Source organism: Peromyscus californicus, unplaced genomic scaffold, assembly GCF_007827085.1.
Source record: "Peromyscus californicus insignis strain IS unplaced genomic scaffold, ASM782708v3 Scaffold_6__1_contigs__length_162567912, whole genome shotgun sequence".
NCBI classification, from domain to species: domain Eukaryota; kingdom Metazoa; phylum Chordata; class Mammalia; order Rodentia; family Cricetidae; genus Peromyscus; species Peromyscus californicus.
The window spans coordinates 132,791,206-132,935,384 of record NW_026294584.1 but is presented as its reverse complement, the minus strand read 5'-3'; the positions used below and the strand labels follow the sequence as shown (position 1 = coordinate 132,935,384).

The following is a 144,179-nucleotide window of genomic DNA, read 5'->3' as shown; positions in this document are numbered from 1 at the left end:
CACAAATATAAAAACAATTTTAATATCTTGATAAAGTCTTATGTTAGTATGACAGAATGCTAGTAGCATATGCTAATATATCAATTATTACCACAGTACTAAAGCATTTATATTTTTATCCATTTTATTTCACTAAAAATTTGAAATGGCTTTTGGAAAAAGTTAAAATGAGATCATAATAAAAACAAGAATAAGAGTTGGGAAAACAGAGTAAATCTAAGCCTAAATACAAGACTATTAAGTTGAAGGACTCTTGTGGGCCATGTGATTTGCATTCCTCTCTTATCTGGTGTTGATGTTCCTCTTATGTTTTTAAAAATGTATGAACTAAGGTTCAAAATTTGAAAACCATTTGATAAGGAATGAGAAAATCTAATGCAGTAAGTTAATGGTATTTTTCCATTTTGAGAGAAACAAATGGTCACAGCATCAAAGGGAATACATAATTTTACATTTGGAAACATAAGGAAGTAGCACATTTTCATAATACAAACTGTGAAAAGGATATGGGCTTTCCTTTATTTTTATGTGTAGGGGTGTTTTTGTCTGCATGTATAATGCACCTCGTGTGTGCATTGCTTGCAGAGACCAGAAGAAGGTGTCGGATCCCTTGGGGCTGGAGTTACAGACAGTTAGTTATGCTGCCGTATGGGTGCTGGGAATCAGACTCGGGTCCTCTAGGAGAGCAGCCAGTGCTCCTAACCTCTGTGCTGTCTCCAGACCCAGGGTATGGTTTTTAAGATGGTGTATAACTTAAAGGTCATGTACATTTTAGATATTTGTTAATTGTTCTAAAAAGAAGTAATTGTACACCCCTACCTACCTGTGTCCATATTAATGCCCACTGCTAGATATTTCACTGCAAAGAACACTCTTTTGGATATAAGTGTTTTTTAAAAGTTCTTTTTGCTTTGTTCTATAAATATCCTACCACATAAGCATCTTGTTTGACTCCAGATTGTCATGGCTGTCACTTGTGTGGCTTCTGAGGGCTGTTGGGCAAGGCGTTGTGCTTTGCTGGGGCATTTTAGCTACCTTCTTCCTATGGCCGCCTCTTTTTCCCTGCTGTTAAGTCGTGCCAATTTTTTTACTAGTTGTTTCTCTCAAAATTCTCCCAACTTTCTGGAAAGCTTAGGGTTTTGTTTTGTTTTTTTGTTTTGTTTTTGGGGTTTTTTTGTTTTTTGGTTTTTTTGTTTGTTTTTTGTATTTCATGGCAGAATTGAAAGCTGCAGAGGAAATAGGATAGTTAAGTAGCATATGACATGCCTTTATACCTGCTCTGAACGTGACAGTTGTATGTCCTGCAGCCTCTGCTTGTAGTTCTCCTTAGCGCCTGTCACCTTCCTGGAATATAGTCTGTCTTTTACTTTTCCTCCACTGTGCCATGGCTGTCTTTCTCCTAAATTAATTCCTGGCGACCACTAAGCAACTTCTGTTCCTCTTCCAGGCCTTGGTGTAAATGCCATTCCTTCCAGGAAGTGGCCTCTAACCTCAAACCTAAAATAGTGATGTTTTCTGTGTGCTCTTGTCAACTCTATAATGCATCCTCTGTCACAAAATTTGCTGCATTTTGTGGTGTTGCCCATATCCTAGTAGTGGTTCTTTTTAGACTGTAAGCCTTAGGAGGGTTGGGGTGGGGCTAACCTTTTTACTCCTGAGTGTTACACTTAAAACTCATATTGCCCAGTCAGTCTCCTAAACACACCTCAGATCATTGTTTTAAAATCTATACTAATATTTCTTTGTCTGACTTTTATATATATATATATTTATATGTTTATGTATGTGTATATATGTATATCTATATGTATATGCATGTGTGTCTATACATATGTGTATATACATACATACACATATTACACATTATATTGTTACTGTTTATTTTTCTGTCTTCCTAACTAGATTGCCCTCATAACTGAGACCACATGGTCTCTGTATCCTCTATGACTAACATGAAGGTATTTGATTAATTTTTGTTGAGTTGAACCAAGTAATAAAAGTTTTGACTCTTGGGCTCAGAATTTAATATTACAGAAGTATTTGTTTGGCGCTGTGGCAATAGGGTCTGGTATTAAGGGGGAAAAGTCGTATGTAAAAAGGAATAATTACCACTTGATGTTATTTTGTGGATTGAATAATGTACCAGAGCAAACAGCTTCTTTTGTGAACCTTTTCTTCCAAAGAGTAGTTGTTTCTGGCTATACGTAGTAGGTATTTTCACAAATATATAAAGTCCACACAGTCTGGTTTAATACTTTCAATCCTTGCCTGAGTGAAGTCTGTATTCCTATTGAATTGAACTTTGACATGAACTTGTTTTGTTCCAAACTCTTTCCTTTAGGCTATTATCGTACTGAGAGAGATAAAGGCACACAGTATGAACTCTTTTTTAAGAAAGCAGACCTTATGGAATACAGACATGTGACCCTCTTCCGCCCTTTTGGGCCACTCATGAAAGTGAAGAATGAGATGATTGACATTACGAGATCAATTATTAATATCATTGTGCCACTTGCTGAAAGGACTGAAGCATTTTCACAGTTTATGCAGAACTTCAGGTAACTCTGAACTTGCAGACGTGGCTAAGTTCTTTAAATACCATATTTTGTACAGATTTACTTAATCTTCACCCAATACGATTACTTAGAACTATAGAATAATTTTATAGGCTTTAATGGATATTTCTTAGATTTCTCTTTTTCTTAAAGCATATATAGTGCATTATGTTTCTTGACAGTTTGAGCTATGAAATAAATGTGAAGGTGGCAACTACTTGGAAACTCAGTTTGACTTTGTGTTGAATTTAAGATAAGCTGAACTTTTATTAAAAGATTTATTTTACACGTATGAGTGTTTACCTTCATGTATATATGTACACCACATGTGTACAGTGCCCGTGGAGGCCAGAAAAAGGCATCAAGTCCCCTGGAACTGGAGTTCAACATGGTTATGTACCTCCATGTGGCCTGGGAACCGAAACCGGATCCTATGCTAGAGCATCCAGGGATCTTAACCACTGAGCCATCTCTCCAACCCCAATAAGTTAAACTTTTAAAAGCCAACTATATTGAAGCCTAATTTATGTACAATAAAAATCCATATAGTCTAAAGATAATGTAAAAGATATTTTAAAATTAAGCCATATTCTCATGACTTTTGAGGAATGTGTAAACTCACAAACCACCAAAACATTTCCCTCTCCCAGTAAAATCTCTTGAAAGCAATTTGAATTTTAAGATTGAAATCAACTTAAAAATGTAAACATTCAACTAAAAGGAGAACATTCCATCTTAGGAAGCAGAGTACTTATTGTGTTCTTTTAAAATGCTAAATGTTAAAGTGTGTTAGAAGAACCATTTAAGGAAAAGACTGCTTTTTTGTTTCAATTTAACAATTGTCATGTTTTAATATACCAGTTTTAGTTCTTTATGAGTCTAATCTTTCTTTTCATATATAAAAATTAGTTAACTCTATTCTGTGATAGGATATCCAAAAGTCACACTTCCAACTGAGTTTTGCCTGTTTGAAATAGCTCCCATGAAATATGATTTCCTACAGCTTTTTAAAATTGCCTTTCTTGGCATTGCTTTACTAAGTAACCTCCGTCATGGCAGCTCTTGTTGATGATAGGTGGAATCAGCACTGTGCCAGCAGCACTGGCTAATCTTTTGAATTATTCCATTTGAGAACAGTCTCTTGATCTGAGACACTTATTTATTTGGTTCTGAACTGATAGGATGTACTTCCTCAAATAGTTTTTAATTTGCTACTGCAATCCCATTGCAAATGTTCCAAAAATATTTTGAAATATGACAGTAAAGTAGTCATGGTCTTTGTTGTACTCACTGACACACAGACCGTGTTCCTTCACTGTAATACCTTCAACAATTGGACAGGATCCTCACTTTTATATTTGCTTAATGCTGCATGTGATTTCCTTCTGTATTGATAGTGTCATATTCATTTTCTTGCCAAATGTCATGTGATTACTTTCTGAATGAGCTGTGCCTTGTATGTTTTCTTGAACAAACTTTATCTTTCAATTCTCTTAGAGATGTTTGTATTCATCAAGACAAGAGGATTCATCTCACAGTTGTGTATTTTGGGAAAGAAGGACTATCTAAAGTCAAGTCTATCCTGGAATCTATCTCAAGGTTGGTGAGCCGCAAACATGCTAAGTGTTAATGTGTGTAAGAAGGATGAGAATTCGGGTGCTTAGTGATTTTAAATAGCTGCGTTTGAAAGTCTTGGCTGAGGGCAGAGCAGATGAATCAGTCAGTAAAATCCTGCTGTGCAGTGTGAGGACCCGAGTTCCAGTCCTCAGAACCCATGTGAAGCTGAGCTTGGCAGCATGCATCTGTAATCCCATGGTTCCTATGCAAGATGGGAGGCGGAGGCAGGAGAATATCCAGAAGTTCACAGACCAGCTGATGTGAGCAGTGACAACACAGAGACCCTGTTTTAATATAGAAGGCAAAGTAGCACCCAAGATTGTTCCCTGACATTCACTTGCACACACACACAAATGTGCACACACATGTACATGCATATACACCATACATATACACACATACATCACACGCACACAAAGTTGTCCTTACATGTGTATATGGGTGAGTGGTAATGATAGTAAGTTCTTCATTTCACATGTGACTCTACAAGCCCATCTTCCCTAATTGCTTAGCAGGTAGCCAGGGATGATCAGGATGTCCTGTGATCTACCCACTTGCTGCATCTTGCAAGTTCTGTCCCCTTTTCTTTCTTTTTTTTTTTTTTTTCCGGAGCTGAGGACCAAACCTAGGCAAGCACTCTACCACTGAGCTAAATCCCCAGCCCCTGTCCCCTTTTCTAAATCTAATCTCTGCTTCGATACTGTCTGAACTTACCTCACCTTTCTTTCCGCCTATACCCATGCTTCCGTTCCCTCCTCAAAGTGGCACTTAGGTCTGTCTTTACAACCCCCCACCTGATTCTGCCATACACAGTAGATACTGCTCTGTTTCTTTCTTTTACAGCCAAACTTCATGGAAAAGTAGTTCTGTAACTAAGCAGCTCATGTAGTACTGGCACATAGTAGATGCTCAAAGGTTTGAATGAATGAATTAGTAATTCCTTAATAATTTTTCACTCTTTAAAATGAAATTTTTATCTCCAAATTGTGGGCCCAAATATAAGACTCAATTGCCAAATTCAGCCTTTTTTTGATGGTTCTTTTACATGTGATAGCCAATCCTTCCTTCTTTAAAATTGTTCTTGTGTGTGATTTTTAATTTTTAATGTAAATATGCTGTATACTGTTAGGTTGGTTGTCTGTTTTTACTACACCATAAACTGCATATCTTTCATGGCTTTTTTACCTTTCTGCTGGTTGTGAGCAGCCATTTTTCTTGAGTTATTCAGCTACCATCTGTTGAGTCCCACAACCTATATCCCTGTCCATATCCTGCAAGGACTCTCAGCCTTGATGGACAAAAATATGACTCACCATCTTTCCCTCTTCACATCATGGTGGCTGTCTTTCAGCTCAGAAGGAGACAATTTTCATAGGCCCTGGGCCTAATATCTGAGAGCCAGAGTCTTTTACTCTACTTCTAGTGGTCTCTGGTGAGTTACTTTCTATTCGGGGCCTTTTCTCTGTCCCTTCCTTGCTACTACCACTGGTCCTAAGCCCAGCTCTCACTTCCTTCGTGCCCCACTTCCCTCTTTACTGCTTTCAGCCACCTCCCAAGTACCAGTCATTTACCCTGGTGTATTACTGAAACCACCTCCCTGTGTTGTCAGGATCTTCTGTAGAAAATGAAGAAACCTTGAGCCTGCTTAAGGAGAATATAGGCAACACTGAAGAATCTTGGATACTTCCCCAAAATGACAGTATTATTGCAAATAAATTTGGAGAAGAAAATAATCAGAATAACTTTGGGACCTGAAGGACTGGAACCAACCCTTAAATACCATGAAGATTTTCTTGTGGTCTTGTCTGTTTTTTGCATGTTGACTCCATCCCCCAGCTGCAGATTGGCTTCTTCCACTTGGGGAGGGATTTGGCTGTTGGCAGCTCTTGGCTTACATCCTCGTCATCCGAGAGATTCAGGAGAGAAAATCCCAGGGAAGAACGTTTCACCCACCCTTGAACTAGTTACTCAGTCATTATGGCTGAGTGGAGTGGAGGCTTTGCAGTTGGCCACATATGAGCCTAGGCCTTGAAATGACAGTCATTATTAGGGTAGGTAGAGTGAGGGATAGTCTGTGATCAGAGCATCCAGGCTGGCAGTGGGCAGTTTCTCAAAACAAAGGGAGAGATTTATACACCATAAGATGGAGAGAAGAGTCTGGGTACCCAGACTCCTGTTCAGTGGTTCTCTAGCCTTAGTGCCAGCGGCACCTAGTGAACTCATTAAAGCATAGACGCTAACTCCACCCCTTGCTTCTGAGTCAGCGACTCTGAGGTGTAGCTCCAGAACTTACCATCTGATTGGTGCCTTGCCAGGTGGCATCAGGTTTGAGGGCTTCGCTGTATGAACCACTGTCCTAGAAGAAAATCCTGCTGACTCCTCCATCCTTTTAAGGCACTAACAAAGTTGTTTGGCCTGGGATGGATGATGCCCCTCAGTTTAGCTTTCCTCTCGTTCTTCCTCTTTTACAGTTCATTGGTGTGACCCTCTCCTCATTGTTTCTGTATGGATAATCTGACCCAGCTACTTTCTTTGCTTCTGAGGATTATTTGAAAGTATTTTACTTGCCACTTACTTTGGGATCCTATCAAGGTGTAATTCAAGTTCCCCATCTGACATTCAGCTGCTACAGGCACAAGCAACCTCTTCCCAGAACCACTGTTTGTTCATTCATTCAGCAAATATTATTTAACTACTACTCTGTGAGGGGCACTGTGTCACAGTAATGAACACAAAAATCTATTTTGATGGAGTGGGAAGATACCCAAACAAACATGTCCCATGATACTAAGGGAAGCAGCTGAAGAGGAGGATGGAGATTAGAGAACCTCCTTCCTGTTTGGTATCAGGGAGGAGCTTCTGATCAAGGAGCATTTGTTCTGGGGACCTGAAAGAGGCTAGAAGAGCGTTCAGTGTGTGTTATTTATATAGAATGCATTATTAGTTACCAGAAACTATGGCTGTTTTTCCACGTATGTATGTTTCTTTCACAGTACATTTCTAAGATCTCAAAAGGCAGTGCCCCTTTTAAATATCATACCATTAGCATTTTACTTCAAATGTGGGCATTTGGTGAATATATCTTCCTGATAATGAACAAACACATGAAGCTAAAGATTTCCTTACCCTGTGTGAATATATAACCAACATAATAAGTTATTTGAAATATAAAATATATTTTGTAAGTTCTGTTGATGGAAGGACATTGTCAAACTTTAAATGGAACTTATTGGCTCTTGTATGTGCTTTCCTCATAGTGAGTCTAACTTTCACAATTACACCTTGGTCTCACTGAACGAAGAATTTAATCGTGGACGAGGACTAAACGTGGGTGCCCAAGCTTGGGACAAGGGAGAGGTCTTGATGTTTTTCTGTGATGTTGATATATATTTCTCAGCCGAGTTCCTTAACAGCTGCCGGTTAAACGCTGAGCCAGGTGGGTAAAACCCTGTTGAATGAGGCCGTGCTGGGAGCTTAGGGGAATGTCAGCTCATTCCAGTGTTAGTCACATGATTGAGGGAAAACAAGTTTCTATTAAACCTTAGGATGTTTTTCAAAGCTATATTAGGCATGATTTAACTGAGACAATAAATAGTACATTGAAATGTTGAGCCTCTGATGTTCAAATCCTTTGTCACCTTGGAGTCAGATTCCAACAGTTCTTTCCAAAGGGAAGTAAAGAAATGCAGAGGGTTGGTTGGGGTGATCTCAGTGGTGGAATGCTTGCCTAGTATGTGTAGAGCTCTAAAGTGGGTGTGGAGGCATGGAGAGGAAGGAAAGACAAAGGAGGGTAAGTCTGGGAGTTGATGAAAAGGCAGCAGCTCAGGCCAGAAAGAGTCACACAGGTGGTGTAGAGGGGAGAGTTAGAAGTTCTTAGTCTCAGGAAGATAATGTGTCCACACACACACACACACACACACACACACACCTACGCATACACATACTCATGCACACACCTTACAGAGGCGTGCAGAGGTCTGTGTACAAGTAGTGTTTGGTCTCCAGGTCATGCATTTTAAAGTGATTTACAGTACATTGCTTTATACGTTGTAGATACAAAAGAAATTTGTAAATTTATAAGTATAAAAAATAAAGAGGCTGCTGTGTAACAGGTTCCTTGACCATTACTAGGTACTTGCTGCTAGCATATCTGTCTGAAGCCAGTCATGGCAAGGGTTCCTCTACTGAGGCGAAATGGCCTAGTTAGCTGGTAAGGTCCTTGAGTGCCATCAGTTTAAATGACAAGGTCTTCTCGTCTTTCTCAGATCTTGGTTTAAATTTGTCTGCAGTTCTGTTTTATTATTCTTTATATATCTATGCACTGCATAGTATTCTAAGTATTTACTGTTTTTATTGACTCTGTTTGAAAAGGGAAGAGCAGAAATATCTGAATTCCTTGGTGCTTGTCAGAGGTTCCTGTACATCTGTTAGTGCTGAGGAGGTGAGAACACAGAGTAATGACATGGCTCACCTCCTGTGGACCTGAGAGAACGCCTCTGCATCCTCCACATAGTAGAAAGCATGCAACACCCTTTAATATGTTTTCTCCTGTTAGTTTGCATCTACAGTTTCATAGTTTGACCTGTTCTGTGTTATAAAATAGACAGTGATACTCTGTAACTTCAGTATTGATAAAATTATCACTATAAAAGATAAAAATATAGTAATAAGAGTCTTTCATTTATAACCTCTTTATGTGAAATACGCATATATTTTATTTCTAGGTAAAAAGGTGTTTTATCCTGTGGTGTTCAGTCTTTACAATCCCGCCATTGTTTATGCCAACCAGGATGTGCCACCCCCTGTGGAGCAGCAGCTGGTGAGACCTTATGTCTTTGGTTATGAAAGGCTCGATGTTTTTTTTTTTCTAGTTTCCTTTATGTTTGTTGTACAAGTAGAAATAAAGTTTCAATTGAAAAATTAGCTGTTTCGCGTACAGTTCACAGCCTTTTTTGCCTCCCACCCTCAGCAAAAGGCTTTTATTTCTATTACTTTAGAATTAAATGATAGTGGCAGGACAAAACATTTAACCACAGAAAAACCCTCATGTTCCAGAAGGTAGCAATTGTTACAGTCACATTTCTGCCAATTTATTTTAGTAGTACTTAAACTAAAATTAATTTTTAAATTCCACTAACTGGAAATTAAAAACTGCTTTGCTGAACAACTTTGAGGGAATAATACACTATAGGAGATTATGTAGAAAGTCATGAAAGGCAAATGCCATGCATCAAGGCCTTACTTATTGCCTATACTTAAATAAGCTTCTTTATTAATGTTAAATAAGCTTACTGTTTGAAATGATGTGGTTTACAGAGACATTATAAAGCTAGGAGATAGTGTTCCTGTACTTCATTCACCTGGTTTCCAGGGTTAGCACCTTGTGCACCATGGTACAGAGCAAGCGTGAGTACACACACACAATTCCCATTACCTATGGATAGGTCAGTATTGTTTAGGAGTATATATACAAATAGGACCAAAGTGGTAAATGGATCACTCACATCCACCTAATCACATATCCCACATCTTTTAGAAATGAATGACTAGGGAAGGACAAACATCTTCTGCAGTAGTATAGCCACTGATAGGTTGGTTGCCTATGCTCCTATACATAACCTCTCATCTACAGTCCTATAAGCAACCTTAGTGAAACTTACTGGATTACAGAAGAAAAGAAAAGAGGATGAGCAGATGGGGGGGGAGAGGGTAATTATTGCTGGTTGTTTTGCTCTTTTGGGGGCCCACCATCCAGCTCCCAAATAAATCACACACAAAGGCTTATTCTTAATTATAAATGCCCAGCCTTACCTTGGCTTGTTTCTTGCCAGCTTTTCTTAACTTAAATTACCCCTTCTATCTTTTGCTCTGAGCTTTCATCTTTCTCTATTCCTGTATACCTTTTCTTTCCTTCTTACTCTGTGGCTGGCTGGGTAGCTGGGTAGCTGGGTGCCTGGGTGCCTGGCCCCTGAAGTCCTCCTCTCCTTGTTCTCTTACTCCTTCTTCTTCTTCTCCTAGATTCCTCCTCATATTTATTCTCTTTGCCTGCCAGCCCCACCTGTCCTTCTCCTGCCTTGCTATTGGCCATTCAGCTCTTTATTAGACCATCAGGTGTTTTAGACAGGCAAAATAACACAGCTTCACAGTTGAACAAATGCAACATAAAAGAATGCAACACATCTTTGCATCATTAAAACAAATGTTCCACAGTATAAACAAATGTAACACATCTTAAAAAAATATTCTGCTACAGATAATGGGGGTGAATATGTTCAAAACAAATTATATACATGTGAGAAAAATGTCATACTGAAACCTGTTATCATGTATAATTAATATATTGTGAATAAGAATATTTAAATAATTAAAATGGACATATGAGTATTGCAAAATGAGATAAAGTTAGCAGACATACGTTTTAAGATGTTTAAGGTTGCTCTTGGTGGATGAGTGAGCTCATTAGCAGGTAAAAGCACTTGCTGTGCAAGCCTTGCAACCCAGGTTCTAGCCCTGGAACCCATAACAGAAGGAGAGACGATGACGGATAGCATCATCAGCAATCTCATGTATCCCTGATGCATGTGATACAAGAGACAGGGCCCTGACCTACAATCTCAATATAACCACTAGAAACAGTTTCTGACAAACTGATCCTGGGGGGCATCCTGCAAAATACCTGACCATAACTTAAACTTCAGTGTCATTAAAAACTCTGAACTTTAGTCTCTTCATTTGAGACAGAAACTTGATCTACTTGACATTTAAAATGATACTACAAATAAACAGTAATCACATATAATAGAAAAATGAGTTGACAATAATTCACAAATATAATTAGTCAACTTTACTAGGAATAAAAGAGTTTTGTGAAATTACTTCTTTTAAAAATCACAGCCATGCAAGTGAGGCTAGTGGGAATGTAGGCCAGCTCTCTGGATCCAGGTTTGAACAATTCATCTCTGCTATCAGTAATATCTGCTCCTGGGATCTCTGCTGAGCAGATAATCAGAGCCTAGAATAGCAGTATGCATAAATTGACAACATTAAACACAAGCAAAACTCTAATAAGAAATTTAATAGTACCTACTATAGTGAGTGTTATATACCAAGAGGAGGGCATGAAATGTAAATAAAGTAAATACCAAAGTGTAAGTATGGAGGAAATGGAACACTAAAAGCTGAGATATGTAGCCGGGCAGGCGGCCTTTAATCCCAGCACTCAGGAGGCAGAAGCAGGTAGATCTCTGTAAGTTCAAGGTTAGCCTAGTCTACAAAGTAAGTTCCAGGAAGTTCCAAAGTAAGTTGCACAGAGAAACCCTGTCTCAAAAAAAAAAAAAAAAAAAAAAACAAAAACCCACAAGACACTGACATGGGTGTATTTCCAGATGACTTTTTATTATTGTTGTTTTGGATTTTTTTTTTCCTTCCTTCCTTCTCTCTTCCTTCCTTTTTTCCTTCCTTCCTTTTTGAGACAGGGTCTTACTATATAGCCTAGGGCTGGCCTTGAACTTACTGTCTAACAGAGGCTGGATTCAGACTTAAGCCTCAGTCTTTCAAGTACTGGCCATCACAAAAATGTGACACCATGCCCAAACAGGAAATGTTGTAATAACAGCTAATGTTGCTGTGCCCTTTCCTGTGTGTATGGTACTGCTCCGTTTGGCCTATGTGTTAGCCCCTCTAATCCCCCTGACAACCTTTGTGATGGATGCTTTCATGACGCCCTTTGACAGATGAGAGCACAGCTGTGCTGCTGTTGTGTCTGGTAAACTGACCGGACTGGGGCCCAGGTAGTGTGCTGCACGCTTACTCCGAGGTACCGTACAGCCTGCCTCTGTTATAGTCAGTCATATGATAGTATGGGACTGTTCTGTGCCAAGCACTGTATTTCACTGAGAACCCTACCTTGCTCACAAGGATCTCTATTCTGGAAGAAGACAAAAATAAAGTCAGATAGTAAACACGATTAAAACAAACCAAGTTGTAAAAACCGATGAGGTGACTTCTGTGCTGTGTTCCGTCAAAAGGGCATTTCAGGGATGAGGCTAATGACAGCCGTGGAATGGCTGGAAGGAAGCAGCTAAGCTCCAGTGGTTGGAGCACAGCTGGCATGGTGCAGGCACAGTGCTGGGCCAGGTCACATAGAACTAGTGGAACCCCTAGAAGGAGTTCGCACTGTATGGTACAGGTGCCAGCATTTAGAGAGAAGAAAGACTGTAACTCTGGCAAGAAGCAGCCAGTAGGACTTTTGTAGTAGACGGAAGTGGGGGTGTGGTTATAGCTGTGCAAAAGATGTTAATTGCACAGATATTTAGATATTATTTGGAAGCAGAACTGATAGCTTGTTGTTGGACCAGATGTAGAAACTGAGGAAAAGAAAGGAATGAAAATAAGAAAGATCAGGACTTAGCTGTGGCCATGGTAGATGTGTGTTACTGTATACATTCAAAGAGGGTTCCGTGCTGCTAGCCGCCTTTGTGAACCTGGCATTCCTGGGGGATAGGACGGTGGGGGCTAGATATTTAGGTTATGGTTAGCCTGCCTGCTTCATGTAGCAATATAGCAGTGCAGTAAGTATTAACAACTGGGATTAAAAATCCAAATAAGTTTCAAGATGAAACAGAGATAATTAATCCTTTTCTCTAGACTGATAACATTTGAAGAGTTTTCATAGAAACTAAATTTAAAGAACATATTGCCTTCACAGTCATAGTATGTATAGAATCAGAGTTAGGATGGGGTAGAGATGTCAAAATAGGTAGTTTGCTTTCTTTAATATTCTACATTGTTGTATTTTGACTAAAAAGATATTAGACTTTAAGCCAGGCATGGTGATGCATTCCTGTAATTTCAGTACTTGACAGGCTGAGACTAGAGGCTCTCAAGTTCCAGGCCAGCCTGGGCTACATAAGAAATGTTCATACTAGCCTCAGCTATTATAGTCAAACTCTGGGTTCAGTCTTTAGCATCATTTCAAAAGAAAAAGAATATTGAAATTCTGTCAGTAAAACTATACTTATAAATTCATTTATTTATTCATTCAGCATATAAATCAAATGTTAACCATATGCATGGCATTGATCTGTGTGCTAATTATACTGTAGGAATGATCAGAATTTGTGAAAGTCCTGCTGTAAGAGAACTTTATATTTTAGAGGGGGAAAACATGCCCGCTTCAAGGAAATGGAACGAAAAAGTTAGTCTTCATCTGTCAGTTCTCAGCTGAGCAGAGCCCTCAGGGCTGCCTGGCTCATTCTGTTTTCTGATCTTCTCTCCTGTTTCGTACAGCAGCATTTTCAGACCGTCTGCATCGTTGTTACAATTGTTAGTCTCTGCAAGGCTCCTCTTCCTGCTCTCGGTGTTCACAAGTGGCTCCTGCTTCAATGGCTTGAGCCTAACTCCACATTGTGCTTCTCTGGGTCAGCCCTTCCTCTGGGTTCCATCTGAGAGGATGGCACATCATTGACCCCTCATTCAAGACGCAGCCTGTGTATGTCGTCTGGCACTAGTCCTCACTGCCACCCATTCAGTCACCTGGACTTAGGTCCATTCCCTAAGTCTTTTCCACTTCCATCCACTTCTCTCTGTTCTGTGTACACCGCCAGCTTTACATCCTTACCTATAATTATTGCTTCATAAGTGGCCTCTCATCTTGGCTTTTCTAACCTACTCTCTTTAATCTAGCAAGTGATTTTCAAAAACATCCGAATTATTCCTACAGCTCTTCAGAGAAGTTCTACTGCTTTTAGGATAAAGGCCAAACCATATGACCAAACACACTGGACTAGTAACATGGCCCTGCTTATCCTAGGCCAGAGGTCAGAGGCCAGCAGCTGTGTGGTTTGTGGTTAAATCTTATCCTTCTTTAATCAATGTGAACTGATTTTTTTTTTAAGACAAGGTATCACTATGCAGTTTAAGCCAGGCCCTGGAACTCACCCTGTAGACCAGGCTGGCCTTAAACTCATAGAGTTCCACCTGCCTCTACCTCCCGAGTGCTGGGATTAAAGGTGTGCACCACCATGCCTGGTGTCTTCCTTACTTTATATAGCCCACAAATTGGGGATTATATGTAAAATGTTAATGGTTTTTAAATTAATATTTTATCACACATGAAAATTATATGAAGTTAAAATCCTAGTGTCCATAATAAAGTTTACTGGAGCACCGCCTACTCATTTGATTATTTGTCAATGACTGTTTTCACAATACAAGAACTGTGACAGACTGTATGTTCCTTAGACCCGAAAATACTCCACAGCTTTCTACAAGATGAGTTTGTAGACTGTTGGCTACAATACCTCTCCTTGAGTCTTACTCCCTAATCCCTACTGATCTTCTTACCTGCAGGCCTTGGTGAACTATCGTTTTGTCTGAACTCTTCCCCCAGGACATCTTTACCTTGGTTCCCTTGTCAGTCAGATTCCAACTCCAGCTTCGTTTCTGCAGGAAACTGTCTCAGTGCTCACAGTTTGCATGAGATACCTTGCTTTAGCCCTCCTTACCTTCGTGTCCTGACCCAGGCCAGACTCGGTGGGCCTGAGTAGCCCTGGGTACTTTGCTGTGTACTCTCCTCCTTTGTCTGCTGTTCCCTACAGTGCTGTCTTACAGAATCCCAACCTTTGTAAGGATGACTGTCACCCAGGCCCAGGGAGGTAGACCTCAGTCCTCTCCACACACATTCTGCCTTAGATGTCTGACTGAGTCCAGGCCTCAGCTCCTGGGCTGCCTTGGAGCCTTGCATCCTACTTCTTACCACTCTTTGTCCTTGGTGATGTCCTTTGTCATGCTGATCCCTGCCCCTCCCAGAAGCCTTCACCTTCAGCTTTCTTTGTTTCTATTTCACTTATCTTTTATAAGCATCCAGATCTCCCTTCTCCTCTCAAGAGCTCTGTCTGCCTTGCTGCCCCAGCCTCTGCCATTCCCAGTGGAAGAGCTGCCCCATAGGACTGAAGACAAACAACTTCCTGGGCCCAGCCTGCCCTTCCGTGGTGACTAGAGCTGATCCGTCCCCCTTGACAAGGGCTCCTTCAGCCGTCCTCCCTCGCTCTCATCCTAGCATTTTGCCTCTTCTGGATCGCCTTAGGGTCTCGCTTACTGTATTCTTGCCACAGGCACTCCTTCCTTTGTTGAACAGTCTTTAGACAAAGCTCTGTGGATGCTCCCTCCTGGCTTGCACTGTCTTCCAGATATCTGCATGGCTTCTCCTTTCATTCAGGTCCCGGCTCAAAGTTTTACCTGCTCAGAGTGTTCTGTAAGAAACCATGACACAGACTAGGCTGTTCTCTGTCCTGCCTTCCCCTGGTCTTGGCATGTGGCACAGCCTTTTTGAAATGAATTTATCTTGGTTTGCTACTTTCCTACAAATCCCTAATTTTGTGTTTCTCTACTGGGACTTCAACAGCAACTATTTTAATATTGGCTTTCCTCATGGCAAAAAAGGATTTGGTAGTTCCAAACTTCTTTTGTACCCTTTACCAGTTGTTGGCAAACTCTGTAAAGAGCTGATGGGAGATATTTTAGGCTTTCCAGGCCAAATGGTCCAGTTGCAACTGTGCAGCTCTCTCTCCCTGTATTGTGAAAACTTTGTCATGATAAAGTTATTTATAAAGCAGGTGGCAGGCAAGAGTTAGCCCAGGGCTGTAGTTTGTCGGCCCCTTGCTTATGCCGCATAAAAAGAACAAACTTTCTCCTAAGAGTAAAGGATCTAATGTGCCCAGCAACCCTCCCTTTTTAGCTTGTTGGTTTGAATTCTGTCTCAGTACCTGCTAGCAATCAACTTGAATGAAGTGGGGTGAAACTATCTCACAGGTACAAAGCCTGGTTGAGAAGCTACAGGTGTCAGGAGTTTCCTAAAACTTCAGGTTGTGTAGCACCAAATAATTACCAGAACAAAACTGTACCAAAGAAGTTGGGGAATGGGTGCTGGTAAACACCCAGATAAGTGTGTGTATAGGTGATCATGGCACATTGTGGTACACATGCACGTAGCTCTTGTCCTCTCGGGAGTCCCCTGATGTCAGGACTGTGCTGTCTTGTTATTAGTAACTCAGCCTGGACTCTGCACGGGGCTGAGTTCAGCTCAATTCCAAGCGACAGGAAGCCTGTGCTCCTGCAGATTGCAGTCTTTGTTTGTTTGTAAGGTTTTAACAGAATAAATTCATATGATCCCTTGTCAGTCACAGAAATAACAGCACAAACAGCTTTTGTAAAATGGTATAATTATTGATTAAAACTTCTAGTTATTAAAGATTAAATTGAATTTTTTTTCTTCTTTAACATAAGGTTCATAAAAAGGATTCTGGTTTTTGGAGAGATTTTGGCTTCGGGATGACTTGTCAATATCAATCAGATTTTCTGACCATTGGTACGTATACATTACATCTAAGGATAGAACTTGATGTCTTTAGTCTAGGCCTTATGACATTTTTCCAGAAGGTGTCAGATTTGAGTACTTTTGGTTAAATTGTAAGGGTTATATCTGAAATATGAAAGGTAAAGTGAAGTTTATAATTAATGTCTTAGATTAGTACAAGTGGGGTTATAAAGGTAAAAACTAAATTTACTAGTTTCTTTAAAAACAAAAACACTCCACATTAAGAAAACACTTGACTACATGTTACTGTGCTGCAGTTGTTTGGAGTACTCTTCTAGAGCTCGATATAACTTTACTGTTGTGTCAGTAGGTATCACAGCTGAAGAAATCGTGGAGTATCTAGTTAAAGGGCTTCTTCTTTTTCATTTAGAGATGACGCCCTTTTTAGTTTTCTGTTTAAGTACTGTGCAGAATCCCAGAGTGAAGACAGAGGGGAAGAGGGCATCTTTGAAGTGGGAGCTGGAGACGTTGTCTACCCCTGGCCCAAAGAAGTGGTGAAAGGTCTGGCTTAATTTCCCTCCTCCCCTCAGTTTTAGTCATATTCACAAAAAAGTCCCGTGTCAGAGAGTAGTTTGGTAAGTGACTCCTATGACTCCAGGTTATTTAGTGTCTCCATTTCCATAATGCAGTGGAAGCCATAGGCTATTTCTTGTGATATTCTTAACCCATAATAAATTCACTTTTATAGTCAGCCATTTATTTAAGTCCTTCCACTCTGTCTCTTTATCATTGTAATACTTGAATAATGGAAAAACAAGAAGTAATGATAAAGCAAATGGCATTTCCCTAATTTTTTAACATAGTAAAATAGTAAGCACTCACTATCTTTCAAAAACAGATTTTTGTACACTGTAACAATATTGTAATGTTTTGAGTACTACATTGACTTACAGATCACATGTGAAATTTACCAGCTTGAAATGTACAGTTACCTAAGTTGTATGGTTATCACCAATCAATTTAGACTGTTATCACCCTTAAACGAAACCATATGCCCATTAGTAATTATTCTCCATTGCCCACCAATTCCCTCACTCCCAAACCCATTAATCTACTTCCTATTGATTTGCCTCTTCTGAGCACTTAACATAATTGCAGTTGCACATCCCATGGTCTTTTATTACTGATTTCTTTCACTCATCATGATGTTTTCAAGGTTTAGCTATGTGCCATGTATTGGTTACTTTATTCCTTTTTTTAGCCAAATAATGTTCCACATTTGGTTATACCACATTTTTCTGTCTGTAGATAGATACTTGGATTCTGTTTTTAGGCTATTATGAGTATTTCTGTTATGAACATTTGAATATTAGTGTATACACTTTTGTGGAAATACATTGTTCATTCTCCTTCCTGTAGTAGGATTATATGGTGTGATGGTTCATCTTGAATATCAAGTTGAAGGGATTTAGAACCACCAAGGAAACAAAACTCTGGTCATGTCTGTGAGGGATTTCTGAATTAATTCAGATGGAAAGACCCATGTTAAATGTGGGCCATCCCATTCCATGCGCTAGGGTCCTAAACTGAATTTAAAAAGCAGTCTAACTGCACGATTCATCACTCTCTGAACCTGGCTGGGAAGAAAATGTGACCAACTGCTCACACTCCTGCAGCCATGCCTGCTGTGATGGACCCTTGAACTGTGAGCCAAAATAATTTTTCCTTAAATTGCTTCATGTCAGGTATTAGTCACAGCAGGGAGAAAAGTAATCCATCAGGTAACTGTGGTTAACCTTTTCAGGAATTGCCATGGTGCTTTCCAAAAGGCCTCTGTCTGTTTACATTCTCCCAGCAGAGTATGATAGTGCTAATGTCTCTGCAGCTTTATAGTTGGTATTGTTCTCTTCTTTTTCAGATTGGCTTATATATTTTATGTATATGAGCGCTGTGTTTGCATGTACACCTGTGCTCCAGAAGAGGGCATCGGATCCCATTACAGGTGGTTGGGAGCCATCTTCTGGGTGCTGGGAACTGAACTCAGGACCTCTGGAAGAGCAGCTAGTGCTCTTAGCCACTGAGGCGTCTCTTCAGCCCTGTTATCTTTCTTTTTTTTTTTTTAATTTCAGCTGTTATGGAGTGTGTGTGAAGTAATATCTTGTTGGGGATTTTGTTATGGGTTGTTGTTTAGGTCTCAGGGTTTTAGTAAACTTGTGACCTGCACTAAGAATTTGGTGCATCCTTCTTCCCTCTGCTCTTTCTGAACAGAATTTTGTTTTTAAGACTGTTTTCAACTGTTCAAAAAACTTCATGTACTTTTTTGTTTTCCTTACTTCTTTAAAAAGTCAGTTGTTGAGGCTGGAGAGATGGCTCAGTGGTTAAGAGCATTGGCTGCTCTTCCAGAGGTCCTGAGTTCTAGTCCCAGCACCAACAACCACCTGGTGGGATCTGATGTCCTCTTCTGGCATGCAGACAGAGTGCTCATTAGTTAATTAACTTTTTAAAAGTCAGTTGTTTAGCTTGAACCCAGTTTTAAGAGTATCTCCATCTCATTGCCACCCACTACAGTTAGCCTCTGCTTTTACTGCTCATCAGAATTTTGTTAATAAGATCATAACAGTTATGCTGCCATGTCCACTGTTGCTCGCTCTCTCTCTTTTTTAATTTATTCAGTATGGAGACTGGACCCGGCTGCACCCCATGCACAGCCTTTAGTAGCTCAGACTGTCCTCAAACTTAAGATGCCCCTGCCTCTACCTCATGAGTGTTGGTATTGCAGGTGTGCACCACCATGCTCACTGTTCTTGAATTACTTTTCTGTTTCTTCTTTCTTTCTTTTTTTTAAGTCCCTAATTGAGTAACACACAACTGGCAACTTCTTCCTTGAATACTTTCTTCAATTGCCTACTATCTTGGCACCTTTTCCAGTGTTTTCTCCCTTGCCTGAATTCACTTCTCAGCCTCTTGCTGATTTGATTTTTTCTGCCCATGTTTAACCTCTAAAACTTGGCATTTCTTTTTTTTTTTTTTCACTTGGCATTTCTTAGTATTTAAACCTAGGCCTTATTTTTATTCTGAACTCCTTCAGCAACCCAGTTCATTCCTATGGCTTCAAACCATCTGTTGCTAAAATCCCTTCCCTAAAGAAGATGTAAGCAATGTTTACTCTTCCTCCAAAGACCCCAAGGAGACAGCAAGGTACAGTCTAGCACTTTTCTCCATTGAATCCATTAGGCTTACTTACAGACCAGTAAGTAAGTTACAGGCTAGAGCGTAGAGGATTTCAAAGCAGCCCCTCTGGAAAGCCTGCACTCAGCATAGATAAAGATTCCCCCATGGCCAAATGGATTGCCCTCCCTCCCTAGGCCTTCCTACACTGTGTACTGTCCTCCCAGAGGCCACTTGCAATTAGGGCAGATTGTATATCCCTGGTTGGGAGACGGGGCTGGATACTGCAGTGAGGGTCCCACAACCCTCCCTGCTCCTGTGAGGAAAGTTAGTAGTCAACAAGTCAGTCTGTGGTGATCTTTTGCAAACAGGCTGAGTGAACTCTGAAGATGGTGGCAGTGTGGTCCAGAGAGTGATCCTGTGTGATACTATCTGTGCACCCAGTCTGAAACTTCTGCCTCCCACTTTGTCCATTTCTTGTGTTTTCCCCTATGGAAAGTTTTCTATAACCTAGAAGATCCTGTTTCTTGAAGGACAGAAAAAAGTATTAATGGTGGGGATGTGATTGTATTTCCTTCTCTTTGACTTCCTGTAGAACTTAGTGTTCTTAAATACCTCTTGTGATGGCGATCTTCTCAGCAGCTGATGTTGAACTTGCGTAGTCTAAATGTCAGCTGTTAATGGGATTTCCAAACCAGAAGTTATCCTACTACCTGTGCTGTCCCGGGCCATCTCCTCTGAAGCAGAACATTTGCTGGTTTATGCTCTGGCTGTCAGACACTTGAAGTGTCAGTTTTGTTCCTGCAGGTGGATTCGACATGGAAGTAAAAGGCTGGGGTGGAGAAGATGTTCATCTTTACCGGAAATACTTACATGGTGATCTCATTGTGATTCGGACTCCAGTTCCTGGTCTTTTCCACCTCTGGCATGAGAAACACTGTGCAGATGAGCTGACTCCTGAGCAGTACCGGATGTGCATCCAATCCAAAGCCATGAACGAGGCTTCTCACTCCCACCTGGGAATGATGGTCTTCAGGGAGGAAATAGAGATGCATCTTCGCAAACAGGCGTACAGAACAAACAGTGATGCTGCTGGGTGACAGCATCAACACATTCAAGTCTGAACCACAAATCAGCACTGTTTATTCAGCCTTAATTCCAACTCAAGATTCTGTGCCTCTTCCAGAGAAAAGCTGGTTTTCATGTTCTTTCTGAATGTGTTTTGTAGTTCAGATTGAGGTAAGAAGCACACACAGGTGTTTTGATACAAAGCCTGTTTTGTGAGAGTACTATAGTATGAAACAGTTGACAAAATGAAGTTTGATATTTGTTCCAAAAATAGTTTGAAATAGATTCTGCGTGGTACCTGTGTTCTGATTGGTCCAGGTGTTCTAGGCTGACGTTGGGGTGGTCAGCACATTCCTACAGGGAACAGAACATGGGTTGTCATTCTCTACAGGCAGATACCACCTGCTAACCACCAAGTCTATCATCTAACTTCAGTTTTTAAATGAGAGCTCTTGTTGATCACATGCAGAATATTTTTTCACAGAGAATAATTAAATGGCATATCTGAAATCTCTAGCCCATGATGAAGGCAGAAAGCAAAGCCCCTTAACTTCTTGTTGCTTTACCTCTAAATATCTGTTTTTAAGCCAATGGATACAGCAGACATAGTTTAGAATCTATGGTTTGTTTATAAATATATCCTTATGTTACCATCATGTTCAAAATGCATAGTCAAAGCTGCAGTAGATTGTTTTGAGCAAACAAGTAAATGCAGAGCTTTTAAACAAAGCATTTTATTACATTCGAATGCAGGAAAATAACTATCTTTGGGAACATCTTTTTCTATAAGCCGGATGTATCAGAACCTTCCTGAAGAGGCATAGAAGATATGAACATTATAGCATGGTTTTGTATGGCTTTTGTTTTGCACTGTCTTATTTAGCATGGGTACATATATATTTATTTTCTAATATGTTAATATTTGCCACAACTGTGTTTGCATTTGTATTATACTTTCAGTTGAAGGAGTTTCATTGAAAAAAAAAGCTATTTAATGCATTATATAATAAAATCACTCTGGTTTGAGAAAAGGGAAGGAAGGAAAGTAATCTGATAGAAATATGAATTATGGAGTACTTTAAAAAATTATGTACAGATTGAATGTTATTTTAATTGAAGTGTAAATTATATTGAGACAAGATGAATAAGAAATTATATTCTAATAGGAATGTACTATAATATTTATCACACATGGATATTTTATCATTGGGCCATTTACTAGACAAAGTAAAAGGCATGCATAATTTTTTTAACCCTTGACTTTTAAAAGGGACCTACTATTTGTACATAACCCATGAAAACCCAGGAAAAGTCATTTTTGTTCAGTAAGTCATACACTCTCAAATGTTACAAATGCCAAATTTCTAGGTGCTAAAGTGAATCCAGTTTCATAATAACTAATTGTTGAGGGGTCTAGCTGGGGGAGTGTTTAGGTGGTTTTTTAAGATGCATAAATGCTTTCTGCGGAGTAAGAAACGCCAGCATCTCCTTTATACATGTTTATTGTGAAGACCGTGAACATGGTATTTAAAATTAGGGAACTTGATTATTTGCAAAGGTGGATTTTGACTTGGTTTTGAGATAATCAAATGATTTTTACTTTAACTCCTATTTTTTAAAGCTAGCATTTATTTAAAGATGGAAGCTGAACAACGAAAGAATTACTATATTTTTTACATTAAGTGGTACCAATAAAGTATTTTGTTACCAAAAGTTAAATGAAAATGTGGTAAAGTAATTTCTTTCTCATTTAAAATATCCTAAGTTCAATAAGGTCCACGGTGTGCGGTTGTGACATTGAAGGATAATGGAGCCGACGCAGTGCAGAGCGCTGCCATCGAGCACCGGGGACTAGCCCTCTGTGCCTTTCTAGTGTATCCGTCCTCACTCTTCTGTCAGTCACAACCTGATCTCTGTGAGAATTTGTCACTTGTTTTTCTTATAGGTTTCCGAACTCTATATATCTCTACTGTTTAATTTTGTCTGGTTTTGAATTCATGTTATTATTTCAGTATATGTTTTCCAACTTTTATAAGGTATTATGTTCCTAAAGTTCATCCATGTTAATATCCAAATTGATTCATTTTTATTATTGAGTAGTATTTCATGAATATACTATGATGTTGATTTTATTGATAATATTTGTGGTGCTTCCAAGTTTTTTTGTTAATATTATTGGTAGCTTTTGGTTATTTATACTTTTTACTGTTTTGTTTTGCTGTTACAAACAGTGGTATCAAGAGCATGACCAAACATGTCTCTTGTAAGTGTACCAAAATTTCTGTAGGAGTAAAATTCCTGTATCATTATTTGTATATATATTGAACTACTTTCTAAAGTAGACCACCTTGCAGCACTGGGTGGAGTTTATTTTATGTCCTTGGTCGTACTTAATTGTATCAGACCTGAAAACAATACTCCTGAAATTCTTCTATAAAATAGAAAAGGAAGAATCTTTTTGGAATTCTTTGTACAAAGCCATATTACCTTGATACCCAGGCCAAACAAAGACCCTTAAAAAAAAAGAATGAAATGAAGGAAGAAAAAGAGAGAAGAAGAAATAGGAAGAAAGAGAAAGAAAGAAAGAGAAAAGATAAAGAATTATAGGACAATCTCTCCTAGGTCAGCAGTTCTCAGCCTGTGGGCCATGACACCTTTGGGGTCAAATGGCCCTTTAATGGGGGTTGCCTAAGACCATCCTGCATATCAAATATTTATATTATTCATAACAAATTTACGTGGCAAAATTATGGCTATGAAGTGGCAGTGAAATAAATTATGGTTGGGGGGGTCACTACAACATGAGGGACTGTATTAAAGGTCAAAGCATTAAGAAGGTTGAGAACCATTGTCCTAGATGAACATGGGTATAAATTTTCTCAATAAAAGACTTGCAAACTAATTTAAAAAGATCATCCAAAATGGCTAAGTCAACCTCATCCTAGAGATGCAGAGGTGGTTCATCATACATAAATCAATAAATGTAATCCACCACACAAATATACTCAAAAGACAGAAACCAAGTGATCGTCTCATTAAATGCAGAAAAGGCCTTGACAGAATTCAATATCCTTTCATGGCAAAAGTCCTGGAGAATCTAAAGACACAGGAAACATATCTCAACACAGTAAAGGCAGCAGCAATATACAACAAGCCCACAGTCAACACTATACTAAATGGAGAAAAATTTGATCTGCTTCCATTGAACAAGATAAGGATATTTATTCTCTGCACTCTTGTTCAACAATAGGCCTCGAAGCCTTGGAGTAATAAGACAACAGAATGAGATAATGAGGCTGTGAATAGAAAAGGAAAGCATAAGTGTGTGCGTTGGCAGATGGTAAGATTCTACACATAAAAACTCCTGAAGACGCCACAAAAAAAAAAAAAAAAAAAAAACTGCAGCTGATAAACATATTCATGGAAGTAGCAGGATACAAAGCTAACACAAAAATTAGTAGCCTGCCTGTATGCCAACAACAAACATACTGAGGAAAAAGTAAGAAAACAGCCCCGTTCACAGTAACCTCAAAAACATCTTGGAATTAGCCCAACCAAAGAAGTGGAAGACTTCTACCATGAAAACTTTTAAGACACTGAAGAAAGAAATTGGAGATTCCAGAAGGCAGAAATACCACCCATGCTCATGGACTGGCCGGGTAATAATGGAGATAACTTCCAACCAAAGGCAATCCACAGATTCAATGCTATACTAATCAGAATTCCAATACAATACCCATAGAAACTGAGAGAAGAATCTTAAAATTCATATGGAATCACAAAAGACCCCAAATAGCCAAAACCTAGAAATAAAAATAATGCCAGAGTTATTACGAAACCTGATTTCAAGTTATGCCACAAATACCTAGTAATAAAAACAGCATGCCAGCCGGGCGGTGGTGGCGCACGCCTTTAATCCCAGCACTTGGGAGGCAGAGCCAGGTGGATCTCTGTGAGTTCGAGGCCAGCCTGGTCTCCAAAGTGAGTTCCAGGAGAGGCGCAAAGCTACACAGAGAAACCCTGTCTCGAAAAACCAAAAAAAAAAAAAACAAACAAAAAACAAACACAAAAAAACAACAACATGCCATGGGCTGGAGAGATGGCTCAGAGGTTAAGAGCACTGGCTGTTCTTCCAAAGGTCCTGAGTTCAATTCCCAGCAAACACATGATGGCTTATAACCATCTGTAATGTAATCTGGTGCCCTCTTCTGGCCTGCAGGGATGCAGGCAGAACGCTGTATGCATAATAAATAAATATTTGCCGGGCGGTGGTGGCTCATGCCTTTATAAAAACAAACAAACAAAAAAACAGCATGCCACTAGCACATAAAAATCACTGATAAATGGAAACAAAAGAAGACCCAGCTATAAGTCTGTGCACCTACAGCCACCCGATTTTTGATAAAGATGCTAAAACACACAGTGTTGAGAAAAGACAGCATCTTTAAACAATCGTATTGGGAAAACTGGATATCTGTGTAGAAGAGTGAAATTCTTTTTTCTCTCTCACCCTTCACACAAACCAATTCCTAATGGGTCAAAAATCTCAATGTTAGACCTGAAACTGAAGAAAGAAAGAATCGTGGGTCCACTTCAGGATGTAGCTCAGGTAAGGACTTTCTGAGTAGGACTTTGGAAGTCCAGGAAACAAGACCAACAATCAGCAAGTCTGATTTCGTGGAATTAGAAGGCCTCTGTACTGCAAAGGAAATAATTGACTGACAAGGTAGTCAATGGAAGTGGGGAGATTCTTTCCATATAACAGAGTATCAGCGTCTATAATATACAGAGAACCTAAAAATCTAAACACCAGTATAACAACCCAGTTTTTAACTTGGGCTATGGAACTAAACAGAGTTCTCAGAAGAAAAGTACAAATGGCTAAGAAATATTTCTAAAATGTACCCATCCTTAGCTGTCAAAGAAATCCAAATTAAAATTACTTTGAAATGTTTTATCCCAGTCAAAATAGCTGAGACTAAGAAACCAAAAGAACACATGCTGGGGAGGTTGTGGGGGGTGTTGACTCCTCGTGCACTGTTGGTGGGAGGGAAATTTTTGATTAGCTGCTGTGGGAATCAGTGTAGCAGTTCCTCAGAAAACTAGAAATAGATCTACCGTATGACCCAACTATACCACTCCTGGGCATATCCCCAAAGACTATTTCCTGCTGTAGAGACTCATGACCATCCATGTTTATAGCTGTTCTATCTACAATAGCTAGAACATGAAAACAACCTAGATACCCATGAATTGATGAAGGATAATGAAGTGTGGTACCTCTATACAACAGAAATTTTATTCAACCATAAAGAAAAATGAAATCAAGAAATGTGCAGGTAAACCGGTGAAGCTGGAAAACATGCTGAGTGAGCCAACGCAGACACAGAAAGACAAACACATATTCTCACTAATATGTGGGCCTTAATGTTGAAGCTTTAGGGGTGTGTGGGTATGCACATGTGCATGCATGCTTAATTTTGAGTACCTGTAAAATCCATAAAACTAGAAAGATCATTGGTGGAGAGGGGAAAGATCTTAAGTGAGGGGATAGTATAACATAGGCAATATGAAGGAGAAAATGGAAATAGTGGGGAGGAGATTTTAATTGGGAAGAGGAATGGGAGGGTAGGGCAGAGAAGGGGGTTGAGGAAAGGGTAAGTAATGTCTAAGGATGTTTGAAAAAGCCATGTGGAAACCCATTTTATATCAGCATAGCAAGTGCCCATGGGCACTGTAATGGCTAATGGTGGTTGTCAATTTTATTGCATCTGGAATCAACTAAAACTTAAGCTGCTGGGCATTCCTGTGAGGAATTTTTTATTCAGAATATTTGAAACAAGATCCATTGTAAATCTGGGTCACACCTTCTGGTGGCTGCCTACATAAAAGCACATGGACGAAGGAAACTTTGCTTTTGACCTGCTTGCCCTCACTCTTGTTAGCAAGTCCATCTATCTGTTGTTACTATGTTCCTTCACCAATATTAGAACTGACTTCTTTGGGATTCCAATGTAGACTGAAGTCCAGCAGCTTTCCAGGAGTCCTCCAAGCTTTCAGCATCGGATTGTGACTGCTGAGACATCCAGCCTGGTGGACTAAACAACAACCATATGTCTCCCCTCTCCAGTGTGAGACAGCCACACTGTACTACCTGGAGCACATGTTGTAATCCAGTCTAAGAAATCCCCATTTAATACAGTCATATCTATTCTAACAGTTCTATCCTGTTAGAGAACTGACTAATACAGGCACAATAATGGCATGCTATTGTGGGGATAACCAACCACTTTCCAGTTGGGTTTAAGGACTGCTCCACAGGAGGAAACACATGCCTAGTACTGAAAATCTGGCCAAGAACCCTTGGTTGGGGAGCTCACAAACCTCAAGGGTGCAACTAATAGATTGTTTTGCTAAATAAATACAGTATCAAACTGCCCTCTAAATTTGTATCGCTCTGCACACAGATTAGTACAGATTCCGTCAGAGAAATTTTTTCATGCAGTGAATGGCAGTTAATGCACAAACTTACAACTGGTCCAAGGGAAGAGAAACTCCAAGGGCGTACTCAGCCACATGTGGGACATCTTTATCACACCCCCTCCCCAAGGAACCATCGTAGAAGAGAGGGTGGAAAGATTCTAAGAGCCACATGTTAGGGATGACTGGAGCAAAACTATTGTCTTATGGACATGACAGGGCCTCTATACTTGTGAACTGAGATATCTGAAGTTGCCTGTACAAGGGCAAGCCAGTCAACATCTAGCATGGGATGGGAAGGAATTCATGAGCCCCTACCCTTAGCTAAGGAGCTGTGAATGGTCGATGGCTTCTGGGGAAGGAATAGTTAAGTTTTCTTTAGGGCTGTGGCGCCTAGTAGGTTGACCATGCTCCAGGGGATGGCCCCAATGTCTAGAAGTATATGGACAGGACCACTGGAATCAATGGGTTGTTGAACTTCTAAAGTGGAGCAGGGAGGTAAGTGGGGTGGATCTAGAAGTTAGGGGGGAAAGAATCGGGTGTGAATATGATCAAAGTACATTGTATGAAAATCTCAAAATATTAATAAAAGTACTTATTTTAAAAACAGCTGAGCTACCCTGGGGACCTGACATTAAGGAACAACCACAAGCCAGAGAGGGAGTTGTGGAGAGCAGAAGATCCAGACACTGAGCAGCTAAAGGCACAGGCAGCAGAAGGCTCAGCTCCAGGCACGTAAACAGATACTCAAGGAAAGCTACCCCTCTCCCTGATGGCTGGGATCAGATCTCATCAGCTAAGAATCATCCTGACGTTTGGTAGTGCTGAGCCTGAGGCCAGGCAGTGGACCCGCCACTGCTGTGGAACCCCTTAAGTTCTGGGAATGTACTTGATACACCACAGCCCCATTCCTTCAGCCCACGACTAATACTCAAGAGCTCTTGAAAGCAAGAAGACAGGTCCTCTGCCTGACCCCAGTCCTCTGGCTGCTTCCCACACTCACAGTGGCCTTGGGAGACACACTTCCCAAAGCTAAAACATGATGGGACCCTGGGAGTCCCATCTGAGGAGTCTCAGGAGGGTGAGAACCGCCCCCCCTTCGACACACACACACACACACACACACACACACACACACACACACGCGCGCGCGCGCAACACACACACCAATCCACAGACTGCAAACTTAAGTGTGGCCAGCAGAGGCCTCTAGTATGCAAAGAAAGGAAGCTGGAGGAAATGACAGTGGCAGCAGCGACACCAAACACTTGTCCAGGGCAGACTCACTGGGCCATGGCATAGACCAGGATCTCAAGGTCATCCTCATATGCACAGCAAATTGGAGACCAGCCTGGAATATATGAGAGAGACCTACCTTCAAACAAATGAACAAGAAGTCAGATCTCAAATACCCGATGAGACACTTCAAGGTCTTAGCAGAAGAAAGGAAGGAAAGGGAGGGAGGGAGGGGGAGAGAGAAAGAAAGGGTAGGAGGGAGGAAGGAAGGAAGAAAAAAGAAAGAAAGGAGGAGGAGAGGGAGAGAGGGAGGAAGGAAGAAAGATCAGGGAAGAAATGAATGAAATGGAGATCAAACAAAGACCCCAAAGACTCCACACACAAAAAAAAAACTCTTAGAACTGATTATTTTTCTTTTTTATTGAAAAAAATTTCATGCAATATGTTCTGATCAGTTTCTCCTCCCTCTGCTCCTCAAAGATCCTCCCTACCTCCCCAACCACCCAACTCCATGCCCTTTTCTTTTTCTCTCTCTCTATAGAAAACAGGCAAACAAACAAAAAACAGAATTTTTTAAATGAAGAAAAAAACACAAAAACACAAACAAACAAAACTCATAAAAACACAAAATGACCATTTTCAGCAAAGTGGTAAAATACAAAATTTTCCTACAAAGATCCATAGCTTTTCTATATGACATTAGAAACCTTCAGAGGAAGAATTTGGTGGGGGGAAATTCTATTCAAATAGCTTAAAAGGAAAAACCTAGGAATAACCCTAATAAAAGGGTGGAAGTCTTCTAAATGAAAACTGGAAGATACTGAAGAAAGAAATTGGAAAGGACATGGCAGACAGCAAGCCCTTGCATGCTCATGGATTGGGAGAATTAAAACCATTAAAATGGCTGTGTTACCGAAAGTCAGTACAGATTTAACATTTCCTCATCAAAATGGCAATGGCATTCTTTACAGAATAAAAAAAAGAGGGGGACTTAAAGCTCCTACGAAAACACCAAAGTCCCCCAAACAGCCAGTGCAGTTCTCAGCAGAAAGAGCAATTCTGGGAAGGCCACTGGTAGCAGTCATAGTCCCAGCACTTGGGAAGGTGAAGCAAAATCTCAGGTTGGGCCAGAGTTAAGAGCGCTGGCTTTTCTTGCAAAGAACCTGGGTTCAGTTCCCAGCACCCACTTGGCCCCTCACAACCATCTGTAACTCCAGCTCCAGGGGACCTGATGTCCTCTTCTGGCCTGCATGGATACCAAGCACACACACGCTGCACAGACATGCAGGCAGGCAAAGCACCCATACACGTAAAATAAAGTACATTTTCAATGTTTTTAAAAGAAGATCCCGGGTTCAGAGTCAGCTGGGCTACATAGCAAGACCCTGTCTCATACACCAAGGAGAGTAACATGTGTTCTCTTTTACTCCATTTCTAGGTGGTAGAAACTAGGAGTATTTGGGGGTTGGAGAGATGGCTCAGCAGATAAGAGCACTGGGCTGTGTCCCAATTCTCTCTTGAATTCACGATCGTGTGTGTGTGTGTGTGTGTGTGTGTGTGTGTGTGTGTGTGTGTGTGTGTGTGTGTGTGTAAAACCCCTTAGTATTGCTCATGTGTGTGCTTGCAGCTGACCACTTGGGGTTCAATAACCAATCAAGACACTCACCTCGGGAAGAAACCGATTCTCCTTCCCTCATCAGTCATTGATTTCCTGTAGCTCTTCATCTAGGGTTGGGGCCTTGTGAAATTAACCCCATCCATGTTGCCATGTCAACCGGTGTGGTCATTAGGTAGGACTCCTATAGCCAACGCTATTGTTGAGACTTCACAGGTGTAGCATCCTCGCCATATCTAGAAGAAACTGTCTTGACAGCTGGTGTCCTGATTCACTGGCTCTTATAGTCTTTCCACCACTTCTTTCCCCATATTTCCCGAGACATGAAGTTGGGGTTGCATTGTGCATGTGTCTGTTGAGGCTGGGCTCCTCGCAGCCATTTATTCTCTACGTTTTGACCAGTTGCAGGTCTCTGTAGTTGCCTCTGTCTGCTACAAAGAAGCAGAGTCTTTGGTGAGGGTGAGGGCTGCACTTACCTGTGGGTAGAAGGCTGAGCAGTTAGAATACAGTCAGAAACTATACTGCTGTAGAAAAGAGACAGTAGTAGTAGGTTCTCCTCTAGGGCCAATGACCTCTCCAGCCATAGGTAGTTGGCTAGGTGTATAGTGCATGAACTCCTGCCTGTTGAGTAGGCTTTAAGTCCAATTAGGTAACTGTTGGTTACCCCAAGATATAAGTGCCCCTACTAAACCACTGTGGATCTTGCCAGGCTAGTCATTGTAGTTTACAGTCTTCACAGCTGAATAGGACTGTTAATTGCTTTTCTCCCTCAGCAGCCTGCATAGCACCTTCAGAGTAATGAGAGGTAGTTCTCAAGGAGGAGGTTTCTGGGTCAGTTGTAGTTCAGTTCCTCCAAGTCCTGTGTCCAAAGGATGTAGTGTCTTCAATTGTAGGGTCTTACACTCAAGTTCTGGGAGGCCACCAAAGGTAATGGCAACAGCCTGTTATTGTTTCAGAAGTTTCTTGGAGCCTCTGACCAACAACTGGGAGGGAGGTCTCCTTTGCCTGGTAGCGGGGTTTTCACTAATCCATGACTTTTTAAACATTGTACTTTATTATTTTACATGTGTGGGTGTTTTGGCTGCATGTACGTCTGTGCACCTCATGCATATAGTACCTGCAGAGGCCAGAAGAGGATGTAGGGTCCCCTGGGACAGGAGTTACAGATGGTTGTGAGCCACCACGTGCATGCTGGAAATCAAACCCTGGTCCTCTGCAAGAGCAGCAAGTGCTTTTAACTGCTGGTCCATCTCTCCAGCCCTGGTCTACAACTCTTAAAGGAGCACGATCACCTAGCATGGTGTAACGCCATTGAAATGGGGGTGGCGCCCATGCACACGTGCATATTATATGTGCATTTTAAAGATTATAAACCATGCTTTCCTGTGGCTTTCCCAAACTTCCTTAGTGCCACTTGTCTCCCCTTCCTCTCTCTCCTCTTGTCTTACTCTCCCCTCTCTCCAGCTAAGCTCCCCCCCCCATTTGCCTCTCCCACCCCTCATATCTCCTAGGCCCTACTATCCCCCCCCCCCCCCCGGTCTGGGGCTGCTGCCTCTCATCACTTTCCACTTTCCTAGATTCCTTGTTTGCTTCCAGTCATGGATCTAAATCTAGATCTTCAGAGCTCGGGCCCACAAGTAAGAGACAATTTTTGACACTTCTCTGTGTCTGGGTCACTTCGCTCAGGATTGTATTTTCCAGGTCCATCCGTTTACCAAAAACAATTCATGGTTTTGCTTTTCTTTACAACTTTGTAGGATCCCATTGCATATGTGTACCACATTGTCGTTATTCATCTGTCCATTGAGATGTCCTAGCTAACTGAACAGAGCATCAGTGAACACAGCTGAACAAGTAACTGTAAAGTAAGTTTGTCCTTTGGACATATGCCAAGAAGCGGTAGAGCTGGGCCATACGTTAAACTACACTTATGTTCAGAAGCTGGATAACTCTCCACACTGATTTTCACAGTGTCCACACCAGTTTTCCATCCCATCAACAGCGATGAGGGCTTGCCCCCCTTTGCCTACATCCTCACCAACATTGGTTGTCAGGCTTTTTCTTAATCTTAGCCATTCCAGCTTGGGTAAAATGAAACTTCAGAGTAGTTTTCATTTGCATTTCCCTGGTTGCTAAGGATGCTGGATGCTTTTTAAGGTATTTCTTGACCATTTTTATTTCCTCTTTTAAGTATTCTCTCTTCATATCCATCGCCCATTTTTTGATTGGACCATTTGTTTACTCGATTCCTTGTTTTTGAGCCTCTGCATATTTTAGTATATTGTATTCAGTGTTTTGCATATACAGTTACTAATCTGAATGTCTAATTTAAGAAACATTTTCTTATTCCAGAACGTAAAAGAATTTTTTATGTTTTCTTTTAGACTATTGCAATGATTTTCAAGCTTACATTTGTAGTCCATCTGGAAATTATTTTTATGTGTGGACTATGTTAAAGGTTAAGAATCCTTCTTTGGAGTTTCTTTTGATGAAGATCTGCTGATAGAAAACTCCATTTTAGTTTGTATCTTATTTTCTCCGGTTTAAAAAAACACAGTTTTAAAGGGTAGGCAATTCTAGGCTTCACTTTTTCTTCAGCCACATGAATATTGTTGTTCTCTGTGCTGGTTTTAGATCCCTCTGTTGTGAACTGCCAACTTAATGGTGCCCCCCATCCACCCCCACTCCCCAGCGCCGATACTCACCAGCTCTTCCCTGGCTTTCTTCAGATCTGCTCTCCATCTCTACTCTCTGTCTTTCTCATCTTCTACACGTAGATATGCTTTTTTCCTGACCATGTATGAGCTTCTTTTGACTCCTCAGATTTTTGTCTTTTATCAGTTGTGAAAAATTCAAACATGATCTTTGTCCCATTCTCTGCTCCTGATTCTGCTAGCCTGTGCTAAAATAACCTCTATGTCTCATGACCTTATTTTCCAACTTGGTCCTCTCTGAATTGGATTCTGCTAATTCCCTCAAAATCATGGCCAAACCAGTTTGAAAAAGAACCAAATAGAGCATCTAGCCGGGGACTGTTGCTCAGTGGTGGAGCACTTGTGTGGCATGCACACGGCCCTGGGTTCAGTCTCCAGTGCTGAAAGATGAACTCAAATAAGGCATCCAGCAACGAAAGCTACAATAATCAAATGCACAAAATAACCAAAAGGTGCATCTAGCAGAGGTCTAAATAAAGGTTAAAAGTGAACTTAAACCCGGAGTGTCTGTCAATGGTTTGGGTCTTTGGCATGGTGCCATTTGAGGGCCACATTGAAACTACATTCTCAGCGGAGAGTTCATTGGACTGGTACGATTTGTGCTGCAGAACTTGGGAAAGTTCACTGACGTGCAATTATAAATCATCAGCAGAAAGTTTTCCCTGTCTCTGCTTAGTGACAAGCCTCAAAACAGTTTTCCTTGACTCCCTTGGTCAGGGCAGAACACCGGGTTTCAAGGCCACTGTTACATGGCAGGGTGGTTTTTGTCTGTTTTGGCAGGCCAGTCAGATAGGCTGAGGTCACATGTGCCTTGGGTTTTCTTCACCCTCCCACGCACCTGAGCATGAGGTCTCCCTATCTTCAAGGCAAAATCTGGCTTCAACATCATCCTGTCTTCTCCCGAATCCACTTGGATTTATGACTTTTCTAGAACTTTATTAGTCATTTTCGGCAGGCAAGAGCTTCACTTTCCACGATGCTAGAAACAGAGAAGGACATAATCTGCCTCCCTGTTCCTCTACAGACCTGTTCACCCAACCTCTTTGACTGAGCGTCCTGGTTATAGTGGAGTTGATACTTCTGGAATTTTTTTCTTGCTGATGAGGTGGGGGAGGACCTCCGTGTCTTACTTACAGTATCATGGCTTCCCTTTTGAGAACAGTGATAGAATTATGTTAACATGATCTAAACCGACCTACAGATGGGGTAGAGAAATGTGTTTTAGATTCTCCCCATGGCTGTACAGTGGTGGGACTTAACAATGGAGTGGCTCCTTCATGATGTGCTTCTGTTGGGCGGTGTTGGTCGTGTGGGAATGAACAGAGGTTGTACTGAAAGTGCAGGGTGAGGCTCTTTGAGAGCTGTAGAGACGCCCTCATCCAGCCTGGGTTGTGTTCTCAGTGGGGTCAGGCAGGCTGGAGAAATGGGGGCTCGGCTCCCCACTCAGGACCTGGGTTCTTCTCTGCCCTCCAGTGTAATCACTACAACAGGTCCCACCTGAACTGTGCCTGGCAGAGTGCTTCACAGGAAGACAGGGCAGGTGCCTGCAGGACATGGCAGCCCCACAGACAACAGATTACAACTAATATTCTTAAAGAGAAGTCCCTAACTTACATGATCATACACTACATCCTTGGGCATGTTCTTGGGGGGAAAAAAAAAGCAGGACGTCGACGCTCATCCTGATCATCCTTTCCTCGTCTCACATTAACCACCTGAAAAGTCATTTGTCAGAACGTAGTTCAGATGCAAACAAAACTTGCTGGGGTCCCCTGCTTGGAAGCCTACAGTGGGTCCCCGAAGTGTCCCTCCCCCCGCCGCCCCAAGCCACCAACTCCAGGCTCCTTAGCACACAAGACAGGCAAGGGGGAAGAGCAACATGTTCTTTTATTGATGCAAGTACATCCAGTCACACCACAACTGACATCCTGCATATGGTACAGCGTTATACTCAGAGATCAGCTCCAAATACCAAAACATCAAATGAAGGGCGTATCCAATGGGGGCAATGAAATAGCAATGTAGACACTTTCTCAAGAAGGTACTAGAACCAGTGACCCTGAAGCACACATGGACGGAAGGCCCTTAACACATGTACAGAAAATGTTCTAACATTATATTCCAAATATATAGTCTCAAGTGTCCAGCCTTTATCTCAAAGACATAAACAAATCAATATGTACTATCAATATACAATCTGTACTAGCTAGAAGGTCTGAAAAGTGCAAGCACACTGTGACAATACAGTGTAACTACTCTGTTCCCCAAGGCTGAGGGTGGCCACCTAGCCCACCTCCCTGTGGCCTGGCTGGCCATCTCCAGGCTGTCCACAGAGGCTCTGGGAGTGGGACCAACCATTCCATCCTGGACTTCTTGACAGACGCTCCCACCCAAGCCAAACAAATCAGTGCAGGTATCTCCAGCTGTCTGAGGGACAGAGCCATCCCACCCACGATCAGTAAGACCCAGGGCTCACGCCAGGAAATCAGACATGAAAGATGAACCACACTCCCCTGTTCGGATCAGAACTACACCGCTCCGTGTTGGACAGGTTGATCTGGAAGCGCTCCAGCATGGGGGGCTGCCTGGCTAACTGAGTTTCAGATTACCCATGGGGGGGCCTCCTACCAGAGGGAGGGGGGCTGTCTGCCACACATCCATTTTGCTTTCCTTGCCTTTGTGCGGCAGCTTCAGATGCCGCCTTCTTCACTGCGGCAGCACGGCTCAGGTGCAGCCTGGGAGACTCACAATGCTACGGTGCCCTCCCTTACTGTCACAGATTTTTCTCTCTTCTAAAACACAACTGAAGAACAATTTGCCAAACATATTCTCACAGAAAATATGCTGTCAGGCATCCCCTTGCCCCTCCCAACCCCATAAATCCCTGATAAAGGAAAATGAAAATGTAAACTTTGGAAAGCCCGTATGTAAAGGTTCCCTTCCAGAAGTGTGCACACGAGACCTCCTGGCCACTCCAGCCCTTCCTGTGGGAACCTGGTGGCCCAGGCTGCTGAGGGTGGGCTCCTTGCGGCACAGGACAGAGCTGGCTGCAGCTCCAACAATGGAACAGGAAGACTGGACCCCCAGCACCCTGTAAGGCACTAACCCCAACATCAGAGACACTGGCTGGAGAGGCGTCCGAGCAGGCAGGGCTCACATTGGTTTTGGTTGGGTTATTTTAAATTTTTTTTCATAGGATGTTAATCATCAAAAGTAGAAAATAAAAATCTACATTTCATTAGAATAAGATGTTACCATGGTTACCATCTCCCATGATACTCTTTCCCGCCCCTCCCCAAAAACAGGGCCCTGCCCTGTTTAAAATAAATAACAACAACAAAAGAAAAAAACTTCGTAAGTGCCAAAGGCTGACGCATGGGATAATTACCATTTTCTTTTTCATAAAAGTTATATACAAAATGGACCCCAACCAGTGAGGCCTCCTCCCCTCTCATTCCACATCTGTCATCATTTGAACTTGGTTCGTTTGTTATGTTTCATCCGGCATCTGCAGGCTGCATCCTCAGGCTCTGTTAAGGAGAGTGGTCCTGCAGATGGACAGAAGAGGCTGCATCAGGCTCCCTGGGCAGGCAGAGGGCAGGCCCATGTCTCTGGGAGAAGAGAGCCCAAGTCCAGCCCAGTCATCAGCATCCTACCAAACCGTCCGCTGGGAAGGCCAGCTCTGTCCTTGCCATGCCCACCCTCTCCCTCCCAGGCCCAGATGGACCTAGCACGCCCTACCTGAGCGCCTTCCAGCTGTCCTTCTCCATGTGGTTCTCAGGACCTTCGCTTTCAAAGGAGGCGATGAAGAGAGCTGAGGGATGGAGAGCCCCTGAGAGCCAGCATCCCCACAGGTGGGTTCTAACAAGTTACCCCTTCCGGGGTCACAGTGAGGCCTGGGACAAGAGGACTAGGAACTCTAACTGGGCCCTGACTGTCTCCTAGGGCCACCTTAAGAGGTCAAGGGACCTGGGTGGGTATGTGAACAATTGGTATGAACCCAGGGAGATGGGTATGCTGTGTACCCGGGGAGATGGGTATGCTGTGTACCGGGGAGATGGGTATGCTGTGCACCCGGGGAGATGGGTATGCTGTGCACCGGGGAGATGGGTATGCTGTGCACCCGGGGAGATGGGTATGCTGTGCACCCGGGGAGATGGGTATGCTGTGCACCTGGGGAGATGGGTATGCTGTGCACCCGGGGAGATGGGTATGCTGTGCACCCGGGGAGATGGGTATGCTGTTAAAGAGATACCCTTACCTTCCTCGCTGTAGATGGGTGCCGTGAGCAGGTAACTCTGAATCTTCTTGTCCTTCTCAAAGGGACACTCTACCTGTGTCCATGTCATGAACTCATGGATCTGTCTGGAAATTTCCCAAAATTTCTGAAGAGACAAAAACACCAACAGGATGTTCTCTATGTCACCCGAATGAACTTGAAGCCAACTATCAGAGCCAGAGATATGGTTCCCATATCTGACTAACTGCTTATGTTGTTAGTCCAAGCAGGGGGAAGACAACAGCGCCAGCCTGGCAGACACCATGGCAGTTTGTAGAGATCAGAGATGGCAGAAATCCCTGAAGACACTCTGCCTTGCCCTCTGCATAGGCAATCAGGCTACATACCTCTATACAGGCCTATACCTCTCCTGCCCAGGGACCTAGAAGGCTCCGTCTGTGACTCCAACCTGAGGCATCCCACACCTAGTACAGGGGCTCCAGCAGGACAAGCTACTGTCGTCCTTACCATGGCATTGGTATGAATGTACAGGACCCGGTTACCCCTTCCTTAATGCCCCTTACACTTCCCCGAGTCCCTCTGTTCTGCTCCCCACCCTTGGCCAGGTACCCTCAGCCCACCAGGCGGGTTCCTCACTTTCTCTGGAATTTTGCTCAAGTCCCTTCTTTACCTAAATCCCTCTTCACCCCCAAGTTCCTAGGGATGGCTCCTCCTCTGCCTCCTTAGTGGGTCAGCACTGTACCAGGATCCTGGGTAATACAGGCCCTGTGGCAGCAAGCTCCGCCATCTGATGCCCCCCCCCAGAAAGACAGGAGCTGCACCTCACACCTTAAGGCTGAACAGCAGCCCTGACCCACCTGGTGCATCCAGCCCTGAAGGACCTTCTAGACCTCGGGCAAGGCTTGAACACCAGTCCCTGCTACAAAGCCCCTGTCTAGTAGCTGTAGTAGCACAGGAAGGCTCTGCCTGCCCCACCCATGCTGGGACCTCAAGAGGCTGGGCTCACTTTGAAGTTAATATGCCCATTGGGCATGTGGTTGGTGTGGATTTTGTGCAGAAAGTAGATGTCCTTCACAAAGAGGTTGAACACAGGTATGACAATCTTCTCGCGACTGCTGTTGGCTGTCTGGGACCTCTGTGTCGCCCCCTGCAGGGCTGTCCGGTAGTTACAGAAGTTGCTGGAGGGGTCCATATGATGCTGCAGGCACAGGGAAGACAGAGTGAGCCCCTCAACCCGGTGCAGGGTGCCCCTCTCTGTAAGTAGGAGACAACAAATGGAGAAGGCATGGTCCTGGGGGCCCAGCAGTCAACATGAGGAGCAAAGGCCCAAAGCAGCCCTCAGCCCCCAGGCCTTGGACGGCTACACAGGAGTGTCACAGCCCTGCCTGCCCGGCTGCTTCCATGGTCCTGCCGTTAAAGCAGTGCTTCTCAACCTGTGGGTCACGACCCTCGTAGGGAGTCAAATGACCCTTTCACAGGGGTCACATAAGACCATCAGAAAACACAGATATTTATATTACAATTCCTAACAATAGCAAAATTACAGTTAGGAAGCAGCCATAGAATTCATTTTACGGTTTGGGGTTACCACACCATGAGGAACTGTATTAAAGGGTGCAGCCTTAGGAAGGCTGAGAACCTCTGCTGGAAAGTCTTCCTCGGCTTCACTACACAAACAGACACCACTTAGACCTCAACACACCCCACAGGCCACAGGACTGGTGCCTTCTAAACACAAAGCCGTCTGTGACCAAATACATCACTGGAAAGCTTCAGATGACGTGTCTGCCGGCCTCTGGGGACCCAGATGACCCAGGGTCAGGAGACGCTGACGACGCAGTGGCCAGTGTCACTTGGTTCAAACTCTTACTATCACTCTCCAGGCCTCACTCTAGGTGCTGACCCCACCCAAGGCAACAAGGCCAAAGGAGAGCTCAGGTGCCCACCACCACCAAGGCTGGTCCCATGTGTGTGAGCGACAGGAAAGATGCGACCCCCTGCTGCTGAGGACCCTCTGGACAAACCCAGGATGAGAGAGGGGTCAGACGCCAGTACCTCCAAGACGTCAAACTTGGCGGTCTTGACTTTGGACCACGTTTTCTTCAGCCGTGCCACTGGACTGAGGTTCATGCCAGCTGGAGGGACATGGAGCAGAGGTCAGGGCAGGGAGAAGCAGGCGGCACAAGCAGGAGAGCCCGCCTGCACCTGGGCACTCACATATGATGGCCATCATGGAGTTGAAGTTGCCGATGTTGAAACATTCTCGGGCCACATCAATGAAGAACTCCAGCATGCGGGTCCGGTGTTTCTTCTTTACCACCTGGAAACAACGAGCGTGCCTCGGCATGGGGCCACCAAGGGACCACCGGGCAAAGATGCAGGGAGGCCATCGGATTTGGCTGCCAGAGACTCGAGGCTGCATCTTCAGGGGCTAGATCTATGTCCCAACACTGCTTCATCCTCATTCACAAGTGGAATGAAGCCATCTGCCTCAGAGGCTGAGGATGATGAGACCCACCATAACTGACGCAGGAGTTCTTGGTACAGGGAGAGTACTCCAGGGATGGGGTCTTTTTTGTCATGCAAATGAATCCTTGTTGTATGTGTGATTCTGCTGCCATGGGGCAGGCTGAGGTCCGGGCAGTGAGCACCACATGCATTTACTTGAGACTGTGAGGGCAGGAGTCAGTCAGCCTTGCAAAGACGGTGGGAGAGGCCATCTTACCCAGCGCTGCTATGGTAAACACTTACCCGGCACACCTCTGTAGCCACCAGCATGCTCAAGCAGTTGAACCAGTTGTCATAGGCCTCTAGACTGTAGGTCTTAGTCATGTCTCCTCGGCACTGGAGGGACAAAGCATGTCACAGGGAGCCCTGGGGTCCCTGCCTGGACAAGCCAGTCACTGTGGCTGGCCAGGTCCCAAGACCAAGGCATACCTGGACCATGCCTGCCTGCTCCTTAGCTGTTCTGACAGGCTAACCCATCAGTCCAATGACACACCGCCCTCTATAGTCATCACTAACCCCGTGTTACATCCCTGGAAAGCCACAGTCACACCTATTGGGTGGCATGGTTCAGTACGCCAAAGTGCATACCACATACTAAGTGAGACCTGCACCCGGCCTGTGGGGGGAGGGGAGGGTGCAGGTGTCAGGCCAACCACCAGCCATGGCTCCCAGAGTGTGCCCACTCACCCTGTGATTGTCCAAGGAGTCCATGTGGCTGACGATCTGCATCAGGTCCTCAGGGCGGATGCTGTTGACCCTCTCCTTCAGCGGGAGACAAGGAGAGGGGTCAGAGCTTCAAAGGAGTGTGACAGAGACTGCAGGAGCAGAAAGAGCCTCCTCCCAGGCCTCTCTTGTATCCTGGGGCCACCACAGGCCAGTGTCACCTTCCCCTTCCATTCATACAAGGATGCCACACTCTTACGGACCCAACAGCAGACACAGAAATACCCATTGCTCTAGAGGATACACAACTAGCCTATGGCAGTAGTGGCGAGAGCTAGCAAGCTAGTTTCCCTATCATACCCCAGACTGACCAGCAGAGTGGTATCCTTGCAGCACCCAGTGGCTAAGCAATGCCACGTGTGACCCAACCCCACCCTATACCATGCAGAGCATGCAGCAGCACTGACCAGTTCGATGTGAGTCAGCTGCTGGGCCAGCACCAGGGGGTCACTGCACACACCCAGGATGTCTTTCTGGGCGGCTGGTGGCTTGGCCTTGAGGATAGGCCCTTTGTCCACAACTGGTGACCGGAGCTTCTCTCGAAGCTCCTGGAGCTGGCTTCGGGCAGCCAGGGACAGCAGCAAGCTTTGTATCATTTGGGCAATGGCTTTCTTCACTGTGCCATTCTCCTGTGGGGGTCAGGGCTTCATCAAGGTGCTGGAGCGGATTGACACCATGGCCACCACCACCACCACCACAGAGAGCCCATCTCACTTCTAGGGTTATGTCTGACCTTCAGTTCCCACCCTCCTATCCAAGCCTGAATCTACCTTAGGGCCCTGGATGGGAATGTGGGCCACAGAGCAGCTCCCTGGGGTTGCAGGGACTTTGTGGGCTGTCCTGCTAGGGGAGGAGCAGAAGGCAGGGCTAGGGCTTGGTTTGTAGGTCTGAAAGCAACTCTCCCAGAGGTTGACAACATAGCTGTTGCTCCTTGCCTCCCATAGCAGGAAGAATCCAGAAGGCACCAGGAAGGGTTTTGTCCCTAGGTAGGGCGCTCTGGCTTCTCAGGAGTCTCTCCCCAGGCTTGCCTACCCAGCAAACAGGAACTGCTAAGCATGGGGTTCTCCATCCTGGGGAGAGGCCATACAACTCCTCAGCCTTGTCTCTATTAAGGCCAAGACACATTCTGGGAACCAGAAAGAGCAGACAGGTTCCTAGAGCTGCCCATAGATCCCACCCAGGCATGAGGGTGCTGAAGGCCAGGATAGAGTCAGGCAACTGTTATGACAACGCGGGTCCATCCAGCCCATTGCTGGCCTGCTAAGCTATTGTCTGTGGGTATTACCCTCTTGGAGGTCACAGGGAAAGGGACCACATAAGAGGATATTCCTGTAGAAACTGTTTCCCCACCACCAAAAATATCCAAAAAGCCTGGCAAAGGACCAAGGGAGGACCTCACCTCATCACACTGAGTCACACGGTGTGCGATGGCCTTCAGCTCAGCCATGGCCTTTTCGTCCTGGAAGTCATAAGGGAAGGCCTCTGTCCACTCCTTCAACAGCTGCACAATCTTGGTAGAGAAGGACTTCAGCTTGGCCTGGGGGAACATGTAAGACTCCCAAGTCAGAGGAACCCATAAGGTGGCAATGGTACAAGTTACCCTTTGCCTTAGGGCCATGCCCCTCCCCAGGGCCTGGGCTAGGCATGCAGCCCCCGTGGGCATCCAAGGTTTTGCCAGAGCTACACTACAATATGTGGCTCTCATTTCTTATTTCTCTGAAGCAGAACTTTTTCACTTAAATTCACCTAAAAAAAAAAAAAAAAGAACAAAAAAACAAACAAAAAAACAACTACTACCACGACAGGAAAGTAGTTCTACTTACTATAGTTAAACATCACCCACATAAAACACACAACCAAGACACAACCAAGAAGCATCACACTGGATGCAAAACTGCCCTACCCCACTCTGCCAAAGGCAAGTTTGGCAAGTACCAGGATGGGGTGCAGCCCTGAGGAGGAAGCCAAGTGGGACCCTGTACCCAGCACCGGGTTGGGGCAGGGGGTGCTGGGGTGCTGGACAAGGCTGTTTATTTTGTTCAAAATGCCTGTGTAACCTCTGCCCCAGGGAGGAGGTCAGAGGGACTCAGGATGATCAACTGTGCCCACACGGGCCAAAGCCCTCTGGCACCACCACGGCTTCTCCTCATTGGTTTACCATCATCAGCACTGCCCAAAACAAGCCGTAGTATTGGCTTCACGATCCCTATTGCTATTAGGACTCACTCTCCTCGGACCCAGCTCAGCTTGGCCTGGTACCTGTCGGGACACCGGAGCTAGCAAGTACTCCAGGCTGCACTTACCAGGTCAGTGACTCTGACGAGCCTGATGGGATGTATAGGATGTTCATGGGCTCCCTTCACAAACCTCCAGCAGGAGAAGGCTGGACCACAGAGTATGGGTCAGGCTGCACTCTGATGCAGACCTGCCAGCTCCTGCACAACAAACATCTACCCTTTCTTCTATAAGAGACCCTGAACGGGACCAGGCACCAGGGCATCGGAGTGATGGTGACTTCCTAACCAATTTCTCAATCCAGAAGGGCCAAACAGTTCTACTGTGACTAATCAATGTTCCCATGTGAGCAGTTGCTATCCTGAGGCCACCTGACGCCCACAGAGGTGGCAGTGACTAAGACCCCGCTGATGTTTTTGTTATAAGACCTCATAGAATTGGGCACTGACCAGGAGGCCAGCTATCTGTAGGGCCCTGCCCCATGAGGGTGCATGCAGTGGGTAGCTGTTGCAGCTTTGACCTTGAAGCACTGCCCCTAGTGAGGCAGCAGGTAACTGCCACACCTGTCTATGACCTGCCCCTGGGGCATGGCCAAGACGGGACCCCTTAAGACCCAAGATGCATACGTGCCAGCTCTCTTGGCTCCTCGTGATTCTGGATGCTGGATTGCAGGTTCTCCAGAGAACCACGCTGGACTGTACCTCATCTCTCCTGGATCCCGTAACTGACTCCTGTAAGTTACCCTGAAATAAATCTCTTTTAACTACCAGATAAACTATGTGGAATGGCCTTGTTAATTGCCGTAGTAGGTGTAAGCACTGTAAAAGCTATCAGTCCCAGCAGCTTAGCTCTAGGTTACACCTCTAGACCTGAAGGGCCACTCCTCGGGGCTGCAGCAGGGCCGATCAGCTCTGCCCACACTAGGCCTGACCCATGCTGTACCCTGCCTGCTTTCTCTACTCACTGCCTCTCCCCGAGCGAGGAGACAAATCTATGAAGCCACCCCTTCAGTGGCTTACCTTCTCAGGCCCAGCCTCCAGCTGCTGCCTCTGCTCCAGGCAGATCTGCCCGACTCGAGCCAGGAGGTCGTGAGGGGGCATGAAGACTCGAGAACTCAGGAGAAATGTGAAGATGTATGTCCTCTGCAGGAAGGAGACGGGGTGAGTGATGATCAGACTGCTTCCACAGGTGTGCTCAGTTGTACTTGGCCTGGCTTCTCCCAGACCATCCCCCTGTACCTTTGCTTACATGGTTTCCTTTATCTCGCACAACCCTGTTTCTTTCTATGCTGTGTCCACACACCTAGGAGACACAGTTCTGCTGGAATTCTCCAGTACCCTCTGTCCCACCCCAGGATGGAGGTCCTTTGGGCCTGGTCCAGGCTAGACTGAAAGGCTTAGCTGACACAGCCTGCGGCCAATGGCTCTCACATCTTGTGTCCCATGGGTCAGTTGCCTCAGGCTCTTCATAGGCTCCTGCCTGTGGGCAGTTGGCACAGTAGGCTGGGATGCTCTGTGGGACTCTGCCCCACTTGGACTTTGGCCCACCCCCATTTGGTTGCCGTAGGTTGCACTGCCTAGGTCCTTGGCCCCAACTCCAAGCCCACAGGGCAGGAATTTACCTGCTCTAGCCTGAGGCCAGCAGGGAGTGCATGCAGCCTGAAGCAGGACATGTTCATGCCATAGGAGCATGCAAGGCTACTAAGGTAACTCTCCCTGGGACACTGGGTGTTCCTCTGACCCTGTAAACTCCCTGTGACCTGTCCCAGGCTGCACAGCATGAGTGCTCAGGTATCCCAACCAACAGATGAGACTCTCGGGGTCCCCCTTACGAGCAGATGACTCAGACATGTAAGGAAAAGCATATTAAGGTCACACAGGGGCTCCTAGCCATCTCCAAGGAGTGGGGATCTTCTGGTGTGTTTTCATGGTATGTGTGTGCTCAGCATGTATGTGGGAGGGAAGAACAGGAACTCTGAAGAGGAGCGAATGCACTTCTGGCCTCCCCTGTCTACTTCCTGACCTGCTAGAACCCCCCTTCCTGGGAATGGGGGGTGGGGGGCATCCCAGGGCACAGTGTCCTGAGAACTGGGTAACAGCATGCTGAGATCCTCTGTGATAGCCCATAAGGGGATCTTTCCTCGCTTTGGCACAAGATCATGACCCCATAACACAGTCAGGGTTGAGGGACTGTGGCCCTGCCCTGGGTTTCTTCAAGATCTAGGACTGTTCCTCTCAGCTCTGTCCCAGTCTCTCAGCAGCCATTTCTGTACTACCAACACCATCATCGGCCCTAACTAGTCTCTGGCAGGGCTTACAAGACAGACGGAAGGAAGGACAGGGAAGGTTTGTCTTCACAGAGCCCAGGGAGAGCAGAGATGGCCTTGTAGGTGGAGAAGCCAAGCTGGCCCAAGCTTCAGAGGCAGCTAGCGGGGCTGGAGCAATGAGTTGGCATTTAGAGCACTATCTCTTCTTCTAGAGGGACCCAAGTTCAACTCCCAGCACCCACCTGGCAGCTCACAACCGTCTCTAACTCCAGTACCAGGCGTTCCAGACATACATGCAGGCAAAATGCCCACACACATAAAATTTTTTTAAAAAAAGGTAGCTGGGCATAGTGGCACACGCCTTTAATCCCAGCACTAGGGAGACAGAGGCAGGTGGATCTCTGTGAGTTCAAGGTCAGTCTGGTCTACAGAGTGAATCTAGGACATCCAGACCCACATGATGAGACCCTAACTCAAAAGACTAAAAACAGAAAAAGAAAAAAGAGGCAGCAAGAGAGCAGCTATTCCTCCTCTCCTGTATCTGACCACCAGGAGCCTGAGTGTCCGCCCCGGGACAGACGGACAGGAGCTGCTCAGACAGACAGGGGCTGCTCAGCTGGGACTAGCCTGCGGAGCCACTCTTGCTAAGAGATGTCACCCATCAGAGGTGGAAGGAAAGCTAAACATGACGAGGTACTGTCTTCTCTGTTCCCAGAATGCCCGACGTCACCTCCAAACAGTAAAGAAGGCTTTGAACTATTGATGAGCAGGGAAAGGGCTCTGGCGTTCACATGCCTCAGAGAAGGGTGGGTCTTCTTCCTTTGGAACTCATGCTTTGGCTCAGGGATGGGCTTTAAGAAGAAGTCTGGGTTACCAGGTCACAGGACCCCCACACTGGCCTTACCCTTCAAACTCTCTCCCTCCAGGGGTGGGTCCTTTGTATGTCTCTGTTTCCTATGTGTTCTCCCTTAGTCTCCCCTGCTTGGGGCAGCAGGGAAGTCACTGTAGCTTCCTCCAGACAAGACTTTCATTGCAGAGTAGAAGGTAATGAAGGCCCAGGAGGCAGAGTTGGCCCTGCTGCCCATCCATTCCCAGCTGCTCTGTCCAACTCTACAGCCCCACATGGGCCTCCCTCATCTCCCAGAAGCAGCCATCCTTGGAGCCCAGGGTACCCCTCCCTGTTACTTGCCACTCTATCTCCCCCAGACCCAAGTCACTCACATCAGGATAATAGTCCACCGTTGGGACCAGGTGCTCCATCAGGGCCTCCAAGGATCCAGAAGTGAGGCGTCCATCTTGGAAAATGAGGTCCCTGGAGCCGCTGCTGGCCCCACCTCCTCTTTCCCCCATGCCGGGCTGCACCTGTCTGTTACAGTTGGGCCCAAGGATGCTGGAGAAGACCACAGATGTCTGGGGCATAGCTTCCTGGAGAAGAAGAACAAGGATGTGAGCTCTGTCCTAGGTGGCCTGCAGCCTATGCACATCTATCGAGTCTATGTGCATACGGGGCTGACTAGAAGTCCCAAGGAGAGGTTGTTGGGCAGCTGGGTAGTCCCTCAGGCACCACAGCTCTGATGAGAATTTCTTCAACACCTGCTCCGTGCACACCAGATCTCACTCCAGGGACACTGACTCAGTGTAGGTTCTCTGTGTCCTAATCATGGGCCTCCTGGGAGTATATCCAGGAGGAAAATAAACTCTAGAGCAAGTACAGGGAGCCTGTGGTCAAGACAGCCCGAGTGATGAAGTGTGAATGACAGATGTGGTTTGGCTGTTGGTCATTAGCTATGCAACTCCTGAGGATAACCAAGGAGCATCCTTCAGGGCAGCAGATGCCAACTTCCATGACGAATGTGGAGGTTAATGGATCAGTAGGGACAGTGGTCTGAGAACTGGGCTAATCAATGTGTGCTGTAGGACCTGGGTACTGTGTGCTGCTGCTGCTGCTGGAGCTGAGAGTTTGCCCTGAGCAGAGGAGCTAAGGGATACGGTGAGAGGCCTTTGGAAGCTGACTGCCTGGTTTTGCTGGAACCCTGGGGTTGGGGAGAGGGCGGTTGTCTGGTCAAGCAGCAGCAGAGAGGAGGGGAGTGGAACCAACCTTGGACAGTATTAAAAATTGCCAAGCCTAAGCCTCATAACAGTCCAATGCAGAGCAACAGACAGGGTCTGGGGAAACATCTGTAACTTGCTTTTGGACAGGTGCAATCGGATGCTGAAGCAGGCAGGGCAGCATCCTGGTGGGATTGCTGTAGCCTAGGACTGCTTACTATGGATGGCCTGCCTGACAAGATCCCTACCTTATAAACAGCTAAGTCTCCACTGAGGCAGTGGCAAATCAAAAGCCCCCTGAACTTCAGTCTCCCCATTGCCCAGAGTAGCCAGCTGTGGTGGTTTGAATGAAAATGGCCCCCATAGGCTCATATGTTTGAATACTTGAACCCCATTTGGTGGAACTGTTTGGGGAGGATTAGGAGGAGTGGCCTTGTTCGAGGAGGTGTGTCACTGGGAGTGGGCTTTGAGGTTTCAAAAGCCCACACCATTCCCAGTTGGCTTTCTTTGCCTTGTGGTTGAGTCTCAAGATGACCTCTCAGCTACTACCCCAGCACCATGCCTGCCTGCCTGCTGCCATGCTCCCCACCATAGTAGTCATGGACTCACCCTCTGAAACTGTAAGCCCCAAATAAACTCTTTTTTCTGTAAGTTGCCTTGGCCATGGTGTCTTATCACAGCAATAGAAGAGTAATAAGGACACCAATCAAATAGAGATCAGGACAGTACAGTATTTGCCTGTGAGGTGTATGTGAGGCCTGATCCTGAGGGCATATCCTCCCTGGGTCCTCTAGATGGCGCTATCCATAGTGCTAGCCTCTTCTCTCATCCCTGGGGGCAGGTGGACACAGGGTGCTGGCAGCTGTGGGCAGAGGGAGGTGGCAGATCAACCAGCCATAGTGGAATCCACAGGGAGCACCCGCAGAGTTTAGAGGTGAGGCTGCCTCCACTTCAGCACAGCATCCACCTCCCAGACCCAAAGCCCCTCCCTTGATCAGAAAGTCCTCATGCTGAAAGGAAGCCTGTTCAGAAAGCAGTGCAAAAGAACCCCATGTTTTCCCTTGCATGGCCCAAACCTGCAGTGCAAGCACATCACTCTGCAGAGCCACACTTGCCTCAGTTTCTCCACTGTGCAAAGTAGATAATAACCATGACTACTTGACTTCCATTAAACCATTAGCTTTACAGAGGGTTACCCAGCCCCCATCACACACACACACACACACACACACACACACCACTGTACTGCAATGACCTCTCTCAAGGGGCAGTGGGAAGTGGACAGTGACCCCAGCAAACCTGACAGAGAAACCTGAGGTTTCCTTGGAATTCTTGAAGAAGAAAAATAAAAAATCTTTTGCCACGCACAAGTGCAGGAACTGAAGCAAAGAAAGCCCCAAAACCAGGGGAGAGGAGCCCATACCAGAACATACCCCTTAAAGTTTAGGTAGCTAGCGGCCCCATGGCTGGAGTACCTCACACATGTTAGGTGCACATTATTTTCAGGCCCAGCCTGGCTCCGCTGCACTAGATATTTTGCTCCAGTAAGTTTGCCAGGGATCCCTGGGTCGAGTCTATGGACCCCTGACTTGAGAAAAGCCTTCAAAACGGAGGCCAACTGAGGTAGAGTGAGAGTAAAGAAATCCCAAGATCTTCAATGCAGCCTGGGTGCATCGTCTCCAGGAAGCCTCCCTGCCTTCTTCTCCAGCCGACCCATGAGGCCAGGAGAGGCTGGACGTTGGCTTTTGTGTCCTTCCACAGGTCCAGCATGGTACTCAGTGACGATCTGTGCAATCAAACAATACTGGTGGGCTCTTGTCACCTGCAGTGGCCCTGCAGGCCTCGGGGTCCCACAGAGGACTGGGTGGACCTCAAGTGCATACAGTTCTGAATGATCAAAGGTGACTGACAGATGGTAGCCTTGGCCAATAGCACCTCCATCCCCCACACCAGGGGTTCTGGACAGGAGGTGTCAGTAAGGGTAGGGGTGAGGAACACATAAGCTCTACCTTCCCACTAACTCACATGGCCCCTGTTGAACCCCTTTGGCAAGGCTGCTATATTCAGCTTGCTTCGAGAACCAGAGCCAGGGGTGGGGGCTGCCTAGGTCTCCATTTACTGTGATTCTGCTGTCACAGAGGGTACAGTGAGATTTGCTGCCTTTAAAGAGAGAAGTCTGAGGAATCGGCAGGAGTCCCTGGGGCAGCCACAGTTCCCAAAAGGCTGAGACCCGGCACTCTGGGAATCTGAACTCTGCAGGAATCACTTGGAAGGAAACACGGAGCTGAGTAACCGACAGTAAGTGGTGGCACCACATCAGCCCATTTATTCTGCACTGTCACACCACTCTCCCCTGAACACTCGCACAGAGGTCAAGTCACAGCCACAGGTCCCGCAGACAAGTGAAAGAGGCCACGTGGCAGAGACAGCTAGCAGTGAGTGCAGGAGGAGACAGGCCTGAGTTGGGATTCTCAGCCCCCGGGAGCCACCAGGCAGAGGAAGCGCACTTCTGAGGTCTGCTGGGAAGCCGAAGAGCCCCTTAGAGGGTGCCTACACTAAGCCCCCATTACCTGCACCACAGGTGCCACTAATTCGTGCCATTTGCAGGCCACATGTGCACCAACGACAGACATTCCACCCTGCATGCATTCTTTCTAACATCAAACATGGTTCCCCCCGCTCCCGCTCCAGCAGCAAGAAGAGCACCTGGTCTTGTTAAAATGCGAGATCTTGTTCCAGGCCTGGCCTGTGGGTTGAATCCGTCTCTGATCAAGACCCAAGGGCGACTCTTGTGCGAGTAAACAGAAGGCCAGGGAATCCACCCCCTGAACATTCCAGCCTCCAGGGCCTTGGGCTGGCTAAAGGAGGTTCCCGCCACCGTGGCTGCACACTAGCACAGCCCAGGGACTTTTCAAAGCCATCTTGCTCAACTCTCACACCATCTGGGGGCAAGCTTGGCACAGGCATTTCCTGAGGGTTTCCAGATACAAAGGAGTATCAGGACGTCCCCTGCAAGGTTCCTGGATGCACCCAGACCCCTGTGAGGCTGCAGCCATTGCCAAGGGCCAAGCCCACAGACCAGCCAAAGGAAGTCTAGGACAGACCTGGACTGGGTGGCTTCTGAGGCCCACCTTTGCCTTTGCCCCTAGTCCAAAAGAAGTTAGCCTGGGCCTCACTCCAGTCCCTATACACATGGGGAATAGGTTGTACCTAGCTGGTTTCACCATTCCTCACCCTTCTCCATTCAAACAAGAAAACAAGCACCTTCTAATTACAGACCTAATCAACTCAGCAAAGCGCCTCATAGCCAGACAGAGCAAGTGACTCACTGTCTCCTCTCAGACAGCCCTTGAAAGCTTCTCAATTCCCACGTCAAGCCAGGTGGTGTGAGGGCAGGCCCAGGGATCCAAGCTGCAAGTCTACTGGAAGGTTCTCTCCTGCCCAGAGGGGAGAGAAACTATTTCCATGCCTGGCTTTCCCTGGCTCTGTGGAGCCACCTGTGAGGAGTTCTCCTGGCCTGAAAGGAACTGAAGTTGGGTGAGCAGACCATACCCACTGCCTTCAGAGCTATCGAGAACTTCAGGGTGAGGGTGGGCATGGAGGGCTGCCTGGCAGAGGTGAGCCCCAGAAGCTCTTTGCTAGCCACTTAAATGAATGAGTTTCAGACTGGCCAACGGGCCAGAAGTGAGGCAGCCAGAGTGACCATGTGTAGGAGTTCCCCTGCCACTGTACCTCACCGCAGCCTTACCCTTCCCTTGAGGCTCAGCCACGGTGCCCACTCAGCATTCTTCTGTTTCTGATTATGAAGTGGTTCATCCTGCTGCCACACTCACACTGGCTGTCCCTCCCGGGCCCAGCACAGATGGCACTGCCTTGGGGTGTTCCCACGATGTGTCTACACCCCACCTATGACCATCTGGGCCCCATTTCCCTGCGTTCTCTCCCGTGGCTGCAGGTCCTAGGCCCAGGACATGGGAGATAGCTTGGGATGTGGATTCAAGAATATGCTCTGTCTCCCATCTATGATAAAGCTCCTAGGCTTCTCTAAGTCCATCCCCTCAGCCATAACCAGGTGGGCTTCTCCTCCCTCCTCCCTGTAAGGCTGTGTCAGGGCTAAGTGAGACAAGAGCTAATATGTGTGCATTCCTGAAGCAGTACCAGATATGGCCACGTGACCTGGGATGTACCCCTGCCAAATGGTTCAGTGGTGGTCCCTGATTCTGACCGTGGTCTCTGACCTAAGGCTGCAGAGTCACCAGCACACACCAAAGCTCTTGCTGAGGTGTGACACACGCAGACACCAGACTCTGGGGCTGTGACAGGTGAAACCTAGCAACTTTCACACCTTGTGTGCACACTTCGATCTGGGGGGACACAGAGATCAGTAAGAAAATCCAGCCCCTCACTCCAGCTAGTCAAACACTTCACAGAGCTCTGCCAAAGACACCGTGTGGTGTGCAAACACATCCTCCTATCTATACACTCAGCCTGCTGCTCCCCTGGGACCACACTCCCCCAATGAAGTGTTCACACACAGGCTTCCATTTCAGCTTTGATCTCTGGGGAATCTGGGCCCAGAGGAGAGAAGTCATTGTTTCGCTTCTGTGCCCTCCAACATCCAGAGCATGCTCATGTTGACAGCTCCAGAGTGTCAGGAGGGAGGGGTGAGGAGCCCCACACCTAGCCAAGAGCCAGTTCCCCTCCGGCTGCTGATAGGAACAACCGTCCGTCTTTGTAAGCCTCAGGACCACAACTGCTGACTGCAACACGGACACCTGACTGTAGGAAACGTCGTGGGAGGTTGCATGGGAGGGCGGCTTCAAGCTCAGAACAAGCGCGTGGAGATGTGAGCCGGGTGGACTGCGGAACAGAAAACGATAATGGCCCTGGATGGGGAGATGCCTCCAGCAGGCGTGTGCTGGAGTTTGGCCTCAGCACAACACAACAGCGGTGGCAGGCAGCCAGGGCTGAGAGGCTCTGGGGATCTGACAGAGCTGAGAGAATAAGATATTTAGCAAGTTGCCTATGGCTGCAAGACACCCTGGGAAAGGACAAAAGGGTCGGCAGATTTGGCAGATGGATCATGAAGAAGGCCCCCTCTTCCAGTCCCTTCAGGGAGTTTAGTGCCACTGCATGCGTCCGGTAGCACAGACAGCCCTGGCTCTAGCCACTGTGGCGTCCCGGCTACTTTTCCTGTCGCTCTAATAAAATGTCTGGCAAAAGCGACTGAAATGAGAAACTCACAGTTGGAGCGCACAGTCCATCACGGCAGAGAAGGCAGGGCATCAGGGGCTTGAAGCAACAGCTCCCATTTCTTCCACAGCAGAGAGGCAGTGCTTGGAGAATACTGCCCTCCACTTACAAACTCTAGCCGGGCTAAGAGACTCTGGCCCCACCCGGAAGTCCTGGGACTGAGAAGGGCTGCTATAGTGGAGAGAGGACCCGGACCTGCAGCATTGCCTTACCGCACGCTGCAGGCTGTGTGACGTCTTCACGTCCACTCCTGCACTTGTGCAGGCCGGGGCCACTGCTCTGTCCTTCCCCACTCTTGTGTGCCTTTTGTGCTTCCTGTTCTGAGGGTGCCCAGGAAGGACAAGAGCGAGGTGGAGCGGGGACGCTGGGGTGTGGATTGGTCCTACAGGGGTCCCCTTAAAGCCCCTGGCTGCCAACCATCAGCCTAGTTGGACCCAGGTCCAGGATAGATGCTGACTGCAGAGCAGGGTCAAGTCACTGCACCATCCATGAGCAGGCTGCTCACCTCACTCCTGTCCTGGAACCTGCACCCCACCCTGTGGCTGGACCCACGCTGTGGGCACATTCTCAGGAAATGCACCCTCCTCATTTTCCTGTCAGGCTCTAACTTGATGCCTCAGAGGCACTAGGCAGCAAGGCAGGGTGGGGACGGAGAGCAGAGCGAGGTTCCAAATGGTCAGCTGGGACAGGAGCCTTATCCTTCAGGGGCCAAGGGGGACAGTGAAGCCTGTTCCAATGGACAGAACCGGGTCCTCAGACGTCTGAGCCCAGCTCCCTGCTCCTAGCACCAGCTCTCTCGGGTGGACTCCTACCCAAAGAAGAGGCAGGGGTCAGCAATATTTCTCTTCCCAGTACACCTGACCCAAAGTGACTCTAAAGTGTAACTCTCCATCCCAGAGACACTAAGTGGGGGACTTGGATGACAGTCCCAGAGGGTCAACTGGCTATCAGGCTGGCCTAGACACAGCCAACCCCTTCCCAGCAGAGAACAAGACAATAGCCCAAGGAAGGGACAGTCTCATGCACAGCTGGGAAGCAAGACTCAGGCATCCTCTCTATAACTCTGAAGGAGAGAACCGTCTCGGGCAGGATTACCAAGCACAGAATTCCAGGGCCCTTCCCAGATTCTAGATTCCATAGTTGTAGGAATTTCTAAAAAATGCAAAAGTAGCTTTCAACTAACCTTGCTGAACTTTAAATGTTTGTTATTAGAAATTAGAGGAAGCCACAGACTAGGCATCAATGTAACTCGACTCATGTAAGCCTGGCTCTCCTATAATACAGAACATTCCTTTCTCAGATGAGGACACCAAGTCCTGATCCCCAGGACCTGCACTCAACGCTCAGGCTGGCAGCGATGTGCAGGTGAGCCCCGGCCTACCTTCCCCCACAGCCCTCCAACATCCCTTGTTCTAGCAGGAACAAGACCCCCCTCAAGAGCATGAAGGATAGGATGAAGGCTGACCCTCTGCCCACATGGACACGTGGGCAAAGGTACGTTCCCGAAGCAGTCTGCACATGGTTTTAGAGGCTTGGGCACTCGCAGAGGGTTGTCCATGGTCCCCAGGCAGAGAGACCAGGACTTCTGAAAAACTAGGGCAAAAATGGCCCTGGGGGTGCATTTTGCATAAGTACCCAGGGTTCTGTCAGAAGGTGGAGGGGAGGCATCCGCCGGCTCCCTGCCTCTGCCAGTTGGGGAGGGGGTCTGTTTTCTGAGCAGTACCAGGCTTCTATTTTTTAACCTACTCAACAAAAACGGAGTCTATTTTTAGCTCAGCAAGCTGCAGGACATCACAATTAGCAACTGAAAATCACACATCCTGCCTGTCTCTCCTCTGCCGGCTGGGCAGGGATGCTCCAGGATGGAGCTGGGGCCCAGCCCTGTGCCCCTACCCTCAAGGGCACAAAGCCAAAAGGGCAGATTCAGAGGCCACAGTCGGGGCTATGCTGGCTGCCTGGACTCAGGTAGAGGACACACGAGCCCAGCTCTGCCAGCGACCCAACAAGATGGCTCCCAACTGCTCTTCCCAGAAATCATTTGCTCTGGGCTGGGGCAGGGAGGGAGGTGTTAGAGCCTCTACGCCTTGCTCAATAATGAAAGGCTTGTTTGAATGCTCACTGCATACACAAGCAGCTGCCTGGTGCCAGTACAGCCCTTTCTGTAAGCCTTCAGTGGGCCAGAGAATTTGCCTCAGAGGCTTTGGGCCTCTGTCACAGCTCCCAGACGGCTGCCATCAGGTGGCTGGCAGGGCCACCACTCTCTAGAATACAGTGGCTCTAAATTATAACTAGGAATCTGAGCTGGACACTGTGAAAGCGCAGGAGTAAAAGGCTTGGTGTGTCGGGTAAGGCAAGGAACACACCTCCCCTACAGGCTCTGTCACTCATCCTTGAAGGGAGGGGCTAAGAGCCAAGCGTCTCCTGGTTTAGAAACTACTGGGCACTCACTGGGGACAGTGAGCCCCCAACACGCACATACCCTTCCCCACCTTCTGCCCATCTTTAGGGTCAGTTCCTTCCTGCCAACAGGAGGCAAAAATGAGCCTTATGCTGCCGGGCGGGGGTGGCGCACACCTTTAATCCCAGCACTCAGGAGGCAGAGGCGGCTGGATCTCAGGTCTGAGTTCCAGCCAACCTGGTCGTCCAGAGCGACAGAGAGAAACCTTGTCTCGAAAAACAAAACAAACAAACAAATGACCTCACGCCTACTCTCCAGCCAGAGTTCCCTCAGGACGGTGCAGACGCAGGGACCTCCCCATTATCTCATCTGTCCCTATTTGTCATCTACTATTCCCTGACTGGGTTCACGGACCAGAAGAATTAAGGAAAGGAGGCACTGGTCACAGAGAGGTCACTCCATCATGGTCTGAGGTACCATTTGCACTGAGAGGCAGTGGGACCCTGACTGGCAGGGAGAGCCCCCCATGTGTGCAGGGTAGGAGCTGCGGAATCTGCTGAGGGCAAACAATCCACACAGGGCACACGGGCTACCTCCTGCTGCCCTGTGCTAACAACAGCTTTCTCATCAGTTCCCTGCCCCTCAGTAGGCACGTCCTCATTTCCCACTGGCTGAAGTTCCCATCCCCACTTGAAGCAGTGGCCCTTGGGGAGCCTAGCCCAAGTCCTGAGTGAAGAACCCATGCCTCAGTCTCTCAGGGTATTACACAATCTACTGGTAAGCTATAGCTACCTGAGAGTCTTCACCTCAGGCTCTACCCAGCCCAACAGACTCCCTGACTCAGTTTCCCCTGAAGACTCTCTTCCCTCCTTCAAGCTCCAGCCCCAGGTCAGGGTCCCTAACTTTGAGATGAAATGTGTCCCTTAAGCTCTCTTTTTTTCTGATTTATTTTTCTCTTACTGTTTAAGTGTATGCGTGTTCTGCCTGCGTGTACGTGTGTGCACCACCTGTGTGTGCATGGAGGTCCGAAGAGGACACTGGATCCCCTGGAACTGGAGGTACGGACAGTTGTGAACCATCATGTGGGTGCTGAGAACCAAGCCCAGGTCCTCTGCAAGAGCCTTTAAGAATCCTTAACCGCTGAGCCGAGCCAGCTCCCCAGCCCCTCCCTCCCTTGAGCTCCGCTTGATCCTAACTGCTGTGATCCACATGGTCTAGCTACAAGCACAGCCTGGGCCTGAGCTGGCTAGGAGGAAGCAAACACCCCCATTCTGCTGGGAGTCAGCACCTCCCCTTGTGACATGTGACAGTGAAGTGAAGCTCAGGCTGCCCCTGGCTGTTTGGACAAGAACAGCACACAGACATGGCTGCCATACTACACAGACTGAGAGCTGGCCCTCCCCCTGGCCACACCTCTTGACCCCCTGCGTGGAAGGCAGCCAGTGGGCCTGTGATGCGGATGGAGAGAATAGAGGTCACCTCTGATTCCTGGCAGGGGGATCCCTTGACCTGTTAGACATCCTGTCCCAGGCATAGGGGCTCAGAGTGCCCGTGGCCTAGGGTAACCACTTGGCTCCTGTCCATATCAGGAGTACAGAAACAACGCATCTCCTTCTCTGCTCATAGGCCTCTCGAGTTGTCATCTTCTCACTTTGACCCCCTGTGGTCGCTATGGCAAGGGAGTTCTTGGGAGAACAAGTCTGGCCCTCAATCCGGTGACCGGGCTGTGGGAACTCCATGCCCAGAGGACATGAGATAGCAGGAAGGCTATGGGCCAGGCACTGGTTCCCACGTAAGCCGAGCTTCAAGTAGTTGTATTCACAGTGCCATAAAGAAACGTCGCATGTGGGACTGGTGAGATGCTCAGCAGGTAAAGGCACTTCTGCCAAGCCCAAGGCCCTGAGTTTGATCCCCAGGACCCACACAGCGGAAAGAGAGAACCGACTCTTGCTGGCGTCTGACCTCCACGTGCGTGCCATGACACGTGTGCCTCATATATGCACACAAAAATAAATAAACGTCATTAATTGGTTTTTAAAAAAGAAGGGTCACATTTGTCTTCACATGCTCTTAGAACAGGCCAGGGCCTGGCACAGGGGAGCAGGCTGGGTTCCCACAAGGAGGCGGCTGCCATGGGAACCAGAGTGCCAGCCAGCCACAGCACCCAGTGCCTTCTCCACACAGGCAGGGCCTGAGCCCAACACTGGTGTTAAAGCTTTGTTTTCTGGCACATGGTTCGTTTTTCCTCCTGGAATCCTTTCTATTACCATATTTACTATGAATTAACTAGAGGACTCTTGCCATCTCCACACTCCTAACCACAGAGTCTGCTACGTCAGAGATTTCTCCTCCCTTTTCTCTCCCCCGCTTGTCCTTTGTGTCCATCAGCTTCTTCTGGTGGCCGCTCGGGGGACAGAATGTCATTGTCCACAAAGAACTACCCCATTATTGAGGTTTGAGAGGCGTGGGGTGGGAGCAGGTGGGATTTCAGAAAATCCCTGGCCTTTCCCAGCAGGCAGGGTGGCTGCAAGCTTGCCTCCCACTACCCGGGGCTTGAGCATTAGCAGCTCTTGGCCTAGGACCTCATCTCCTCTTCAGCTGAATCTGCAGGATTTAACGGCATCCCTTGCATGAAGTTTGGCTTCCAGGACTTGAACTTCTGGAGCCAAACTGGCCACAGACATGGACAACAGGCAAGCAGGGTATCTTAGCAATTGGTTGTTCTCTCTCTAGGCGTTTTCCCAGGGGGCTACGGAAGAGGGGAGAGAAATGATGTGGGGGGGGCCATCCGTATGGGGTCCTCTTTCCTAAACAGTGTCCTCTGAAGAATGCTGGAACAGGATGCCTTGCTGCTGGTCTGAGCCTAGTGTGGGGGCTAGACTCTTGCCTGGATCCAACAGGAAGATGCCGGTGCACACTACTGACAGCTTGGTCCAGACCACAGCCCTGCACAAGGATCATGGAAGGCATAAGAGAGAGGCAATAAGCTGGCTGGGTCAGAGGTAAGAGCCCTAGGGAGGCTAGGCCAGAAGGATGGATGGGATGGGGTAGGGCAGGGGCTTCTGGGAACTGTCAGCCACCCCCTAGGGCTGCCTATGAATTCTGAATATATAGAAAAGGAACAGGGGGTCCTTTCGATTTTAAATGACACATAATTAGACTGAGGAAAGATTTTTTTCCTTTGTGTTTAAAAACAAATCATTCCACTCACTTCAATTTTCATCTTGGCAGATGTCCAGAGACACATCCCTGAGACCCATATGGCTTGGGAACAGGGAGCATTTTGTGTGTCGGTGAGTGGGAAGGGTGCTGGGGGGGGGGGGGGCACCCACCTCTCTGCTGGGCCCTTGTCCAGAGGCTGTAAACTCTGAAACACGTCCAGAACACGTGTCCAAGTCTTCCAACGCTGCACACACAGCAGCATTCCTGTGTGTCCAGGCCCTGGGGGTCTATCTGGGGCCAGTGGCACAAGCCGCCTCTGTCCTTCCCTAGGGCAGCTCACATCTTGGTTTCCAGGAAAAAGAACAAATGTACAAAGGGCTGACACCATCAACCTAGGACTTAGAGCTCACAGGTGATGCCCAGGGTGTTTAAGACTTGTGAGTGTGACTACCATCCCCAGGCACCCCTCACCTGGCCAACAGGAAGGGACTCGTGGGAAGGGTAGGGCAGCCTGAGGTGAAAGCAAGATGGAGTGGTCACATCCTGGGAGAACAAACCAGGTTGGGCAGCCCTCACAGAAATTCTAAATAAAACATAATTATGGCAAAGGAAACCAAGGGAAGGACTAGCCAAAAAGTAAATAAATAGATTTAATTGAAGGGAGCAGAACTTCTTAAATCCAAGAGCTAACTCTTTGGAACACAACTGAAAAGGTAAATCTTGCAATGGGGCCCAGTGGTCCGTCCACATCTATAATTCCAACACTTGGGGGGGGCTGGCTGTAGCAGGGGGGTTATGAGTTCCAGGTCAGCCTGGGCCACACAGTGAGACTCAAGTCACAAAAACAACAAACCAACTTTCCTGGGACTGGGGTGGAAGTACAGATCAGTGGCCAGTACTTGCCTAACATGTTCAAGGCCCTGGACAGGGAGAGAGCTCATCCACCCCCTGAAAATTCCAATCAACAAACGGAAAGGAAGATGGAGGGGAGGGAGAGAAGGGGGGAGAAGTTTTTCGCAAACTCCACTATGTAACTTTAAATGATCTGAAAGCCTCTGAACTGGAATCTTTCTAAAAACTACAAATAACTAAAAGAGACTAGCCATGTTCAGAACTTTAATAGACCAATAAGCCGCTGTCCACATTAGTAAATCGATGGCAAGCTGAACCTCAGGAGGTAACAAAAGTGGGTCCTGGCTGGGGTTCTAAAGTGAATTATTTCAGGCCTTTGAGAATAAGAGAATTTTGTATGATATTTAAACTACTTGGAACCAGACATGGTGATGCACACCTTTAATCCCAGCACTCTGGAGGCAGAAGCAGGCAGATCTCTGTGAGTTCAAGGCCAACATGTTTTATATTGTAAGCCCAGAACAGCCAGGACCAAATAGATAGATCTTTTTCTAAAAAGGAGAAGGAGGAGGAGGAAGAGGAGGAGAAAGAAGGAGGAGGAGGAGGAAGGAAGGAAGGAAGGGAGGGAGGGAGGGAGGGAGGGAGGAAGGAAGGAAGGAAGGAAGGAAGGAAGGAAGGAAGGAAGGAAGGAAAAGAAGAAAGAAAAGCTAAGTAAATAAACTGCTTCAGCTACACAATTATACAGAAAAGTTTTCTTAGTCATCCTATGAAGCTAACATAGCCAAGACCTCCAGATGTGACCAACATCTGTAGAATGGAATTGTGGAGGACCTATAAATGTAGGTGGAAAATACCCCAAGAAACAGCACAAATCGATAAAATGAACTCGGTAATTTTAAACATTTTAAAACACAGTAGAGCCTGACCTGGCAGGATTTATTCCAGGAAGGTAAGCCAACACATTAATATGCTCAGGAAGAAAGGCAGTTGATGGTTCTGCTAGATATAGGGAAGCTGTGATGAAACTCACATCCATTCTCATTGAGTTCATCGCCAGCGAGTGCAGGGTTGGGTGATGACAAGCAACCACAGAGCCGATGGCAGACTTGGGGAAATCCTGCAGTCCTCAGTACAGAGAAGGCAGATCAGGAAGACCCACTGCCATGAGGAAATGTTGCTTTATATCTTTTGGGAAACACAATTTAAAAAAAAAATTAGAAGGTACTTTAGAAATGGAGAAGTTGTTCTTTCTTATGAATAGATAGTATTCATTTCCTTGTTTTAGAAAGTCAAGTTAAGAATTTATTCAAAATAGCTGGGTGGTAGTGGTGCACACCTTTAATCCCAGCACGCAGCACGCAGGAGGCAGGTGGATCTCTGTGAGTTCGCGGCCAGCCTGGTCTACAGAGTGAGTTCCAGGAAAAGCACCAAAGCTACACAGAGAAACCCTGTCTCGAAAAACAAAAACAAAAAGGAATTTATTCAAAATAAAGCCGGGGTGGGGGAGGGGTGGTAGGGCACACCTCTAATCCCAGCACTTCGAAGGCAGAGGCAACTGGATCTCTGAGTTCGAGGCCAGCCTGGGCTACAGAACAAGATCCAGGACAGCCAGGGTTACATAGAGAAACCCTGTCTTGAAAAACCCAAAATCAAAATAATAAAGTAATAATAATAATAATAAACGAGTTCAGTGATCAGTAATCTAGCATATGTTTATTAAACATCAAGGGCTTGCCTATTTCCAGTTCCTCTGAGTGCAGGTTTCCCCCACACAGTAGGACAGGCACTGGGTGTTCTAGTCACAGTGGGACAAGGTACATTTGCACGATTCTGTGTTGTGGTTTGTCTTCGGGTAACTATGCTTGTTGGTATGTGCATCTGTGTTTACCTCTGTGTGTACCTATGCATCTATATATCTGTCTCTGTGGCTGTATGTCTCTCTGTATCTGTCTGCATACTTCTGGTGTATCTTTCCGTGTATCTATGACTATGTCCTTGTCTGTGAGTCTGCATGTATAGCCCTGTGTCCCTGTCTATATCTGTATGCATCTCTTTGTATATCTGTGTTTGTGTGTACTCACTGTGTCTGCATATCCTTATCTGTGGGTCTGTGTATATCTCTCCACGTCTGTGTATTTCTGTGTGTCTGTTCATATATCTCTATGTCTGTATGTCCCAGTTTGTATATTTCTGTGTCTTTGTGTATATCTAAGTATCTATGTATGTGTATATTTCTATTTGTCCGTGCATCTCTGTCTATGTATTTGTGTTTATATGTGTCTGTCTGTCTGTTATCTGTCTGTATACTTTGTGTGTCTCTCTCTATGTATCTATCTGTGTGTATCTTTGTATCTATCTATGTATATGTGTGTGCGTGTATCTGTGTCTTTCTGTGTCTGTGTGTGTATTTCTGTGCCTGTATGTCTCTGTGTATGTGTCTTTGTGTATCCATCTATGTGTGTTTCTCCCTTTGTGTGTCTGTGCGTCTCTTTATGTGTCTGTGTGTGTTCATCACTGTGTTTTTGTGTCTGCATGTGTGTGTATCTCTATGCCTAGTGTCTCTCTGTGTATCCATGCATCTGTGTCTCTCTGTTCATGTGTGTGTATCTGTGTTTTCCTCTTGTGTTTCTGTGTGTATACCACTACATCTGTGTATCTGTGTCTGTGTACACATCACTGTGTGTGTCTCTTTAACTGTGTGCGTCTTCCCCCAGACCTCCCAGTTTGTGCAGGTTCCACAGCCACGGCTCAGAGACCCACTGTCTTCAGTAGGCCTGCACGGTTAACCAACTCAACTACCCCTGGACAGGGACAGAGAGAGAGAGAGAGTGAGAGAGAGAGAGAGAGAGAGAGAGAGAGAGAGAGAGAGAGAGAGAGAGAGAGGAGGGGGGAGGGAGGGAGGGAGGGAGGGAGAGAGAGAGAGAGAGAGAGAGAGAGAGAGAGAGAGAGAGAGGAGGGGGGGAGGGAGGGAGGGAGGGAGAGAGACGACCACCTTAGCCCACCTGGCTGGGTTCCAAGCCTCCTCTGAAGGAGGATGGCTCCTCCTCTATGGCATATAGTGGGCAACCAGGGAGGGCACAGGGCTCCTCCTTCTGTCAAGGCTGCTGGTGTAGTTTGATTTCTTCAGTCAATAACCATCCTTGAAGAGAGAAGCTGAGAGGATTCCCGGAGACCCCTCACTGGCAGGCCTACTCCTTAGAGCTTCTCAATCACAGAATTCCTCTGACTCATTCTTGCAGGCCCCACACAGGCAGGGACAGTATTCCAGGCAGCCACACTGACATTTGGGAAATGCCGGGATCCAGTCCCGAGGGGGGTGGGGGGGTGGTGTGTGTGTGTGTGTGTGTGTGTGTGTGTGTGTGTGTGTGTGTGTGTGCGCGCGCGCGCGCGCACGCGCGCGCGCGGGCAGGGCAGTTCTGCCCAGAGCCTACAGAAGTCCCAACTTCTGCCCCCTCCCCCCCAGCCCTACATCCCCATGCTTTCCCCCATCACTCACTCCAGGGTCACTTGGAGTTTTCTAGGGTCCCTAACCATGTCTGCCTCTGGGCTCCCATTGTCTGGGGGACCTCAGACAGATCTCAGGGATGCAGACAGCCTAGAACCTGATACAGAAGAACCCTGGAATAGGAGCCAGCTCTGACTCTTGACCCTCTGATTAACTTTAGGCAAGCTTTGAGTCCTCTGGGCCTCAGTTTCCCTGAATATAAAAGCAGGATATAGGACTAGACCATTTCTAGACCTTGGGTTTTTCTTCCATCCCCCACACAGTCAACAAGCATCTGATGCTTCCAGGTCCATGCTGACAGTGACTGAATGGCTAGATCTCAGTGTCTGCCACAGAAGCAGACTTTGTTCCCTAAGTGACAAAATCTCCTCAAAACTAAGGGTCAGCGCTGGGTGCCAGGGAGGCACGCGTGTCAGAAGCACACGGCAGGGAGAGATCAGGGTTTCCTGAAGATGGGTTTTGAGATGCATTGCCAAGGATCAGCAGGGGTCTCCAGTGAGTGAAGGAGAGGCAGGCAGGAAGATAAACAGCTGAGTCTCATTACTGAGCCTGCAGTTCAGACAGGCCCAGGCTGCCCTGGTCACCCTCAACAGTTCCTGGAAAGGGTGACGCCCAGAGTACAGACAGCTTCCACAGGCAGACCGGCTGCCTTGCCCTTGGACATGACTCTCTCCTAAGCAGCTCCTTGACTGCCCCTCCCATACCCACCTGTTGTTCTTCAAGGGTCTTGGGCTTGTGACCCAATGGAGGTGCTGTACCACAGCTCCTGGGCCCACCAGTCTTGGGCCCCAGCACTCATGGGGCATCTGTCAGGAGTGCTGTGTCCACTTTCTCCCAGCCCTAGGCACCCCGGGGCCACTGCACCCAGAGGCTGTAATCCTCAGCTGCCTCTGATGAGAAGCACACATAGAAGATTGAGAGGCTTGAACAGGGTCACAGTGACTTCGCTCAGCAGAATAGAGGCAGGAAACACAGCTGGAGGGCACCAAGATGGAGCGAGCCCTTCAGACGTCCATGAACTCTAGACTGCACACAACCCCCAGCTACATTTCAAACCCCCCACACCATCCTTGCAGGACTACAGAGTTTATGGTCTCTGCTGAGGCTAAGGACCCTTATACCCCAGCTCAGGCCCTAATGCCACAGTTCTATCAACTGCAAGGCCTCTTTGTTGTAACATCGAAACACACTGAATCACACCTCTCTCATCTTCCACGGTCTCTGTTACTAGAGTCTGAGTTCCCTGGCCTGTTTCCTGGATGGCCCTGTCATGGCCAGCTCTGTCCTTGGCCCCCATGAAGCATCCAACAATGGCCTAATGGCCCCAGACATAGGCATCCCCCTCGAAGACCGCGGAGCCATAGCCTGTCACGCTGGTCTGTGGCACTCCCACAAGCCCAACCTCACACTCTGGTGGCTTTCCCATCCAGGCCTGCCCTGCCTTTCTTGGGTGTTCCCTTTCCTTCCACTTAGCTCTTTCCTGCTCTTGTCCAGCAGGGTCCTTATGCACACAGAACATCTCTGTGGTCTCCCCTGGCCACCCTGCCAAAGGCACAAACAGCAGCCCACACTGGTAGTCAGCTCTCTGGGCACAAGTGTGCCATACATCCTCTTTCCTAAGCAAGCAGTCTGTTATCACTAGTCCTGGTGAGACTGGGTGGGGCCATGTAACCCCCTAGTAGTTAGTAGAATGATGTGTGTCATTGAGCTAAGACACCAATGCAGGGCCCTGTCTGCTCCCTGTCATAAGACCCTATCAACCCGGTTCCTTAAAAAGGAGTGTGGGGCAGAGCAGAGGCAATCCAGAGTAGATGCCAGCAGAGGAAACAGTATCTGTGCCATGAGCCACTGACAGTGAGCATTGTTTCACCCCTGCAAATTACCAGAGCCTTCCCTCCTGATGCACTCCTGGTATGTGCTGATCCTCTGCCTTCATCTTTGATCCTTATCACCAGAGCAGTGGTTCTCAACCTTTCTAACGCTGCAATTTAGTTCGTTCCTCATATTGTCGTGACCCCCCAACCATAACATTATTTCATTGCTACTTCATACCTGCAATTTTGCTACTGTTATGAGTTGTAATGTAAACATATGATATGCAGGATATCTGCTATGTGACCCCTCTGAAAGGGTCGTTCAACCCTAAGGGGTCACAACCCACAGGCTGAGAACCACTGACTTACTGAAACCCAGATGAGTTCCATGAGAATAAGGAATAAGCTGTGACCCGCTTAGTTCCCTGAAAACCAACAAGCCAACACACAGCAGGAGCTTAATAAATGTGTGGTAGACGTCCTGCGTCATCAGTCCATTCGTGCTGGCTCCCCAGCTCTACTCTTCCACATCACTGGTCTGCACTGGGCCTGGTCTAGGCAGGTCTGCTCCAAGCTAAGGAGCCCTGGGACACTACACAGCATCCTGCACCTGATTCTCACTGCCCATCGTGGCTCAAAAGTGGCTTCTACAAAACAGCTGTGAAGGTGCAGCTGTGGCTCAGGCTCAGAACTAATTTTAGGGTAATTCTCTGCCTTCCCTACTCTGGGCACTCTTCTCTTTAAACACATGGCATTTGAGAAGGCACAGGCACAGCTTTGCCCCCACACCTGCCTCTTAACGGCTCTCGCTTAAACCTCCCATATATAAACACGTCCTCTCTCCCGCCCACACATCGCACATACAAGCACACACCTCCCACACCATCAACCACTCCATCACAGACCGCCCCCTCTCCAAGCACGCACGCACGGAGTCAACAGTGGTTCTGAGCCCAAGGGCAGGGAAAATTCCAGGGTCGCCACTGCTCTTTAGGAGTCTGTCCCATCCTGAACTGCCTTTGCTTCCTCCTGACCCCCACCCCTCAGGCTTTCAGGTGGCGCTTTGCACCGGAGTCTCTGGAGTCGGCACAGGATAGGAGGGCAGCAGCTGCACCCTGGGAGAGGCCCAAGTGGCGGCAGGTGTCCGGGTAGGGACAGGAGAGAGCGTTACCCTAGCTGTCCTGGGTCAGCCCCCTGCTGATCTGAAACCCGTTTCCCGAGCTGGGGAGCGCAGAAACCTTAGCCTTTCGATCCTGCTGTGGTCAAGACATTGCCCTGGAGCGCTCCTGACCCGCCACCCTGCACAGTCACAGCCTACCTGAGGCTCCAGAAACATCCTGGCTGCTGCTCCGGGCTACCGACCCGCAGGCGGTGAGGAAGCCCGACTCCCGTCCTGGGCTGAGCCAGCGCCGCCCCTGCCCAGGACTTCCCTCCCGTGGGCCCAGCCACCTCCCGGCTGGGGTGGGGCTGGCGGACCGCGTGGACAAGACCCTGGGAGGGGCAGCTAGCAAGGGACAGGGGCGGGGCGCGGTGAGGCGTGCCCACTTGGCAGGGCTCACGGTGCTGGGTTTGGGAGTGGAGTAAGGGTCGAGACTCTGCGTGGGGTGGGTCGTGCTGGTGACTTAACACTACAGAGCTACAGCAGGTGCCCCTGGCCTCCCCTGACAGGCACTCACTCCACACAGCTCTGGTCTGAAGCGCCTTGAATTCTCTGTCCTTCCATCTCCCGCAACACACACCAGGGATAGAGAAGCTGCTGTTGTCAAGGGCTAATCTGAGTCAGAATGAGGAGTGTGCATGGCCTGCGGCAGTGAATCTCACTCCAGCCCCAGCACTGGGAAGGTGGTCTGTCACCTTCGCCTTGAGCCTTGCCTTGCGATGGCCCCCCACAATGGCCCTAGCTCTGAGAGTTGAGATGGCAGAGATAGACTGGAACCAAGAACGCCCTCTCTAGGGATCTAGTACTGGGATGTCAGAGGCTGGGAGTGCAGGGAGAACGGGGGCCAGGTTCTGGGAGTCAAAGCTGGTCACTTCTGCCACACCAAGAAGCTGAGGGATGCTTTCAGCTGGAACCTGTAAGACAGGAGCAATGGATCCCCAAGGGGCTGAGACAACCCCACACGAGCAAGCACCGTGCCTGATGGATACTGATGAGCCAGGCTGTATCCAGTCCAGTCAAGATGCCTGCTGTTGCCATCCCAGCCTCCTGCTCTCTGCACAGCAGCCTGGAGGATCACCCTTCTCTCCTGCCGTCTCCCTTCCCCTCCTTCTTCCTCAGCTCTCTCACCAGCACAAACATCAGTCAGCAGGCTGCCCCTTGGGTAGTGAGTTCTGTCTTGAGATTCTGAATGCTGGGCCCCTTCACTGACCCCTCCTAAGAGGACACAAAGGCCTGGAGACACAGATGTCTTCTTGGGCTCTATCTCCCCTACTTCCCTCCCAGCTTGCACTGTAGCTGAGCCTCACTTTTCTCCTCAGGGGGCCTCGGAGCCCATAGTGTTCCTTACCTCCTGAAAGAGCTCCACAGATGGGCAGTGGGGGGGTACGCCAGCTTTCATCCTGCCCCCTCTCCTCCGGCTCTCCTCCATCTCTGCATCTTGTTCTAGAGGATGCAGAGCTCACAGTGGCCTCTGCTGGTGATTCCTGGTGTCCAGACCCACCTAGACCCTCGGGTGCTGGGACCTTGGAGACACACCATCCCTTCAGATTGCTCTAATACCAACAGGGGCAGAACTGGAGTCCTATCTCTGGGTAGGTGCCTGTCCTGCCTTCTTTATCCCTTTTCCTTGACCCTACAGCACATCTGGGTCCTAAGAAGGTGATGGCATTTCTCAAGAAGTCCACATGCACAGTTTACAATCCTGTTATCACCTGTTCCAAAGCAAGTTTGCCCCTCCGCCCCTCTGAACATGACAGTTCTCAGGCTAGAGGAGGTCGCTGATGGCTGTGGAGCTCTTTGATGTCTCCCAGTACTGTCGCAGAGTCACTTCCTAAAGTGCTCACTCACGAATGTCATCAGCATTGTCCAAGATGATCAGTGAGGTAGGTCCTCCCCAGTCCCGGGAGGAGGGGGCCCATCTAGCCCCATCTCTGGCAGACATGGATGAAGCTGTCTTTGTCACAAGTCTGACCTCAGCATTCATATATGCGTCAATCCACATCCTTCCCGGTGCCCAAGGAGCCAGGGATACTGGTGGGCCAAGGGCTGACTCCAGTCAGATGTCCTGCTTTTAAAGCTGTATGTGAGCCTATCCTGCAGCAAGGGCTTGTGGGGCCTGATCCAAGACATCATTGCCCTTACTGGGTTTAGCTCTGGGAAGAGGAAGTGTGATGTGATCTATAGACATCTACTGGAGTTGTTGGGAAGGCAAGGCACAGAGGAGGAGAAATCCTCTCCTTGCTCCAGACAATGGAGGCCGTACATGAGGTCTGGAACAGTCCTTGTCTATAAGAGACTATCCGGCGGGTGTTGGAACAAAAGGTAAGGAAGCCCGATTCTACGATGACCGTGACCTGGGCTACCCTCATATGCACAGGACACGATGCTAGGCCATAGCATTTTGTTTGCCCTTGCAGGTGGAGGGACCCCCATTAGAACCCAGGTCAGTTCTGGGCACTCTGTCCATAACCTGCAATGTCTTGGTGATTATCATAATGAGAGCCGGAGTCCTGGGGGCCTCACGGTTCTGATGATCTGTCTCCACTTAGGACCCCAGCTCCTCTAACCTGGCTGGGCATGGAATGCGTCCCCAGGTGTGGAGCCACTCCCCCTTAAGAGTCTATATGTCACCTTCTTAGTGACATATTTAAAAGGTCACCTTCCACCCTGGCACTTTTCCCTCATCATTGAATTTCCTCTTGGAGTTATCCAATCCAACATTATCTTTCCATTTATTTATTGGTCTGTTTGAAAAAAGAATATGAGTGCCATGAGAGTAAGATCTTTCTCTGCTCTCCCAGTAACTAACTTGTCTGCACATAGAGGCCTGGAGGAATCCATCTGTGGAACATATGTATGTATATACTTGTGTGTATGCAGATGTGGATGTGGATATGGAGTTGGATATGGGTAGTGATGTGGTTACAGTGACCCTGATATATAGCTACAAACAGAAATGGATTTGAACATAGAAATGGATAGAGATATAGATAGTACCATGGATATGGAATGTGGATAAAGATATAGATCAGCATGTATATAGATAGGGATACAAATAAGAAATAGACATAGGTAGAGAAAGAATATAGACAAGGGATATAAATGTTGATGCAAGTATAGATAGTCAACATAGGGCTCGAATTCCTACTTAAGTCACAAGAGTCAGAAGACCCTGTTTGTGTAAATGAACAAAATTATGGAGCAGTTAGTTCTTCATGAGAGGGCAGTAAGTGGAAGTTGTTGGAGTTTATTAGTCATCAGCCAGAGAGAAACTAAAAGCACACTGTGAGAATCCTACACAACCACCGCACTGGTAAAAATGAAAAGGCAGAAAATGCCAAATGCTGGCAAGGAGGTAGCAACACCATGACTCTCGGCGGCTGGTGGCAATATGGCTAGAACAGCCATGAGAAGGCGGTCTTCTGGGAGCCAAGCATGGCTAAAGCTTCACCCTGGGAATAGAGACTTGGCGGGAATCCTCACAGACTCACACCTAGAGGCATGAGAGCACTGTCTGCAAAGGCTTCCAACGGAAAACAACCCAGGCATTCTTCACAGAGGCCTGGATTTGCACCTGCCTCCATGCAGTGTATCCACTCAACAGAACTCGGCATGGCATTGAGAACAGAGAACAACCACAGCTGGGTGGGTCTTAGCACCACAATACGGAGCAAAGGAAACCAAGCACATCCATTCTGAGCTAGGATCCCATGCATGTCCAGCACAAACCTGGCAAAGGTCCCTGCAGGGGCAGGAGCTGGGAAGGAAGGGGGCTGCTGGAGCTGGGGGCCCATCCCCCACATGTTTACCTCCCAGGAAGTCAACATGCTGCGTTCTCTGACTCAGACACTACCTACATGCTCCACTTCATCTTGTAAGCTACAGTAAGAAGGCTGGAGGAGAAGAACGAGAAAGGCTGGCACAGCAGAGCAGGTGGAACTTGCCGAGCCCCAAGTTCCATGTCCTGCACAGCTATTTGTTTTCTCCTCTCTGAATTATGCTGGGGAATGCGCCTTCAAGAACAGTACGTTCAATAAGAAGATCTTCTGACAAAACAGGAAGTGATACCCAAGTCAACACACATGCAGTTGCAACAGAGAAACACAAGAAACATAAATAAGCAAGACAGCATGACTCCTCCGAAAGATCACAACTCAGTGATGGAACTCAAGTATGTAAAATGCTAGATGGAAGTTTCAAAGGCTTGGTGGTACAAAAAACCTGAAGGACAATGACAACAAGTGGATTAATTCAATCCAGGCCCCGGAGAAGAGTCGGCAGCACTGGAGGAACGTTCAGCAAAGTAGATGAGGAAATCAGCATTGTGGGTGAAGAAGTCAGCAACATGGGCAGAAAAAGTCAGCAAGAGAGTTGAAGGAGAGGGGGAACACATAAATGCTGAAGATTCAAAGCTCCATGAATCAAACAAGGCCAATATGACCAATAGGCTCAACCAAGGAAAGGAACTAATATGAGGGATGTCAGGAAAGGATGAGGAATAGTACAGGCAAATATCACGAGGAGGCTGGAGGATGATCACAACACCAATGTCAAAGAAATCTGAGCTATGACCACAAGGCCAACCCTAAGAATCTATAGGATCAAAGAAGAAACTGAGACAGACATAAAATTACAGAAAATTTATCCAATGACTATAGCAGAAAATACCCCAAATCTAGAGAAAAAAATTTACATCTAAACACATGACCAGAACCTCCTCATGACATGTCACAGTCAAGATGTCCAAGACACAGAGCAAAAAGATCAGACCAAGAGCTGTAAGGAAGGCCTGCTGCAGTGGTGCATGCCTTTAATCCCAGCAGAGGCAGGCAGAGCTCTGTGAGTTCTAAGGCCAGCCTGGTTTACATACATACATAGTTTTAGGCAGGCCTAAAACTACATACGTACATACATACATACATATATTAGAATGCTATAAGATAGAAATGTCAACATACTTACAAAGAAGAACACAGAAGAATAACATCAGATCTTTCATTAGTAACCTTAAAAACTAGAAAATCGTGAAATTATACATTTCAAGTCCTAAAAATAAATAATTGTCAACCAGAGGAGCTATTTCTTAAAGTTGACAGAGAAATGAGGACATTTCAAAACAGGTACAAATCAAGACAGTTCATTACCATCTAGTGAGCACCTCAGAAGATTCCTAAGGAAAGACCCACACACAAAGGAAGAAAGACAGCCTCAATCACAAGGGCATAGGAAAGAAAAACCTTACAAGAGGAATGAACAAAGGAATGCTAGACAGGGATCTCTTGCAGCTGAAAGATTTCCACATTGGGCACCATTTATAGCTGAAAGATTTCCTATGTCCCACCAGGCCTGCTGGTGGTCAGGACAAATCTCTCCCCCAAGTAAATACACAGAGGCTTATATTAATTATAACTGCATGGCCATGGCTGAAGATTTTTGCTAGCTAGCTCTTATATATATATATATATATATATATATATATATATATATATATATATATATATTAAATTAGCCCATAACTATTAATCTATATATTGCCACGTGTTCCATGGCTTTACCTGCGTCCCATTACATGTTGGTCCTTGGGTAGTTGGCTGGCATCTCTCAGCCTTCTTCCTGTCTCTCTCTTTGAATTTCCTACCTGCCTCTAAGCTGCCTTGCCATAGCCCAAATGGCCTTATTTATCAACCAATCAGAGCAACACATATTCGCAACATACAGAAAGATATTCCCCCATCAATTTCTCATGTCCAACATGGTAGACTAGCAAATATCTGGAGAGAAAGAAAATAATAAACAAGTATCCAGTCAATTAGGTAAGTAACCAGCAAAATTCCAGGGGTTCAGTCTGGGGAATGGCTCAGCGAATAACATGCCTACTGTGAAAGCATGAGAACTTGAGTTCAAATTCCTAGCACCCACATAAAAGTTGGGGTAGAAGTGCCTGTGAACAGACACCCAAGACTGACATCTGACCTCTACATGTGCATATGCAAATGAGCACATCCACATGCACACATGCATGCATGCACGCATGCACACACACACAGACATACTCTAATTACTGGACATATCTTAATAATACCCTTAGATATAAATGGTCCTAACTCATCAATATTACAGAGATGTAGGAGTAGGTGACTGGATTAAAGGGTGGGGAGTGGCAGGGATCCAATTATCTTTCATTTCTAAGAAACACACCTCACTGGCAAAGACACCACAAACAGAGAGTCATAGAATGTAAAATGATTTGTCAAGAAAATGGAGGCTGAAAACAAACCATTGTATGGTTGTTGACAGTTGGTAAAAAAGACTTCCAATCAAAATTGGTCAGAGGAGATAAAGAAGGTCCCTACTGCTAATAATGGAATAACTCATCAAGAAATTGTAACTATATAGACTCCAAACGAGGATCCTGATTTCATAACCCACTAGTGGACATAAAAATCAAACACATCCTGATACAATACTAGTGGATGATTTCAATACTTCATCCTACTCATCTCTAGATAGGTGACCCTACATGAACACATACATACATGTAAATATAAAAAGAATCATAGGGGAGGCCAAATTAATAAAATTAAAAGTAAAAAAAAAAAGTGAAGACTCCAACAGATCCTAATGAAACCCAAAGATTAATGAGGACATACTTAGAAAATACGTTTTTAAAACTGAAAATCTAGAAGGGATGGATGCATTCTACACACATATGATCTACTTCTTAAATAAAGTGGACATAAATAATTTAACCACATCCACACTAAGCAACAAGACTGAAACAGTAATAAAGTCTCCCAACAAAGCAATGCCCAGGGCTGGAGGAAGAATTCACTGCTAAATTCCGAGAGAGAGAGAGAGAGAGAGAGAGAGAGAGAGAGAGAGAGAGAGAGAATAAATTAGCACCAATGTTTCTCAAACTGATTCATAAGAAAGAAAGGGAAGAAATGCTATCAAACTCAGTCTACTAAGCCAGCCTTACCCTAACACCAAAACCAGATAAGTACAAAACAAAAAAGAAAACTGCGGCGATGAACATAGGTACAAACGTTCTTCATTAAATTCTTGCAAACTGACTCCAGGAACACATTAGAAAGACCATAACCAAGTCAGTTTCATTCCAAAGACGCAAAGCTGGTTTGACATACATGAATCAGTAAGTACAATGTTGCACATAAATACATTTAAGGACAGAAATAGCATGATCGCCTCAATGCAGAAAAGGCCTTCAATGAAGCTCAACATCCCTTTATGATGAAAATCAGCAAAGAAATCTGGAATAAAAGAAACATACATAATAAGGTGCCTGCTCTTTCCATACTTATTCCATATAATACAATATCAAAATCTTAGCTAAAGCAATAAAACAAGAGAAAATAAAAGGGATATAAGTAGGAAGAAATAATTCAAATGATCCCTATTTGTAGATACCTTGATCCTGCATTTAAAGGACTCTAAAGACTCCAGCAGAAAACTCTTGGAACTATAAAAGCAAGGTGGCAGGACACAAAAGCAACACACAAAAGCCAGTAGCCTTTCCACACACCAATAACTTGCTGAGAAAGAAATTAGGGGGAAACCCCATTCACAATAGTTTCAAAGTGAAAACAAAAACAAACAAACAAAAACCAACTAGGAATAAATCTAATCAAGAGGGGTGAAAGACATCTACAGTGAAACCTACGGCACTAAAGAAAGAAACTGGAGGACATTAATAGATGGAGAGATCTCCCATACTCTCGGATTGGAAAATTAATACTATGAAAATGGCCATATTACCAAAAGCAATCTACACATCTAACATATCCCCATCAAAATCCCAATTGTACTTTTCACAATGTTATAAAATTCCCAAAATTCATATTTCCACACAAAAGATCCCAAATAGCCAAATCAATCCTCAGCAGAAAGAGCGATGCTGTATCATAATACCTGATCTCAAACTATACTAGAGAGCCATAGTAACAAAAACAGTGCTGTGCTGGCCCCAAACCAGACATGGATAGACCAGTGGAATAGAATATAAGACCCAGAAATAAACACATAGCAACAGCCACCCTATTTCTGACAGAAGTATCATACACTGGAGAAAAGATAGCCTCCTTGACAAACGTTGCTGGGAAAATGGAGTCTACACATGAAGGAGAGTGAAATTCCAATCTGCACCTCTCAGCCTGCCCAAAGATCAGTTCAAAAATGGATTCTACACCGTAATATAAGAACTGAAACTTTGAATCTTGAAAAAGGAAAATATAGGTGCAACATTTCAACACATAGCCAAAGAGTTTGAGATAAAGACTCCAATAATACAGGAGATAACCCCAATAATCAACAAGTGAAATTTCATGAAATTAAAAAGTTTTTGCAAGGAAAGGGAACATTTATCATATCACCACATACAACACACTACACACAGAAAATGTACAGCAGAATTAGAAAAACAACAACAACCCATAAGGGAAAGGCAGTCAGAATAGGAAGCACCAAGAAATCAAACAAGGGACTGGGCAGATGTCTCAGAAGTTAAGAGCACTTGTTGCTCTCTCCAAAGGACTCGGGTTCGATTCCCAGTACCCACATGGCAGCTTACCACTGTCTGTAACTCTAATCCCCAGGTATCTGACACCATCTTCTGGCCTCTGAAGCCACCATATATATATGGTGCACACACATGCAGTCAAAACACTCACATGCACAGAATAACAAAACTTTTTAAAATTAAAGAAAGAAATCAAGTGATAGGCCTGGAGAGATGGCTCAGTGGTTAAAAGCACTTTCTGTTCTTGCAGAGGACACAGGTTCAGTTCCTATTTGGTGGCTCACAAATAGTTCCAGGGGATCCAATATCCTCTTCTGACCTTTATTTGCACCAGGCACTCACATGCAGGCAAAAGCACTCATACACACACATACAATAATTTTTCAAAAAGAAATTAAACAGCAACAAATACTCATGAGGATGTGGAGAAATAAACACCTTAATAAGTCTCTGTCAGTTTGTAAACTGGTACAGCCACTGTGAAAATCAGTATGGAAGTTTCTAAAAAAAAAAAAAAACTAACACAGAACTACCACACCACTTTTGGGATAAATATTTGAAATACTCTATATCAACATACCATAGAGACATTTACACATCCATGTTTGTTGCTGCTTTACTCAAAGTAGCCAAGAAATGAGGCCAATTTAGATATCTGTCAATAGACAAATAGATAAAGAAAATGTGACACACATACAAAACATAATTTTGTTCAACTGTAAAGAAAAGAGAAGTCTAAAGAAGGTGGATGGAACTGTGTATCATTACGTTAAGTGAAATAAGCCAGATTCAGGAAGACATAATTCATGTTTTCCCTCATATGTGGATCCCAAACTAAGAGAGAAAGTGTGTGTATTCATGTGAGGGTGTACGTGTTTGGAGACCAAAGTCATCTCCGGCATCATTTCTTGAGTGCAGTCCACTTTGTCTTTTGACACAGGGTCTCTCACTTGGCCCAAAACTTGCAGATTAGACTGGGCCAGCTGGCCAGTGAACCCCATGGATTTGCCTGTTTCTACTTCCTCAATGCTGGGTTACAAACACCTATCACCACACCCAGCTTTTCTACATCATTTGTGGAACCAAACTCAGGCCTTCACACTTGCACAGCCAACACTTTACTGACTGAGCTATCACCCAAGCCCCTCTTTTGTTACTACTTTTAAGTTTTAATTTTTTTAGCATGTCATACATTAATACTGTATTTATATCATTTACTTCCTTTCCTCTCCCCCTCCACCTCCCCCCGTCCCCCAAATTCATGACTTCTTTATTATTGTCTCACACATAAACACAAACACACACACACACACACACACACACACACACACACACACACACACACACACACAACCCACTGAGCCCATTAGTGTTGTTCATATGTACTTATGCTTAGGGCTGACCACTTGGGGTTGAAATGGGATTGGAGAACCCATCACAGGGCTTGTCCCTAGAGGAAACTGATTCTCTTTCACTCAGCAGCCATTGGTTGTCTGTAGCTCTTCATCTAGAGGTAGGGCTTTGTGAAATTTTCCCCAACCATGTTGGCACATTGACTGGTATGGTCATTATGCAGGTCTTGTTTTGGCAACCCAACGCTGGATTTCATGGGTACAGCATCCTTGTCTCATCTAGAAGATGAGGTATTAAGCTGGAGTCCTTGTCTTCTGGCACTTATAATCTTTGCAGCCAGCCCCTCTTCGGTGATGTTCCCTGAGCCTTAGGTGTAGGGTTGCAATGTAAATGTACCAGTTGGAGCTGGGCCCCCCCACAGTCACTCATCCTCTACATTTTGACCAGTCGAGCATCTTGGTAATAGTTTCCATCTGCTACAAAGAAGAGTTGATGAGGGGTGAGACTTAACACTTACCAGGCTGGGCAGCTGCACAAGCTGCAGGACCCCAGGTAGACCTGGCTGTGCAGGGACAGCACAATCAGTGAGGACCTCCATTCCTTCTTTTTGGAGACAGGGACTCATTATGCAGCCCAGGATGTCCTGGAACTCTTGACTCTGCTATTTCAATCTCCTGAGTACAGGAATTATAGTTATGTGCCACTGAGTCTAGTTCTAACAATTTTTTATACACTAAAAATATCCAAAAATAAATAAATAAAGGAGAAAGCTGGCCATGGTGGCACTTCCCAGCTGTACATCTTTATGACTTTAAGTTAGGTAATGTTTTCTTAAACTGGACACCCAAACCATAAGCAACAACAAAAACAAAAACAAAACAAAAAACACCCAGGTAAATTGGACCTTATCTCAAAGGATGCTATTTAGAAATTGCCTGAGGCATGTTGGCACATGTCTATAATTCCAACACTCTGGTGACTGAGGCAAGAGAATTATGGTTTTGAGGCCATCCTGAGATGCACAATGAAATTCTGTTGAAAGAAAGAGAAAGAGAAGAAGATGGGAAAGGGGGACAGGAGATAGGGGGAATAGGAGAGAGAAGGAGAAAAGGGAAGAGGAGAGGCGAGGGGTAGCGTATGGGAGAAAAAGATGGGAGGCGATATTTGCATACTATGTATTGTTAGGATTCTGCCACTCCTCCAGCTGCATAACCACACATGTGCAGTTCAGTAGCCAAGCAAGGGGCCTTACATCTTATGTCATCTATGCGCAGCGTGGTCACACAATCTGCACATGCATGGCTTAGCTCCATAAGCCCACTTGTGCATGTGCAGGGAAATCCTTAAAAAGCCGGTCACAGACTCTTCCTCTCTCTTCTGCTCTCTCCTCCTCCCCCACTCTCTCTCTCCCTGCACGTGTCTTTCACAGGCCTGGTCACTCTCTTCTGTCCTCCCCCCCAATAAAGCTCTGATACTGGGTTTTGTCGTGCCTTATGACCTTTCCTCACAGAGTAAAAGCGCCGCATTTAAAACCAACACGTATGCCATAAAACTCTAATATCCGGAATATAAAAAGAACTCTTAGAATCCAATGACAGAACCTAGGGATCCAACAACAGAAGAACAGGGTTTTTGTTTTTGTTTTTGTTTTTGTTTTAAGCACAGTGTGTACACAATGGATTGTTTTCAGACATAAAGAAGAATGAAGTCACTTGGTTTGCGGGAAAATGGATGCAACTGAAGAAATCATATTACGCTAATTAAGCCAATCTCAGAGAAACAAATACATATTCTGTTGTTTGTTATTTCTAGGTTTTATATAGCAACACAGAATCATGTGTGTACATATGGCAAAAAAGTAGAAGCAAAGCCACCTAGGGAACAAAGGGGGGTATAGGAGGGGCAGGGAGAACATGCTCACTATATACACCATATATCTGTGTGGAACGTCCTTGTGTGACACGATGCCATGGGCAATAAACATGCACAGTGGAAACTTTTAATTATCTTAAAAATAACTTAATAATAGATATCACAATTAAAAATGGGAAAACTGAGCTGAAAGTCTATTTCTCCAAAGAAGATACCTACGTGCCTGATAAATGCACGGAAATTGCACAGTAGCATTAATTGTCGGGAAAATGCAACCCCAAACCACAACGAGGCGGTAGCTTACAGCCGCTGAGACAGGGATGGTCGAGAGACAATCCCAAGTGCCACCGATGATACTGAAACACATACACTGCTGGGGAAGACGTGAAGTTGTGCAACGGCTTTGCAAAACAGGCTGCGAGTTCTTTGCACCATTAAACAGTTATTACAGGACTTGGCAAGTCCGCGTCTACATATATATCCAAGACATTTGAACATACGCCCACACAAACACTTGTATACAGATGGTGGGGGCTGCTGGGTATGAGAAGGGGCGGTGGCTGCTAATGCATAGTTTCTTTTTTATAATAAAAGTGTTTGGGAATGTGGTGCCAGGTCCACAGCTTGTAGATATACTAAAAAAAAAAAAAAAAAATCATTGAATTAGTCACTTAAAAGATTTGTATTATACAAGTCCGTATCTGCATCAATTGTTTAAAACAAGCAGATGAGAAAACGGTTTTCAGTGCACTCCCAGGATAGACCCCAAGCCCCTTCACCTTCTCCATAATCTAATAGTTGACAAGGGCCTGCTACAGACTTAATCTGCATTTACTCAGTGATGCCTGAGAGCCAGCTAACAAGGCATTCTTTTTCTTAAGATGCCTCTCTGGGGGGAGGGGGCCTTTATTCAACTGGCTTGTAGAGGTGTTGTTGTTTTTCTTCTCTATTTGGTGATTATCCACCTACTTAGGATGGGCCTTGGACTGTTTATAAACACCAGGCCCTGGTCAAAGGCTTCCATGGCGAAAGGGAGTCACAAAGACTAAGGAATATACACAGCAGTGGGCAGGGAGTGCTGTGGAGAAAACAAGAGTGGGCAGGGCGGGGCAGAATCTCCGTTTATACAGACGCGTTCAGAAGGCGTATCTGCACGGAGCAACCCTTGTAGGTTCAAGGAAACATCAATGCAAAGGCCTTGGGCAGGAGCACGTCGGTCTATAAAGGAACAGTGAGGAGGCTGTTATTGCTGGAGTGGACTAGGAGAGCTAAGAGGTCAGACCAGCTCCTGGTGAGACTTAGAGGCAAGACACAGGTTCGTATCAGTTTCCTAAATTATGGTGGTACCTCCTGACATATCATTCCCAAACTCCCAGTGAACACATGGAACCATGGCCCATGCCAAACGCTATGTACACCACAGTTGTCAGCTTCTCTTTGGCATATCTGAATTGGAGGCCACTACCCCTGTGATTTAGGGCCATTAACTAAAGTGATTTGAACACAAACATTGTGATGCGAGACAGTCAGTCTGGCAACTGGGATGCCTACTAAGAGGCCAGGAGTATGTACAGTGCAGACACACGGGACAAGGAGATAACCCACCTCCCAGGCAGAAGAGAGGGCTGATGCCAGATTTCATTATCATTCTTAGAGTGGCAGGCACTTTAAAACAGGAATTGTGTGTTTAGGGCAACTTTCACTTAATGTTTTGGGGACACGAGTGACTAAACAACACTATAAGACAGCAACAGATGGAGGAGCCTCCCTGGGCCACAATCTTATGACCAGAACATGCTGTCCTATCTCAGTTTTGGAAGCTGGAAGTCTAAAACCAAGTGTGGGCAGGGCAGGGCAGGCTCTTCTGAGGCTCTGGGAAGAGCGCCCCCTCCATCCCGCCCATTTCTCTTCTGGTCTCTCACATCGGGCAATCCTTGGTAATGCTTGCCTTCTGCCGCCTCTTGGTTCTCTGCCTCCACCCTGCATCACGGCCCTCTGTCTCCCCCTCTTCTCTGTAGAACATCAAATGGCTTTAGCGGCCATCCAACCCAGTGTGACTTCACTGTAACTGTTCAGATCCCAAAGACCCCATCCACATGCTCCAGACAGCGCAGATTTGGACCACCCCACTTTTTAAAACCTGCCTAGTGGGTTTGTTTAGTTATCTATTGCAGAGATGGTACTCGGTTTTGCCCATGCCTCGGCTTCTCCAAACACTTGATGGCTTCACTGCCCCCAAATGAAGCCATAGCTGCTGACATGGAGGGAGGGCAAGGCCAACACCCCTGGGTATCCTCCCCACTGCTGCTGGGTGACTCTGCTCCAAATGAACCTACATGCCAGAAGCTTTCCCTCCTAGAAATGTTCTAGCTGGAAGCCCCATTGTGGTTTGGATCACCCCAGGACTGTCTGCCTCTGCCAGGCAAGGTCCGCCTTATCCCACCTGAAAACCGCTGGTCCATCCTTTGCTACTTTTAATTATCTTGGATTTATGTCATATGATGGCCTGTACTGCCAAAGAAAGTTTGGAAATATCTGCCATATGCCACGCTGTCCCAGTGAAAGGCATGAGGAGTAAGGGGCCATAGCCACTAGGCTCCAAGTACATCCCCACTTTAGACTCTGGCCCACATCACTTGATAGTCACATTTGAGGAGGGAACCAGGCATACTTCTTAAAAGGAAAAACACAGACCTGTGGGACAGATCACAGTAGGGGACAGGGTTCCCCATCAGACCTCCCCCAGTGGATTGGACCTCCCTAAGATTGCTACAGACTTTTGCTAAGAAAGGCCCTTCATTCACATGTACATTCCAAGTTTGTTTTCTATGGCCGTGATGAACACTATAACCAAAAGCAATTTTGGAAAGAAGGGGTCTATTTGGCTTACATGTCCCTAGCACGGCATATCATCAAGGGAAACCAGGACAGGAACACAAGGCAGGAACCTGAGGCAGGAATCACAGCAGAGACCATGGAGGAGTGCTGCTTACTAGCTTGCTCCCATGGCTTGCTCAGCTTACTTTTTACCCAACTCAGGACTACCTGCCCAAGGATGGTACCACCCACAGTGGGCTGGGCCTTCACACACCAATCATTAATCAAGAAAATTCCCCACAGATATGCTCACAGGCCAATCTGAGGGGGCATTTCTCAACTGATGTTCTCTCTTCCCGGATGATCCTCACTTGGGTCAAATTGACAAAAACTAACTAGTGTACCATCCCAAGAAAGGGCCAACTATTGGTGAGTCATAAAGTGATTAATTAGGTCATGGGTCTGGAGGAGGCCTCTGGTGAGGAAGGATAGGAGATGGAGAGAACCCAGGTATGGCCTTGTTAGGATCAGGCAGTGAGTCTGGTTCTACCCTGTTGGGAAGGTACCCCTCCCCCAGGGTGCTACTAGTCACCTGTCCAGAGTAGCTGAGGGAATCTGTAGTGGGTAGCTGTTCCAGATTTGACCTGGAAGTACTACCCACATTGAGGCTTTGGTAACTGTCACACCTACAAGGCGGGACTGAGACAGGAGCCCTTAAGACCCGAGATCCGGATGTGCTGGCTCTCTTGGTTCCTGGATCCTGGATGCTGGAGGTAGACAGAGCCGAGTTCTCCAGGGAACACCGCTGGACTGCGCTACACCTTTCCCAGACCCTGTAACCTATCCCTTTACTTGTAAGTTACCCCACAAAATAAACCTCCTTTTTAACTATGTGGAGTTGCCTTAATACTATAACCAATAGGAATCACTGGGACAAATGGCCTTTTCACCTCTCCTTAAGTCTCGGAATCTGTGACCTTGCACGGGCAATAGCTGGCAGGCCCAGACTGTTCCATTAGAGCTGGAAAAACCCAAGAGGGCACCCTGCTCTACACTAGGTTTCTGAGGCATGCAGTATTTGGTCCCAGGGACCAAATGGTCCTCAGGCACACAGCAAGGTAGGGTCCTGTCCAAGCCCTCCAACTGCACAGCCAACATAGAATGAAAAGTCAGCGTCTACACACAGCGCAGGCTGGCAGGGACTAGCAGGAATTGCCAGCTGGGCCAGCTGGTTCTACATCCCTCAGAAAGAGCTTTCTGGGGGAACTCTGGCATGTGGTATTGGGCTACACTACCCATCCGTGGTGTCCATGACAAAGGATACTGTTGTGAGATATTTGATTATACTGTATAAAGATATGTCACTGTGATTGGTTTAATAAAAAGCTAAATGGCCAATAACTAGGAAGGGGTATAGGCGGGACTTCTGAACAGAGAAAGCTCTGGAAAGAAAAAAGGGGAAGTGGCCAGCTGGATGCAGAACAGGACATGCAGGAGAAGAGGTAAAAGCCACAAGCCACATGACAGCACATAGATTAATAGAAATGGGTTAATTTAAGTTATAAGAGCTAGTTAGAAACAAGCCTAAGCTAAGGCCAAGCTTTCATTAATAATTAATAAGAAATCTCTGTGTCACTATTTGGGAGCTGGCGGGACAGAGAAAGACTCATTACAGGATACTCCTGCAGCTTTACCAGCCTCCACCCCAGGGTCTTGGCACTCCTTAGCCAGGTGATGATGCTCTTTGGGAACAAGTAAGTGTGGGTTCCATGTATATTCTTAAAGCAAGCTGACTCAGTGCCCTCTGCAGGTGCAGCCCCTAAGGGAGACAGCACAAAACCTGTAGCAAGGTCTGATAGGGTGATGGAAATGAGGCTTGCCTCTTGGAAAATATATCTTGGGGCATGTACCTAAGACACCCAGCACAGCTGCCAGGCAGGTCTCTTCATCCCCATTTACAAGGATGTGTCCTGGAGGGAGGAAGTCAGTCTTCAACCCAGGATAGTCTGGGCTGTTGAGAATTTCCTGTTCCCAGTTGGGGAAGCGGGGTGATGCACTGAGGATCCCAGACCAGGAAAGAATGACTGTGAATGTACAGAAACCCAGAAATGCCACAGGAGAGGCCGTGAGGAGGGGCCAGAACTGAAGATTGGGGCCTGGGTTCACTCGCTGCACTCCAATTTCTAAGAGTCAGATCCCTTTAGCGTTCCAATCCTAGCATGAGGACGAACCAGCCGATGCACTACTGAGCAGTGTCCCTGTGCACCTGGCAATAGGTCCCTGCTGTCCCTTGTCATCCTCCCTGCAGTGAGGGATCTGCATGCAGCTCGCCTGGACCTGTCAATACAACCCCACATCTTGAGGGGCCCTCTCACCATTCTGCAAGCTGGAGCGATTCAAGAAGTACCATTTCTACAACAGCTGGAATGCCTTCCAGAGCACACCTACACACATGGAAATAAAAGACCACAGAGACTGACTCAGTGGTCTGTGTTCGTAGCCGAGGGAGACATTGGTGTGGGTGAGGGATGCAGACAAGTGTGAAAACAGACGTCTACTGGAGCCCATGGCAAGCTACCTCACATCTACAGCGGTCAGGGGACCACACTGTCCTGGGGCTGTGGGAGCCCTGAACAGATGGTGAGGGGTCCTCAGTGTGGTAGCTGGGAAGTGTCATTCCCACCAAGATCAGCAGGAATCTAGATCACAGGCTCAGACTCTGGCCTAACGGGACACCAGAACCTAGGCTCCCTGCTGTTGGCTGACATGAACAGGGTGATGCAGGAAAAGGACTCAAGCCTGTCGTGCCCAGAAGTGGCCATGGGTCGGCTTCACTTTCCTCAATTCCTCCTCACTCTTGTTGGACCCAGAGGTGGGGGTCCCCACAATACTCACAAGATGACTAGAACAGACAGATGGGGAGGTCCTTCTGGATGATGGCCATACCAAAGACACCGAGCTCCGACCTGACCTAGGCCATGGGTATACACTCAGAGATCTGGGGGAGGGCACCATGACTAAGGCCGGTAACTGGTCCAGATCAGACCAGAAGTAGGAGCTTAGAGTTCAGCAGCTAATCCAGGTACCCTTGTGTGTGAGTATGAAACCAATACCTCACCAGTCAGCGGACGACACCTCCAGACTTGAAAGTGTCAGAACGTGTGACACAGAACAAGGAAGCTGTGGCGGTTTGAATGAGAATGTCCCCACAGGCTGTTTGAATACTTGATCCCCATTTGGTGAAACTGTTTGGGAAAGAGGGGGAGGTGTAGCCTGTAGCCATGTTGGAGGAGGTGTGTCACGTGGGTGGGGTTTCAAAAGGCTCCTGCTGTCCCCAAGTACTCTCTGCTTCCTGTTTGTGGATCAGGGTGTGGGCTCTCAGCTACTACTCCAGTGCCATGGCTGAATGCTTGTTTCCATGTTCCCCACCATGATGGTGATGGACTCCTGACCCTCTGGAACTGTAAGCCTCAAACTGACTCTTCTGTTGTGGAATATTACTTTGACTATGTAAAGGTGTGTTACATTTGTTTATGCTGAGGAATATTAGTCTAACTGTGTAAAGGTGTGTTACATTTATTTATGCGGCATTTGTTTAATTATGTAAAGATGTGTTACATTTGTTTCACCTTGCCTGCCTAAGGCACCTGATTGATCTAATAAAAAGCTGAACAGCCAATAGCTAGGTAGGAGAGGGATAGGCAGGGCTGGCAGGCAGAGAGAGTAAGCAGGAGGAGAAATCTAGGCTTGGGGGAGAGAAGGAGGAGAGAATGAGGAAGAAAGAGAGGGACATGCCTGGGGCCAGAAGCCAGGCGGCCACCAGCCAGCCAGACACTGGAGGAAGTAGGAAAGGTAGACATAAAGTAAGTAAGTAAGTAAGAAAGTAAGACATAAAGTTAGAAAGAAAGTAAAAAGCCCAGAGGCAAAAGGTAAATAAAGAGAAACAGGTTAGTTTAAGTTAAAAGAGCTAGCCAGAAACAAGCCTAAGCTAGGCGGAGCATTCATAACTAATAAGAAGTCTCCGTGTTATGATTTGGGAGCTGGTTGGTGGCCCAAAAGAAACCCAGCATACCCTGCTATAAGTTGTCTTGGGGCCATGGTGATGGTGTTTTATCACAGCAACATAAAAATAACTATTGTCAGTCCTTAAGACATAGGTGATGGGCCGGGCGGTGGTGGCGCACGCCTTTAATCCCAGCACTCGGGAGGCAGAGCCAGGCAGATCTCTGTGAGTTCGAGGCCAGCCTGGGCTACCAAGTGAGTTCCAGGAAAAGGCGCAAAGCTACACAGAGAAACCCTGTCTCGGAAAAAAAAAAAAAAAAAAAGACATAGGTGATGGACCAGCAGGTCCAAGTCTGTAGGCCAGACTTGGGAAGGCAGAGAGACCAGACCTGGAGAACAGAGGCTTTGGCCTTGATGAGCACCAACAGGAGGAGGCTGGGCTGCAAGACCTGTGGGAATCAACATCTTGCAACCATTTCTAGCAAGACTGCCTGGAGAGGGAAAGAGAAGCAAGGGGCCTCAGTGCTAAGCAAGTGTGCTTGTGTGTGTCATGTGGGAAAACTGTGTCCACTGGAGAGGAAGACCTTACTTAGCCACGAGGCCTGCCTTCTAGTGGCTTCAGACGGTCACTGAATGGGTGATGTGGCCTGTGTTTGAAGAGGAATAGCCCCATAGGCCCATAGATTTGAATGCTTGGTCATTAGGGAGTGGGGCTACTTGACTGTGATTAGGAGGTGTATCACCAGGGGTGGGCTTTGGGGTTCTCAAATCCTCAAGCCAGGCCCAGTGTCTCTTTCTCTGCCTGCTGCCTGTGGATCTGGTTAAAGAACTCTCAGCTACCTCTCCAGCACCATGTCTGGCTGCAGGCCTCCATGCTTCCTGCCATGATGACAATGGAGTAAACCTCTGAACTCTAATCCCTTTGTAAGAGTTGCCATGGCTATGGTGTCTTTTCACAGCAACAGAACACTGAATAAGACATGGCCCATCTGCGACTCCCCACAAGACTCTGTACCCAGGAAAGGCAGAAAACCTGTCTGGGAGGCAGGCACACAGCAAGGAGCCATAGTGTTCTTTCTGGAAAACCATTCTCTCCTCACCTGGCCAAGCTCAGTGGCTTTAGCAGTAAAAGAGGACAGGGTCATTCTTCCAGGCCACCAGAGTCATGAAGGCGGCTGAGTGAGTTCGTGTGGGCACTTGCAGGCCCCATCTGGCTCTTGAGATGGAGATGTTCTTCAATGAACTGGTTGGTTCAACTTTATCAGGTCTAACATGGAGGCGCCCTCCTAACTGCTAACTGCTCAGGTAGACCTGATGACAGGTGAGGGACAGGACACCTGTGTGAGAGAATCCACCACTCTGCTGCCAACTCTGAAGTGTGAGTCAATGGTGAAGTTAGAGAGCTTTCCGGCCTGAGGGGCCCCCAGGTGGCAGCCCACAGGGACTAGGCAATAGGAATAACCTCTTGTTAAACTTGACAAACTGAGCACCCCGCTGTGCTTGTGAGCACCCCGCTGTGCTTGTGAGCACACAGAGATGGCCACAGTGGCAGATAGGAAAAAGCTGGGATGCCCCCCAGGCTCCATGCACAACACACTCTCAACCTGGTGGCTACCCTGCTGAATTTGGGCGCTGGGCTCAGGACAGGTCTCAGCATCTCCATCCCAAGAGGCCCCGTAGAGGACCAGGCAAGACTCTGGAGCCAGAGTCAGGCTTTGCTCAGAGAAAGAGGTCTTTCCAGAGAAGCAGCTCTAACATGCCTACCACGGGGCTAGGCTTCGCATGATCCCAACTGTTCAAGGAAGAAGCTACCTAGACAAAGCCATCCAAGGTCAGGACTCAGGAGGGATTGCAGAACACAGGGCACAGGGCTCCATCAGGCACCAATATCATCACTGTAGCACTGAGACCACGGTGCAACTATCCATGAGGGATGGACGTACGTACCATAGAAGTACTACAGCACTCCCTCCCCCCAGCGACAGCTTGTAGCTACGGCCCCTTTAGATCTACGGGCTACTTGGCTTGCTTAGCCTTGCTTCACTAGAGCTGAGCACAGCAGAGGAGCTGGTTTTGACTCCAGCACACTCCTGACGGCAAGCATCTGTCCTGAGGATCGGTAGCCTGAATCAGACTCTCTCCTCTTCCCGCCCATCTCCACTATTCTCAGTGCCTCCGGGCTCCCAGTCACACTCTTCCCACCCACTCCCCCATCTGTCCTCACCCACAGTCTGCTGCTGCCAGGGAGACCTGTAGCTGACCCGCTACACCAGAGGTTCTCAACCTGTGGGTTGTGGCCCCTTTGGGGTTGAATGACCCTTTCACAGGGGTCACTTAAAACCTTCGGAAAACACAGGCATTTACATTATGATTCATAACGGTAGCAAACTTACAGTTATGAAGTAGCAACGAAAATAATTTTATGGTTGGGGGTCACCACAACATGAGGAACTATATTAAAGGGTCACAGCATTAGGAAGGCTGAGAACCATTGATCTACACCCAAGTCTATCCCTGTGACATCTGAGCCTCTTGTGCCCTCCTACAGGAGGGTGCTGATCCAAGTGAGTCAGTCACCCCACTGGACAAAGCTGTGTTTGCCAAGTGTCAATAAGACAAGCCAGTCTGGAGGACATGGCTATAGCTCAGAGCCACAGGGCCACTGCTACGCCATGTTTTAGGTGGAGGCTCTCCTGAGACTTCTGGAATCCTTGGCTAAAGAGGGAAAACAAAAGAGGCAGCTCCTTCGTGGCAGGCACAGGAGCAATCATGGGAGTGTATTTAGACATGTGTCTACTGGATCTGATGACCTGGACCCCTTGCGTAAGCACTGTACCATAGAGAAAGGAGGGCCTGGACCCAGCCTCCCCACGGTTAGGTGGGGACCCATCTATTGCAGTTCCTCACACAGCTGGGAAACGCAGAGACTCTCTGGCTGGCCAAGAACTTTCAGGCATCTCAAAGGAAACAGAGCAGCATCAGTGTTCTTCAGGGCACTCTCGGAAAGCCCCAAAGGCCACTGCCTGGTCACTGCCTGGCAGAGGTGAGCCCCACCCTATCCAGCCGCCCAGCCAGCTTGACCGAAGCTGAGTGGAAGTGGAAATGCCTGGGGAGAAGTACACCGGATCTGGGAAACTCTCCAAAGTCACTGCCCTCCATGGCCACCTTCCAGGAGCCAACACCCTCCTGTCCTCTCAACCTCCTGCCCACCCATCATAACTCCTTCCTGCCCAACCCACAGCCGCTTCTCATATGATTTCCCACCCTGCACCTGGACCCCTTCAGGGATGTCCCAGACAGCCAAACAGGCAGAGATAGGAAAGCTGATCCCAGGCCTGGCTGAGTCTCAGGGCTGCATGTTTGTGAAAAGGCTGGGGACAGCCACACCATCTCTTAGACTACAGCCACGGGACAGGAGAATGCTCAGTGGGCCTCCCACATCTTGCAGCTCTCACCTTGGCCCCAGAGGAGCTGACTAACGATCAAAACCACACAACACAATCCATTGCCCCTTACAGTAAGTCCTGTGAGTAGGGCCACTGGCCCACTTTCCAGAAGCACAAACTGAGGTTGGAAATGTAAAAGGAACTGTCCAAGGACACAGGCCTGGAGTTAAAACCAACCCAGAGCCTGATGCAAGAGCTGGGCTCAAGAGGAAGGCTCAGCCTTTGGTTAAGCACAAAAGCTGGTGGGCATATGGCCATTCCTGAGAACTCAGGCACATTGCTGTCCTGGGAAGAGGTTCTGGAGGGAAAGCATGCTCCGTCCACACCCAAACAAGTCTGGACCAGTGTTACACACCAGGAACAGCTCTTTATGGACAGGACAGTCAGCACCTGCCATTCACCCTGTGGGAGCCTTCTCCATCCAGTATTTCCTGGGCAAGGAACAGCATCCTGTGGCCAATCTCACAGAGAGACAAGGAGAGGGAAAGGAGGAAGGCCACCCTCATGCCACTGCAGCTTGTCCTGTTGCTTGGCAACAAGAGGAAGCAGGAGTGGGTCAGAGAAGAGCCCAGACCACGTGTGTAGCACCTCCTCTGTGGAGTGGGATGTCTCTGTGGAATATCTGGACCTAGAATCTGGGGGACAGAGCTGAGAGAGTGCCTGTTGGCCAGGAAGCATCAGACAGTTACCCAGGAGACCACAAACTGACACCCCCAGCCATGGGCAGCCTGGCTTTGCCCTAGAGCATATCTCGTTCTACAGAAGCCATACCTACAACCTAGAGGGGGCAGCCCATGCAGAGGGCAGGGAGCAGTGAAGCTGGGCTGCACCTCACCACCAATGTGTCTCCTAGTCACCACTGGGGGTGACCATGTGGGCAGGTGGTTCTCTGGTCCTAGACAAAAGAGGAGTTGAAGTCACCACACTTTCCAAAAGAGTCGAAAGAAGGGCAGGTGCACCATGCTGGAAAGGCTCTGGGGTACAGGGGGATGGTGAGACACAGGCAAGGGCTGAACCTCCCTATTGGCAGCCCCTGGGCAGGACCAAGGTACTGGTGATTGATAAGGGAGACACTGGCCAGGCCTCACATGACCACTTGCTGCCTCCTAATCAGCACTGTACACTAAGCCTCTTTTACCCTAGGGAGAACCACTAGGGCACCTGTGGTGGTATTGTGTTCCCTGAAATATTGTGCACTCTAATAAAATTATCTGGGGTCAGAGAACAGGACAGCCACATTATTAAACATAGAGGTTAGGCAGTGGTAGCACATGCCTTTAATTCTAGCATTCCAGAGGCAGAAATCCCTCCGGATCTCTGTGAGTTCAAGGCCACATTGGAAACAGCCAGGCATGGTGACACATGCCTTTAATTCCAAGAAGTGAGCCTTTAATCCCAGGGAGTGATGGCAGAAAGCAAAACGGTATATAAGACATGAGGACCAGAAACTAGAAGCATTTGGCTGGTTAAGCTTTCAGGCTTTCGAGCAGCAGTTCAGCTGAGATTCATTCTGGATGAGGAGGACTCAGAAGCTTCCAGTCTGAGGAAACAGGATCAGCTGAGGAACTGGCGAGGTGAGGTAGCTGTGGCTTGTTCTGCTTCTCTGATCTCCCAGCATTCAGGTTTGATTTTATTAATAAGACCATTTAAGATTCCTGCTACAGGCACCCCCCAACCTGATGGTCCACTTTGCAGATGGGAAAGCTGAGGCGGGGAATACTCCACTGCTTTTGCTAGGCCCTGACAGTCTGTGAGTCTTAGCTCTGGGCTGCCCCCACCAAGCAAGGCAGCCAGGAAGCTCAACTCTAGCTCTATTAGGGTGCTACAGGCAAATTCAGACACCTGAAGCCAGGGCCTTGGAGCAGGGAAGGATGGAGACAGAGAGAAAAGCCCTTTGCCCATGGCATGTTAGCAGAGCTATGTCACCACTCCTAAGCCAAGAAACAGGAAAAGAGCCCCAAGGAACTGATCATCTTCCTGGGGAGGAAGGGTGGGAGAGGGCGGGTTCCCCACTTGGTATGCCTGGGGAAGGTCCATGGGGAAGAGCACTCCTCTGCCTCAGAGCTTCCTCACCCCATGTTGCACTCTTGAGCCCTTGAGCTATGAATAGCTAAGTGTAGGTGGTCTGGGGGAAGGAAAGACTTTCTCAAGTCTCTCCTGTCTCTCGAGCTGTTCCAGCACACAAGCCAAGCCTGGGGTAGTCCTGAAGTTCCCCAATGCAGAGGAAAGAGGGTGACACCCAGCTTGCTTTGAGTTCAAGGTGGGAACTGCCTGAAATTCAAACGGAGGTGGCTAGGAGTGGGTTGGAAGGGAAAGTTCCATCTCTGCGTGGGAAAGCGTCCTCAGGTGCTGGCAACCCTGAAAGGCTTCATCTGCCTGTCTGGAACCCACCTGGCCGCACGAGTCGGTCCTTGTTTTCCTTGGAGCTCTCAAGAGGAGAAATGTGAATGTTCTGCCCCAAATATTTGACCCCATATGTGAAGTCTGAGGCAGGGACTAGGGTGGCAGGAACAGGGTGTCCCTTAGCTGGACGACACCTCTGACCTGAAATGCCCCCTTCACACACATGCTCCTTCTGCGGCTGGAGTGCTGGCTGTGGGCGGGAGGTGAGGCTCTGGCTGAGGGTGGGAGGTGAGGTTCTGTGGTCATAGCTTGGCTTACACATGAGGCCCTGGGTTCCATCCTCAGCACTGCAACCATCGGACCATGGAGAACACAGAGAGGAGCCCCTGCCTCAGCATCACAGCGTTTTCCAGGTGCCAGGAACAGCGAGCGGCACTGGAGGGTCAGCTCACTGGGGAGGGGGCTGGCGATGAGGGCGCTATGGGGGTCTCAACTCCTTCCACCAAGCCTGTCTGCCTCTCTTCTTCCTCCCTGCTTCCTGCTTTTGTTTCTGACCCCCATTGTGCTCTGGGCACCCTCCCCTTCTGTTTTCACATTCTAGTTGCTGGGACATAAACAGGCTAAGGAAAAGGAACATCCCATTGTCTCTGGACATGAGAAAAGTATTTACCGAGTGCCTATCATGCTTATTTACAGATTGTAAATTAAGTTAAGGGGTCAAAGGGAACATTCACTCCAGGGGATCTGTTGAATGGTGGATCTTGCACAGGCAAGATAGGACTGGGAATCAAGGTCACGGGGTATTGAAGAGTGAGTAACACAGGGCAGATATTCTGAAGAGGCTCCCCACCCCCTCTCATGGCCACTAGTGAGGAAGGAGAGGATACAGGTACCCCATTGGGATCTCTTCAGTTTGCAAGGATCACCTACTATTTATCTGCATGCTTGCCTTGCCTAAATACAGAGTGGAGGATTTTTAAAGAGTGGCCTTGGGTCACTCAGTGTATGTGAGAAACAGCAAAACAGAAGGGCTCCACGGCTGTGGGCAGGTCCTGGCCGGGCTGAAGGTGCTAGATGGAATGGTTTCTGGATGGGTAAAGCTTGAAGGGCTGGGCCAGGTCCCTGTTTTTCCCATGTCCTTCCCAATTTCTTCCCAGTGTTGTCAATAAGGAAATCACCGTTAGGAAAGTCCCCAGAAGGAACAGAGGGGTGCAGAAGGTGCAGCAGAAACCATTCGCCGCTGTAGGATCAGGAGAACAAGAGAAGATGCTGTGGAGCACTCAAGTCAGACGGCCATGTTTGTGTTCTAAACACCTGGGACGATTCTCGTAGGTTCTTAATACCCATGGTGCAGGGAGAGGCATCAAGAGTCACTGCTCCCAACTCCTTCACCTGTCCCTGGCCTGGTCTCTATGGCCAGGGCATCTCTAGGAGGGCAGAAGATGTGGTATTCCAGTAGCCAAGAGTGTTCTTGCAGATGGCCGTTGGTTGTGCCCTGGACCCTTCCGTCCTGACGATCTTCGGGACTACAAATGCTTTCCCTCCCAGTTAGGCAACCTCTGCCCCACCGGGATGGTTTTAGGCTTCCCACTGTGCTCCATGAGACTGTTTTCCATATTACAAGTACTACTTGTTGCAACCTTGAACCCTCGGCTTCATGACTGTGTACTGAAGCGTAATAGGGAAAGTGGATGTAAATGGGCAGTTTCTGTTGAAAACAGGCAAGTAGCTGGCAAGTAGCAGTGGCCTGAATGTAGGCCCAGCAAATGTCAGAAACCCTGCTGGTAGAGTCTAAAAGTATTCATGAGCTGCATGTGACCTGTTTCGGTTGGGTGATATTAGACTTGGGGCAAGTCACAGGTGTGAATCTTGAATAGTCAGGAATTGCCTACCAGTCTGGTCTCCAGTCTGGTCACCGGGGTACAAGAGAGGAATGTGGTAAGCACCGGGAACAAACATTTGAGAGACGACCAAGCTGCCTGTCAGCTGTAGCTGACAATGGGCTAACAGGCTTGGCTCTGGGATTTCTACAGATGACTAACACTTGGGAAATTCCTGAATTGGTAGGTGGATGGGTCCCAGAATGGAGCAGTTAATTCTTGCCTGTGGGACTCCACAATGGACTAAGGGGCTGGAGCCTATCTGCCTCCTTTCCAATCTGGCTCTGTCTCCAGCTCTGTGAACTTGGGGGAATTACTGATCACTGGGGAACTTGGGTCATAGGGCATGTGAGGCTGGAGCAGCTGCTCCATGAACTTGGTAAGTGGGGCTTCTGGGGCCTCCTGGAGCTTTACATAGAAAGAAGCTCTTACAGCAAATCAAGTGTTTTAAGGACTGGTGGCATTAAACATCTTGGAATATAGACAGAACATAGGCGACCTAGGCCTGAGTCCCTGTAGCCAGGAACAAGATGGCAACATGGCCTTAAGGAAGACTAAAGGAGGAGAATGGAGATGGCACTGGACTGAGCCACAGGTAGGTGTGGAAATCCCACCACTTGGTCCATCCTCTCCTGACTAGACCACACCAGCTTCTCCCATTGACACACTGGACATGCCCATCCAGGGGGACTAGGGAATGTAGGTAGAAAATGAGCAACCCTGACCCAAGATGTCTCTCTCTCTCCTCCATATCTTTGCAAATGAGACAAATCGGTTCCAAGATTCCTCCAAAGTTGCCATTCAACTGCCTTTTCAAGAATTAGATCCTTGGTAGGATTAATATAGTAAAAATTGCCACTCTACATAAAGCATCTACAATTTCCATGCAATACCCATCAAACCTGCAACATAATTCATCACAGATCTTAAAAGAACAACTTTCAGCTTCATAGGGAAACATTAAAAAACCCATGATAACTAAAAAAATCCTGAAGAATAAAAAAAAAAACCCTGTGGGAAGTATCACTGTCCCTGACCTCAAATTGTACTACAGAGCTCTGGTGATAAAAACAGAATGGTATCAGCACAAAAACAGACGTGTTGATCAATGGGATCAAACTGAAGACCCACACATAAATCCACACACCTATGGACACCCAATTTTTAATAAAGAAATACACAATGGGAAAAAAGACAGCATCTTCAACAAATGGTGTTGTGCAAACTGGATAGCTGCATGTAGAAGAATGCAAACAGATCCATCCTTATTACCCTGCACAAAACTCAACTCCAAATGGATCAAAGACCTCAACAACAACAACAGAAAAAAACAGATACACTGAATTTGACAGAATAGAAAGTGAAGACTAGCCTTGAACTCATTGGCACAGAAAGAGACTTTCTAAACAGAAAGCCATTAGCACAGGCACTAAGATCAACAATTAATAAACAGAACCTCATGAAACTGAAAAGTTTCTGCACAGCGAAGGATACTGTCATTCAGACAAAGCAGCAGCCTACAGAACGGGGAAGGATTTTTTACCAATTACATATCCAATAGAGGGCTAATAACCAATATAGATAACTCAAAAAAACTGGATATCAAGAAAAAAATTACACAACTTAAAAATGGGGTACAGGTCTAAACAGAGAATTCTCAAAAAACAAAATTCAAATGGCTGAAAGACACTTAAAGAAATGTTCAACATATCCTTAGTCAACAGGGAAATGCAAATCAAAACTACTTTGAGGTTTCCTCTTACACCCATCAGAATGACCAAGGTGAATAAAATGGTTAGAGTGTCACACTGAGGGAAGCTTGAGCAAAAAAGATCTCAAAGCCCAGCCCCACAGTGACACATCTCCTCCAACAAGGCCACACCTACTTCAACAAGGCCACACCTCCCAGTAGTGCTACTCCCTTTGGGGGCCATTTTCTTTCAAACCACCACAGGCATATCCCCAAAGGACACTTCACCCTGTACGACAGAAACTTGCTCAACCATGTTCATTGCTGCTCTATTCATAGCAGCCAGAAATCGGAAACAATCTAGATGGATGGATAACGAAGATGTGGTACATTTACACAATGGAACATTACTTAGCCATTAAAAAAAGAAATCATGAATTTCACAGATAAATGAATGGAACTAGAAAAAAAAATCATCCTGAGTGAGGTAACCCAGACCCAGAAAAAGAAATATAGTATGTATTTGCTTGTATGTGGATGTTAGTTAAGTCAATGATAACCAAGCTACAATTTGTAGAACCACAGAGGTTAGGTATAAAGTAAGGGACTATCAGGTAGATAGAGATCCCTAGGAAAGGGAAATAGAATAGTTACGGGTGGACAAGGGGAGGGGACTGGAATAGGAAGAGCAGAAGGGAAAGGGGAGGGAAGAGAGGGACGGGAGGAAATATAAGTAGAGACAGCTAAAAACTAAGGGCCATTAGAGGGACAGTATGGAAACCTAATACAATAGAAGCTTCCTAAAATACATACATATATGAAGGTGATATAAATGAAATTGCCAAGTAACAGGGGAGACAGAGCCCCATCTGGACACCTCTTGTCACCAAATAAAGCTTCCAATACTGGCAATGAGTCCTATCTAATTGAGCTGTTGGCCAAAGGGGTCCAATGGGAACCCCCAAACAACCCAGGCTGTTGCCAAGGCTGCAGGTTGTTCTCCACAAAGTGTTGCAAGGCTCTGTTGCTGAAGACAACCCCTGCACAACTCACTGAGCACAGAGAAGTGGAGTTGGTACCTCCTAGAGCCTTCACCACTGCTGCCAGTGGGGTTGGTACTGGAAAGTACTCCGCATGCTCGCAAAGGAGAAGTGTAAACAGCAGCCAGCTACAAACCCTTCCATCTACAATGGTGTCCTCCCAACAAGCTATGCTGGTGCAACGGTGGCACACAGCTCGTGGGAGCAACCAACCAATAAGTGATGTGACTTAAGGTCCACTCCACGAGATGGAACCCATGCCGAACACTGCTTGGTTGACCGAGAACCTGAGACTACATAGCCCAGGGACCTGGGGCAAAACCAAACACTACTGTTCTACTAAAGGAACATAGCAATGACTTGTAATGACATTCCACTAAACCCATAGATCAGTGCCTTGCTCAGCTGCCATCAGAGAAGCTTCCTCCTGCAGTAGATGGGAATAAATACAGAGGCCACAGCCAGACAATATTCATCCCTAAAAGGGATGTCTCCATCCAATTCCCCTCAGTGCTCAGGGAAGCCTGCAGAAGGGGATGGAGGACACCAAGAAAACAAGGCCTTCTAAACACAGTAGGACTGACCCACACATGAACTCACAGAGACTGAGGCAGCGTGCACAGGGCCTGCATGGGTCTGCACCAGACGGCCTTCCAGAGCTGAAGAGAGAAGCGGACACACGCCCCCATCCCTAACCTAGAAGCTCTCTCTAACTGATAACCACTTGCAAATAAAAATTTAGTTTTCTCTAAGGGAGTCTCACTGGGAAAACAAACTACTCTTAAAGACAGGCTGCATGCCCAGCAGTAGATGCCAAGAGAAAACTAACTCAATGTCATCTTTGGAGTTCCTCATCTCATAATGTCATGTCAGGACTTTTTCTTTTTTTCTTAAAATTTTTTTAACTTTTTCAATTTCTCTCTCTCTCTCTCTCTCTCTCTCTCTCTCTCTCTCTCTCTCTCTCTCTCCTTTATGTCTTTTGTGTGTGTGTGTGTATATATATATGTATATATATATTATGGCTTCTGGTTTTGTGTTTTTATGGGATTCCTGAGTGTGCATATCAAGGATCTCTGTGTCTGCATCTGTTTCCTGTGCCTTCTCTTGGGCCCTTTTCCTTCTGTTTGTTTTGCCCTATTCTGCTGTGCTTGTTTTTTGTTTTATCTTACTGTATTTTATTTAATTATTATCCCTTAGAAGCCTGTTTTCTAATGAGAGACAGAAGGGGGATAGATCTGGATTGGAGGGCAGGTGGGGAGGAGCTGGGAGGAGACCAGGGAAGGGAAACTGTAATTGGGATATATTATATGGGGGAAAAACTATTTTCAATAAAAGAAAAAAATTAAAAAGACAACTGAATAAAAAGATCTTCTGTTGCCGGGCGGTGGTGGCTCACGCCTTTAATCCCAGCACTCAGGAGGCAGAGGCAGGTGGATCTCTGTGAGTTCGAGGCCAGCCTGGACTGCCAAGTGAGTTCTAGGAAAGGCGCAAAGCTACACAGAGAAACCCTGTCTCGAAAAACCAAAAAAAAAAAAAAAAAAGAACTTCTGTTATGGCTGTTGAGTCCACCAGCAACTGTGGATGGAAAGATCCAGAAACAGTTATCACAATCCATATATCAAAATCTCCAAAGATCTAAGAGAAACAACTTGTAGATCCCAGGTCACTCTGCAAGGGTGTTAGTGTATGAACGGGTATTATAGTATGATTATATGAGCCTTGGCTCTTTAGAGGAAAAAAAAAAGAGGATAAAAAATGAATTTAAACATAAAAATTTAATAGCTATAAAAAATAAAACAAAAATTTATTTTTTAAAAAAGAATTAGATCTTCAGCTATTTAAACAAAAATAGCCTGATTTTCTTTTGTTGAGAGGCAGGGCCCCAATATCTCTTGGGATGTTTTCCTTATAAGAGATGTGTAGAATCTGGAGCCGCCTATACTCAAGGAGACTTCTCATTCATTCTAAAGATACCAGAAGGTATTACAAAGCTTCCAAGCAGTTAGTCACCCCACATCTCGCCAGGTCTCAGATTAGGTGTTGGTAAATGCAAATACTTCTGCCAGCTTGATCCTTCTTGATCTTGGGTACTCCCTGCCACTCACCTATGATCTTATAAAGCTTAAATACTCTAAAAGGAAAGCTTGTTAGTCCCTGTTCCCAGTGCATGCTCCAAGAGACGGTGAGACTCATCTGGACAAACCTATACCGCTCAGACAACTGCTTCTAACTAATGATTTCTTCTTGATAAGAAAAAAGGCTACCCAGCTCTAGGATATCACGACCTTCACTCAGTTCAACACCACAGCACCTACCTGCAGCCAAAGCAAACAGGTCCACTACTGTTTTAACCTAGAAATAAAATGACAGTTAGATTTCTTCTCTCCCCCTCTCTAGACGCCATCTGGAAGGGACCTCAACTACCCAAGGGCAATCAAAATGCCTGAAAGCAGATCCAGGGTTCATCACTCTCAGCCAGCCTTGGATTGATTGCTACTGTGTGGACTCCTATGAGAATGGTCGCCCTACTCTGGGCTACTGTGGTGTCTTCTGGCATTCTCCTCTTCACTCCTTCGGTCCCTCTGCTCCTACATATGGTCCTACATATGGAACACTAGACAGGCTGCCTGCCAGAATTTTCCTGAAATCCCCAGAACTTGCCTAGGAACTTGCCTTGTAAAGTCAATCCTCTGTCTCTCTGTGTGTCCGTCTCTCTGTCTGTGTGTGTCTCTGTGTCTCTTTCTGAAGGACACCCTCTAGACTCCACCCTCCTCTGAGTGTGAAGTGGCTAGAGCAGCCATTGCCTCCTCCCCTGACACAGTCAGTGTGGATCTCTGGGAGGGGGTGATGAGGGAGAGTGTGGATCTCTGGGAGGGGGTGATGAGGGAGAGTGTGGATCTCTGGGAGGGGGTGATGAGGGAGAGTGTGGATCTCTGGGAGGGGATGATGAGGGAGAGTTAGAGGGACGTGGGCAGACAAGGAAAGCCAAAGTAGGTTCCTGAGATGGTGTCCTCTTGCTCCTGGAAGAAACTGTGAGGACAAACGGTGGGACACCACAGGATCAAGTTCTAAACAGGACCGATAGAGGAAAAGGGAGGACCCAGGGGCCCTAAAATATTCAAGGGAGTGATTATTTAGTTGACTCCCAGCCTTAGGTCTCTCCCACCCCAAGAGATAAAGACATCACTTCCCCTTTCTCCATGGCTTGGTCTTCTGTCTTTCCTGTCCATTCTCTGTCCATTCCAGGAAACAAACTCGGCAATCCCCCAGTCGACCACCACACTACCACTACAGTAGGGAAAGGGGTCAGAGTGACCAGAGGGAAAGAGAATGGAACCTGATGGCCCCCACAAGAGGCCCACCAAACAAACACAGGCGCCAGCAAGAAGCCTGTGGAGCCTTGCTGTACGGCCAGCTAGTCCCTCTTCACCCCTCCCGAGCCTCTTATCACATCACATCACACCAGGTGGTCCCTACTCTGCCAAGTCCCAGGCCACTTCTGGTATCAGGCTCTTGAAAGAAACTAGATCAGCCCTCTGCCACCCTCAGTAGCCTCCCCACAGACCTGTTTGGGTGGGGTGGCAAGGGCTCCAAGATACCAAGAATTTCTCAACTGAGACTTCCCTCAGCACCCCTCTTTTCTCTGCTGTCAAGAGCATAGCATGGAACCGGAGAGGACTTCCTCAAAAAACCCTGGCCTGTTTCCTGTGCAAAATGGGCATGGAGAAGCCTTCTATCCCAGAGTTGGCATCGTTATATAAACACCCTCAACCACACCTAGTCCCCGAGCCTACCCCATTGGTCTGGAATCAGAGGCTCCTCTGAGGAGATCCATCTTTAAAATACCCCAAGGTGGGCAGATATGAACAGCTTTCAACGGGCTGTGTGTACTCACAATGCTATCTGCTACTTGGGAGTGAGCAGACAGCCTGCCAGCTGAGGTCCCAGGGCCACAGAGGGCTCAAGTGCTAGAAGAAGAGAAGTATTGCAAGGGAGGACTCCGCCCTGTCATTTCCTCCTTTCTCTGGCTCCAGGAAAAGTCCCCAAAGGTCACCACCAGACTGAAATCAACTTCCTTGGCTCTGAAGACTGGGTTCCCCGCAGGAAGGGAGTGAACCAGGGGCTCAGCTGCAAGGGAAGGGGTACCAGGAAGTGAGGTGGGAGGGCATGGCGGGGAAATAGAAGCCTGTCATTGCAGAATCTGACTGGAGTCTCTCGCCAGCTGAGAAGCAGGAATTCAAACACAATTAACATGTGCTACAAATGCCGCTGACGCCAACTTAATATTCCTTTCACATATAGATTTTTATGTTAAAGTATCGATGATGAGGCCTAAGCCTGAATGTATATGACCTTGTACAGGACCTCGTTCCTTTCCCAGATAATGCCTGGGAATCTCAAATGGCGCTGTAGTGAAGGTGCCCTGCCTTCCTGTGCCCCATGCGCCCACTGTGCCCACTGTGTCTTCCTGTGCCCTGTGTACCCAGGGTAAGCCTGTCCAGTGCCTCTCGGGAACCACCCAGTGATAAGACAGTAGCTTTTAGCTCCACCCAAATCCTGCATATGACTGTTGCAAAAACAATGATCTGTGACTCTCCCTCCAGGGCCTGGACCCACACTTAAGCATGTCTTACTTCCTCTGAGCACCTCTTTTTCTTCTAATCCTCATGTTTAAGCCTATATTAAAAGCTCTTTAGTAAGCCAGATGGTGGTGGCACACATCTTTAATCCCAGCACTCGTGAGGCAGAGACAGGCGGATCTCTGTGAGTTTGAGACCAGCCTGGTCTACAGGGCGAGTTCCAGGGCAGCCAAGGCTACACAGAGAAACCCTGTCTTGGAAAAAAAAACTTTAATAAAATCTTCAATTATCCCTCATAAACTTGCTAGTTCTCAAATTCTTTTCAGTGTGGAAGCCAAGAATCCTGATTTGCCCTGAGTTGAGGTCCCTAAAATTTGAGGGGAACCCTTGAGGCTGGTGGTGGTAGCAGTGAGGAGCTATGCCTCCTTTACCTGCACCTCAAAATACTGGCAGGAGGGGTGAAGTTGAGGGCATAGTTGCCAGTCTGGGTGGGTATAACACAGCACAGCTGCAGGGGGATGGGCAGATAAAACAAGGGCAGAGGTTACATGTGTGGCTTGAGAAGGCTGTGGCCCAGAGTCATGGGGACTTGATGGGACTTCAATTCAAGCCCTGGAACCTGAAGGGCTGGAGCATGGAGAAGTCCAGGCTGACAGTGCCAGATTCTCAAGAGCTAAGCTCAGGCCGGGCCAGGAGAGCATGCCAGATGGGCTCTGTTGCTGCTTAGAATGGGATTGGAAGGCAGGGCTCAGCAGAGGACCCAGGCACAGAGCATTACCCTCTGGGGTGGGAAAGTGAAGTGATGACCTCTTTCCTATGGGTAAGCAAAGGCCCAGGAGACAGTGCTGAGTGTGATGTGTGGAAGTAGGAGTTGAGAGGTACCTACTAGATGTAGGCTGTAGGTGACAGATCTCGGACACTGCTCCACCTGGGACATAGCTAGCCCCACACTATGAAGAATCATGGCTACTTGGATTTTCCACACCTACCCAGAACCCTGGAAGCTTAGAGGGCTCACCTAGCAAGGAGAAGACAACTGGTAAGGTCCATTTTCCAGGCTCTGGGAAGTGGCAGTCTCCTAGAGAACATTCCATGGCTCACTTGACTATTACATGTGGTGAAGTCTCCCAGGGCCATGGGCCCTTGGTAGACAGGTTCACTCTTTAGGTAATGACCCTCTTAAGCCTCAGTAGGCACTGACCACCTTCACAAAGACCCATCCTCAAATCTAATGGCCTCTGGCAAATGTCAGGAGGGTGGATAGGTGACAGTCATCCAGGTATACCCCAGAACCTACCCTTCCCACTGAGGCACATGTCACCAAGTATCTAGGCTCCCTGGTTGCAGGTAAATCGGGAAGGGAGCACAGGCTGTGTGTGACCCAGGAGTCTCTTGATGTCACCTCTGATCTGGTCGCAGTTGCTTCCTGAAGCTGCTGGGTCCTCATACAGGTTTGAGCTCAGTCCCTAAGGGTCTTAGAAACCTAGGCTCCCAAACTCCTGGATTCCAGTTATAAGAAGTCTCACCTAATTCCTAGATGTGCTCAGAAACTGGGTTGTGATACCATGAGCTCAGAGTGTTATGACTGACACACAGGAATGGCCTCAAGAGTAGGCACAATGACCTCAAGAAGTCATCGGTCTCCCACAGAGGACTTGAACACAGCTCAAATAGCCACCCCAAGAATACAGTAATGCTATTTGCAGATTTCTGCACCATCATCATCATCATCACCATCATCATCGTCATCATCATCATCATCGTCGTCGTAATCTGTGTGTGGGTGATATGTATTGTGGTTTTTTGTTTTGTTTTGTTTCCAGACAGAGTTTCTCTGTGTAGCTCTGGCTATCCTGGAACTCGCTCTGTAGGCCAGGCTGGCCTCAAACTCACAGAGATCTGCCTGCCTCTGCCTCCCGAGTGCTGGTCAGCAGAGCCAAGCAAGGCTAGATGGCCCTAAGGGACAGGTGGGTCAGGTAGGGGTTACAGCCTTTGAGAAGACAATGGGGTGACCTCTCCTCAACTAGAATGTATGAAAGCCCAGCCTTGTGAGCACAGTGTCGACCAGAACCAGTCAGTAAAGCCACAAAATCAAGAGGGAAAGGAGGGTTCTCACGCATCTAAATCCTGCCCCTGGAAGGTCCTGCTGGTCAACAACGCCAGAGATACCTACTCATTGTCCATAACCCACCTGTTGTTGGTTGTTTTATTACTCTTTTTGGGGGGCCTGCTACCCAGCTCCCAAATAAATTCAGACATGGAGGCTTATTATTACTTATGAATGCCCAGCTTAGTTTCTAGCCAGCTTTCCTTATCTTAAATTATCCCGTCTGTCTTTTACCTCTGGACTTTTCCCATTCTCTTACTTCTGTAAATCTTACTCTTACTCCATGGCTTGCTGTGTAGCTGGATGGCTGGGTGGCCCCTGAAGTCCTCCTCCTTCTCTGGCTCTTAGATCTCTCCTCCCAGTTTTCTCCTTCTATATATACCCTTTGCCTGCCAGCCCTGCCTATCCTTTCTCCTGCCTCGCCATTGGCTGTTCAGCTCTTTATTAGACCATCAGGTGTTTTACACAGACACAGTAACACAGCTTCACAGAGTTAAACAAATGCAGCATCAACAAAAGTATCACACCTTAAAATAATTATTCTACAACATTTCTTCCATTTTGTCTAAATAAAAATGAAAGGGTTTTAACTTAAACATAGTAAGACTATATACAATAACAAATATCAAGTAAGGATTACATTCACAATATTCTGTTCATTTGTAGCTAGCATATTCAGAGAAAATAATGCATTATCTATCCTATCTTAGTAAATCCAAAATTTTATACCTAACTTACTTTCTATCATAACTAAGAAAAACTGCAAATACAACTATAATTATTTGGTCTTTAATTCCATCAAAGACCCAGAAGGATGTACTATTATCTAACAACAGAGCATCTGGCCGCCTGGACAGTCACCCAAAGTTTCTCTGCAATGTTGGGGCATCCATTTTCAGCCTACAGACCTAGAGTATCTGGCAGACTTTTGTATAAAGCAGGAATTTTGGACTGTCCTGCCTTGTTTTGACAAAGTTCATCAGTCACTTTCCTCTGTGTCATGCAGAACCCACCCAAGCATCAACCTGCCTCATCAGAGACAGATAAGGCTACAGCAGGTATGGCACAGCCCAGATTCCCAAGCCTAGACAGACAATGCTATGCTGGGGTTTGGAGTCCCAGTGATGCCAGCTCCCTGCTCCCTGTAGGCCTCAGCCTGGGCTCTGGGAAAAAGTGTACTCAGTTCTGGCCACAGCCTCATATAAGTCTTTTCTCTCCACGCTCTGGATCTGGGATATCCTGTGCCTGGAACTCTGAGAGCAGCAGCCATCTGCAGATGAGGAAGTGTTCCTTGTATTCTCAGTAATACAAGACGCCTCTGGTGTCCATCAGGGTCCTTCATCAACCCTTTGACAAAAGTCATCACTATCTGTCCTAGAGCACAGAGAGCTCATATCCACAGGTAGACAGGAAGCACAAGATGGCTAGAATGTAACCCATGTCCCCAGCAGGCCTCCTACCCCACACCCCCTTCTCCACCTCCCTGCATGTGCAAGCATTTTTGCCACAGTGATATCTATCTTTCTGGGGGAAACCTTCCCCAATGTCAGGCTACTCTTCAATATACCAAGACTGTGAGCAAGCGAGTTAGATAGTCTGGTGGTTTGAATAAGAATGGCCCATATATGGTTACTATGGCCCCATCGGCTCATAGATTTGGACACCCTGTCTCCAATTGGTGGCATAGTTTTGGAAGGATTGGGAGGTGTAGCCTTGATGGAGGAGGTGTGTCACTGGGGACAAGCTTTGAAGTTTCAGAAAGCCCGCTCCAGTCCCAGCTAGCGCTCTATGCCTCTGTTGTAGTCATTGTGTCCTCAAGATGAAGGCTCCTGGCTACTGCTCCAGCACCATGCCTGCCTGCCTGCTGCCATGCTCCCTGCTATGATGATCGTGGACTCTAACCCTCTGGAACCATGAGCCTCAAATTAAGTTGCCTTGGTCATGGTGTTTTGTCACAGCAACAGAAAATTAACCAAGAAAGGTGACCACGTTGGCATTTCCAAGTCCATGTTAGTGCCAGTAGATGGTCAGCCACAGTGCCCACCCTCAGTGAACACACAGCACATCACAGCTGCCCAGCATGCTGAGTCTCCCTACACTAGAAGACTAGTAGGAAAGATGAGGTGTGCCTGGGAAGGTGACAAGGGTGACTCAACAGTACTGACATGGTAACTGGAAAGACTGGGGGTCAGGGGACAGTGCTTTGTTTGGAAGGCACTGGGTGCTTATCCCGTTCTTTTTAGTTAAATGATCTCAGAGTAACCAAACGGTCCTGGTGAAGAAGAATCACCCTTCACAGAGGAATTTTTCAAATGCATTTGGAAGGAACGAGGAATGACAGAATTAGAAGGAACCATCTTGCTGAGGAGATATATATATATCAATCATTGGGAGGATGCTTGCCTAGACTGTGCAAGGTTCTGGACTGGATCCCTAACACTTGGGGGAGGGGTCTAGAATAGAAAGGCATCATGCAGTCCCTCACGTGACTCAACGCAGACAGTGCCTGCCCAAGGTTTAAACCATGAGAACAGGAAACAGGAATCCATGACCCTCACACTTGTGCCCACCGCCACCACACCTGACACACTAGATCCTGCTGATACACGACATGAAGGGTTGAGCAGCAACACAGAACACCCTGGATAAAGCAATGTGAGTATCACAAAATGAAAACTGCAGTTGTTGGCAGACACCTATAGTCACGGCACTCAGGAGGCTGACACAGGAATCTCACTGAAAGTCTAAGGTCAGCCTGGGCTGTAAGATGAGATCCAGGTAAGCTAAAGCTTCAGTGTGAGAACATGCCTTGAAAGAAAGGGAGAAAGAAACAATGGGGGGGGAGGGCAGAAAGGAAGAGGGATAGACACACCCACCATTACTGGCAGATACACTATAAGATATACATACATACGTACATATTTATCTTGCTGAGGATATATATGGTGGTAGGTACCTGCAATATTGGCCTCTCACTGTTGCCTAAGGAAATCAATGCTGCATTGTCTACAGACCTGGCAATTACCTTTCCTGAACAAGACGCTAAGTGGGAAATGCTAATGACCCCCTGACACATTCTCACCACCATCCTTGCCTATAGACCTGGAAGCAGACGCACATCTCAACGGGCCCCTAGAGGTGAGGTACAGGGTATGACTCATGAGAAGATCACTACTTTCCTAAAGAACATCTTGGATTCTCTTATTCCAACAGGCAGAGGTCTGGCAACTGGATGCATGGGAGAGAGTTTGAAGGCTGTGCCATAATGGTGGAAAGAATTGAAAACTAACTCCGGCTGAATTTATGGCTATATATTCAGGAGACTCTGGAATTAATGTTGCAGCACACATAATTTTAAAATGTGCTACCAAAATTTTGTGTTAAATTGTTTTAAGACAACATCTGTAGCTCACACTAGTTTGAAACCTACTATGTAGCCTCAGGGTGGCCTCCAACTCATGATGATCCTTCTGCCTCAGCTCCCCAAATGCCTGGAGTACAGGCCTGAACCAAAACATGCAGCTTTAGAAACTTATTTTATTGGTTGGTTAGAGAATGAATCAAAAGATGGCCTACTACGAATACGCTGGAGGTGCCTGAGAACCCGTGCTAGAGGTCAATGGGGTTAGAAATGAACCTGAAACTCTGGGGTGGCTGGTGTAAAATCTGCCCTTCCACAACAGGAAGTTAGGATGTGCCTATCACTAATGCTAGACACAAAAATCCATGCTCAGTCAGTGAAGTGCCTGCCTGCTGTGTCAACAGGAGGAGGTGATCTCAGATCCCCAGCCCCAGGGTAAAAGCTGGGCATGGAGGCACACACCAGTAATCCCACCACAGGAAACGTCAAGACGGAGGACCCCCAGGGCTGGGGCAAGCCAGTCCAGCCATCAGTTAGTTCTGCGTTCAGTAAGAAACACTGTCTCAGCTGGGCGGTGGTGGCGCACACCTTTAATCCCAGCACTCGGGAGGCAGAGGCAGGTAGATCTCTGAGTTCAAGGCCAGCCTGGTCTACAGAGCGAGTTCCAGGACAGCTGGGACTACACAAAGAAACTTTGTCAAAAGAAAGAAAGGAAGGGGGGAGGAGGGGAGGGAGAAAAAGAAAAAGAAACACTGTCTCAAAACATAAGGTGGAAAAAGAAAGAGAAGATGCAAATTAATAAAATTAGAGATGAAAAGCAAGACCACAACAGGTACCAATAAAACTCAGAAATTTATAAAGATATTCCTTTAAAACTTATAGTCCACTGAATCAGAAAAGCTGAAAGTAATGACAGACTTCTGGATGCACAGGACCCACCAAAGTTACACCAAGAGAAACAAAGTAAGTAGACTTACAACAACGAAACCGAAGCTGTAGAAAAATAATCTCTGCTAAAAACAGAGCCATCCAAATGGCTCACTGCAGAGTCCCACAGACGCTTGAGGAACCAGCACCAGCCTCCTCCAGCTAGGCCATAAACCAGAGACTGAAGGAAGACCGCAGACCCTTCTAACAAAGCCAGCATCACCTTTACGCCAGAACCAGACTAAGATGCAAATAAATAAATAAATAAATAAACGAGTGAGTGAGCAATCGAGCGAGTGAGCGAGTGAGCGAGCGAGTGAGTGAATAAATAAATAAATTCTGGACCAAGCTTCCTATAAACATAAATATAAAAATTCTCAACAAAATGCTTGCAAACTGAATTCAGGAACACATGAAGAGCCATCAAGATGGCTCAGCATTGGCTTGCCACACACACCTGATGACCAGGACTCCATCCCCAGAACCCACAGTGAAAGGAGAGAATCAGCTCCCAGTTTTTTTTCCTCTGATATTCAGTCACGTGATATGGCATGCATGAACCTGTACACACGCACATACACACACATATTCACACACACACTCATACTCCCACACATTCACAGAGAGAGAAAAGGAGAGACAGAGTAACTACAATTAAAATTTAAAAAGTAACATATCAAAAAGATCATTCACCAATCATGATCAAGATGGCTTCATTTCAGAGATGCCGGGATGGTTCAACACATCTAAATCAATGAACAAACTTCACCACACAAACAGACTCAAATACACAAACCACATGATCCTCTCAGTAGATGTAGAAAAGGTCTTTGACAAACCCAGCATCTCTTCATGATTTCCACTAAGATCAGAACCAAGCTACCAGGGTCGCTATCTCCACTCCTATTCTATATAGTGCTTGAAGTCTTAGCTAGAGAAATAAGACAAGAGAAAAAAACAAAAGATACAGATAGGAAAGGAAGTGGCTGGAGAGAGAGCTTGGTAGTTAAGAGCACTGACTGCTCTTCCAGAGGACCCAGGTTCAATTCCCAGCACCCACACGGTGGTCCACAACCATCTACAGCTCCAGTCCCAGCAGATCTAACATCCTTTTCTGACCTCCCTGGGCACAAGGCATGCCCAAGGTGCACAGACATACATGCAGGCAAGACACTCATACACATAAAACAAAAAGTCATAATTTAAATTTTTAATTAAAAAAAAACAAACAGGAAAGGAAAAAGTCAAACTTCACTTATTTGTGCCACCATCAAGGACTTGAAAGATGAAGGGTCAGTGGTTTCTCCCTCATCTCCGTCTCCTAGGCGGTCTAGACAGAATATGGGTGAAACTTGGAAATTGGCAGTTGGTTACCACAAGTTTAATCCAGTGGCAATGTCAACTGCAGGTGCTGTATGTACCAGATGTGCTCTCCTCCCTCTGACTAATGAACAGATTTCCTGGTACCTGGTATGCAGCTACTGATCTTGCAAATGCTTTTTTCTCTATACCCACCCAGAAGGACCACAGGAAGCAATCCACTTTCAACTAGCAATGCCATCAGTATATTTCCATTGTTCTATCTCAAGGACATGTAAGTTCTCTAGCTCTGGATCATAACTTAGTATACTGAGATCCTGACCTCTCTTCTATAAGGTTTCAATCATACTAAGCTGGTAAACTGCTGACATTTTGCTGACTAGACTAAGTGAGTCGGACGTAGGAGCCATCCTGGAGTTGCTAATAAGGCACTTGCACATCAGAGGGCAGGAAATAAATCAACCAAGATTCAAGAACCTGGACCACACAATAAAACTTCTAAGAGTGCAGTGGTATGGGGCATGCAGGGGAAGCTGTTGGACACAGGACCTTCCACCACCATGGAAGCACAGTGCTTAGCGGGCGTTGGATTTGGTAAGCAGCACATGTTTTATTTTGATGTGTTACTCCAGTCCAAACACCAAATGACTCCAAAAGCTGCTAGTTCTGAATGGACCCCAGAACAGGCTCTTCAACAAGTCCAGGCTGCTCTGTAGGCTGCTTTGTCACTGTGGCCATCTGATCCAGCAGACCCAATGAGTCTTCTCACAAGTGTCAACAACAGCTGGGAATACTATCTGGAGCCTCTGACAGGCTGCCATAGGTGAACCACAGCAGAGAGCCTAGGGATTTTGTATCAAGGCCCAGCCATCATCTGCAAACTACTCTTCCTTTGAAAATCAGCTCTTGGCTTGCCACTGGGCCTTAGTAGAAACTGAACACTTGATAATGGGCCACCAAATTACCATGAGACTTGAGGTACCCTGCATGAGCTGGGTTTTATCTGACCTACAACCCATCAGATTGGATGTATACAATAGCAATCCATTGCCGGACGGTGGTGGCGCATGCCTTTAATCCCAGCACTCGGGAGGCAGAGCCAGGCGGATCTCTGTGAGTTTGAGGCCAGCCTGGTCTCCAAAGCGAGTACCAGGAAAGGCGCAAAGCTACACAGAGAAACCCTGTCTCGAAAAACCAAAAAAAAAAAAAAACAATAGCAATCCATCAATAAATGGAAACAGTATACACATGGTCAGGCTCTACTGGGTCCCAAATAAGTTATGCAAAGATGTGGCCCAAATGTGTAGTTCATTATTCCTGTTATAATGCCTTATATCCCAAAGCATGGACCTACAGCATTCTATATCCTATGACTGCCTGGCTAAAGAAGAGAATAGAGCCGGGCGGTGGTGGCGCACGCCTTTAATCCCAGCACTCGGGAGGCAGAGCCAGGCGGATCTCTGTGAGTTTGAGGCCAGCCTGGTCTCCAAAGCGAGTACCAGGAAAGGCGCAAAGCTACACAGAGAAACCCTGTCTCGAAAAACCAAAAAAAAAAAAAAAAAAAAAAAAAAGAAGAGAATAGAGTTTGGTTTACAGTTGGTTCTACACTATGCAGGCACCACGGAGAAGTGAGCACTACAACATTACACCACGTCTCTCGACAATCCTGAAAGACTGTGGTCAAGGGAAACCTTCACAGCAGATAGAACTTCAGGCACTGTACACTGTCAGACATTTTTCTTGGAAAGAAAAATATCTAGATGGGAAAACTATATACTGAAGCATGGTTTGGTTGAATGGTTGAAGGCTTGGAATATACATGACTGAAAAAAATGGTGAGAAGGATATTTGGGGGAGGGGCACATTGAGCAGATTTCTCCAAATAGCAAAGGGTGTGAATATATTTGTATCCCATGTAACCAGCTGCTTCCTAAAGGGTGAAGTCAATATAAGAGGACTTCAAATGTTAAGTAGAAAAGATGTCCCTTTCTGTGGACAATCTCTTTCCCCCAGCCATATCTTTGCCCAACAGGGTCATGAACAAAGTGGTCAGGATGGCAGGGATGGAGGTTATGCATGGTGTGAAGGTTGATCCAAATTGTCAACCTGACAGGATTTAGAATCATCCAGGAATACGGTGATATTTTATTTGTACTGAAATGTGATTTTATTTGTATGTTAATAAATAAAGTTGCCTGGGGGTCAGAGCTAATAGCAAGTCATAGCAGAGCTGGGCGTTCGTGGCGCACGCCTTTAATCCCAGAACTTGGTAGGCAGAGCTAGGTAGATCTCTGTGTGGTCAAGGATACAGCCAGCATTGGAGACACACGCTCCAATGTGTGTCTGGAGGTCTGTACAAACGGGCAGTGACGAGGCAGTCATGTGGTTGGGTTTACAACCAATGAGAAGGCAGAACAGAAAGTCTATATAAAGACAAACACACAGGAAGTAGGTCTCTTTCGGAGAGGTCTCTTGGCTGAAGAGGCTAGCTGCAGCAGGCAGGTAAGGCTCTTAGCTCTGATTTCTTGGCTTTCTTCTTTGCATTGGTTCTGTGTTTCTTATTTAGTAAGATGGTTGGTTACATCTACACAGGAAGCACACCTGGGTGTGCCTATGAGAGTGTTTTACCTGGCGGCGGTGGAGCACACCTTTAATCCCAGCACTAGGAGGCAGAGGCAGGTGGATCTCTGAGTTCCAGGCTAACCAGGTTCTACATACTGAGAACTTGTCTCAAAGAAAAAATTTAAAAAGTTCCCACCAGAAAGAGGCCATTGAATGGGGAAATAGTGACCCTAAGGGGTCGGGGACAATAGAACACATGTGGCCTGACCAGGGGGAAGAGGAACAAGTCATGGAGAGAGTAAGTGATGGAAGAAGAAAATGGAGGCCAGAGTAGAGGAGGAGGTGGGGTGTTGTGGGATGTTCTGTATGTTAAATGTGTTGCTCTGGTTGGTTAATAAATAAAACACTGATTGGCCAGTAGCCAGGCAGGCAGTATAGGTGGGACAAGGAGAGAGGAGAATTCTGGAAAGTGGAAGGCTGAGTTAGAGAGACGCTGCCAGCCGCTGTCATGACAAGCAACATATAAAAGATACTGGTAAGCCACAAGCCATGTGGCAACTTATAGACTAATAGAAATGGGTTAATTTAATATATAAGAACTAGATAGCAAGGAGCCTCCTGTGGCCATACAGTTTGTAAGCAATATAAGTCTCTGTGTGTTCACTCAGTTGGGTTTGAGCAGCTGTGGGACTGGTGGGTGAGAGAGATTTGTCCTGACTGTGGGCCAGGCAGGACTGGAGAAAACTCTAGCTACAGTGGAGGAATAAGGAAGGATGTTTGAGAAATCCACATGGAAACCTGCTCTAAGTGCCATGTGTTTGGTGTGTGTATATGTGTGATGTGTGTATGCATATGTATGTATGTATATATTTATGTATATGGTATAGTTTAGGTAAATAGAATATAATTCTTTGAGGCTTCTTGGTGTTATTTGTCCCTTCTCCCTTCCCCTCTTTCTCTAGGACCTTTCTCCCCCTCCCCAATTAGAGCCCCTTCACAAATTTTTCCCATCCCCCATCATACTACTTGAATCCTAATATTACCCACCCACCCCCAGTCTATACTCCCGCTTTTCATGGTTTTTACAGTTACTCCATGTTGTGGACTCACACCTGAAGATTTGGAGCTCAGAACTAAAGGAGAGAGCGAGCGAGCATGCGGCCCTTGTCTTTCTGGGTCTGCACTATCTCACTCGGTGTCATCTTATCTAGTTCCATCCAGTTAGCTGCAAATTTCACGATTTCATTTTTCTTTACAGCTGAAGAGTATTCCATTGAGTATATGAGCCACATTTTCATTATCCACCCATCTGCTGAAGGATAGGTTGTTTCTGTTTCTTAGATATTGCAAACAGAGGAGAAATGAACATTGCTGAGTAAAGTGGAGTAGAAATCCTACTGTGTAGTAGGATATCATGTCCTTTGGGGATATGCCCTAAAGTGGTATAGCTGGGTCATATGGTAGATTTATTTTTAGCTCACAAAAGCCACAGACTCTCTAACATGAAAAACCTCCACTCAAGCTGTTGGTCAGTGTGGTCTCAGAGACTCCCAAAGCAATATGCTCCCCCTTGGTTGCCTTCCAGAGGCTGAGGGTAAGTCCTCAATGCTGAAGACACTTTACCTTTCAGATACAGTATTTAGAAGATTGTGGCTGGATCTAACCTGAAAGCCTCCTCCCTGTGGTCTAGCTTTCAAGTACCAGAAAGTACTATGGAAGCAATTAATAGTCTTATCTGGCTGTCATGCCAACAAACTGCAACAATAAACAGCATGGCAAAACATCCCTGAAGGCGTGATAGTGGCACTCATGTCGTGGTGGTAACCAACAACTGTCTAATTGGATTCAAGGCCCACTCAATATAGGGAAATCGTGCCTGATATGAAAACCTAGCCAACTACTCTGGGCTGCTATGATCATGGATCTTAGAAAAGAATCTACTAGTAACACTGCCCTAGATTAACGTAATTCCTAATTGCATTCTATAACTCATCCTTAGACACCCAGATTAAGTGTTGCTTCCACCCCTCATCAAAGAAGCTTCTCTTTATAGCAAACGGAGACCATTCCAAGAACCTGAAACAGGTCATAATGCAGTAATGCAGTGACCGATGGGTCATGGGGAGGTCAGCCCTAGCTGATACATATACAACAAACTCCTGCATCTCAGGCTCAGAGAACATCTCAAAAAAGGAGATAGAAAAACTGTAAGAGCAAGAGGAAGTCTACCATGAGATTGTGTCTCCTAGATATGACAGAGAAGCTACATCCATGATACCACAACAGTATAGCTGCTTAAACAAGACCTAGACAATGACAACAGCAACAGACATGTTTAGAGAGGGAGAATTAGCCTCTCCCAGGAATGAGCCCCTGTCTTAGTTAGGGTTTTTACTGTTGCAACAAAACACCATGACCAAAAAACAAGTTGGGGAGAAAAGGGTTTATTCAGCTTACACTTACATATTGATGTTCATTATCAAAGGAAGTCAGGACAGGAACTCAAAGAGGGTAGGAACCTGGAGGCAGGAACGGATGCAGAGGCTATGGAGGAGAGCTGCTTACTGGCTTCCTTCCCATGGCTTGCTCAGTCTGCTTTCTTATAGGACCCAGAAACACCAGCCCAGGGATGGCAACACCCACTGTGGGATAGACCCTCCTCCATTGATTACTAATTGAGAAAATCTGCACAGCTGGATCTCATGAAAACATTTTCTCAACTGAGGCTCCTTCCTCTCTGATGACTCCAGCTTGTGTCAAGTTGACACAAAAACACCCAGAAAAGCCTTGTCAACTTGACACACAAACACATCACTATTAAGCCACAACTATTCCTTTCTTATTCATCCCCAAGTTCTCGTATTAAAATATAAATAACTTTAAAAACCCATGGTCTTTACAAATTCAAATACATTAAAATTTCAGTTCCTTTAAAACAGCCAATACCTTTTAAAATCCAAAGTCTTTTAAAATTCAAAGTCTCTCAATTGCAGGCTCCAGTAAAATAAAAAATAAATCAAATACTTTACTTCAAGAGGGAAAAATCAGGGCACAGCCACAATCAAATCAAAGCAAAACCAAATTCCAACCATCCGATGACTGGGATCTTCTGGATTCCTCCAAAGGGCTGGAGTCACTTCTCCAGCTCTGCCCTCTGCAGCACACACAGCTTGTCTTCTAGGCTCCAGCTGGCTCCACTCCACTGCTGCTGTTCTTGGTGGTCATCCCGTGGTACTGGCATCTCCAAAACACTGGGGTCTTTTGCTGCAACTGGGCTGCACTTTCACCAATAGCTTCTCCTAAGTTCTCTCCATGATGCCAAGCCTCAACTTCTTTGCATGACCCCCTCAGTCCTGGGCTTTCAACAGTCACTGAGGCTGCACCTTCACCAATGGCCTCTCCTGGCCTCTCACAGTGCCAAGCCTCAGCTGTTCTCCATGACCCCTTCATGCCTTCAAAACCAGTTCCACCTGGGTGACTCTTACATATTACCAAGCCCTGCTGCCAACACGAAGTACAACCATGACCGTCTCTGGAACACAGCCTCTCTGTGCTCTCAGGAAACACTTCCCAGAAGATTTCACCTCAGTGATGCTGGTCTCTTCTTAACCACTGCTAATTTCCCAGCTCCAGCTGACCAGCTTCAACTGTCCCAGTAATGCAAAGGTTTCACTTCAGTGGTGCTGGTCTCTTGTTAACATCACAGCTAACACTTCAGCCCCAGCTGACCAGAATCTTAATTCAAAATAGCAAATAGCCCTGATAGAGTCTTTAAATTTGTGAAACTTAACAAACCAGGCCTCCATTCTTGCACTGCTCTCAACATTCTTACCTTCCAAACTCCTATTTTTGGTTGTGAGCCTAGCTTTTAACGGCTGAGCCATCTCTCCAGCCCACCTTCCAAACTCCTAAAGAACATCCCACTGAGCTCTCAACACTCAATGGCTTTTCTAACCCAGAGTTCGAAAGTCCTTCCACAATCCTCACAAAAACATGGTCAGGTCTGTCACAGTAATGCTCCACCTTTGGTACCAATTTGTCTTAGTTAGGGTTTCTATTGCTGTGACAAAACACCATAACCAAAAAACAAGTTGGGGAGAAAAGGGTTTATTCAGCTTACACTTCCATATTGATGTTCATTATCAAAGGAAGTCAGAACAGGAATTCAAACAAGACAGGATCCTGGAGGCAGGAGCTGTTGCAGAGACCATGGAGGGGTGCTGCCTACTAGCTTGTTTCCCCTGGTTTCCTCAGTCTATTTTCTTATAGAACCCAAGACCACCAGCCCAGGGATGGTACCACCCACAATGGGCTGGGTCCTCCCCCAATGATCACTAATTGAGAAAATGCCTTACAGCTGGATCTCAAGGAGGCATTTCCTCAACTGAGGCTCCTTCCTCTCTGATGACTCCAGCTTTCGTCAAGTTGACACTAAACCAGCCAGAACTAGTTATCCCATATAAAGTAATCAGCCTTGAAATTGTATACACACAAGCCCCGCTAAATGAACTCAGCAGGGTATGTTTATATATTTAGGCATGTATGTGTGTGGTGGTTTGAATGAAAATGGCCTCCACTTGTTTGAAGTCTTAGTCCTTGGTTGATGGAACTATTTGGGAAGGATTAAGAGGTGTGGCCTGATTGGAGGAGGTGTGACTTGAAAGTGGGTTTTGAGGCTTCAAAAGCCTCCCTCTTTCCCCAGTGTGCACCCTGCTTGCCATTGGAGATGTGAGCTCTCAGCTATTCCTGCTACCACACCTTTGTCCCACCATCACGAACTCTAATGCTCTAGAACTGTAAGTCCAATACAATGTTTTCTTTTTTTGTTTGTTTGTTTTGTTTTGTTTCGTTTTGTTTTGTTTTTTCGAGACAGGGTTTCTCTGTGTAGCTTTGGAGCCTGTCCTGGATCTCACTCTGTAGCCCAGGCTGGACTCGAACTCACAAAGATTAGCCTGGCTCTGCCTCCCGAGTGCTGGGATTAAAGGCATGCGCCACCACCGCCCGGCGAAATGTTTTCTCTTATAAATTGCCTTGGTCATGGTACTTTACCACAGCAATAAAAAACTAATACAGTAAGGAGCAATAGTCATCAAAAAGAGACCATCCATGTGAGAGGGACTTGAGGTGGGGGGGACTTGAGGAATCGGGTGGAGGAAGGACTGGGAACAGAGAAATGATATGATTATATTTTAATTTTAATAAATGAAACATCTATGTTGTGCATCCTTCCCTTGGAACTCAGAGAACATCATGGGAGAGTAAGAAGCAAGACTTTAAGGACCAGAGGTCAGAGAGAACTTGTGAAACAGTGTCTTCCAACATGACAGGACCACTGCACTCATGGCTCACACAGCCTGCACAGGGTCAACGGAACCAACTCTCCAGCACGGACGAGGGAAGGTCACAGGAGCCCCTCCACCTAGCAGAAGCGCTAACGACAGCTGGTGGCTGCTACGGAGGACAGCCAGTTTTCTTCGAGGATGTGGCCCCTGTTGGCTGGCCATGCTCTCGTGGATGTGGCCCCTTTTGGCTGGCCATGCTCTCGTGGATGTGGTCCCTGTTGGCTGGCCATGCTCTCGTGGATGTGGTCCCTGTTGGCTGGCCATGCTCTCGTGGATGTGGTCCCTGTTGGCTGGCCATGCTCTCGTGGATGTGGTCCCTGTTGGCTGGCCATGCTCTCGTGGATGTGGTCCCTGTTGGCTGGCCATGCTCTTGTGGATGTGGTCCCTGTTGGCTGGCCATGCTCTCGTGGATGTGGTCCCTGCTGGCTGGCCATGCTCTTGTGGACGGCCACACCCGTGCAGATGTGGGAAGCACTAATTAGATTCAGTGGGATGTTCTACTATTAAAAAGGGAGACATGCAGTTGGGGGAGAGATTTGGGGAGAGAATCTGGGGAGAGTTAGGAGGAGGAATGGGGGTGAATATGATCAAATACATTGCATACATGTATAAAAATCTCAAAGAATAAATTTAAAGTATCACATTAAAAAAAAGTTGCTATTTGCCGGAGAGGTGGCTCAGTGGTTAAGAGCACTGACTGCTCTTCCAAAGAACCCAGGTTCAGTTCCCAGCACCCACACGGCAGCCTGCTGCTGTCTGTAACTCCAGTTCCAGAAGACTCGACACTCTCACACAGACACACATGCAGGCAGAACACCAATGCCCATAAAATAAACATAAATAAAAATGGTGCTATTTTATATTAACACACTGTTGATTAACTTAAGTAATCGTTTTTAAAGGCTTAGCTGAGAAGACTACCCTCAACTGTGCAGACACCATCCAACAGGCTGGAGTCCTGGACTGAAGAAAGAGAGAAAAACTGAGCTGAGCACCAGCGTCCAAGGCTCTCTGCCTCCTGACTGCACACAGTGTGACCATCGGCCTCCTGCTCTGGCTGCCATGCCTTCCTTCCCTTTGATGGTGGACTGCATGCTCAAACTGTGAGCCATGGTCAGCCCTCCCTCCCGAAGTTCCTTTTGTCGTGACAAGAAGAAAAGCAGCAAACACACATGGACTTCATTCGCCAGGGCTGACCTGGCTACAGCTGCTGCCAGCAGCGGACACCAACACTGAGTTCCTGGTGTGGTGCCATTTCCAGGGTGACCAGCCAGTGAACTGGTGGCAGGGTGACAGCATTGTGCCACCTCCATTGTCAGAAGACAGTGCTTTGTCCTCACTGGGACAGACGCTTCTAGGTGTGGATTTTCCTTTCCTGGTGGTGGTAATTCTTTCACCAAAACTACCATCCATGCCGTTACAGAACGCCTTTCTCCAGACGGCTTCTGATCAAGGAACTTATTATAAATGCAGGAGTGGGCTCATGCGTGTGGAATGCTCTGGGCTTGTCACAGTCCCCACCAACCTGAAGCAGCTGACATGATCAGTGGGATGATGGCCTTTTAAAGATGCAGTCACTGTGCCAACGGGGTGGCAACAGCTTGGAGGGCTGGAGCAAAGTTCTCCAGAAGGCCGTATATGCTCTCAGCCAGCACCCGCTACACGGTACGGCTTCTCCAGTAGCTCCGAGCGGAAGCAGGACTGAAGGTCTGCGCCACCTTCTACGTCACTAGCAAGGCTTTTGCTGCCTGTTCCTGCAGCTTTGTCCTCGGCTTGCCTGGAGTCCGGGCTCCAGTTACAGAAACGAGAATTGTAAGTGCCATGAATATTTCTATCCCACCTCATTTAAAGTGTGTTTGTAGGGATTGGAGAGATGGCTCAGCGGTTAAGAGCACCCACTGCTCTTCCAGGGAACCTAGGGTTCAGTTCTCAGCACCCACCCAGTGGCTCACAACTGTCTGTAACTCCAACTCAGTGGAACTCACATCCTCTTCTGACCTCTATGGATACCAAGAATGCACATGATACACAGACATACATGTAGGCAAAACACTTATACATGTATGAATAAATAAATCAACTTTTAAAAAAGCATCATGGATTTCATATGAAGAGGTCAGTGAGATATCTCACTAGGAATTTAAAGACCAAAAGAGTCTGTGTGTGCACATATCCACATATATTAAGCAGATAGATGTCTGTGTTTTCTCCCCTCTTGTTCTGTTGCCATGGACATCACATCAATTGAGTTGAGATCCGTGCTTAAGTATTATTAAATCTATATCATTTGTAAGCTATGGAATATTAAAAGAGTAAGCATTCCTCTAGAGACTGTCATCTATTCTGGAGGGATAATTAATGCATTTTCCACTGTACATGGGATAGTTAGATTATATTAAGTGGCATTACAGCATTGTTGTCTTCATTTGGACATTAAATATATAACACAAGGCAATATGATTGGGAATCAAATTGACAAGGGCAGCTCCGTGATAGTTGGTCTGTATCTTGATGTGATTTGTATCAGCCTGAGAGACACACCTCTCGGCATGTCTACAAGGGCATTTCCAGAAAGGATTAGCTGAGGGAGGAAGACTCACTCTTAAAGTGGGAATCATTTTCCAACAGGTGGCTTGGGTCACCTGCCTGCCTCCACTTCCTCTCCCTCAGGAAGTGCCTCTACCATGCTCTAGGAATCTTCAGACTTCTAACATAACTAAATACTAGCAACTCCACAGGGGGCTTCTGGGCCTTTGGCATCATATTGAGACTGATGAGACATCCAGCTTTATGATTGCGTAACTGCCACGTTTTCTGCCTCTTCCGAGTGCATATTGGACTACACAGCTCCTGCTATGCTAGCCAAACCAACAAATCCCCTTTTATTATACATATATAGTATGATATATAATATGCCTTATATTGATTCTATTCCTCTATAAGAACCCTATCTAACACATCCATATCCACCATCTAAAAATTTTACCCCTGTTGGGCTGAGCATAGTGGCTCCCATAATTCAGGAGGCTGACGCAGGAGAGTTGAATGTTCAAGACTAGGCTGGGCTATACAATAAGACCTCTGTCTCAGAATAAGTTTCGATTTAAAGCATGGCATCAGCACATTAATATAGAGCCAAGGCAAGGAGGCAAACAGGAAAGTCTAGAAGTAACCCCAAACATGCAGCTGAGTACGGGGTGAAGAGGATATTCCAGGTCAGTAAAGAGAAGACAGTTAGCGAGGGGCATTGGGCACATGGACAACCATCGGGAAACAAGCTGGAGCCCTACCGATGAATCAGTCAATCTGAGAGAGAAAATCATAAGCCTATGGCAAAGCACATGAGATGTCTTCACAGCTGCAGAGAAGACCTTCTTGTTGGTTTGAGAGCTCTGAAATTACAGGCAGGCAGCTGTCTGTGACCCACAGAAATTCATTTCACCAGGCTCATACCCAATATAAATGTTTTTAAAACTCTATAAGTCAGTTTGAAATAATCGGTTTTGCTACCTGTATTTTAAATGTCTGGAAAAATCCAAACACACACAATGAAAACAATAAATTGGGGGAAATATTTGTAACTCACCCTCAAAGGTGCCTGCTTCCTAATATTCAAAGATCTTATATCTTAGTGTGGTGGTGCACACGTTTAATCCCAGCACTCAGGAGGCAGAGGCAGGCGGATCTCTGAGTTTGAGGCCAACCTGGTCTACAGAGTGAGTTCCAGGACAGCCAGGGCTACACAGAGAAACCCTGTCTCAGAGAAAAAAGAGAAAAAGGACCAGCCAACCATGGTGGTGCACACTTGTAATCTCAGTCAGCACTCAGGAGGCTGGGCATCCACATCCCAGAGCAGCCCGTACTACAGAGCAAGACAGACGCTGTCTAGACAAAACAAACCAGTAAGACCAACAGTCCAGCGAAATCTTTGTGCATAATAAGAACAGTAGGTAATAATAAATAAAAACACAGGTAGATTTTTTTTTCAGTGCTGGTGATAGAACCCAGGGCTTCCCACGTGCTAAGCAAGTGTTTTATCACTGAGCTCTATCCTCAGTCCCAGGAGGATCATATAAGTAGAAAAAGATGCCCAATCCAATTCATTACATGAGAAATGGTAACTAAAATTGGAATAAGGTGTATCTCATTAATCAGACTGGCAAGGAAGAGTAGAGAAATAGAACCCATGCACAGAGAAAAAGGAGTCTAACAACTTAGTACTGTTACGGTGGATGGTTGGCTAAAATTTAGCAACATGACAAATGCACCTTCATGTCACTCTGTTACAAACGAAAGAGCCACTCCAAGATGCACCAATGTGAAACCAGGGCACATAACCCCTAACAGAGCCTCTGCCACATAAAATAAAGTGACACATTGCTGGATGTACAGACCAGGAATGTCCAGGGGGGACTTCCAAAACACAATGGGGCAGCTGGGGCCAGCCTGGAGATGGAGAACCTACTTCCACAGGGACCCATGTTACTTTCTGAGTGCTATTAAAATAAATGCAGCACTAGGACCTGTACACGGAGGAGGGGCGAGGGTCTGCACGCTCATGCTGGCTTTGCACCAATCTGTACTCAGACCCTGGGAAAGTTGTTCCTCCCCTCCCCTCCTCCCACCCTCCCACCCTCCCATCCGAAGATCAAGGATCAGCTGGTCTGTGGCTTCTCTCCCTCTGTTCCCCTGTTCCTTCCAGACTGCCTCTCCCATCAGCTTCGAGGAGTGAGGCATAGGGAAGGAAGCTTCACTGGTCTGTTTCCATGGCAACAGAAGGAACAAGAGGCAAGAAACTCAGGCCAAGCCAGCTCTGCTACATCCTCCGTGAATGCTATTTCCCCTTTGGAACTGGAGTGCAGGAGAATCCAGGACTTCCAACCCTCGGGCTCCCCACCCCATGGATGGACCGTGAGGGCTCCTACTGCAGATTAACAGGGATCCTGGGACTTCAGAGGAGTCAACCTAAACCCCGAGCCCTGAACCAAAGACCAGCCTAGTACCCTGGGCCCAGCCAACCCAAGTCCCATGACAACTGTCAGATCCTCTCCCAGCACTCGGCTCTGCAGAGGCTTATGCTGGTAGGCAGTCTCCGCTCCAGCACCACTAACTCATTGAACACTCAGATATACCAGGGCATTCATCCCCCTCCAATAATCCCAAGAAGGCCTGGGCTCATTTCACAGATGTAAAAACTGAGGTTGAGGAGCACAGAGAAACTCACACAAATGCCTTACACAATTCTGGCGTCAGAATTGGGCCTGGAACTGATTGGTTCACTCTCCAATCGTGGCTAAGCTTCCTTTTCCTTCTCTTCCATTCTAACTTAGCCCCCAGGAGACGCAGGGGTGCCAGCCTCTTCCCCACTGTGTTTTCCAGGGATGCAGCTTTGTACCTGCTGGGGTCCCCAGACGCCCCCACGGGTGTGGTGTGGGGGGGGGGAGGGGGGGAGAGAAGGGAACAGAGCCAGCCAAGTGTGCAGCCACCCACAGACACACCCACATACCACAAATGCAGGTCTAACTGCTACTTGGCCAGACTCTCCTCAAACCAAGAAAGCACTAGAATGTTTTTATGGCTCTGTTGCCAGAATCTAAATAACGCGCTTCCCTCTCACACTCCCACCATCGACCAAACCACTGTCTCTCCACACCAACACCACCATCCCGTGACTCCCGACAGCTGAGCAGAGTAGGTGACAGGTGAGGCAGGGAGTGGTGGTGTGGATGAAGGAAGGTGGTGTGGTCCTCCCCCAAGGAGAACCTAAACATTCACTGAGGACGTCACGGAAAGGACAAGGGGTCCGGCAAGAAGAGTTCTCACAGAGGGTGGCCAGGCCGCCCTGGACTCGGTGTGGAGAAAGTCTGAGGGGAGCAGGGGCAGCACAGGGTGGAGAGAAGCGGGATGAAGGCCACAGCTCCCTGGAAGCTGGCCACAGCCTCCTCGGGAGTCATGGGACAGGATGGCCAGGGAAGGTGGTGGTGGCATGGGACACAGGGAGCAAGGGAACAGAGTTGTTTGGAGGTTGGTGTCCCCCAAGAACACATAACAACCTGGCTGCAGGCCATGCATGTGGAACTTGCCTCTTGGTCTGGACCTGGCTCCTGAAATCATGAGGTCAACTGGGATTAGAAAAGAACGGCAGAGCTGAGAGCAGGTAGAAAGAACAGGAAGACAGAGCCTCCAAGATGGCTAGGTTGGAGAAGGAAGGAAGGAAAAAGGGAAGGAGGGAGGGAGGGAGGGAGGGGGGGAGGGAGGGAGGGAGGGAGGGAGGGAGAGGGGATAAATAATAAATTACATGAGCAGGGAAGGGGGCGCCCAGAAGTCAAAGGATGGATGATGAAGAGCCCTCCAGTCCTGCTCAGTGCTCTCTGATCTGCAGCCCCTCTGGCAGGATGGCGGCCATTCTCGATTGCTGCTCCCAGCACAGTGCCGCGCTGAGATAAGGCAGGAGAGTCTGGGGTCCGCTGTCTGTTCAGAGGCAGGCCTAGGACACACATTCTCCTACTGCAGTGCTAGCCCTCAGGTCCCATCAGAGTGTTCATCATTTCTATACGACAGACTAGTGTCTGGGGGTTACTCTACCTAGGTTTCCACAGGAATTGGGGGACCTCATTACAACTTCCCCTGCTGGCCTAGGAAGAGTGTGGCTCCTGGAACTGACAGACTCAAGGGCCTCAGCCCAACCCTCTAGCCGCTATCCACAGCCTAGTAGGCCAGGTCATCACCTGTGGACAAGCACAAGGCTGAAGCCTAGTAAAGCCACAAGCCAGGCTGGAGAGATTTCATGGGCAGATGTGAAGCACTCTGTCCTCATGCCCCATAAAGCCCCGTATCTGTCCTAGGTGATCTCAGAGCTATGGAAATGGGATTGTGCCTTGTAGACCTCTGGTACCCTGGAAAGCTTTATACTTAACTTTCACTGACAGATGGGGAAACTGAGGCATGACTCAGTTGAATTCAACCTAACAGCTCACATCACCTGAGTAGGCAGGTATATGGATGTCTAATCCTGAGGTGAAAGACTCACTTCTAGCTCTGCCAAGAAGATCTCATCCTGAACAGGGGCCTGAAATAAACAGCAGACCAATGGAAGATACCTCCCGAACTTCATGACCAACCTGGCACGCCATTTTCCTCGGGGACACCATCTGTGCTGTAGCAGACCCTGGAGAGACGGCTATGCATGCTATAAAGACAGAGTTGGACCAGGCAGTCAGTCTCTTGGTCGGGTTAGTTTAGGAGGGATGCATGGCCCATGTGGCAGAGAGGTCTGCAGGGAGGTGGTGGGCTTGAGGTGGGCTGCTAAGCACACAAGAACCGGACATTCTCTCAGGCTATACATCCACGTACACCCTTGTCCGTGCCATTACGCCAAAGCCTCAGGAACAGGGTCGGCCCACTCTGGCCAGCCATACCCCCTACAGCTCCTTCCTGTCTCCACTCTCCAGCCTGACTACGGCTCGTCCAGACAGAGACCTCGCTGTAGGAAGCCTCTCATAGCTCTTCTGCCACAATGCTCCTTACGGCCTCTTATCTCAGCCTCTCCTCAAGGCACATCTGGGACCCAGAGCTGCAATGGCTGCTGCAGACCACGAAGCCGCTTCCAGGTCTCTAGTGTTGATGCCATACAGCAGGAAGCTCTCCAGACAGTTCTAGCTTGATGCCAGTGAGAGGCCACAGCATTCCAGACTCTCTCAAGCACACCTGTCCCCCTGCAGGCCTCATGCAGATCCCTGGTCTCTCCACCACAGGGGCTGGGAGGAGGCACCTGAATATGATTTCTCCTCAGGGAAGATGGGCTCTCAGGATCAGGGGTGACCTCAATGCTGTGTCATGATGGCCATGTTCCCAAGATGCCCTTCACTGTATTTTCATCGGTTATTTCTAAGCTCCTCAGTTTTCATTACTCTTCCTAGACCCATTGCCTATATGACCTCAAATCTTACCAGTATTCAACTGTTTTTGGAATTGTCTGTTCTGGTTTTTCTGGCTCTCATAAACCGCGCTAGGGGTGAAGTCACGGTCTGAAGAACCGCCTTTACCTGCTATCCACTGGGGTGTCTTTCCCTGGTGTGCCTGCTGCTTGCTCATCAGACACTTCCATACCTGCAAGCGCCCCGTCACTCAGGGTGTGGCCCGGGTGATGACATGGGCTTCCTAGTTTCTCCCCTTTAGACCACAGCTATGCAGAAGCTCTCCCAACCCCATGCTGCCCTGTCCACTCTCAGCCCTGGCCAGCCCTGCTGGGTTAAACCACTGCCGGCACCTTCTTGGAAGTCTCTGTGGCTCCTCGCCCCCTTACCCGTGGCAGCACAAATGATTTGGCTCAGGCACCTTCACAGCAGAGGTCTCCTCCCAGCAGATCATAAGGCTTCATACTTAGCAGGTTAGCAGACACCCAGAGGCCAGAGAAAGGATGGGCTAGGAGCATAGGATACCCTTCCCCAGAGAGCCACTACTGGGGGGACCCTGGAGTTCCTGGACAGTGTAGGCTCTCCTAAAAAGCTGACTGTTCATTTGCTCTTGGGATGCTCTCCCAAGGACTCTTACTCTTCATCCAGCCTGGCAGGGTGGGGGGGGAAACCCACTACTATTAGCAAATAAATATATTTATACTATTAGCAAATAAATGAATAACTGACACATTTCCCCTTGCCTGCTCTGCATCCCAGGACCCTAGGAACTCCCCCAGTTCCTTTGTAAGCCTCCAACCTGGTTTCCCCAATGTCCTAGCTGATATATATACCCAACCAACCTCGGGCAACTCTCTCTCTCTCTCAGCTCTCAGGACAGAGAATTGGATCTTTCCCATCAAGGCTCCCCTCACAAGCTCAAGGATCCCACCCTATGACCTGCTGGGGACCACTGCTACAATACCTCATTTAATCCAAACCATGCTCTTGAGAGGGGGGAACAGAACCAATGAATGTTTGTTCAGAGCTCAATGCCCAGAGGAGCTGGGCCACAGAATCTCTGCAGGGAACGTATGGCCTATGAGCCTGGGCTTCTACAGCAAACTACAGGAACTTATCTTAGAAAGTGTCTGGGGTGAAGACTGGACACATTCCACACCCCAGGTAGGGGGGGCCTTCCTGAGCCTGGCCCTGTGCCCTAGCTACGGCTGGAATCACTCCATATTCACACTGGGTAGGTCTGGGTACCAGAGGCCTATAAAGCAGAAGGGGTCAGGGAGGGTCCTCACGATCTGGGTGACCTTGATGGGGGAGGGGAAATACGGCTCTGCAGATACACTCATCAGAATGCACACCCTTTCCCAACACCCTCAGCTTCTGGGTGAGCCAGCCTCCTCCACAGAAGCTAGTCTTTGTTAACAGTGTTGTCATGGCAACTGCATCCAGGGAGAACTCTCTCTTTAAGGTAGAGTCTAGGGTGATACTTGGAGAAACTGAAGTGTTGGTGACAAGCAGGGCAGTGGCCCCCTGGTTCTGTCCACACTAATCCTTCCAGGACAGGCCTTCTCCACACCCTCTATCTGTCCCAGAGTTTTAAGGCTATTCCGCTCTCCTCTCCTTGAAGGTAGACAGCAACATGCCTCAGACCTCTGTACACAATGTTCTGAGACACAGCTCTTCACCTCTTCCCCACTATGCCCAGCAAGCAGCTCAGAAAATTCAATCCACGTCTCATCAGAATGGCCAGTGTCCTGGAGATGGGAGTCCAAAAGGACTGAGGTAGACTGAGCTCTAGGGGATCACTGACAAGACACTCAGGGACACTCATTGTAGAGGCCTTGGGCACCTGTACATCATGTCTATTCAGGAAGACTCACCCCAAAAACATGCTAAGGGCCAAGAGGAGACCTAGCAGAGGCCATGTCTGTGGGAAAGGGTATCACAGGAAGGGAGTCACTGAAATTGTTCAGGCTGGAGAACAGAGGGTTCAGTAAATGGAAGGAGGTCCATGAGAGACCTGGGCTGGGGTAGGCCAGGCCGGATGTTACCTCAATGCAAGAAGGGTCTGCAGCTGGCTGCTCAGATGATAATGTTGAGGTGCGTGAGGCTCGGGGACAGGATGGCAGTGGATAGTACACTTGTGATCACCCAGGAGAAGCCAACAATCATGACATCCATGCTAAAAGAGCCCTAGGTTCTGGGGCTGACAGGAGTTGGGGGTCAGCTCAGCATGAAGAATGGAAGTTGTAGTTCCAGGAAGGGCCTGGATCCTGAAAGATAGAAAGTGTGCTGAGTGTGCTGAGGCAGGAGGTACAGCTATGGAGAGGCCTACAGAGGTCAGAGGAAAAGGTGGACCAAGAGTCAGGCAGCCAGACTGGATCCAGAGCATCTGGAAGCAGGTACAGTGAAGTCCATAGCCTCTACAATGGGGCTCCCTGCTGGAAGGGGTACGGACCAGATGGGAGTGGGCTGGGAGTGAGTGGGAAGTGAGAATGCGGAGTAAGCAAGCCGAGAACACATCTTTAAGTCAGCCTGCATGGGAATGAGGGTGGGCAGGAGCTGGGGAACATGAGATGAGAGGAGCCCTGTGCGAATCCCCTCACCTCTGAGGACCATCACTTGTCAACCCGGGAACTGAAAGCACCTTGTGTTTCCAATGCTGTGCCCTGGAGCTGGGCAGAGCTCCCACCACTGTGAGAGAGAGAGAGAGAGAGAGAGAGAGAGAGAGAGAGAGAGAGAGAGAGAGAGAGAGAGTCCGGCCTCAGGCTATTCTACCTAGAGTCAGTGGGAATCCCAGAGGCCCAATTTCAGGGCTCCCTTCCAGGAGTCAGCTAGTACTCTGCTTCCTGAATTCACAGAGAATCCACAGCCAGCTCAAGAGAGCCAGACAGGTTTCCGAGGCTCAGTCAGCCAGCCTGGACAGCACTGGCCAAAGCCTAGCCCCAAGCCAGAGTGGTCCTCAAGTGAGGAGGATGGCTACACATGAAGTACCTTATTTCACATCCCAGCACCGAGCAGGGATTCCCTGAGGGAGTTCTGTGTCAATTAAAGGATGAGGGAGAGGCTCCTCAGGGCAGGGTCACAGGAAGGGTAATCTGCTCCGTGACATGCTCCATGACACCCGTTTGACTGAAGGTGTTTATTCAGAGATACTCGTGGTCGGTCATCTGTGTCCCCCTGTGCAGCATCCCTCCTTCTCTTCCTTCGTCAGGGACAGTCATGGATAACATTTACACCCCAGCTCCCTCCCCTGACCGCTCTCACTGTATAGTGCCTATGGCAGCCACTTGCCAGCTCTCCTAGAACACAAGTCCCAGAGGCCCAAGCCCCTTCCCAGCTCTGAGCTGAACATCCTGGCCCTTTGGACTCTGCCTTCCATGTTCTAGTGACATCATGGCCCTGCTGATGCCAGCCGACTTTCCCAAATTATATCCTAGGATTAATGGAAACCTCCTGGTGATCCCAACCCAACAGCATTCTACCGATGAGCTCATACCAGCTCGCCCACTCTCAATTGGGCCAGGTCATCCCCTGTGTCTAACTTTTACACATATCAACAGCACCAATCTCTAGGCCCAGAAAGATGTGAGAAAGGCATAGGACCAAAAAGAGGGCCACATGTCTACCCCAGGCCCCCAAAAGTCCAGGGACCCTGCAAGTGGCCAGAGGTCACCAGAGTCCTTCCCCGACGGCCATCACCGCCACCCAGTACCCCCGCCTCCTCCCTTCCTCTGCACACCACTCTCTTGCTAAGTGCACACGCACAGGCAGGAGGGAGGTGGGCAACTGGAGCAAAGGAACCTGGGAGGCAGCCTGGAGTGGGCGGAAATCACACGAGGCAGATTCTGGAAGCACAGCCAGAGCAGACCATGGCTGGAGCAGATGGCCTCAGGAGGGAAAGCGGGGAAGGAGGGAGGGAGGAGTCCCATCAGAGAGCAGAAGGTAGGGACCTGGCAGAGAGTCCAGAGATGCCCTGACCAGGTCTCCCTCCCCAGCAGGGCCTCTCCTATGGCATAGGGCCACGCAGACATTGGCATCACAGTCCACTGAGGCCCTCCTGACCACAGTAAGGAGCTCAGTGCCCCCTGCCTTGGCAGGGCATCTTCTCTCGACCTATTTTGCAATGTGGTTTCTGTGAGACAACATTTTTAAGGTCAGAAATTTCACCAACCTAAGCCCCTTTGCTGTAGTTCTGCCAGTGAGGAGACAGACCATCCAGCCTATTCCAGCCCGCATTTGATTGCCTCTCCAGGACCCAGCAACCAGGCTAGCAACCTGCTCCTCACCTGTGTCCTGGGAGGAGGGACTTTACGCAGGTGCCACTTACCCCCTCCGCAAGGCCTGTGCACTGCCCAGCATTTCTCCCTTCTCTTTTCCCTCCCTCCCTCCCTCTCCTCCTCCCCTTCGGTCTGCAGTTGCTAAGTTACACCAAAACCCGCTCTGTTCTGTGTGAACGGTTCCATTGCCACAATTTGCCAGGTAAAAGGCAGCCATCCACCGGCAGCGGGAAGATGCATCTCAGAAAACAAACAAACTCCTGCATGGTTTTGGGGCTAGGCCACTGGCACCCCTGCCTGGAAACATCTGCTTGGGCTCCCAAACCCCAGGGGACATGTGCAAGAGAACGCAGCTTCCACACTTTATCATGGAGTCTGGTCACTCTCTTCTCAGAAGCAGAGCCTGTGGGCCCAGGAAAACACACACACACACACACACACACACACACACACACACACACACATACACACACTCAAGCTGACAACCACCCAAGAGGTTGCTGAGCCACTTATAATCCACAGCCCTAGAGGCAAAAAAGGAGAAGAGGTTGGAGAGGCAGAGAACCACTCTTCTGTCCCCAGACCACAAAGCTAAGAGTCCCTGATGCTCTCCCACTCTGGAGATCCTTCCTGGGCTGAGTACTGTGGTCCTAGAGTGCTGTCACTGAAGATAAACATGGAAATGCCCCCAGAAGTCATCAGACCCATGGTGTCACTCTGTTGAAACCATGTCTCAAAGGGGCCTGCAGCCTGCTCATGGCTCACAAGTCAAAATATACGGCCTCCCAATTCCTGCCAGGATATGATATGAGGTACTGCTCTGCTCTGGAGAACCTACAGCCTGGCAGAGCAGGTTCTGTGCCCACAGGGGCTGGGATGGACAAGAAGGAGTCAGGGGGAGGTGGGAGAGCCGGGGAAGATGAAGGCCCTGTAGGCCAACCTGACCCTGGGGCAGGAGGCCATCTGAGTCTCTCCCACAGTGGGATAAGACTAATAAAAGAGGGAAAGTGATCGAAAAGGGGGTTCACTGTCCCGAATAGGAAAAGAGGGAGCCCGGATGCCTCCAAGTCTCAGGCCCCATGCAGCTCCCCAAAGGCAGCCTCTTGTCAATATCCACTATCTGCATCTCTCAGAGATAGCTAGAGATGCAGAAAGCAGGGGCCCATCAACACAGTGCCTCCTCAATCAGCAGGCAGCAGGATGGACGGGCGGACAGACGGGGACACACACACACACACACACACACACACACACACACACACACACACACACACACACACACACACACACACACACACACACACACACACACACACACACACACGCTTATTCCGACTGGAACCAACCAGTTATACCTGTCGAAGTGCTCCCAAACGGTCCTTCAAATGACCCCGGCCCACGGGACAGAGGGATGCACCTCACCATGCCCCTGGTTCTCTACGCTCAAACGCAGTGTTTACGCCCCAATTCCTTGCCAAACAGCAAGTGCGTGAGATGCCACCCCGGACCCAGAATGCACAAGAGCAAATGGAAACTTCCAACTGCGCAGCCCGAGCTCCTCGGATCCCCGACCCCCTCCCCCACGCCAGGCCCTGGGCAGCGGACTTGCCAGTGGTGCCCACGGCTGCCACCCGGTGCGCTCCCTCCATGCTCGTCCCGGCCGCCCCGTGCGCGGCAGGTGCAGGAGGCACAGGGGTCCCGCCGTCCAGCCCGGGGCGGAGTTCCAGGAACTCCACGCGGGGCTTCACATCGCCCTACCCGGTGCCCGTCCCCGGACCCGCGCCCGCCCGCATTAACGACCCGAGGGGACGGCCCGCCGGAGGACCCGAGGGGCGCGCGGGGCTGCCGCTGCCTACCTCGGTCCGTGCCAGCGTCGCTCCCGCGCCGCCCTCGTGCCGCAGCCCGGCCCCGAGCAGCGCGCGGCCGGCGCCGGCGGCTCATGCTCGGCGCCCCGGCCCGCGGCTCCCGCCCACCCGCGGCCGCCCCCGCGCTGCGCCAGCTGCGGGCAGAGCAGCTCCCTCCGCAGCCGGCGCCCGGGAGCACGAGCGCGGGGAGCGGGCGGCGCGAGAGCGCGGGGAGCGAGCGGGAGGGCGCGGGGCGAGCAGCAGAGGGTGCGGGGCGAAGGTGCCGCGGGAGAGGGCGGGCCAGGCTCTCTCTGGAAATGGAGATGGCAGCCAGCAGCCCCAAAGATGATGTGGCTGCCTCATGAAAACCCATTTGGCGACTCTTAAGAGCTGCGAGGATGTTGATCAGCGGAACCTGACGGTGAACGTGCCTCCTTCACCCAGTCACCCTGCGGGGTTGGTAGGCTATGGGTTCCCTATGGGCAGATGCTGGGGAAGCGAAGTGAACCTGCATGATCTCAGAGCTGGCACGTACAGGTCAAGGCTCCAAAGTCACCTTGAGAGATTCTATGGCTCCCAATTTTTTCCAGAACCACTAGGAATATCCGAGTCCTCTGGCTTCCAGTGGGACCTTCTGTCTCTGAGAAGATAGCCCCAGGGTCCAGAATGACCAGGGCAGGCAGGCAGCCAGACTCAAACAAGTCCACCACAGCAAGGCCACAGGTGGCAGGTCTGTGCGGAAGATCTCCAGGGGCCCCTGGCACCTCTTGAAGAGACCGAAGACCTTTCTTACTCATTCAGTGAGTTTCTGGAACACCTACTATATGCTGGATGTCATCATTGCTCTGGGCACTGTGATGGTCCCTGCCTGGTTGGAGCTGGCATTGTCATAGCGAGTAAACAGAAAAGGAAGATGTCAGAAAAAGAGTTCAAGCGTTCAGCGGCTACCGATCCCTGGAGGATAGTACAGTAGGGCAAAGAGCTATGAAATGCGGTTGTAGCCGTTGAAGGGTTTATTTGGGGTGGTCCGGCGAATCTTTGATGAACGGGCATTTGAACAAAGACCTGTCGGAGCCAAGCCATGCTGGCTCTGAAGAGTGAGCATCTCAGGCCCGTGGAGGACCAAGTGCAAAGGTCCTGAGGTCCAGGACCCCTGGAAGGAGGCCAGAGTGGGTGGAGTGGAGAAGAGACCCCAGGATGTGCTGAGTGACAGAGCAACTGACCTGATCACCACTAACCTGTTCTTAACGCAGAGAAAGCCGAGGAGCTGCTGGAGGGTTTTACACGGTGATGTCATGACCTCACTTTTTCAACAGTACTTTATGGAAAATGTCAAACATTTACTGGAATGGAGATCGAGGCTGAACATACAGTTCAGTGGTAGAGTTTGCCTCATATGCTTAAGGCCCTGGGTTAGATGTCCACTGGTGGTGATGATGGTGATGATGATGATGATGATGAAGAGAGGTCAAAAAGTCAGCATAGCTTGCCACACGCCCACCTTCAATAAGGCTAATTTTAATTCATATCTCTCCCACCACTCCCTTTACTATTTGTTCATTTGATACGAACTTTAAAAGACATTCTGTAAGTATAACATATAAGCGAAAGTAAATGTGTGTTCAATAGACTCTAAAAGAATTCAATTCAGTGACTACGTTAATAGACATTTGCACCTGGATTTGCATTGTGAAAAGATTTTCTTTGGTTCTTTCCTCTCCGCCCCTCCCCCTGCCCCATCTTCAATGAATCTTCAGTTTGCTTTTGCTTTTTTTATTTAAATTTGTTCATACGATATATTTTTATCATGTTTTCCTCTCTCCCAACTCCTTCCAGATCCTCCCCCTCCCTACCCAACCAGCTTCATGTACACTCCTTTTCTCAAAAAAAAAAAAAAAAAAAAAAACTGAAATGAAAGCAAGCAAATAAAATAACAATACAACAAAAAAAATGTCAAAATGAAACAAAAATCACACACACACACACAAAAAATGGGATCCATTTTGTGTTGGCCAAGGGTGGGTGATATGATATTCCACTGGAGAAAACTGAGTTTCCTGTTCCTAACAGGTACCAATTGAAAACAGGATCTTGGGGAGGGATGGAGCTTTGCATCCACTTCCCCTTTTCAGTGCTGGGCTTGAACGGTGCTGGGCTTGCAGGTGCTATTGCAGTTTGTGAGTTCGTATTTGCCTCCATCTTGTTGTTCCTGGAAGGCCTTTTCCTTGGAGTTCACCACTTCCTGCTTTCCTTGGAGTCCACCACTTCCTGCTCTTACAATCTTTCTGCCTCCTCTTCCACATAGATTCCTGATCCTTGGCGGATGGGGCATAATAAAGACATCCCATTTAAGATAATAAAGACATCCCATTTAAGACCAAGTGCTCCAAAACCCCTTACTCTATGCACATTGTCTAGCTGTGGGTTTCTGTGTGAATTGTGGGAAGGTTTTAAATGACAGATTACCAGGGGTGTGTGTGTGTGTGTGTGTGTGTGTGTGTGTGTGTGTGTGTTGTAAACCCAGAGCACATGGCAAATGAACATTGTTTCACTGAGCTATGTCACCAGTCTGCCAAATTTTTTTCTGAGATGGGGGAATCTTACTATGCTGCCCTGGCTGGTCTAGAACTCCCAAACTCAAGTGAACCTCCACCTAATCCTCAGAGTATCTGGCCCCATAGGCACAGGCTCTGTGTAGCCCAGGATGATTGGGGACTTTAATCTCAAGTGCTGAGATGAACAGACATGCTCCACTGTGCCTGGCTCGTTCTTAATGTTATTTACAGCTTAGGATGTATTCTATTCTAGGAAATGCCCTGTATGCCCTTGCAAAGCATGACTAATCCATGCACATCAACTGGGTGGGGCTGGTAAAAGAAGTCCAAACCTTGTAAATTGTTACTGGATTGGATCTCATATTCTATCAGTTCCTGAAAAGGGCTTTCTTAAATTCTCTACTGTGGCCACAGACCAGAAACAACCCCCAAACTCTACAGAAGATGGATGGGTAAATAAATGCAGTACCTCAACAATAGAATACTTCTCCACAGTAAAGAGAAGAGCTAGTATTGAATACGACTTGACTGTTTCTTGGCTGCACTACACAAAAGACTCTTCTTACATGATGTCCTAGGAAAGAGAAAACCGCAGGGGTGGAAATGGATCTATGGTTTCCAGGATTGGTGGTAGGGAAAAGCTTAACGAGCATGGCAGAAACCTTTAGGGGTGACAAACTGCACCTGTCTCTTCATTGGTAGGGCTGATCACATGATCCCATACACCAAAAAGAGCACATTTTGCTGTGTGTGGAATTATTAAAAATTATTTTAATTATTATAAAATAAATTATTAAACTTTCCAATGTGGACCCCATGCCGTCTCTCTCTTCAGATACTGTCTGTAGGTTTTAAATACATTTTAAAGGTTTTTTTTTAACTTATTCTTCTCTTATACATTACATCCTGACCTGTTTCCCCTCCCTCCTCTCCTCCCAGTCTCTCCCCCACCTCAGATTCACTCCTCCTCTGTTTCCCTTCAGAAAAGGGCAGGTCTCCCAGATATAACAGCCAAACATGACATATCGAGTTGCAGTAAGACTGGACACCTCCCCTCATATTAAGGCTGGACGAGGCAACCCAGCAGGAGGAAAGGGGGTCCCAAGAGCAGGCAAAAGTCAGAGACACCCCTAAACCCACAGTTAGGAGCCCCACAAGAACACCAAGCTACACAACCATAACACATATGCAAAAGGCCTAGGTCAGTCCCATGCAGGCTCCTTGGTTGTCAGTTCAGTCTCTGTGAGCTCCTGCGAGCCGTGGTTAGTTGATTCTATGGGTTCTCTTGTGATGCCCTTGACCCCTCTGGCTCCTACAATCCTTCCTTCCCCTCTTCCACAGGATTCCCCAAGCTCTGGCTAATGTTTGGCTGTGCATCTCTGCATCTGCTCCTGTCAGTTGCTGGATGAAGCCTCTCTGATGACAATTGTGCTAGGTTCTGGTCTATGAGGATAGCAGAGTATCCTTAGGAGTCATTTCATTGACTGTTTTTTTTTTTTTGTTTTTTTTTTTGGTTTTTCGAGACAGGGTTTCTCTGTGTAGCTTTGCGCCTTTCCTAGAACTCACTTGGTAGCCCAGGGTGGCCTCGAACTCACAGAGATCTGCCTGGCTCTGCCTCCCGAGTGCTGGGATTAAAGGCGTGCGCCACCACCGCCCGGCTGTCATTGACTGTTTTTTATTTTTATTTATTTTCTGGTCCTATTTGGTTCTATCCTAGATCTCTGGGCTATCCTGCCTCTGGTCCCTGGCCCTCCAGGTAGTGTCAGGTATGGGCTTCCTCTGTGACAAGCTGGGCCAGTCATTAGTTGGCCACTCCCACAAGTTCTGCATCACCTTTACCCCATCACATCTTGCAGGCAGATACTGTCTGTCTGTAGGTTTTAAATACATTTTTAAAGGTTTACTTGTTTTTATTTTACATATATGAGTGTTTGCCTGCATGTATGTGAACCATGTGCATGCAGTGCCCAATGAGGCCAAAAGAGGGCATCAGATCCCCAGGAGCTGGAGTTACAGAACCTAGTAGATTAGATTATTTGGGGGCGCTTCTGTCAGAAGGGATGATGTATTCTCAGGGGACTCTGGTTAATTCTCAGGAGAGAGTTGCTATTAAATTACTGGACCTTCCCCAGTCTCTGACATCATGTCTTGCTATATGATTTCTCTTGCTCGCTGATGCCCTCTCCATGGTGAATGCTTTGCATAATCAAAAAGTAGCTTACTATAGGCCAGTAAGTCTAGTCTCCAAGTGTGGGCTAAATAGCCCTCTGCTCTACACACCTTACAGCTTCGATTATTTTGTAATGGCAATGATAAAACAAACAAACGAACAAAGACCTGTTCTTAGTCAGATTAAGGATGAAGTTAGCTTAGACCAGGGTAGCTATGATTGTAGAAGCAGGAAGTGTTTACAGCTGAGCTGTGCTGTAAACATAGCCACAACTATTTGAGTCACAGAAAAGGAGAACCCAAGGATGGATGTAGAGTGTCTATGTAACCTCATACCAAATGTAAATTGCATATTAATCTTTTTTTTCACACAGAGCATAAAAACCCAGATCCACGACAAAATTCTGACACTGAAGACCCTGGGCAGGGAGGTGTTTGGGGTGGTCAGGCACCTTCCCCAGCATCCTCCCTAGGCCTCCCTTGGTGGAACTGCCTGGTGACACTTTTCTGAAGGTGTGTCCCTTGTCCATGGCTGAGATCCAGGGCAAGAGACTGGGGAGTATTTCTGAGCTCCACCCACGTGAGCTAATTCAAGTGGGATAGTTTTGGAGTAGGTGAACAGTGTAGGCTGTGGGAATGAGAACTCATCTCTCGGGAGCCTCCTTGGCATAACTATAGCCATCTTGGTCATATCTGTCATTGTGGCAGGTGGCACGGCACACATCACAAACACTGTGAGACAAACTCCCTAAAGGGGTGGCCAAGCACAGCGAGCTTCTCACTGTTTCGCTGACAGCGGCAGCCAGCTGTTGAGAGAGCTGAGCGGACCCGGACACAGCCCACCTTTGTCCACACTACCCGCCCTTCCTACAGTCCTCCCAACCTGCGGGCTTCCTGTCTCACTTTGTGTGATGTGGGGCTCTCCTATTCTGCTGCCATCCTGTGTGTGAGTCACCCCTAAACTGCACTGTGGACTCCTGGGTCCACCTGCCGCCTCCTCCTTCCTCTACCCAGTGTTACAGCCACAGGCAGGTGCTGTCTTGTAGCAGCTGAGTTCCCTGATGGTCTCTAATGTAGACCTGCCACCATGACTTCACTTGGGCCAGCCTGGTGGCCCCACAGGCATCTGTGATTCTCAAGATCTCTGATCCCCTGCCCCGTGAGTCCCCCCACTTCCGTCTCAGCTCTCTCTCCTGACTTCCCTGCCTCCTGCTCAACTGTGTATCACAGTCTGGCCCAGCCCCTCACCCTGCATTTCATTCCTGCCTTTGCCTTCGGATCTGTCTCCTGGCAGTCTCCAGTGACAGATGACCCCGCCCGCTCCACCTTCTCCACGTGCCCCCACAGCTGTTACAGGATTGTTGAGGAAATCACACGGTTCTGTGGTCACACTGAACCCACGGGAAACTCACCAGCACCCCCCAGCTATCTTCCTGCACCCCCTTCTCTCCTGCTTTTACATTGTGAACTATGTCCTACATTCAGAAGAATGTGTGAAATGTCTGTTTATAGGCTGGAGAATAATCAAAATGAGAACGCCCACAAAAACCACCACTTGGGGGAAGAAGTAGGGCATGGCTGCTTCTGAGACGCCTCTTGGGTCCTTTGGCAATGATGTGTCCCTCCCCGAATCTCCTCCCTCAAGTGGCCCTCATCATGGCAACCACTCTCCTGTCACTGTATGAACCTTCCTTTCCAGGAGCTATGATGGTTTTTTAATATGTAAATAGGATCATACTCTGCATCACATTTCTGAACAGGTTGAATGTCCCCTAATCCAAAAATCTGACATGCAAAATACATCAAAATAGGGGTTTTTTTTTCAATATCACAAGTGGAAAATTCCACACCTACTTTCCTGGGATGGGTTGCAGTCAGTCAAAAGGCAGGCACTCTAAAATATGGTAGACATTTCAGGTTATATGTGCAAAATATATATGGAGCATAAGTGAGTTTTGTGTCTGAACTTGGGTCCCCTCCTCCTGGATATTTCAGTGTGTATACACAAATATTGCAGAATCTGAAAAGGTCGACAATTCAAAACACTTCTTGCCCCCAAGCATTTTGGATAAGGTCTACTCAATCTGTATTATCAAAATCAAATTTGAAAATAGCCATAGTTTATTCATGCTGGCTATTTTTGGTGCCCTGCTCTGTAAGTGTACCCTAATATGTCATCACAAATATCTCAGTTAGCACACTGCTTGCCTAGGGTTCATGAAGCCTTGGGTTTGATCCCCAGAACCACATGAACTGGGAATGGTGACACATACCTGTAATCTTACCACTTGGAAGCTGAAATCAAGGAACATCAGAAGTTCAAAATCATCTTCAGCCTGACTACATGAGACTCTGTCTCAAAAAGACCAAGACAACAATGAGAAATTATATGTGAGGTTTTTTAAAAAGGTGCTAATTTGCTCAATTTAGCCATTCCACAATATATATTTCAAAGCCACAATCTATCATAAATCATATAATTTTTATCAATTTTTAACATAGATACTTGTGCTGGTTGCTTTTTGTCAACTTGAGACAAACCTCATTTGAGAAAAGGCCTCCATCAGATCAGCCTGTAGGCAAGTCTGGAGGGCATTTTCTTGATTAGTGATTGATGTGGGAGGGCCAAGCTCACTGTGGGTGGTGCCACCCTTGGGCAGGTGGTCTCACATTGTCTAAGAAGTAGGCTGAGAAAGCCATGAGGAGCAAGCCAGTAAGCAGGGTCCCTCCATAGCTTCTGCTTCATTACCTACCTCCCAGTTCCTGCCTTGAGTTCCTGCCCTGACTTACTGTCGTGGATGGACCTTGACATGAGAGTTGTAAGATGTAAACCCTTTCCTCCCCAGGCTGCTTTTGGTCATGGTCCCTTAGCACAGTAACAGAAACCCTACTTATCACAATACTATAAATATACTTACTCAGTTTACCATTAGAAGGTACTTCAGGGGCTGTCATGGTTTTGCTGTTTTGAACAACGCTTTGTGAACATGCACATACTGAACTAGCATTCCCTGAACACCTGCTCTGTGCCAGGTAGTGGGACAGAGCAGTGGTCAAAACAGTTAAAAGTCCTTTCCCGCACAGGCACTGCAGAGGTGGATGGCTACACTACACCAAAGAAATCCACCACTTGTGTTATACATTAGAAGATGACAGGTGCTCCCTGGGAACAAAACTCACCAGAGAGAGGAAACATGACAGGGTGAGAAGATGCTGCGCTGCTGGGCTGACAGGCACACAGGGACTTGGGGGACGGAAGGATGGCAGCACCATGGCATTCCAGCAGAGGGAGAGCTGGGGTGGAGGACCCAAGGCAGGGGAGGGAGGCAGGCTATACTAAGTTGTGGTAGTTTGAATGTCATTGGCCCCCATAAGCTCATAGGGAGTGGCACTATTAGGAGGTGTGGCCTTTTTGGATTAAGTGTGGCCTTGGAGGAAGGAAGTGAGTCACTGTGGGGCTGGGCTTTAAGGTCTCCTATGCTCAAGCTACACCCTGTGGGGACACAGACTCCTTCTGCTGCCTGCAAATCAAGATGTAGAACTCTCAACTCCTTCTCCAGCACCATGTCTGCCTGCCTGCCACCTGCCGTGATGATAATGGGCTAAACCTCTGAAACTGTAAGCCAGCCCCAGTTAAATGGTTTTCATTTATAAGAGTTGCAGTGGTCATGGCGTCTCTCCACAGCGATAGAAACCCTAACTAAGAACGTAAGCAGAGGAGGGTCTGTGCAATACAAGGGTGGCAGTGACCCCAGACTTCACAGGGCAAATGGCCCAGACCTAACAACACTTTCCTTACCTCCAACACGAGCTACAAACTCAGGGGTCCTCGGGCCACCCTAACTTCTGGCCAACTGACAGCAAATTTAGAATTCTCACTACCCCTTGAAATAGGATTGCACTTAAACAAGTCACATAACTCAGGCGAGCACTATACTCCAGACCACAGCCTTCCTGTAACAAAAGGGTGAGAGTTAGGACCTGCAAAAGAGGGCTCCACATGCAAAGCTCACATACTTCAGTGCCCAGACTTGTGCTGTGTATCCAGGTGTCATTCTACGCGTGTGACCAGGACCCAGCTCCTTCCATGCAGAAGGCAGGATGGTAGCATAACAACTCCAGGGAATCCGGCCAAAGCTCCTTTCTGATCCACTCAGGTATGACACTGCTGCCAGAGGACAAAGGGGCAACAGAGTTAGTTGACAGTTCTTGACCGCTTTTATTCATGACACTCATTCCATAAATCCGAACCAGTGTTCAGGCAGGCTGTGCGGAAGAACTATGCCTTACCTACAGAAAGGTGCGGAAAGGGAATGGTCACTTCTAAGTTATTTTTCTTGTGAGTCAGAGGCAGGGAAACAGAATAATAGACAATAATGTCAAGCTCTGGAACCATGAGCCGAAATAGACATTCCCTCTTTTCAAGTTAGAAGCAGTGGGGGTCGGGGTGGGGTTGGGGGGCAGATTCAGAGTCATGGCTTAGGGCACAAACAATTCGGTGTCAATATGCTTCTTACCACAGAGCAGCACAATGCAACCTCCACAAACACACAACCAACAGGAATGCATATGACATGCCTCCTTTAGAGGGCGCTGGACATTCACCAAGAGAATAGAACATGTACATTTCTCTTGGCCTGGGATCTATACTTCTGGACCATACCCGAGAGGACTCTTGTCCATGAACACCAGAAGACATATTCTTTCTGTGTCTGCTAGTTCTCAAGATAGTCCTCCAGCTGAAGGGGCATGTTTGAGTGCCTTACTGTGTCTTTTCCAGGCACATTCTGAGGGATAACAGTCTGGTCTCGTGCAGATATGTTTTGAGTGCCATATTCTGCCATAGACACCTTTTCTTGTGTCTCTCTTTAATTTCCTCCATTTGAACATCTAACCTTTCTTTTCAAAAGATACCTGGGACCTCTCTGAGTATGCCTCCCAGCTTCCATATAGTCTATCTCTTCCCATTCAGAGCTAGAGTTCTCTGCAGAATGAATTGTCTCCTTTTCTGGGCTGGGGGTGTACACTAATGTTAAGGTGTTTGATTTGCATGTGCAAAGCCCTGGGTTTAATCCCCAGAACACAAACATACACGCATACACAGAACTATCTTCCAATTCACCTACACCCAGGCATCCGAGTAAAACCATTCCTTTAGAGGGATGAGAAGCCTGTTTGGGCTCACAGTTTGAGGGGACACATCCATCATGGCAGCAAGCTAGCTCCATGACAATGGGAACACAAAGCTGCTTACTCCCATCTCAGAGACCCAGAGAGCACAAGTGAGTCAGGAAGTGGGGGTGGACCCCCAGCCACCCACCCAGAGATGCACTTCCTCCAGCTAGGCCCTACCTCCCAAAGGGTCCACAAGCTCCCAGAACAGCACCACCAGCTGATAACCATGTGTTCAAACACATGGGCAGCTCATAGAGGACACGCTCCACCTAAACCATAACATTCTGGTCCTCGCCCCACAGACTCGGGACGGTCTCATAATACGCATTCAGTTCAAGTTTAAAAATCCCAATGGTCTTAAAAGCCTCGACACTAAAACTTTTTTTTTTCTTTTTCATTTTCCCAGAACTGGGGATGAGAGAATTCAGACCATCCTCAGTGAGCTAGCTGACGGCTCAACAGGGATTTCAAACACTTAAATTTGATGCTATCTCTCCCGGCTTTGAAAAGTGACATTTTCCACCACATTTAGGAGGGGGGAAAAGTTCCATTAATGTCCGCAATCGGGAACACTTGTCCTTTGTCAAAGAAAAGGGGGTAACATCATGAATTTCAATAACTCCTTGGAAGAATTTGCTGGGTGGTGACAGCAAGCCTCCTCTGGTAGAAGGACTCTCAGGGTCATTCTCCAGCTCTGCTCCAAGGACACTGGGTTTCCAGTCCAGCACATAAGCAGTTGGGAGGTTATTCTGCCCTAACAGTAAGTGAAAAGCCGAACAAACCCAAGAATGACGTTGATGGGCTCGTTAGCAGGCTGTTGAGGAAAGCATCTCTAAAGTTAAGACTATGAACAGAAAAACCTTCCAAAACTGAGAAGGGATGGAGGGTGAAAAACTGAAGTGCAGTATCTAAGGACTGCGGAACAGCTGTGTGCAACTACTCACAACTGGAACACCGGGATGAGAAGAAGAAGGGAACAGACATTTAAAACAAAACAGAATGACATTTTAAACTCCCCTAGCTTAATATCGGGCAGGAAGCTACATAGCCAAAAAGTTTAATAAACAGGAAGTAGAGAGATGCAAAGCATGGAAGCTGCATCTAGGCATAGCATGGTCAGACTTGAGAACAGCTTTTCAAACCTTGCAAGAACACAAAGGAAGAAAATAATTTTTAGGGGCTCAGCATTAAGAATTCCCTATGACTTCTCTTCACAAGCCAGACAAGGCGGGACGGGCACTGAGAAATGGGTAAGTAGAAACCAACCAAAGCTCCTAGAGTTCTTGTTCTTAATTGCTCAGACAGGTAAGCTTATTGGACAGCAATATATCTGATTGTGTGCGTTGGTGTGCACATGCACTCCTTCGTGCGTAGGTGAGGACAATAACAACAGCCCTACAAGGAACAAAAAAGAGGGTGTGGCAGGGAGGGGCACACCTGTCATCCCAGCACCCAGCAGGCAAAGACAAGAGAACCATGTCTGAAGCCAGCCTGGCCTATATAATAAAACAATGTCTGGGGCTGGAGAGATGGCTGAGCGGTTAAGAGCACTAGCTGCTCTTCCAGAGGACCTGGGTTCAATTCCCAGCACCCATCTTGCAGTTCACAACTGTCTGTGACTCCAGTTCCCTGGGATCTGACATCTTCACACCAATGCACATATAATAAAGAAATAAATTATTTTAAAAAAATAATGTCTGGGGAGGGGTGGTCAACACATAGGAGACATTTGCTCTGTGTCTAGTGGAGGCTGTTGGTCTGTCCATCAGGAAGCCTTTTATAGATACATCCAAAATCCACCTGACATTTGATGGGGGTGGATGCCAGAGTTAGTTTGTATATTAGCTACAGGCAAACCTGAATTATTCCTTTAAACAAGTAGATGTGAATGAACTATCCTGCTCACCCAGCTTTGGGAACTTGCACACCTCTGAGAACTAATACTTACCTGCTAACTACCCACTGTATGCTACGTCTGCAGCATGAATTATTAAATGAAAGCTCAGATATTCTGACCAGATCAGACCTGATGCTTTTACTCTTACTTGTGGGGAGGGGCAACCACAGCCAGGTGCTAGCATTACTCTTTGTGATCACAAATCAATACATCCTTACACCGCACCTTAGCAGTGACCCAAGGCTCCAGGCCTTCTCAAGTGCTCCTCACCTGGTCTTATCTCAAGCTTCTGAAATGCCTTCATAAAGGAAGTCATGTGGTTCTGATGAACACTGGGTCAAGCCTTTAGGGATCTGTTGTTTCCTTTTGTTTTTTTTTTTGTTTTTTTTTTTTTTTTTTTGGTTTTTTGAGACAGGGTTTCTCTGTGTAGCTTTGCGCCTCTCCTGGAACTCACTTGGTAACCCAGGCTGGCCTCGAACTCACAGAGATCCGCCTGGCTCTGCCTCCCGAGTGCTGGGATTAAAGGCGTGCGCCACCACCGCCCAGTTCCTTTTGTTTTTTAAGACAAGGCTGACCTGGAGTTCCTGGGACCGAGTGACCTTCCTGCCTCAGCTTTTCAGTGTGAGACTGCAGACCTGAGCCACCATGAGCAGCGTGGAAGAATCCCTTGAGTAACCTAAATGTGTGATGTGTCAGTATCACACTTTAACTTCTACCATTGATTCTTGCTTTTATTTCCTCATTATGGTGCCAGCCATTTCCATAGGAATGTAGAAGGACAAACCCTCTTCTGCATGGTTATGAGTAAGTTCTTGGGACTGAGGCATCTTTTCTCTCATCTGGGCAGACAGCTTGAGCCTGAAACTACTGTGTAATGGGTACCTTTGACGAATAAACAGGGCCAGAAAGATCCCAAAGGGAAAAGGGGTTTTGTATGTCTTAGGCTGAGCTTCAGTTCCCCCTCCTGGCCCCATTTGAAAGACTGTTTTTTACAAGGCTCTTCCTAGGGTTGTGCACTTGGGTGTAAGCTATCCAGATAACTAAGGAAAGAGTCTGGCCATGCAGCTGCAGATCTGCACTCCTCACGACTCTGGGAGAGGATCTACACTAGGAGCTGTCCAGATCCTGGTCAAATGTTTACAGACACCAGAGGCAGTGTGTGGGAAGGGAGAATGTGTCTGTGAGGTTCTGTCATCATCTTGAGCCAGAAAGTGAAGCAGAGCCAGACAGTGCTGGCCACTGAGTTGGGCTTTAATTATTGCTTTGCGTTACTGCTTGTTTGTTTTGGTGGTACAAGGGACCAAATTCAGGGCTTTGCACATGCTGGGTATGTACTCTACCCCTGATCCTCAGCCTCTTTCTCTTTTTATTTTGAGGCAGAATCTTTCTAAGTCACCCAGACTGGTCTTGAACTAACTCTGTAATTCAGGCAGGTTTTGAACTTAATGATCCTCCTGCCTCAGCCTCCTGAGTATGTGAAAAGGGATATGGACTATCAGAGGAACACTTACTCAGGGTACCAGCCATTGCTGTTCTCCTTCCACCCCAGGGAGCTTCTATCTCCAAGGGGCACTCTCATGACTACCTACAGGAAGTGGGTCCACACAAGGGCTCAGTGCCCACTTCAGGAAGTAAGGAAGGGCTGAAATGGTGCCAAGCATCAGCTTCATTGGGGCCCACAACTCCGCAGTTACTTCATTCCTTCTCTTCCTTCCCTTCCTTCATCTTCTGTAGACAGGGTCTCACTGTGTAACCAGGCTGATCTTGAATTCTCCATTCTCCTTTCTCAGCTTCCCAAGTGCAGGAATTACAGGCATATACCACCACAGCCAGTCTAATCCAGCTTGATGGGGAGACTAAATAACCCATTTTCTGCCTTGGGGAGCTGGGGTGGGGGCTGAGGTCCTTGGAAGGCGGTCACAAGGAGGCAATCTGCTGATCAGCACCAAGGACAGCAATGGGGGGGCTTCAGGAGACTCCTGGATGTCAGATATTCAGACTGAAAGCCCTTCTTACCAACACCAGGGATGGTCAGGCTGAAGGTGGAGATGTGACAGATGCCTTGTGAGACGATGTTCCTTTATCCTCAGCATAACTAAAACTCCGTTGCCACTCCTTAAGAACAAGGAGGCCAAACATTGGTGTGAATGAATGTACCCAAAAGGGGAGGGATGGACAACCTCCCTGGAAAGAAATACACAACGTGCACCCCCAAAATGGCAAGCCTCCAGCCTGGTTCTGTAAAGGTTGATCTTGAGGACCTCCATGGCCACATGGTTCTCTATTTGGAAGCTCAAGGTGCCTCTTAGTGAAGGGACTGCTTGGAGACCACGCAGAGCACAGTTTTCAGTAAGGAGCTGGGGTTGTCACTGGCAGTCTTAGCCCCAACCATGCCACCCACTGGCTGTGCAAATGTAGGCAAACCCCTCAGGCTCTTCGAACACCTGTCTTGATGTCATTACAACGGTATAAACTGAGACTACCTCTAGATGAGTGAACGGGTGACATGTAAGAGACCAGGACAGTGCCCGCCAGCAATACAAACACACGGTCTCCCCAGACATCCTTACCCAGTCCAACAGGGCAGGCACTCGGAAACTGGGATTTGGATAAAACTTTTGTTAAAGAATAATAGACTCTCCAAGGCTGACAGGGTTTTGTGGAAGTCAGCTGATGCCTTGCCTGGGAGAGGGGTGCTGTAGTTTGGATATGATTTGGTTGTTCACCCAAAGAACTGGGTGGGACCTTTAAGAGGTGGGACCTGGTGGGAGGTCCCTGGGTCACAGGGACCCAATCGTCAGAAGAGAAAAGGCAGCCCTTGGGAGAGAGTTGAGCCCCCATCCCAGAGCTCTTCCCTTTTGCTCTCCACATAGTGACTGACTACTTGCCCCATCCATCCTTTCCCACCATTGTCAACTGCCATGATGTGACATAGCAAAGACTATCACCAGAGTGGAGCCACGCCCTACGCCTCCAACAGCGTAAGCTAAATAAACTTTTCTTAGGAAGTCGGCCTCTCTCAGGTACCTCAAACGGGGGCAATAGGCGGGCAGTAGTGGCAAGTGGTGCCCTTTGATTTAGTCTCCATGCAGGCCTCCGGGTCGGGGATCCTTAGCCCTGCATAGGTTGGCAGTTCTCAGACTGTGGTCTGAGATTCTGGAGACTGTATATGACCCGTCCCGTGGGCCAGGTTATTGGGGAGACCCGAGGAGGCACCTCCTGAAAGATCAATGGGGACGAGAGAGAAAGGAGACCAGGCGCATAAGGGAAGACAGAGTCAGTCTGAGTCGCGTCAAGGTCTCGTTTATTGACTGGGTATTGAGGCTTATAAGCAGGGCTTCAGGCAGGGAGGGGAGCAGGGGAAGCAAAAGGAGAGAAGAATGGAAAATTCCTAAGGAAGGGTGAGGTCGCTTTGGTCCCAGGCCCCTGCAGCTGGCTGATTAGCACGTACTACCGGAAGTTGTACAGCCCGAGGTTAGGCCAGGAACCTGTTTTTTGCAAGGTTTGATAAAGTAAGGAAGGTCACACAAAATTCAAGACACAGCTGTCCGAAGTCGGTCTCCAACATGTATACTCTTGGCATTCTTCTAGTGACCAGGCTCAGCAGGCTCTCCTCTCTGGACCCTTCCAGCCTTCATCAGCTCCATTCTCCTTCGCCTCTTCTACCTCCCTTCCTCCTGCTGTGGCCGCTTTGATACTGTTCAACGGTGACTTCAGTTGTCAGGGGCCACTGCTAGATTCGGGTATGCCTGCCTCTGTCGTAGCACTCAGAAGCTGGGGTGCAGCCAGCACACCTGCCACAGCCCCTGAAGACCTGGATGCACAGGCTGGGTCACTCAGGAGCAGACATTCGTGACCACCAGGGACTAATCCTTGTGGGTGGATGGGGTCACCAGGAGGGGTCACCAGGTCTGTCCTCACGTCAGAGCGCAGAGCAGATTCCGGCCTGCACACATTGCTGGTGGGCGGGGTCAAGGCAGTAGCTTTTCAGCAGCTAAGTGGAAACCAGCACTAGCTGTTTAGGAGCCCAGGGCATTGGAAACCAGGCTGTAGGGACTCTTGGAACTGTAAAGGAGTAGTTGCAGATGTGTTTGCACTAAGAGGTTGGGTTGGGGGCTGGAAACGCACACTGGGCTGTTTGGGAACCCAGCCTCAGCGATGCTAAGCCAAGCACTGTCTGGGGTCAGCCATGGATAGTGTTGGGTCCTAGGGTGGTGCCAGGCCGGGTCACATCA

At 47.4% G+C, this 144,179-nt stretch overlaps 2 protein-coding genes and 1 long non-coding RNA gene across 5 annotated transcripts in view; 2 read left to right on the top strand and 1 right to left on the bottom strand.

The window, feature by feature from the left end:
- Csgalnact2 (chondroitin sulfate N-acetylgalactosaminyltransferase 2) overlaps positions 1 to 23,201 on the top strand; it is a 24,277-nt gene extending 1,076 nt beyond the window's left edge. Inside the window, exons 2-7 of the mRNA XM_052720733.1 lie at positions 2,342 to 2,558; positions 4,053 to 4,154; positions 7,430 to 7,608; positions 8,897 to 8,991; positions 16,458 to 16,539; positions 20,464 to 23,201. Of these exons, the coding sequence (XP_052576693.1) occupies positions 2,342 to 2,558; positions 4,053 to 4,154; positions 7,430 to 7,608; positions 8,897 to 8,991; positions 16,458 to 16,539; positions 20,464 to 20,756 (968 nt within the window). The 3' untranslated portion in view covers positions 20,757 to 23,201. The remainder of the gene's footprint in view (positions 1 to 2,341; positions 2,559 to 4,052; positions 4,155 to 7,429; positions 7,609 to 8,896; positions 8,992 to 16,457; positions 16,540 to 20,463) is intronic.
- An 11,437-nt stretch (positions 23,202 to 34,638) lies between these two features.
- Positions 34,639 to 128,258, bottom strand: Rasgef1a (RasGEF domain family member 1A). 2 transcript variants are annotated; one of them, XM_052719805.1, is made up of 13 exons: positions 128,161 to 128,258; positions 45,963 to 46,166; positions 43,495 to 43,617; positions 41,640 to 41,777; positions 40,648 to 40,869; positions 40,205 to 40,279; positions 39,761 to 39,853; positions 39,227 to 39,329; positions 39,065 to 39,144; positions 38,016 to 38,207; positions 37,031 to 37,154; positions 36,511 to 36,583; positions 34,639 to 36,317 (listed from the first exon to the last, which is right to left on the bottom strand). In XM_052719805.1, the coding sequence occupies exons 2-13, from the start codon at positions 46,158 to 46,160 to the stop codon at positions 36,293 to 36,295; spliced, it is 1,446 nt and encodes a 481-aa protein (XP_052575765.1). In that variant the 5' UTR covers positions 46,161 to 46,166; positions 128,161 to 128,258; the 3' UTR covers positions 34,639 to 36,292. The 2 variants fall into 2 exon arrangements, with proteins under 2 accessions (XP_052575765.1, XP_052575767.1); XM_052719807.1 differs by lacking the exon at positions 128,161 to 128,258 and adding an exon at positions 127,660 to 127,789.
- Positions 128,259 to 128,272: 14 nt separating this feature from the next.
- On the top strand, positions 128,273 to 131,520 carry LOC128098552 (uncharacterized). Of its 2 annotated transcripts, none has more exons than XR_008214281.1 (2): positions 128,273 to 128,604; positions 128,739 to 131,520. It is a non-coding gene; the product is annotated as an uncharacterized LOC128098552 (long non-coding RNA). The 2 variants fall into 2 exon arrangements; XR_008214280.1 differs by having other exon boundaries at positions 128,396 to 128,608.
- Positions 131,521 to 144,179: the final 12,659 nt, after the last annotated feature.

What these genes read in the sequence shown, in the direction of transcription:
- Rasgef1a (XM_052719805.1), bottom strand. Translation starts at nt 46,160, where the DNA reads ATGCCCCAGACATCTGTGGTCTTCTCCAGCATCCTTGGGCCCAACTGT. An exon ending in GTGTGACTCAGTGTGATGAG is followed by an intron (nt 40,870 to 41,639) that starts GTGAGGTCCTCC and finishes TGACCCCCACAG; the next exon opens with GAGAATGGCACAGTGAAGAA. An exon ending in CCAAGTTTGACGTCTTGGAG is followed by an intron (nt 38,208 to 39,064) that starts GTACTGGCGTCT and finishes CTGTGCCTGCAG; the next exon opens with CATCATATGGACCCCTCCAG.